The sequence below is a fragment of the Loxodonta africana genome, chromosome 7, assembly GCF_030014295.1.
Source record: "Loxodonta africana isolate mLoxAfr1 chromosome 7, mLoxAfr1.hap2, whole genome shotgun sequence".
Taxonomy (NCBI): Eukaryota; Metazoa; Chordata; class Mammalia; order Proboscidea; family Elephantidae; genus Loxodonta; species Loxodonta africana.
Genome location: NC_087348.1, coordinates 24,993,191 through 25,137,369, shown reverse-complemented (window position 1 = coordinate 25,137,369; position 144,179 = coordinate 24,993,191). Strand labels below are relative to the sequence as shown.

Here is a 144,179-nt window from a genome sequence, read left to right as displayed (position 1 = left end):
ACCAAGGTGCATCAAATGTAAATTTGTTCTAGGGGCCTATAGAGGGCTAAATCTCTTTGTCAACGTATGCATGCAAAGGTAGAGATAAGCAGTATATTTGAGATGAACGTTTTTGTTGGGTGCCATCGATTTGATTCTGACTCATAGCAACTTTATGTGACAGAGTAGAACTGCCCCATAGGGTTTTCCTGGGTGTAATCTTTCAGGGGGCAGATTTACAGGTCTTTACCCTACAGAATCACTGAGTGTGTTGGAATCACCAACCTTTGTGTTAGCAGCTGTGCACTTAACTGTTGTGCCACCAGGGCGCCTTTTGAAATGAATACTGTTGTTTCGTGCTTTCAAGTGTATTCTGAATCATAGGGACCCAGTAGGATGGAGTTGAACTGCCCCATAAGGAATACCAGTCTGTAATTTTTACAGGAGCAGATAGCCTTGTCTTTTCTCCTGCAGAGCCACTGGCGTGTTTGAACCATCGACCTTTCAGTTAGCAGCTGAACAATGTAACCACTGCGCCACCACATAATAGTAGACTTAAGTAACCCTTGAGTAGACTTAAACATCTTGTAAATATAACTGGTTCATTTACTGTAAATGTGGGAGGAGAGTGCAGTGAAAAATAAATTGAATTAGATTTCCGTTTTGACCTCAGAAGCACATAAAGGTCTATGCTGTTGGAAACCACAGATAAAACTGACTCCTCTTCTAATCCGTTTTCAAAGTTATTTCCTTTTGAGAGGAAGTAGAACAGATGGGGCTACCTCCATGCCCTTCCCCTTGCCCCCTTTTCCTTCTGCCAGCAATGGTAATTTGGAAATGTTCTAACAGATGCTGAAGGAGAAGAAATGACTGAAATGCAAGTTATAAGGTGTTTTCAGGCAAATCAGTAAGGAAACACCATCAATTCCCTAAGGCATCTGGAGGGAAAGGAAGCACAAATGGTGTTCAGGCGGAAGGTGAAGCCAGCAGAAACTCTTGGTGAACCTTGACCCATGCAACCCTCAGATGGGTAAGCTCTCATGACAGTTGTATACTCACACCCTGCTTGTCCTTGGGACAGTCTTTATGATCAAATCCACATCCCTAGTGGGGCACTAAAACTCCAGCTGGCTGAACTATCTGTCTGCGGTCAGAGGAGAATTCTTTCAAACTAACCAAAGTTCTGGATGGATCTAGAGCCTATACCCAGCTCTATCAACAGCTTACTCTCTGGGTGAACTTGGGTAGCATTTAGCTCAGTTACAATCTTTGCCAAATAAATGAATTGAATTAGATTATACCAGGCTACTCCTGCTCTAACATCTGGAAAGTCAAAGGAATGAATATTTTAGTATTCGGAAGGTTGGACTTTCAAAAATACACTTCCAATCCATAATTCTATTTCTGGCTCCACCAGTTATGAACAGTGTGATATTGGTGAGCTTTCAGCCTGCCTGGCCTCTGTTTCCTCAGCTGTAAAAGGGGAAATGGGATTGAAATGGGGAATAAAATAGCACTCTTAACTAAAGCTTTGCATAGAGTAAGCATATAATGACAGTGGTTAGACATAGAGTTACTTTTCATAGATGGCTCTCTCTACTTCCTCTACAGCCACTGAGGGAAAAGCAGGTCTTCTTGTAGAAACAAAACTCAAGGTTCATGTGCCCTACTGACTTCCAAAGTCAAAGAAAACCTGATTTTTAAGGAGGGGGGAAAATGCATATGATCTGTGGGCCTCAGGTAAGACTTTAATACAATTTCCTCTTCCCAAAAAATAAAAATGGCAAAGACACCAAGACTTACTTCTAATTCTGATGGACACTGATTTTCTCAACCTCTCATTAAGGAATTTTCCTGATGTCTTTCTACACTACAAAATGAAGTCGTATTTATAGCAGAATGAAGGAGGTGGGGACCTGCTCACAAAAGCAACTCTCAGAAGAACTGGGGAGTAGGAGCGATGAGTATTACATCCTGAATTGCCCCTCTTGGGTTTAATTGGAACTCTCTGGAATCAGGAAGATAATCATATACCTTAGCCACATTTCTTCTATTTTCAAGTTCACCAGTGTTTATCCTAAGAGCTCTGTGGCAGGCGCACAAAGAAGTTTCAGCTTCTAGTTTTGGCAATAGTATGAATTTTATGTTTTCTTTTATAATACAAAGAACCCCATCCTAAAATCCAAGCTCTTAGAGGTGGTCTCTCTGTAAGCACAAACATTTTGAGCATGGTCAGCCATAAGCAGGATTATTAAACAAAAGGTGTCCTTCAGCAAACTTCTTGCTGAGCAGTTCCTGTGTCAAACACTTTCACATACACAGTTTTACTGATTCCTCAAAGTAAGCCTATGAGACAGGTATGTTATTTTTCAGCTTTCAGCTAAAGAAAAAGGGTCGCACAAAAGGAATAGTGGCAGAATATCTCACAGTGGTTCTATGGGGTGAAGCAAATAATTAATGTGCTCAGGTACTAACCAAAAGGTTAGTGATTCGAGTCCACCCAGAGATGACTGGGAAGAAGAGTCTTTCTTCCAAAACACCAGCTATTGAAAACTCTATGTCAGACAGTTCTACTCTGACACCCATGGGGTCTGCATAAGTCAGAATGGACTCGAGGAGAACTGGTAGCTCACCCAGTGCCATGTAGCTATTTCGTGGCAGGATAGGATTTGAATCCCTGTCTTCATATGCTGAGCTACTACTTTCTCAATTCCAGGTTCCTATCATTCCTCAGTGTATAATTATTCTTCTTCCTTCCTTTCCACACCACTCTTTCAATCTTTTCTCCAGTCAGTTATTGTTTTTTTTCTCATCAAAATCAAGCTGCTTTTGATACTAAGAAAGACTCAGTTTTAAGAAGGCTCAAAAGAAGCAGTCTCTGCCTCCAGGGAACTGGGTGTGAGCTCCCTCCTCCATGCTGACCTAGCCCTCTGCCCTCATCTGTATCAGAGTTGGAAGCACGTACTGTTATAATCACGTGTGAATAATTAATTATAATTCCACCATTAGACTCTAAACTCTTTATAGGCAAGAACTCTGGTCTTCGCAGTGAATACAGCCCTTGTAGGTAATGGCTGATCAATAAATATTTGCTGAGTGTATAAATAAGTGTGTAATCTGCATTTAATTCAGTAAATATGTAATAAATCTTGCTTATTTATTGAACACACTCTATTGTCCCCTAAAAAATGAAATTCTATAGGAAGATATGAGTAACTAATGTGTATAAGAAACCACATGAAAGAAAAAAAGAACATTAGTAATTAGTTATAGGTAATCAGCATTGAATACTTAGCACGTGCCAGACATTGGGCTTAGTACTTTGTAGCATTGGCCCACTTAATCCTCACACAGTTTGATGAGGTGGTTAGTACTATTTTCTCCATTTTATAGATGGAAGACTGTGGCAAAGACTGGCTAAGTAACTTTCCCTGGTGTATACAACTAATAAGTTGTGATACTGGAGTTCAAACAAGCCAATCAATAGTCCTTAGTATAGAGTTGTTGTCAATAGTTTAGCTAAGAAATGTGACAAGTTCACACAATAGTGAACATAGTGACTATAGTGACATTCATTCATTCATCCATGTATTTAACAAATATTCAGGGATTGTCTTCTAACTGCTACTGTTTTGTCAATATAGACAGTATAAGGGAAATCCAAAAGATGATTTGTGTCCCTAAAGAGTTTCTGTCTCACCAGAGAAAGAATGAGGCGTGAGGAACCCTCTGACACACCTGGGTACTTACTAGATACTAGACACTGGTGTGCTAAGAAATCCATATTCATTGTCAAGGAATAACAAAGTTTATTTAATGCTTAAAGTGCCCTGTGATACAGATATTATTATTTATATATTACAGATGAAAAGCCTGAGGCTCAGATGGTTTTTTTTTTTTTTTTTTTTTTTCAGTGACTCTTCAAGAGTTAGGTTTTAAATCAAAATGTTATTTTCCTAGGTATTCCTATGCTGGCTTTAAAAACACTCCAAATTATATGGATTGATAAAAATGCTTAATGGGTACTCATATTTCTGTCCATTTTGGAAATTTATGAATATAAACAAGTATATTGGAAAAAGAAAGATTTCTTATGGAAAAGACTCAGGGAGGGCACTAAAATGATCATAGTTTTTAGACAAACATGGTGGTGTCAGGTACTAGGTTAACAGTGGTTGATGAGATAAAAGGTGGCCAGAGACATGACTAGCTTTCTTTGTGTCATGAATTTTCCATTCCCAGAAATTCACCAAAGCGGTAATTTTTATTAAAGAATAAATTAATAAAAATCTATTCATTTTGAGAAAAAAAAAGGCATTATTTCAAGCTTCTTTGAAGTTTCTTGAAAATGTAGCAGTTCCTTTTTCTATTCTTTTCTTTTGCTTTTAACTTAGGAAAGTTTGCTTCTTGAAATATTTAGAAAGCCACAGAGATTGTTTGACTATGGGAAGGGTTGGAAGGAGGGGAGGAAATCTAGGATGATTCAGAAATTTCTGGAATGCAGTAATAAATGAAAGGAGTGCCACCACAATAAAAAGGATTGAGGCAAAAGTTTTGATAACCTTGGAGGGAAAGGTTTGGGGCTTTTGGATGCTTCTTCCTAAATCCCTCATGTTGTTCCCTCAGCAGGGTGTACAGAGATTGATGAAATCATAAAAACGATCATTCCAGCCTCCTGACTGTGAGCTCAAAGTGTCTTCTTTTCCTGTATTGATTGATAGTTACCCTGATGGCCACGCCCTTTGAAAGGGAAGGATAGAGCAAGAGTTATCCTGCTGCTCTGCTGTGTCTGAGTGACCTTGATTCAGATGAAATGATCAGCAAAATAAGTGCATTCCTAAGCTACATTCTCAAATCCACCTTTACTCAAAGCTGCTAGTAATTTTAATATTTGACTCCTACATATACTCCTCAATTGATTCAAGATCCGAAGGAGGGTGATTCAGTGTTCCCTTTAAACTCCAATAACAGTGAATCCAGAAATATCCCAAGCCTTTAAAAAAAAGAACAATTATTGTTACAATAAGTTTATTACTGCTATAACTACCATAGCCACATTTATTGAATAACTACCGTATGCCACTCTGGCCTGAGTCAAGGACATGGCATGAAAAAAAATACCAGTCAGATGGTTTCTTGTTGTTAAGTGCCATTGAGCTGCCTCCCACTCATAGCTACCACTTATACAACAGAAGGAAACCCTGCTTGGTCCTTCACCATCCTCACAACTTTTGTTATGCTTGAGCCCATTATTGTAGCTGCTATGTCAATCCATCTCCTTGAGGGTCTTCCTCTTTTTTTCTGACCCTCTACCTTACCAAGCCTGACGTCCTACTCCAGGGACTGATTCCTCCTAATAATATGCCCAAAATACTTGAGATGAAAACTCCCCCTCGTTGCTTCTAAGGAGAACTCTGGATGTACTTCTTCCAAGACAGAGTTGTTTGTTCTTCTGGCAATCCATGGTATATTCATTATTCTTTGCCAATGCCATAACTCGAAGGTATCTTCTTCAGTCTTCCTTATTCATTGACTAACTTTCACATGGATATGAAACAATTGAAAATATCATGACTTGGGTCAGGTGCGCCTTGGTCTTCAAGGTGACATCTTTGCTTTTTAACACTTTAGAGAGGTATTTTGCAGCAGATTTGAGCCATGCAATGTGTCTTTTGATTTCTTGACGGCTGCTTCCGTGATTGTTGATTGTGCATCCATGTAAAACAAAATCCTTGACAACTTCAATCTTTTCTCAGTTTGTCATGATGTTGCTTATTGGCCTAGTTGTGAGGATTTTTGTTTTCTTTATGTTGAGATGTAATCCATATTGAATGCTGTATTCTTTGATCATCATCATTAAGTGCTTCAATTCCTCTTCACTTTCAGCAAGTAAGGTTGTGTCATCTGCATATGGCAGGTTGTTAATGAGTCTTCCTCCAATCCTGATGCCAAGTCCTTCTTCACATAGCTAAATATAATTTAATGCAAAGACAGAGAAAAACAGTAGTATCAGGAAATCAACCAAGGACGTTGAAGCACCTGGAGGCTAAATTGCAGAAATAATTCTCACACCTAAGCAAGGGCAGTTGATACTGTCACCAGAATCCAATGCAGGAAGGAGGGTTCTCCCTATCTATTTCACCACATACAACCCAGTGAGAGTTTCCTTGTATGGATGCAGTCCTTCTAGAAAACATTCATATTGAAGCAATAAGGGAATGAGAAAGAAATTCAATTATTTCTCTCTCTCCTTTCTAGCTCTGACATCCTAATGGTGCCTTCCATTGGCCAAAGTCAGATGGAAACTAGACAGCAAAGAAGCCCTATTGATTCAATCCAGAGGGGTTAAACTCCAGTTGCAAAAAGCAATGCAGAGGATCTGAGCTTGGGGTAGGGGTGGCAAAGGAAGAATCATCAGCATTCCTTTACTATCTATAAATCCACACATTCCCGTATCTTTGTATTATTAGTTCCATTAAAAGGATAAGGTACAAGGCTCAGAATGAGTAAATAGTCCAAGTTCACCAAAAATTTATTGATCTTCCAAATCCCAAATTTTTCTTTTTTATACCTTATGCCATTATTTCTTACATGTTATAAACAAAACAACTTATTATTTCTCCAACTTAAAAAATATTAAGACATTCAAGTGTACATTAAAATAATGAATCATATTGCTTCCTCATTCTTAGGAGACTTGATTCCCTAATGATTTTGGGGAGTGGGCAAAAATCATATCCCCAATGAGTTTAGGATTATCAAAAAAATAAAAGATAATAGTTGTTTTTAATGAGAATGACTTTCTGCTAGAAATAATTGAACCTTAGAGATTTGGTCCCCATGTAGCAATTCCATTATAAACTCTTCTTCAGGTTCTTCTTATCCATCCTGTGTTTGAGAAATCACTCTCCTTTCTCAGGTATGATTAAACATTTTTTTTTAGATTTTGGAACCCAGAAATAAATCTTTTAATCAATAAAAATAAAACAATAGGATAAAACCCATATTCTGACATATTAGCTAATGCCTCTACTAAAATATGCTAACTTTTCTCATGGTACAAATATTTACAAATGTACAAGGGAGTGACATTTACATAATGGAAAGGGAATTATACCAAAGGGAACCTCCATTCTATTGGTAGTTATTGAACATTTACAGTTGAGAAAACACTGTTCTAGGTTCTATTAAGGCTACAGCTACAGATTAGGTAAAATCCTCATCCCAACAACAAAGATTACACTTTGATGTTAGGCCTTCTTCTAGCATAGACGTGGTCTTTTTCTCATCAAGTAATCATGGTAGCTACAAATTAGTAAGTGCGTGTTTTAAAAGAGTTATGGTACTTTTCTTAATTATGTAACCAGGTAGAGTGAGGTAGAAGTATAACAAGATCCTTACGATCAGTGCAATGTTTCTCAAAATTTTTTTCATTATTACCCCCCAAGGAAACATTTTCATCCATTTTTTTTCCTAACTGCCCCTCCCCATAGATATCTAATCTGTGATATATATACATATATACACATAGACATATATTTTAATGCTTTGTGTGTATATCTGTGCTTTATACATAAAACAGTAAGATTTACTTTTGTTCCCCTCTTAGGAAACAAATGCAGAAAATATAAGAGATCCAAAATGTAAAACAGAAGGAAGATTTAGTGACACGAGAGCTAGCCAAGGTAGATCAGAGTGGAGAGAAAGGAAGTACATGGCAAGGCAAAAGAACAACTTGAAAACGATCTTTGGTTTAGAGGAGCAATAAAGGAGGTCCTAGATCAATAAGGCTATGCACCACGCATAAATCCCACTGTCCCTGAGGTAATCAATCAATGCCTGAGGCAGATAACTTTCCACGACTCATATTTTAGATATCTCATCAAAAAGTGTAGCATAAAACAAAATATTACAACTTTGAAGAAAAACAATGCTTACACTCATATGTCCAAGAAAATTGTAAGTAGAAATGCACTAAAGAATTACAAAAAGGTACCATGTAAAATACGAATATACCTATATATATGGAACATTAAATGTTTAAAATATCAGTCACATGCTCACTAGGTTATTTCTTTATGCCACATACTTTTACAAGTTTGAGAGAAAAAACTATCAGAACACATGATGGGGTAACGGATAAATGACAAAGAAAGTATTTTTATTTCATTTTCTTTAGACTTTATTGGAAGCCAAGGAAACACGATGCTGAAGAAAAACCACTCCGACGTGACTGAATTTATTCTCCTGGGCCTGACTGACCGAGCTGAGCTGCAGCCTATACTTTTTGTGGTATTCCTAGTGATCTACCTTATCACAGTAACAGGCAATGTGAGCATGATTTTTTTAATTAGAAGTGACTCAAAACTGCACACGCCAATGTACTTTTTCCTCAGTCACCTCTCCTTTGTAGATCTCTGTTATGCCACCAATGTCACTCCGCAGATGCTGGTTAATTTCTTATCTGAGAGAAAAACTATTTCTTTCATTGGTTGCGTCATACAATTCCATTTTTTCATTGCCCTGGTCATCACAGATTATTATATGCTTACAGTGATGGCTTATGACCGCTACATGGCCATCTGCAAACCCTTGTTATATGGTAGCAAAATGTCCAAATGTGCCTGCAACTCTCTGGTCGCTGCTCCTTACATTTATGGCTTTGCAAATGGACTGGTACAGACTGTACTAATGCTACATCTGTCCTTCTGTGGACCCAATGAGATCAACCACTTTTACTGTGCAGACCCACCTCTCATGGTCCTCGCCTGCTCAGACACCTATGTCAAAGAAACTGCCATGTTTGTGGTGGCTGGATCCAACCTCACCTGTTCTCTCACCATCATCCTCATCTCCTATATTTTCATCTTCACTGCCATCCTGCGCATCCGCTCTGCTGAGGGGAGACATAAAGCCTTCTCCACCTGTGGGTCCCATCTCACGGCTGTCACCATCTTTTATGGGACTCTGTTCTGCATGCACCTGAGACCCCCTTCTGAGGCATCTGTAGAACAGGGGAAAATTGTAGCTGTGTTTTATATCTTTGTGAGTCCTATGCTAAACCCTTTGATCTATAGCCTGAGGAATAAAGATGTTAAAAGAGCAGTAAGGAAAGTTATCCAAAAGAAATTGTTTGTTAAATAAGTAGATATTTTGGACACAGGTACCTAATGTATCTTTATCATCTGGGCAATTAATGAGCATTTTTAATTAGCAAATCCTTTCCTGTCATCGAGAATTTTTTTGTCTTTCTTACATCATATATGGACTTTGGAGAGTGTGTCAAATTATTCGCTAGAGTTTACAGAGCCATCACAATAAATACACACACACAACAACAACAACAAATACTGCTTAGAAATTCAAATAGAAGACCAGAAGCTATTGTTACTGCTCTGTAAAATCAATACAGATGACTGCATCCATAGTGCTATTACCCATGCAGAATTGAAAGAGAGAATTACCACATGCCGTGGCAATGACATGAAGTCCCTGGGTGGTACCAACAGCTTAGTGCTGGGCTACTAAACAAAGGTCACAGGTTCAAGCCCACACAGAACCTCTTTGAAAGAAAGGCTTGGCAGTCTACTTTTGAAAAATCAGCATTGAAAACCCAATGGAGCACAGTTCTACTCTGACACACATATAGTCACCAGGAGTCTGAAAACACTTGACAGCAACTGTTGTTGTTAGCTACATGGCAATGGCAATTCGTTACATTTTTACAGTGCTGAATAATGTCCAAACTATTTTGTAAGAACTTTTTCTCCCTACAAGTTACACAGCTATGATCTTTTGGTTTTATTGAAGTATATTACTCAAAGAACCATCTTTGGAATGATATCACTGATCCAGTGCAATTTTTATTCGTAAAGATTTTCATAGAAATGACAAATTTCCTCAAGAAGCTTTTTTCTTTTCTTTTAAAATGAATATGCAGCTGCGCACAGTTTGTGAACTCTTCTTCTCTGCCCTTTTGTTATTATCACCTTTTCCCTTTAAAAACTACATCTCATTTGTGCGTGCGTATGTATTTGATAACAAGATGACATTTCATATGGTCTTGTTTATCTGAGTTTTTTTGTGAAATTCTTTATGAATTTCCCTTTTAGGTCCTTTTCCTTGTATATTTTTAAATTTTTGTGTTTGTCTTTTTTTTTTTTCCATATTCGTTTTAGGACTTCTTTCTTCAAGATACAAATGAATTCCCTGCTATATATTCATAGTAATAAAAAATACACGCTTATTAAATTTCACTTCTTTTGTTATGTTTTTTAAATGCAAAAGTTTTATTATTGTTAAATTTTGCCAAACAATTTATATTTCACTTTATTACTTCTTTCTTTGCTCTTAGGAAATTAAATTCTTTTGTACCTACGATCAAGCTGTTATTTCCTATATTAGTAAATTGTTTTTGTGGTTTCATGGTCATTTTTTTGTTATTTTTTTTCCTGAACTATTTCCAACATATTGCCAAAAATCAAAAATAATATAAAGACCACCTATGTAACCACGGAAACCCTGGTGGTGTAGTAATTAAGAGCTACAGCTGCTAACCCAAAGGACAGCAGTTCGAATCCCCCAGGCACTCCTTGGAAACTTTATGGGGCAGTTCTACTCAGTTCCATAGGGTAGCTATGAGTCGGAATCGACTTGACAGCAATGAGTTTGGTTTGAGTATAACCACAACTAATCATTATTAAGCCTTCACACAATGTTAACATTTTTTCATATATTTTTTGGAAATTAACGATATTATAGGAATAGTTGAGTCATCCTTGCCTAATATTGTTTCTCTCTCCATGTGTTGAAGTAGACTGTATTATGAATTTGCTTCTTATCCCCACGTAGATTTACATCTGCTTAATATTTATGTTTCCATATAATTATACAGTATTTTTTGCATGATTCAAAACTTGATGTAAGTGAAATCACTCTATGTATCTTTCTGAAACATCTTTTATTTTATACTAAACACCGTTATATTATTTATCCATGCTGATTCATATAGTAGGATTTTTCACTGCTAGTTCCAATGTAAATATATAAATATGACACAATATATTTATCCATTCTACTCTTTACGGATGTTATTGATAGAGTTGTTTCACCCAATATAGGTGTTGTGAATACTAATCTCTATGCCTGTGATTATAGGATATTTTTATGAAAATAGCATATGCTTTGTACATTTGTTTGCCAGCCAAGTCTTTCCTCCAGGTGGTACTTTCAGAAGTGTCACTTTGCCATTTTTTTTTTACATGTTACTGTAAAAATTTAGCCTAGTGCACTTAAGAAAACACTTCACAGGGAGAGGGAGTGGTTGGCAAACAAAGGTAGACTGCACACTTTATTTGCATAAAAATAAATTAATCCCATTTGGGAATGGGTTGTCTTTGTCATGTTAATGAGCCAGAATTAGTGTTGGGTGTATTTTAAGTCAATCTCTGTTGAGATATAAAAGAGATTAAACAAGTGAGCAGAATGGAGAGGGGGAAAGAGATATGCCAAGCCACATGAAGATTACCAAGGAGCAGAAGTCAGAAGAGACTAGGGCTTTCTTACAGAGATTAGGGCTTTCTTACAGAGATGTCAGAGAGAGAGACTTCCCCTCCAGCCAGCACCCTGAATTCTGTAAGAAAATAAATTACTGTTTGTTAAAGTCACCCACTTGTGGTGCTTCTGTTTCATCAACATTAGACAACTAAGATAATGGCTAATTGCATTTTTCCAGTTCCTTATTAACCCAAAAACCCAACAATAAATATTCTCATGTAATTCTGCTTGTGTACTGGTGCAATAATTCCTCTCACGTACATACCTAAGACCATAAATTCTGGGTCATAAGATATGACCAACCAAACCAAACTCACTGACATCAAGTCGATTCTGACTCATAGTTCTCTCTACTAATTTACACTCTTATCAACAATGCGTGAGTTCACTTTACTCCACAATCTTTGTAACACAGCGTATTGCCAGACTTTTTAAAATGTCTGCCAATCTAATGGGTGCAAAATGGGTTCTTATTTTTATATTGTAAGTTTTTGGATCCCTCATTACAAGCGAAGTTAAGTATTTTTTAAATGTGTTTATGGTAATTAAAGGTTTCCCTTCTTTCTGTTGTATTCCTATATTCTTTGTCCACTTTTCAGCTAGGGTATTTTGTTATTTATTTTATCCACTTGTAATTGCTCCTTCTATAAAAAAAAATTGTCTGTTCTAAGTATTAATTTTTTCATGTTATATGCAGTACAAATGCATTCAACCTATTTCTAGCTTGTATTTAGATTTGTGTATGATGTATTTGGTGGTACACAAGTTCATTTTAACATAGTTCACATTTATTAATGTCTGTGCTTTGTATATCTTGTCTAAAAACATCATTTCTCTTATATACATATGAGTATCATTTCTATTATATAGATATAAGTTTTGCTTTTTCATAGTTAGGACTTTATTCTCCCTGAAACTTTAAATTGTGCAAAATAGAAGCTAATTATATTTTCTTAATGAAAATAACCAATTTTCCAATTGTTGAATAATCCCTATTTTTTTCCTCATTAAGTTTGTAATGCAAACTCTGTTATGTGTTAAACTTCCACTCCTGTATCAGTCTCTTTGGGTTCTTAATTGTGCGGCCAACTTGTCAATCCTTGCATCAATATAAACTCTTAGTTACAATTGTTTTATAATGCGTCTGCCACCTTTTCTCTGGAAGCTTGAATTTAACATGTTTTCATAAAAGATCTCTGAGTGAAGCCTACTTTAAACTGAACAGAAATATATGGGTTTTTTTTTCTTTTTGCTTTTGTTTTCTTTTTCCCAGAGGCTGTGTATTTCATTTCCTCAGAATGACAAAGACCAACTGCATTGGTTCAGTAATGGTGTCTAAGAGAATGAGAAAGAAAAAGAAAAAGTTAAATGCTATATTTTGTCCTGTATCAACCCACTTATATTGGTAGACACCATTGTAAATATTCTCTACCTGTGGCTGCACATGCTTTTCAAGTTAAGATTTGTTCTGCCTTCACTAGCCATATTGTCCTCTAGACTGTCAGCTCCATGAGGACAAGGTCCATTGGTTACCATTTTTAAAGTCAGTATTTATCACAAAACCTAGGATATAGGTGGTTCTCAAAAAATACTTGTTGAGTTAATGAACCAAAACCAAACCCATTCCCACCAAGTTGATTCTGAATCATAGCACTCCCATGTGTATAGAGTAGAATTACTCCATAGATTTTCCTGGCTGTAATCTTAAGGGAAGCAGATTGCCAGGCCGTTCTTCTGTGGTGTTAGTTTGGTAGTCAAGCTCAAACCATTTAACTGTCATTATGAACTTTACATTATGGTTGTGTGAAAGCTCTATCTACTCTCTATCACCTTGCAATGTGATTTTCATGAATTGCTCACGATCTAAAACTTGATTGTGAAACTTAAAATATGCATGCCTCATCCTTCCCACAATGAGGCAGAAACGCTTTAAGGACACAAACCATCTTTTGACTTTCTTTTATGCTTCTTATACTGACAGCACAGTGACATATAGAGAGATGTTCCCTGAACATTTGTTTAATACACCAATGCCTGAATAAATGAGTACCACAATACTCAGAGAATGTTTGGTATTTTGTCAGCAAGTCACATTCCTTTGCTAAACTCTCAACAACAGCTTGATATCAAGGACTACTGTTCAACCTGTTTGAACTCCAGTCTCACAACTTACTGGTTATATTTAGCATGTGATTGGAGGGAAGCTGAGGGAATATTTTAAAAAGAAGCGAAAGAAAGAAGGAAGAACTATGATTATAGGTTGAGGGATGACAGCCACCTACAACCCAGAAAATAGTTGACTTAGTATACAAAGACAGGGTTTCAAATTCTACCCTACCACATAATACTTTAGTGGTGCTGGATGAACAAACCACTTGCCCTTGAGTAGATTCCAACATGGCAACCCATGTGTGTCTTAGAAATGTACTAATAGGGTTTTCAGTGGCTCATTTTTCAGAAGTAGGTCAGTAGGCCTTTCTGGCAAGGTGCCTCATGGTGGACATGAATCTGAAACCTTTTTAGAGACCATCTCAAGAACAGATTTGATGGTTGAACACCAATGACCAAAGACCAGACGAGTTGTGGAATAATATCAAGGACATCAATATGAAGAAAGCAAAAGGTCATTAAAAAGACAGGAAAGAAAGAAAAGGCCCAAATGGATGCCAGAAGAGACTCTGAAACTTGTTCTTGAATGTGGAGTAGCTAAAGCAAAAGGAAGAAATGATGAAGTAAAATGGATGAATAGAAGATTTCAAAGGGTGGCTTGAGAAGACAAAGTAAAGTACTATCATGACATGTGAAAAGACTTGGAGGTAGAAAACCAAATGGGAAGAACATACTTGGCGTTTCTCAAGCTGAAAAATCTGAAGAAAAAATTTAAGTTTTGAGTTGCAACATTGAAGTTTTCTAGAGGAAAAATATTAAATGAAGCAGGAAACATTAAAAACGATGGAAGGAATATACAGTCACTACAACAAAAATAATTGGCCAACCTTATACCATTTCGTGAGGTAGCATATTATCAGGAACTGATGGTAAGGAAGGAAGAAGTTCAAGCTGCATGGAAGGCATTGGCAAAAAACAAGGCTCCAGGAATTGACAGAATACCAATTGAGATGTTCCAACAAACAGATGCAGTGCTGGAAGTGCTCATTTGTCAAGACCAAGAAATTTGAAAGAGAGCTACCTGGCCAACCGACTGAAAGAGATCCATATTTATGCCTATTCCCAAGAAAGGTGATGCAATCAAATATGGAAATTTTCAAACAATATCATTAATATCACACACAAGTAAAATTTTGCTGAAGATCATGCAACAGTGGCTGGAGCAGTATATAGGCAGGGAACTGTCAGAAATTCAAGCTGGATTCAGAAGAGGACATGGAATGAGGGATATATTGCTGATGTAAGATGGAGCCTATTGAAAGAAGAAAATACCAGAAAGATGTTTACTTGTGTTTTCTTCACCATGCAAAAGCATTCAACTGTGTGAATCATTACAAATTATGGATAACATTGCAAAGATTGGGTACTGCAGAACACTTAATTGTGCTCACGAGGAAGCTGTACATTCGCCAAGAGGCAGTCATTCGAACAGAACAAAGAGATACTGAGTGGTTTAAAGTCAGGAAAAGTGTGTATCAGAGTTGTATCCTTTCACCATATTTATTCAATCTGTATTCTGAACAAATAATCCAAGAAACTGAACTATATGTAGAAGAACGGGGCATCAGGATTGGAGGAAGACTCATTAACGACCTGCATTACGCAGACACAACCTTACTTGCTGAAAGTGAAGCACTTACTGATGAAGATCAAAGACCACAGACTTCAGTATGGATTACACCTCAACATAAAAAAAGAAAACAAAAATCCTCACAACTGGACCAATAAGCAACATCATGATGACTTGACAAAAGATAGAAGTTGTCAAGGATTTCCTTTTATTGGATTCACCATCAACACTCATAGAAGCAGTGGTCAAGAAATCAAAAAACTAATTACATTGGGCAAATCTGCAGCAAAAAAAAAAGCAGCAAAAGACCTCTTTAAAGTTTTGAAAAGCAAAGGTGTCACCTTGAAGATGAAGGTGCTCCTGACCCAAGCCATGGTGTTTTTAATCACCTCATATGGATCCAAAAGCTTGAGGATGAATAAGGACGATCGAAGAATTGCCCTATTTGAATTGTGGTGTTGGCAAAGAATATTGAATATAGCATGCACTGCAAAAAGAATGATCAAGTTTGTCTTGGAAGAAGTAAAACCAGAATACTTCTTAGAAGCAAAGATGGTGAGGCTGTCTCACATACTTTGGACATGTTATCAGGAGGGATCAGTCCCTGGTGAAGGACATCATGCATCAAACCATATTTGCACCTCAGAGCTACTGTTTCCAAATCTGCATTTTATCCAAATCCCAAGGTAATTTGTAAGCATATTAAAGTTTGAGAAGCACTGCTCTTGGTAACATTGTCAACTGCTGTGCCCTGGCACACTGGCATGCTCTGAGTGTTTACAAATGTAAATGGGATAAACATGCCCTCAGTTCAGTTACTTGAATTGAATCTATTTTCAGTCCCATATGTCTGTCTTTGAGAGGTCTTAAAAGCACATACTCCTGAGATCCTCCCCTTACTTACTCTGAAAATAGAAATTAAGGACCAGTTTATTAAATGTCTTCTATGCCACCAGGGTTTCCAAATATCTTCTTACTAACCCCAAATGTAGGCGGTTTTGTGTTTCTTATCAATTTCCTTACGTGGCAGGTGGGGGGTGGTAAGGGGAGACAATGGGGGAAAGAATGGTCAGGTGCCTTTCCTAGAGTTTGTACATCCAGACCTCTGAGCTATACGAACCAACTTCAGCCCTCTGGCACTCCAGCCTAGAGAGGAAGCTTTCTGTATCACCTGCACTTGAAAATTTTAGACCAAGATGTGAGAGGAGGGACTAAAATTAAAGGGGTGGGGAAATAGAGGGCCTGAGGAAGCAATGGGTCATACCAATTGATTTCAATATACCTTTTATTCTTAATTATGCTTAATTAAGTTATATTAATTCTTTCTTTCCTGAGCGTAGTTCTAGGGAGATATGACCTGTTTTTATGTATCATAGACATGAGGTTATGGTCTAGGGGAGGAAATGAACTTGCTCTTGCCACTTCTAAAACCCCAACAAGGCAAAATAAGTTCGTCCTCAAGGTTAGTGTGCAAAATGATGATTTAAAGGTTAAATACAAGATTCTTCTTCTCTGAAAACACCTAATATCTTCTTATCTGTTGCCAGTGAGTCAGTTCTGACTCATAGCAATCTCATTGTATTGAGTAGAACTCTCCCATAGGGATTCCAAGGCTGTAATCTTTACAGAAGCAGAGCACCACATCTTTCTCCCCTGGAGTGGCTGGTATGTTTGAACCAACGAACTTTCAGTTAGCAGCGGAGCAGTTCAATCCCAGCACTACCAGGGCTCCTAATGTCTTCTTGCTACCCAAATGCTATTTTTTTTCCTTTATTGGAAGACAATATCTATCACTCCATCAGTAGAGAGTTAAAAAAAAAAAAAAAAACTCTCTTGCCTTCATGTCATTCCTGATTCATAAGGTATAAAATATTGTTGTTAGGTGCCATCCAGTCAGTTCATTCTCATAAAAAACAAAAACAAAAACAAAAACAAAACAAAACAAAAAAACTGCCGTCGAGTTGTCATAGAGACCCTTTTTAGGAAAGAACAAAACACTGCCCAGTCCTGCACCGTCCTCACAATCATTGCTGTGTTGAGCCCATTGTTGCAGCCTATATGTCAAACCTTCCTCTTTTTCAATGACCCTCTACTTTACTAAGCATGATGCCCTTTTTCAGGGACTGGTACCTCCTCTTAACATGTCCAAAGTAACTGAGACAAAGTTCCACCCTTCTTGCTTCTAGGGAGCTTTCTAGCTGCACTTCTTCCAAGACAGATTTGTTCTTTCTTTTGGCAGCCTATGGTATATCCAATATTCTTTGCCAACACCATAATTCAAAGGAATTAATTCTGCTTCGGTCTTTCTTATTCATTGTTCAGCTTTCATATGCATATCAGGAGATTGACAATACCATGACTTGGGTCAGAAGCACATTAGTCTTCAAAATGATACCTTTGCTTTTTAACACTTTAAAGGGGTCTTTTGCAGCAGATTTCCCCAATGAAATGTGTCTTGATTTCTTGACTGCTGCTTCCGTGGGCCTTGATTATGAGTCCAAGTAAAATTAAATCATTGATAATTTCAATATTTTCTCCATTTATCATGATGTTGCTTATTGGCCCAGGCTGAGGATTTTTGTTTTCTTTACGTTGAGGTGTAATCCATACTGAAAACTGTAGTCTTTGATCTTTGTTAGCAAATGCTTTAAGTCCCCTTTACTTTCAGCAAGTAAGGCTGTGTAATCTACATATTGCAGGCTATTAGTCTTCCTCCAATCATGATGCCAAGTTCTAATTCATATAGTTGAAGATAATGTAATGCAAAGACAGCGAATGCCCATAAGTATTAGGGAATCAACCAAGGAAGCTGAAGTACCTGCAGGCTAATTGCCGAAACAACTCTCACCCCTAGGCAAGGGCAGTTGATACTGTCACCAGAACCCAGTGCAGGAAGAAGGTCTTTCCCCATCTTCTTCATCATTTACAACCCAGTAGGAGTTTCCTTGTATGGATGCAGTCACTCTAGCATATTCATATTGAAGCAGTAAGGGAATGAGAAAGAAATCTAGTTACTTCTCTCTCCTTCCTAGCTCTGACATCCTAAAGGTACCTCCCATTGGCCAAAGTCAGATGGAAACTAGACAGCAAAGAAGCCCTACTGATTTAGTCCAGAAGGGTTAAACTCCAACTGCAAAAAGCAATGCAGAGGATCTGAGCTTGGGTAGGGGTGGCAAAGGGAGAATCATTCACACAGGTTTATTGTCTATAAATCCACACATTCCCATATCTTTGTATTATTATTCCCCTTAAAAAGATAAGGTACAAGACTCAGAATCACTGAAAAACTAGTCCTAGTTCACCAAAAATTTATTGATCTTCCAATGGTGTTCCACAATCCAAAATGTTCTTCTTATGCAACATGCCATTCTTTCTTACGTGTTATAAACAAGACAACTTATTATTTCTCCAGGTCAGAAAACATGAAGACTCCCAAGTGTAAATTAAGATAAATAATGAATCATATTGCTTCCTCATTCTTAGGAGATTTGATTCCCTACTGATTTTGGGGAGTGGGTAAAAATCATGTCCTCAAAGAGTTTAGGATTATAGGAAAAAGAAAATAGTTGTCTGTAATGTGAATAACTTTCTGCTAGAAGTAATTGAACCTTAGGGATTTGGTCCCTATGTGACAATTCCATTATAAACTCTTCAGGTTCTTCATATCCATTCTGTGTCTGGGATATCACTCTCCTTTCTCAGGTATGATTAGACATTTTTTTTTTTTTTTAGATTTTGGAATTTAGAAATAAATCTTTTAATCAATAAAAATAAAATGGCAGGATGAAATTCATATTCTGAAAAATTAGCAAATGCCTCTACAAAAATCTGTAGTTAATTTTGCCACTATTCTTCTCGTAGTATGATTATTTATAAGTGTACAGTGGAGTGATATCTACGTAATGGAAAGGGAACTAGACCAAAGGAAACATCCCTTCCATCAATAGTTATTGAACATCTATAGTTGGGGAAGCACTGTTCTAGGTTCTGTTAAGGCTACAGCTATATAGATTAGATGAAATCCTTGTCCCAACAACAACAACAAAGGAGATCACACTTAGATGTTGGGTCTTGTTCTAGACTAGACCTGGTTCTTCTTTCATCAAGTAATCATAGTACTTACTTTTGAAAGTTATACCTAAATTAACACATTCTCATGAAGGGAATTGCCATTAATAGCCAAGTTGAGGAACAGAGAGATTAATAACCTGCCCAATACCATGCAGCTGGCAACTAGAAGAGCTGGGATTTCTACCCCTGATGTCAGGCTCTCAAGTACAAAGTACCTTCCAAAGTTAACTCTTTCCATTCTTGGTGTTGTAGCTACTAAAAAAAAAAAAAAAAAAAACAACTAATATAACATTGTCACATCTGGTTGTTACCATTGAAGGAGGCTGGAGATTTTTCATGATGGTCTCCATAGTCACTTTTGCCCTCCCCAGCTGTTCGGAGATGCACTTTGTGATATCTTAAGGACAGTCTCAGTTGTATGGGTAGTATGATCATCATCTGGTTATGAACTCTGGGCATGTTTTAAGTAACTTAAGTTGCATTTATGTTTTAGTAGTTTTCTTAATTATGCAACCAGGTAGAGTAAGGTAGAGTTATAACAAGATTATTATGATGGGAACAATGTTTCTCAATATTTTTTTCATTATCCCCATCCCAAGGGAAAGTTTTTATGCATTATTTTTTTCCTAATTGCCCCTCCTCATAAATATCTAATCTGTGATATATATACACATATATATGAACATATATTTTAACCAATATTCATACGCTTGAGAAACAAATATCTAAATATAAGAAATCCAAAACATAAAACTTAAGCAAGATTTAGTGATACGAGAGCCAACTAAGGTAGATCAGAGAGGAGAAAATGCACGTACATGGCAGGGTGAGAGAGCAGTTTGAAAACGATCTTGGGTTTAGAGGAGCAGTAAGGAGGACCTAGATCAATAAGTCTATGCACCATGCGTAAATCCCACTTATACTGGAGTTCATTAACCTATACATGAAGCAGATGATTTTCAAAGACTCACATTGTAGATTCCTCATCAAAAGGTCTAGTATAAAACAAAATATTACAATTTCAAAGAAAGACAACGTTTACACTCATATGTCCAAGAAAATTGTAAGTGGAAATGTAATGAAGAATTACAAAAAGATACCATGTAAAATGTGTATATATATATATATAGAATATTATATTAATGTAATTGTCTAAAATATCAGTCACATGCTCACTAGGTTATTTCCTTATGCTGCATACATTTACAAGTTGAGAGAAAAGACTATCAGACGGCATGACAGGGATAATGGATAAATGACCAAAAAAAAAAAGTATTTTTATTTCATTTTCTTTAGATTTTATTAGAAGCCAAGGAACACGATGTTAAAGAAAAACCACTGCGAGGTGGCTGAATTTATTCTCCTGGGCCTGACTGACCGAGCTGAGCTGCAGCCTATACTTTTTGTGGTATTCCTAGTGATCTATCTTATCACAGTAACAGGCAATGTGAGCATGATTTTTTTAATTAGAAGTGACTCAAAACTGCACACGCCAATGTACTTTTTCCTCAGTCACCTCTCCTTTGTAGATCTCTGTTATGCCACCAATGTCACTCCGCAGATGCTGGTTAATTTCTTATCTGAGAGAAAAACTATTTCTTTCATTGGTTGCATCATACAATTCCACTTTTTCATTGCCCTGGTCATCACAGATTATTATATGCTTACAGTGATGGCTTATGACTGCTACATGGCCATCTGCAAACCCTTGTTATATGGTAGCAAAATGTCCAAATGTATCTGCATCTCTCTGGTCGCTGCTCCTTACATTTACGGCTTTGCAAATGGACTGGTACAGACTGTACTGATGCTACGTCTGTCCTTCTGTGGACCCAATGAGATCAACCACTTTTACTGTGCAGACCCACCTCTCATGGTCCTCGCCTGCTCAGATACCTACGTCAAAGAAACTGCCATGTTTGTGGTGGCTGGATCCAACCTCACCTGTTCTCTCACCATCATCCTCATCTCCTATATTTTCATCTTCACTGCCATCCTGTGCATCCGCTCTGCTGAGGGGAGACGTAAAGCCTTCTCCACCTGTGGGTCCCATCTCACTGCGGTTACCGTCTTTTATGGGACTCTGTTCTGTATGTATCTGAGACCCCCTTCTGAGGCATCTGTAGAACAGGGGAAAATTGTAGCTGTTTTTTATATCTTTGTGAGTCCTATGTTAAACCCTTTGATCTATAGCCTGAGAAACAAAGATGTTAAAAGAGCAATAAGGAAAGTTATCCAAAAGAAATTGTTTGTTAAATAAGTAGATATTTTGGACACAGGTACCTAATATATCTTTATCAACTGGGCAATTAATGAGCGTTTTTAATTAGCAAGTCCCGTCCTGTCATCGAGAATTTTTTGCTTTCTTATGTCATATACGACTTTGGGGAGCGTGTCAAATTATTTGGTAGAGTTTACAGAGCCATCTCAGTGAATAAAGACACATACACACATACAGAAACAGCAACAAATACTGCTTAGGAATTCAAATAGAAGACTGCAAGTTATTGTTATTGCTCCATAGAATCAATAAACAGATGACTGCATCCATAGTACTAAAACCTCTGCGAAATTTCCGCATGCTGTGGCACTGATGGAAACCCTGGTGGCATAGTGGTTAAGTGCTACAGCCACTAACCAAGAGGTCGGCAGTTCAAATCTGCCAGGCGCTCCTTGGAAACTCTATGGGGCAGTTCTATTCTGTCCTATAGGGTCGCTATGAGTCGTAATGAACTGGACAGCAGTGGGTTTCTGTTTTTTTTTTTTTTTTTGGTGTCATTGATATGGAGTAGCTCCACGGAGCCAACAGCTTAGTGCTGGGCTACTAACCAAAGGTTAGAGGTTCGAATCCACCCAGAGGCTTTTCCAAAGAAAAGCTTGTTGATCTACTTCTGAAAAACCACCCACTGAAAACACTTGACAGCAACTGTTGTTGGTAGTTGTAAGGCAATGACAATTCATTACATTTTTATAAGGCTTAGTAATGTCCAAACTATTAAGAAATTTTCTCCCTTTTTTATACAAGTTACATGCTAAAGATCTTTTGCTTATATCTAAGAATATTACTCTCAGAAGCATCTTTGGAATGATATCACTAATCCAATGGAATTCTCATTGTATAAGGATTTTGATGAAAATGCGAAAAACTTTTCAGAAGGATTTTCTTTTCTTTTAAAACCAATAGGTAGCTGCATGGCATGTGACCTCCTCTCCTTTACTCTTCCATTATCATTGTCTTTTCCCTTTAAAAAGTAGACCCCATTTGTGTGTCCTTACATACTTGATAAGATGACATTTCATCTGGTCATTGCTTATTTGTATTTTTTTGTGTGAAATTCTTTGTGAATATCCTTTTCATGTCATTTTCTTTGTGCATTTGTAAATTTTTGTGTTTCTCTTTTCTTTTTCTTATTCATCTTAACACTTCTTTTTTAAAGATACAAATTAATTTTCTGCTATATATTCATAATAATAAATATATGCTTATTAAATTTTGCTTCTTTATCTTCTATTTTTCAAGTGCAAAAATTTTGTTATTTTTAAATATGCCAAACAATTTATTGTTTCTTTCTTTGCTCTTAGGACAGTAAGTTCTTTTCCACCTATGATCAAGCTGTTATTTCCTATGTTATTAAATTTATTTTTGTGGTTTCACTGGTCAATTTTTTGTTATTTTATTTCTGAACTATTTCTAACGTATCACCAAAAATCAAAAATAATGTAAAGACCACCTGTATAACCATGACTAATCATTATTAAATCTTCGCACAATGTTAGCATTTTTTCATATTTTTTTGGAAATTAATGATATTATAGGAAAAGTTGAATCATCCTTGCCTAATTTTGTTTCTCTCTCCATTTCTTGAAGTAGACTCTATTATGGGTTTGTTTCTTATCCCTATATAGATTTACATTATATGCTTGATATTTATGTTTCCATATGATTATAGAGTATTTTTTGCATGACTTTAAACTTGATAAGTGAAATCACTCTTTGTATTCTTCTGAAACTTAATATAATTTAATATGAAATGCTATTGTATTTATGCTGTATGCATGTATGCTGATTCATGTTGCCCTGGTGCTTAAAAGCTATGGTTGCTAACAAAAGGTTAGCAGTTTGAAATCACCAGCCACTCCTTGGAATCCCTATTGATTGTTTCTACTCTGTCCTATTGAGTCTCTGTGAGTCAGAATCCACCCCACAGCAACAAGTCATTTTTTTGTTTGTTTTTTTGATTCATGTAACAGCGATTTTCACTGCTAGTTCCAATGTCAGTACATAAATATGTCACAATATATTTATCCATTCTACTCTTTATGGATTGAATCATTTCCCCCAAAATGTGTATTGTAAATACCTGCAGTTATAACGTGTTTTTACACAAATAACCTATGCCTTCTATTTTTGCTTGCCAACTATGCCCTCCCTCCAAAATTTATTTTCAGAAGTGCCACTATGCCAATTGTTTTACATGTAGCTGTAAACCAAGGTAGAATGCACAGGTTATTGGGGAATGAGTTGTCTTTAAGTCAATGAGGCAGGATTAGTGTAGGGTGTATTTTGAGTCAACCTCTTTTGAAATATAAAAGAGATGGAAGAAGTGAGCAGAACAGAGATGGGGGAAGAGATATGCTAAGGTACATGAAGATTACAAGGAAGCAGAAGTTCAGAAGAGACAAGGTCTTTCCTCCAGAGCCAACAGAAAGAGAAAAACTTCCCCTAGAGCCAGCATCCTAAATTCTGTGAGAAAATAAATTTCTGGTATTTCTCTTATAACAGCACTAAATAACTAAGAGAATGGATAATTGCATTTTTCCAGTTCCTTACTAACACAAAAATTCAGCAATAAACATTCTTGTGTAATTCTGCTGCTGTACCAGTGCAATAATTCCTGTCATGTATGTACCCAGGACTGTAAATTCTGGGTCATAAAATATGGGCAACTTTGAATTTACTGTATTTATTGACAAATTTCTCTACCAATTTACACTCTCATCAATAGTGGGTGAGTTCATTTTACTCCACATACTTTCCAAAGCAATGTATTGTCAGACTTTTAAAATGTTTGCCAATCTAATGGGTGCAAAATGGATTCTTATTTTTTTCTTGTAAGTTTTTGGATCCCTTATTACAAGTGAAGTTAAGTATTTTTTAAGTGTATTTATGATAATTCAAGATTTCTCTTCTTTCAGTTGTATTCCTATATTCTTTGCCCACTTTTCAGTTGGGTTATTTTATGCTTTATTTTATCCATTTGTAATTGCTCCTTATATATTCTAAGTATCAATTTTTTTAATGTTATATACTGTGTGAATATATTCAGCCTATTTCTAACTTGTATTTAGTTTTTGTGTATGATGCATTTTGTGGTGCACAAGTTCATTTTAATATAGGTCACATCTATTCATGTCTGGGCTTTGTATATCTTGTCTAAAAACATCATTTGTATTATATATAGAGATATAAGTTTTGCTTTTAGGTCTTTATTCTTTCTGGAAGTACAAATTGTGCAAAAGAGCAAATAATTATATTTTCTTAATGAACATAGCCAGTTTTCCATTTATTGAATAACCTTTTTTTTTCTCCTTAAATTTGTAATGCAAACTCTGTTATGCGTTGAATTTTCATACATGCATCGGTCTCTTTCTGGGCTCTTAATTGTAGATCCAGCTTGTCAGTTGTCAGTTATCAGTTAAAAACTCTCTTATAATAGCTTAATAATACACCAGCCACATCTCCACTGGAAGCATGAATGTTAAAGCGTTTTCTTAAAGGGTCTCTGAGCAAAGTCTCCTTTAAAGTGAACAGAAATATCTATTTTTTTCTTCCAGAGGCTATGTTCATCATTTCCTCAGAAGGAAAAAGACCAACTGCATTGTTTCAGTAGTGGTGGCTAAGAGAATGAGAAAGGAAAAAAAAAAAAGTATATATATATATTTGAATGCTATATTTTGTCTTGTATCAACCCACTTATTTTGGTAAACACCACTACAAATATTCTCTACCTGTGGTTTTACTTGCTTTTCAAGTTACCATCTGTTCTGCATTCATTGACCATATTTTCCTCCAGGTGGTCAACTCCACCAAGACAAGGTCCATTACTCACCATTTTTAAAGTCAGTATTTATCATGAAACCTAGGATATATGTGATTCTCAAAAAATATTTGTTGAGTTAATAAACCACAACCAAACCAGTTCCCATGAAGCTGATTCTGAATCATACCACCCCCGTGTGTATAGAGTAGAATTCTTCCATACAGTTTTCCTGGCCATAATCTTAATGGAAGCTGATTTCCAGGCCACTCTTCTGTGGTGTTAATTTAGTAGTCCAGGGCAAACCATTTCACCATTATTATAAATGTTACATTATGGTTGTGTGAAAGCTCTAACTAGTCTCTATCACCTTGCAATGTGATTTTCATGAATTCCTCACAATCTAAAACTTGATTGTGAAACTTAAAATATGGATGCCTCATCCTTCCCACAATGAGGCAGAAACGCTTTAAGGACACAAACCATCTTTTGACTTTCTTTTATGCTTCTTACATTGACAACACAGTGGCATATAGAAGATGTTTCCTGAACATTTGTTTGACACACCAATGACTGAATAAATGAGTACCACGATACTCGGAGAATGTTTAGTATTGTGTCAACAAGTCACATTTCTTTGCTAAACTCTCAACAACAACTTGATATAAAGGACTATTGTTCAGCCTGCTTGAATTCCAGTCTCACAACTTATTGGTTATATATAGCATGTGATTGGAGGGAAGCTGAGGAAATATTTAAAAATGGTGAGAGAAAGAAGGAAGAACTATGATTATAGGTTAAGGAATGATAAAAAAAAAAAAAAAAAAACTACAATTCAGAAAATAGCCATGCCACATAACAGCTAAATGGCACTCGGTGGACTACCAATTGCCCTTGAGTAGATTCCAACATGGCAACCCATGCGTGTCTTAACAGCAGTGTGCTAATAGGATTTTCAATGACTGGTTTTTCAGAAGTAGGTTTCTAGGTCTTTTTTCCAAGTTGTCTTATAGTAGTGTTGAATCTACAACTTTTGGTTAGCAGCCAAGCATGTTAACTATATGCACTACCCAGAGCCCTGGGTTAGCTAGTTGGCCACCATTCCTTCCGTAGAGCCTGTCTAGTGAAGTTGAAGGCTGTACCTATCACAAAGGGATACTATAAGGAATCAATTAAACTATGTCTGTGAAATCCCTTGACACATAGGAAGTGCTCAGCAAGATGTGTGCTGAATGACATCGTCTGTTTAACAATCTTCCTTACAGCTGACAACACTCAAAAAGCCTGTGCTCACAGAAAGGATACCACTAAGAGCTTGGATTTTAGAAAAATAGATCATTTTGCTCTAATATAAAAGGAAAACATAAAAATCAGATCATTGTCAAAATTTCAAGATGAAACCTCTTTGTGTGCCTGTCACAGAGCTCTTGAGATAAACACTGGGAAATTTGAAATGATAGGAAATGTGACTAAAGTACGTGATTATCTTCCTGATCCCAGAGAGTTCCAATTAAACCCAAGGGAGGCAATTCAGGATGTAATACTCATCACTGCTACTCCTCAGTTCTTCCAAGAATTGCTTTAGTGGGCAGGTCCCCACCTCCCTCATCCTGCTATCAATACAACTTCATTTAGCAGCTTAGAGAAACATCAGGAAACTTCCTTCATGACATGGTGAGAAATCAGTGCTGATCAGAATCAGAAATAAGTCTTTGTGTTTTACTATTTTTATACTTAACCAAGAAGAAATTGTACTAAGTTCTTACCCTAAGGCTCACAAATTATACACATTTTCCCACCTTAAAAATCAGGTTGTTTTTTTTTTTTTTTGACCTTGCAAGTCAGTGGGGCACACGAATAGAGTTTTGTTTCTACAAGTGATCGTGCTTTTCCCTCAGTGGCTGAGGGCAAAGAAGTAGAGGAAGTAGAGAGAGCCATCTATGAAAAAAGTTAACTTTATTTGTAACCACATTTATTACATGCTTACTCTATGCAAAGCTTTAGTTAAGAGTGCTATTTTACTTCTCATTTCAATCCAATTTCCCATTTTACAGCTCAGGAAACAGAGGCCAGGCAGGCTGAATACCTCGCCAGTATCACACGGTTCATAACTGGTGGAGCCAGAATTAGAATCATGGATTAAAATTAGATTCACAAAGTCTGACTTTCTAAATACTAAAGTTTTGACTCCTTCAGCTTCCTGGGTGTTAGAGCAAGAGCAGCTTGTCATAATCTAATTTGATTTATTTATTTGGCAAAGGCTGTTACTGAACTAAATGTTACACAAGTTCACCCAGAGAGTTAGCTGTTGACAGAGGTGGGCATACACTCCAGGCCCATCTAGAAATTTTGTTTGCTTGAAGGAATTCTTCTCTGAACATAGAAGTCTGCATGCTGCATGCACACACACACACATGCACACACACATGCACACACACATGCTCACACATCACTAGCAGTTGTCAACAAATGAGTGCACATGGTATTTTTGCACCTTCTCTTTATTCTCCCAGAATACCCTTCCCAAGATATGCTTATTGGTTGTTTTCTTCCTCCTTTGATTTGTTGCTAAAAAAAGAAGTCATCATTTTGGTGAGGTCTTTTCTGATGTTCCTATTTAAAATTTCAACACCCTTTCCAGTAGTCCAGAGCCCTGGTGATGCAGATCTTAAAGCATTCGGCTGCTAACTGAAAGGTCGGTGGTTGGAACCCACCAGCTACTCCCCTGGAGAAAGATGTGGCAGCCTGCTTCCATAAAGATTTTGGCCTTGCAAGGTCATGGAAGCTCCATAGACACACACAAACTTCCTAAGGGACCAAACTGCTGGGCTGAGAGCTGTGGGGACCATGATCTCAGGGAACAGCTAGCTCAACTGGCATAACATAGTTTATAAAGGAAATGTTCTACATTCTACTTTGGTGAGTAGCATCTGGGGCCTTAAAAGCCTGTGAGTGACCGTCTATGATACTCCAATGGTCTCACCTCTTCAGGAGCAATGAAGAATGAAGAAAACTAAAGATACAAGGGAAAGACTATTCCAAAGGACTAATGGACCTCATCTACCAAGGCCTCCACCAGACTGAGTCCAGGACAACTAGACAGTACCTGGCTACCACCACTGACTGCTCTGACAGGGATCACAATAGAGGGTTCCAGACAGAGCTGGAGAAAAATGTGGAACAAAATTCTAACTCAAAAAGAAAGACCAGACTTGTGGGCCAGACAGAGGCTAAAGAAACCCCAAGAGTATGGGCCCCAAACACTCTTTCAACTCAGTAATGGAGTCACTCCTGAGGTTCACCCTTCAACCAAAGATTGGACAGGCCCATAAAGCAAAACAAAATTAAAGAGGCACACCACCCCAGGAGCAAGGAATAGAAGGCAGGAGGGAACAGGAAAACTGGTAATAGGGAACCCATGTTTGGGAAGGGAGTGTGTTGACATGTTGTGGTGCTGTTAACCAATGTCATAAAACAATACGTGTTCTAACTGTTTAATGAGACTATTCCATAAAACGTCATCTAAAGCACAATTAAAAAAAAAAAAAAAAAAAGATTGCAGCCTTGGAAATCCAATAGGGCAGTTCTACTGTGTCCTGTAGGGCCACAATGAGTTGGAATCAAATCAGTGGCAGTGGGTTTAGTTTTTTGGTTGGTTCCCCAAAACTTCAGTTCCTTATTTTTCCTCCAACCACATACTGTTATTTGAAGCACCATTTTGCTTGCTTGCTTACTTTCTTGCTTGCTTACTTGCTTTACTTACTTACTTACTTACTTCTTATTGAATATAAGATAGAGAAGGGCAGGAAGATTTTAAGGTTTTGTTCACTTCTGTATCTGCAATTTCTAAATACACAGCACAGTGAGTATCAGTAAGTGCTTGTTTTAAGAATATCAGTTTGATACCCACAACGACTTGCCTCTCCTCTTTGTGCTGTACCTGGTTGTTTATCATAGGCAACCTGGGCATGATAGTGTTAATCAGACTGGACTCTCACCTTCACACCCCTACATACTTCTTCCTCACTAACTTAGCCTTTGTGGACTTGTGCTACACCTCAAATGCAACCCCACAGATGTTGACTAATTTCTTGTCAGAGAAGACCATTTCCTTTGCTGGGTGCTTTACCCAGTGTTACCTTTTCATCGCACTTCTTCTCACTGAGTTTTATATGCTGTCAGCAATGGCCTATGACCGCTATGCGGCCATCTGCAACCCTCTGCGCTATAGTGTGAGTATGTCCAGGAAAGCCTGCATCTGTTTGGCCATATTTCCTTATGTCTATGCCTTCTTAGATAGTCAGTTCCAGGCCATCCTGACCTTCCCTTGACCTTCTGTAAATCCAATGTCATTAATCACTTCTACTGGGCCGATCCATCTCTCATTAAACTGTCTTGCTCTGATACTTATGTCAAGAAACACACCATGCTTATCTCAGCTGGCTTCAACCTCTCCAACTCCCTCACCATCATCCTGGTGTCCTATGCCTTCATTATTGCTGCCATCCTCCACATCAAATCAGCAGAGGGAAGGCATGAGGCATTCTCCACCTGTGGTTCCTATATGATGGCTGTCACCCTATTTTATGGGACACTCTTCTGCATGTATGTAAGACCACCAACAGATAAGACTCTCTTGAGGAATCCAAAATAAAAGCTGTCTTTTACACCCTTGTAAGTACAGTGCTTAACCCATTGACCTATAGTCTTCAGAACGAAGATGTAAAGCAAGCCTCAGAGAATGTACTTAGGTGAAATATGGTCACTAAGATGGCAATGCCTCCACTATCCAATAAACCATAACTTGAAAAGATTAGCTCAAATGTCTCTACAACTTAAGAATGAGTTTTGGTATTTTCCATGTATATGTCTCAGCTATCTCAGGTGAAAGACTCAGGTCTGGGGAAAAAATGAAATACTCTCATAACACTAGGCCCTTGCTCCTCAATGTATGGTCCATGAACCGGGAGCATCACCATTACCTTCGAACTTGTTAGGATGACAAAACCATGGTGATTTAAAAGGCAAATACAGGGTTTTCTGCTCTGCAAAACACCTAATGTCTTCTTATCCATTGCCAGTGAGTCAATTCTGATTCATGGTGACCCCATAGGAGAGAATAGAGATGCCCTATAGGGTTTCCAAGGCTGTAATTTTTACAGAAGCAGAATGCAATATCTTTCTACCCCAGAGTGGTTGGTAGGTTCGACCCAACAAACTTTCAGTTAACAGTGGAGCACTTTAACCACTGCACCACCAGAGCTCATAAATGTCTTCTTCTTACCCAAATGCTATTTTCTTCCTTTATTGGAGGACAAAGTCTGTCATTCCATCAGTAGAGAATTAAAAACAAAAACAAAAAACAAAAAACTTTTTGCCTTGGAATCATTCCTGACTCATAAGGTATAAAATACTGTTGTCATTGTTAGGTGCTATCAAGTCAGTTAATACTCATAGTCACCCTTCGTACAATAGAATGAAACACAGTCTGGTCCTGCAGCATCCTCACAATTATTGCTATACTTGAGGCCATTGTTACAGCCACTGTGTCAATCCATCTCATTGAGAATCTTCCTCTTTTTCTCTGACCTTCTACTTTACCAAGCATGATGTCCTTCTCCAGGGACTGGTCCCCCTGATAACATGTACAAAGTATGTGAGAGGTCATCTCACCGTCCATGCTTCTAAGGAGCATTCTGGTTGTACTTCTTCCGAGACAGATTTGTTCTCTTTTGGAAGTCCATGGTATATATTCAATATTCTTTGCCAACATCACAATTCAAAGGCATCAATTCTGCTTTGGTCTTCCTTATTCATAGTCCAGCTTTCACATGCATATCAGGAGATTGAAAATACCACGGCTTGGGTTAGGAGTGTTTTAGTCCTCAGAGTGACATCTTTGCTTTTTAGCACTTTAAAGAGGTCTTTTGCAGCAGATTGGCCAAATGCAAACAGCCTTGATCTCTTGTCTGCTGCGTCCATGGGCATTGACGGTAGATCCAAGGAAAATGAAATCCTTAACAACTTCAATATTTTCTCCATTTATCATGATGTTGCTTATTGGTCCAGTTGTGAGGATTTTTATTTCCTTTTCGATGAGGTGTAATCCATACTGAAGGCTGTGGTCTTTGATCTTTTTTTTTTTTTTATTAACTTTTATTAAGCTTCAAGTGAACGTTTACAAATCCAGTCTGTCACATATAAGTTTACATACATCTTACTCCGTACTCCCACTTGCTCTCCCCCTCTTGAGTCAGCCCTTTCAGTCTCTCCCTTTTGTGACAATTTTGCCAGCTTCCCTCTCTCTCTACCCTCCCATCCCCTCTCCAGACAAGAGTTGCCAACACAATCTCAAGTGTCCACCTCATATAATTAGCTCACTCTTCATCAGCATCTCTCTCCCACCCACTGTCCAGTCCCTTTCATGTCTGATTAGTTGTCTTCGGGGATGGTTCCTGTCCTGTGCCAACAGAAGGTCTGGGGGCCATGGCCGCCGGGATTCCTCCAGTCTCAGTCAGACCATTAAGTATGGTTTTTGTATGAGAATTTGGGGTCTGCATCCCACTGATCTCCTGCTCCCTCAGGGGTCCTCTGCTGTGCTCCCTGTCAGGGCAGTCATCTATTGTGGCCGGGCACCAACTAGTTCTTCTGGTCTCAGGATGATGTAGGTCTCTGGTTCATGTGGCCCTTTCTGTCTCTTGGGCTCTTAGTTGTCGTGTGGCCTTGGTGTTCTTCATTTTCCTTTCCTCCAGGTGGGTTGAGACCAATTGATGCAACTTAGATGGCCGCTTGTTAGCATTTAAGACCCCAGACACCACATTTCAAAGTGGGATGCAGAATGTTTTCATAATAGAATTATTTTGCCAATTGACTTAGAAGTCCCCGCAAACCATGGTCCCCAGACCCCCGCCCTTGCTCCGCTGACCTTTGAAGCATTCATTTTATCCCGGAAACTTCTTTGCTTTTGGTCCAGTCCAACTGAGCTGACCTTCCATGTATTGAGTGTTGTCTTTCCCTTCACCTAAAGCAGTTCTTATCTACTGATTAATCAATAAACAACCCTCTCCCACCCTCCCTCCCTCCCCCCCTCGTAACCACAAAAGTATGTGTTCTTCTCAGTTTTTACTATTTCTCAAGATCTTATAATAGTGGTCTTATACAATATTTGTCCTTTTGCCTCTGACTCATTTCGCTCAGCATAATGCCTTCCAGGTTCCTCCATGTTATGAAATGTTTCAGAGATTCGTCACTGTTCTTTATCGATGCGTAGTATTCCATTGTGTGAATATACCACAATTTATTTACCCATTCATCCGTTGATGGACACCTTGGTTGCTTCCAGCTTTTTGCTATTGTAAACAGAGCTGCAATAAACATGGGTGTGCATATATCTGTTTGTCTGAAGGCTCTTGTATCTCTAGGGTATATTCCGATGAGTGGGACTTCTGGGTTGTATGGTAGTTCTACTTCTAACTGTTTAAGATAACGCCAGATAGATTTCCAAAGTGGTTGTACCATTTTACATTCCCACCAGCAGTGTATAGGAGTTCCAATCTCTCCGCAGCCTCTCCAACATTTATTATTTTGTGTTTTTGGATTAATGCCAGCCTTGCTGGTGTGAGATGGAATCTCATCGTAGTTTTAATTTGCATTTCTCTAATGGCTAATGATCGAGAGCATTTTCTCATGTATCTGTTGGCTGCCTGAATATCTTCTTTAGTGAAATGTGTGTTCATATCCTTTGCCCACTTCTTGATTGGGTTGTTTGTCTTTTTGTGGTTGAATTTTGACAGAATCATGTAGATTTTAGACATCAGGCGCTGGTCTGAGATGTCATAGCTGAAAATTCTTTCCCAGTCTGTAGGTGGTCTTTTTACTCTTTTGGTGAAGTCTTGAGATGAACATAGGTGTTTGATTTGTAGGAGCTCCCAGTTATCGGGTTTCTCTTCATCATTTTTGGTAATGTTTTGTATTCTGTTTATGCCCTGTATTAGGGCTCCTAGGGTTGTCCCTATTTTTTCTTCCATGATCTTTATAGTTTTAGTCTTTATGTTTAGGTCTTTGATCCACTTGGAGTTAGTTTTTGTGCATGGTGTGAGGTATGGGGACTGTTTCATTCTTTTGCAAATGGATATCCAGTTATGCCAGCACCATTTGTTAAAAAGACTATCTTTTCCCCAGTTAACTGACACTGGGCCTTTGTCAAATATCAGCTGCTCATACGTGGATGGATTTATATCTGGGTTCTCAATTCTGTTCCATTGGTCTATGTGCCTGTTGTTGTACCAGTACCAGGCTGTTTTGGCTACTGTGGCTGTATAATAGCTTCTGAAATCAGATACAGTGAGGCCTCCCACTTTCTTCCTCTTTTTCCGTAATGTGTTGCTTATCCGGGGCTTCTTTCCCTTCCATATGAAATTGGTGATTTGTTTCTCTATCCCCTTAAAATGTGACATTGGAATTTGGATCGGAAGTGCGTTAAATGTATAGATGGCTTTTGGTAGAATAGACATTTTTACTATGTTAAGTCTTCCTATCCATGAGCAAGGTATGTTTTTCCACTTAAGTGTGTCCTTTTGAATTTCTTGTAGTAGAGCTTTGTAGTTTTCTTTGTATAGGTCTTTTACATCCTTGGTAAGATTTATTCCTAAGTATTTCATCTTCTTGGGGGCTACTGTGAATGGTATTGATTTGGTTATTTCCTCTTCGGTGTTCTTTTTGTTGATGTAGAGGAATCCAAGTGATTTTTGTATGTTTATTTTATAACCTGAGACTCTGCCAAACTCTTCTATTAGTTTCAGTAGTTTTCTGGAGGATTCCTTAGGGTTTTCTGTGTATATAATCATGTCATCTGCAAATAGTGATAACTTGACTTCCTCCTTGCCAATCCGGAGACCCTTTATTTCTTTGTCTAGCCTAATTGCCCTGGCTAGGACTTCAAGCACGATGTTGAACAAGAGCAGTGATAAAGGGCATCCTTGTCTGGTTCCCGTTCTCAAGGGAAATGCTTTCAGGTTCTCTCCATTTAGAGTGATATTGGCTGTCGGCTTTGCATAGATGCCCTTTATTATGTTGAGGAATTTTCCTTCAATTCCTATTTTGGTGAGAGTTTTTATCATAAATGGGTGTTGGACTTTGTCAAATGCCTTTTCTGCATCTATTGATAAGATCATGTGGTTTTTGTCTTTTGTTTTATTTATGTGATGGATTACATTAATGGTTTTTCTGATATTAAACCAGCCTTGCATACCTGGTATAAATCCCACTTGATCGTGGTGAATTATTTTTTTGATGTGTTGTTGGATTCTATTGGCTAGAATTTTGTTGAGGATTTTTGCATCTATGTTCATGAGGGATATAGGTCTATAATTTTCTTTTTTTGTAATGTCTTTACCTGGTTTTGGTATCAGGGAGATGGTGGCTTCATAGAATGAGTTGGGTAGTATTCCGTCATTTTCTAGTCTTTGAAATACCTTCAGTAGTAGTGGTGTTAACTCTTCTCTGAAAGTTTGGTAGAACTCTGCAGTGAAGCCGTCCGGGCCAGGGCTTTTTTTTGCTGGAAGTTTTTTTGATTACCGTTTCAATCTCTTTTTTCGTTATGGGTCTATTTAGTTGTTCTACTTCTGAATGAGTTAGTTTAGGTAGGTGGTGTTTTTCCAGGAATTCATCCATTTCTTCTAGGTTTTCAAATTTGTTAGAGTACAATTTTTCGTAGTAATCTGAAATGATTCTTTTAATTTCAGTTGGGTCTGTTGTGATGTGGTCCTTCTCGTTTCTTATTCGGGTTATTTGTTTCCTTTCCTGTATTTCTTTAGTCAGTCTAGCCAATGGTTTATCAGTTTTGTTAATTTTTTCAAAGAACCAGCTTTTGGCTTTGTTAATTCTTTCAATTGTTTTTCTGTTCTCTAATTCATTTAGTTCAGCTCTAATTTTTATTATTTGTTTTCTTCTGGTGCCTGATGGATTCTTTTGTTGCTCAGTTTCTATTTGTTCAAGTTGTAGGGACAGTTCTCTGATTTTGGCTCTTTCTTCTTTTTGCATGTGTGCATTTATCGATATAAATTGGCCTCTGAGCACTGCTTTTGCTGTGTCCCAGAGGTTTTGATAGGAAGTATTTTCATTCTCGTTGCATTCTATGGATTTCCTTGTTCCCTCCTTGATGTCTTCTATAACCCAGTCTTTTTTCAGGAGGGTATTGTTCAGTTTCCAAGTATTTGATTTCTTTTCCCTAGTTTTTCTGTTATTGATTTCTGGTTTTATTGCCTTGTGGTCTGAGAAGATGCTTTGTAATATTTCGATGTTTTGGACTCTGCAAAGGTTTGTTTTATGACCTAATATGTGGTCTATTCTAGAGAATGTTCCATGTGCACTAGAAAAAAAAGTATACTTTGCAGCAGTTGCGTGGAGAGTTCTGTATAAGTCAATGAGGTCAAGTTGGTTGATTGTTGTAAGTAGGTCTTCCGTGTCTCTATTGAGCTTCTTACTGGATGTCCTGTCCTTCTCCGAAAGTGGTGTGTTGAAGTCTCCTACTGTAATTGTGGAGGTGTCTATCTCACTTTTCAGTTCTGTTAAAATTTGATTTATGTATCTTGCAGCCCTGTCACTGGGTGCATAAACATTTAGTATGGTTATGTCTTCCTGATCAATTGTCCCTTTTATCATTATATAGTGTCCTTCTTTATCCTTTGTGGTGGATTTAAGTCTAAAGTCTATTTTGTCAGAAATTAATATTGCTACTCCTCTTCTTTTTTGCTCATTGTTTGCTTGATATATTTTTTTCCATCCTTTGAGTTTTAGTTTGTTTGTGTCTCTAAGTCTAAGGTGTGTCTCTTGTAGGCAGCATATTGATGGATCGTGTTTCTTTATCCAGTCCGTGACTCTCTGTCTCTTTATTGGTGCATTTAGTCCTTTTACATTCAGTGTAATTATAGATAAATAAGTTTTTAGTGCTGTCATTTTGATGCCTTTTCATGTGTGTTGTTGGCAATTTCATTTTTCCACATACTTTTTTGTGCTGAGGCGTTTTTCTTAGTAAATTGTGAGATCCTCATTTTCGTAGTGTTTGACTTTATGTTAGTTGAGTCGTTACGTTTTTCTTGGCTTTTATCTTGAGTTATGGAGTTGTTATACCTCTTTGTGGTTACCTTATTATTTACCCCTATTTTTCTAAGTAAAAACCTAACTTGTATCGTTCTATATTGCCTTGTATCACTCTCCATATGGCAGTTTAATGCCTCCTGTATTTAGTCCCTCTTTTTGATTATTGTGATCTTTTACCTATTGACTTCCATGATTCCCTGTTATGTGTATTCTTTTTTTTTTAATTAATCTTAATTTGTTTGTTTTTGTGATTTCCCTATTTGAGTTGATATCAGGACGTTCTGTTTTGTGACCTTGTGTTGTGCTGTATCTGATATTATTGGTTTTCTGACCAAACAATTTCCTTTAGTATTTCTTGTAGCTTTGGTTTGGTTTTTGCAAATTCTCTAAACTTGTGTTTATCTGTAAATATCTTAATTTCTCCTTCATATTTCAGAGAGAGTTTTGCTGGATATATGATCCTTGACTGGCAGTTTTTCTCCTTCAGTGCTCTGTATATGTCGTCCCATTCCCTTCTTGCCTGCATGGTTTCTGCTGAGTAGTCTGAACTTATTCTTATTGATTCTCCCTTGAAGGAAACCTTTCTTTTCTCCCTGGCTGCTTTTAAAATTTTCTCTTTATCTTTGGTTTTGGTGAGTTTGATGGTAATATGTCTTGGTGTTTTTCTTTTTGGATCAATCTTAAATGGGGTTCGATGAGCATCTTGGATAGATATCCTTTCGTCTTTCATGATGTCAGGGAAGTTTTGTGTGAGGAGTTCTTCAACTATTTTCTCTGTGTTTTCTGTCCCCCCTCCCTGTTCTGGGACTCCAACCTCGCAAGTTATCCTTCTTGATAGAGTCCCACATGATTCTTAGGGTTTCTTCATTTTTTTAAATTCTTTTATCTGATTTTTTTTCAGCTATGTTGGTGTTGATTCCCTGGTCCTCCAGATGTCCCAGTCTGCATTCTAATTGCTCGAGTCTGCTCTTCTGACTTCCTATTGCGTTGTCTAATTCTGTAATTTTGTTGTTAATCTTTTGGATTTCTGCATGCTGTCTCTCTATGGATTCTTGCAACTTTTCCACTATGTTCTTGAATAATCTTTTTGAGTTCTTCAACAATTTTATCAGTGTGCTCCTTGGCTTTTTCTGCAGTTTGCCTTATTTCATTTGTGATGTCTTGAAGCATTCTGTAAATTAGTTTTTTATATTCTGTATCTTATAATTCCAGGATTGTATCTTCATTTGGGAAAGATTTTGATTCTTTTGTTTTGGGGGTTGGAGAAGCTGTCATGGTCTGCTTCTTTATGTGGTTTGATATGGACTGCTGTCTCCGAGCCATCACTAGGAAACTAGTTTTTCCAGAAAGTCCGCTAAAAAAAAAATGCAGTCAGATCCCTATCAGAGTTCTCCCTCTGGCTCAGGCTATTCAGATGTTAATGAAGCCGCCTGGGGAGGGTGGGGGAAGGATCAGAGAGTAGCACCTCAGAATATAGCCAGAGTTGCTTGTCTTGCTTGGAATGACTATTATATCTGAGATTCCCACAGGGCGCGTCGCCTATGTGTGCTGGCTGTGTGGAGATTGCCCCCGGGGGGTCTGGCCCACTGGAGTCACGGTCAGATCCTCCGCTGCCAGCCCCACAACCAACGTTAAGGTTCCCCTGCTGGGACGGTGCACTCTCGACTCCAAAATCAGTCGCTGCCTCCCGGGAACTTCTCGTCCCACCAGCCGCGTCTCCGTGCCGCCCCCGTGAACCGGCTGGGCCCCCACCCGGGGTTAGTTCAGGGGGGGTGGAGCAGCTCTCTGTGCTTATGCCGTGCCTGTGCCCAGTCAAAATCCCGGCGGGATGGTTCCCCGGCTGGGACGCTGCTCTCCCTGCTCCAAGTCCAGTCACTGCCTCCCGGGGACTTCTCCCACCGGCTGCGTCGCCACGCCGCCCACGCGAACCGGCTGGGCCCCCTCCCAGAGTGAGCTCAGGGGCTAGGGCTGGGCCCCTTGTTTGTGCCCTCTGCTCCCCTGGGCTGTGCCCCAAATTGGGTGCTGAAGGTTACCTGACTGGTACGCTGGCTCCAGGCTCTGAAAACAATTGCTGTTTCCCCGTATTTGTTCGTTCTCCATCTCTAAATCTGTGTTTGTTGTTCAGGGTTCGTAGATTGTTATGTATGTGATCGATTCACTTGTTTTTCCGAGTCTTTGTTGCAAGAGGGATCCGAGGTAGTGTCTACTTAGTCCGCCATCTTGGCCCCGCCCCCTGTGGTCTTTGATCTTCATCAGTAAGTGCTTCACTTTCAGCAAGCAAATTTGTGTCTTCTGTATATCACATACTGTTAATGAACCTTTCTCCATTCTTGAAGCCCCACTCTTCTTCATATAGTCCAGTTTCTTGGATTATTTGCTCAGCATACAGATTGAATAATTATCATGAAAGGACACAGTCCTGACTCACACCCTTTCTGATTTTAAATGACACAGTATTCCATTGGTCTGTCTGAAATAAAATATTATATGAATATAAGTATGGAAACCCTGGTGGTGCAGTGGTTAAGTGCTAAGGCTGCTAACCAAAAGGTCAGCAGTTCGAATCCACTAGCTGCAACTTGGAAACTCTATGGGGAAGTTCTACTCTGTCCTATAGGGTCACTAGGAGTTGGAATTTACTACAAAGCAATGAGTTTGTTTTATGGGTATATAAATATACACTAAGCTGAATATAAAATAACTATATTAAAAAGGGAAACTCTGGTGGCATAGTGGTCAAATGCTACAGCTGCTAAGCAAAAGATCAGCAGTTTGAATCCTCTAGGCACTCCTTAGAAGCTGTGAGGCAGTTCTACTCTGTCTTACAGGATTGCTGAGTCCTAATGGATTTGATGGCAAAGGGTTTTCTGGGTTATATTAGTAAGGTCTCTGTCTCTCTTTCCCTCAGTTTCCCTCTTTCTTACATGTAACAAAAGTCCCTTTAACTAGCTAAGAAACAAGGGAATTTATTAGCTCCCAAGTAAAGAGTGCACTGGGTCTTGGGAATGAATCAAAATAGGTGATTCTAAGGTCATGAGAACCCTTATATTTCATTATTTATCCAATATCTATTTGTTGCTAGGATATTGTCATGGATTGAATTGTGTTCCTCAAAAATATGCTATCAATTTGCCTAGGCCATGATTCCCAGTATTATGTGATTGTCCACCATTTTTTCATCTGACATGATTTTCCTATGTATTGTAAACCTTATCTCTATGATTCTAATGAGATGGGATTAATGGCAGCTAGTTAATGAGACAGGACTCAATCTACAAGGGATAAGCCAATCTCTTTCGAGATATGAAAGGGAGAAGTGAGCAGACAGACATAGGGACCTCATACCACCAAGAAAGCAGAAGCCAATCTCTTTTTAGATATAAAAGACAGAAATGAGCAGAGAGACATGGGGACCTCATACAACCAAGAAACCAGAACCAGGAGGATAGCACATCCCTTGGACCGTGGGTTCCTGCACTGAGAAGCTCCTAGACCAAGGGAAGATTGATGACAAGGACTTTCCCCCAGAGCAAATAGAGAGAGAGAGCATTCCTCTGGATCCGGCACCCTGAATTTGGACTTGTAGCCTATTAGACTGAGAGAATAAATTTCTCTTTTTTAAAGCCATTCACTTGTGATGTTTCTGTTATAGCAGCAGTAGATGACTAAGACAGATATATCATTGAGTTTTGAATATGGGCCTTGTATCCTGAAACCTTGCTCATTTCTAGTATTTTTTTAATAGATTCCCTAATTATTACTTACTGTTTGGGTTCTCTGAAAAATTAAGACAGTGTCTACTTTTTTCCACTATTTATGAGTTTTATTTTTTTCTTTCCTAATTGCCCTGGCTTAGCCTGATAGTAAACTATGTCTTGTTCCTCATTTTACAAGGAACATATTTAATACATCATCAGGTAGTATCAAGTTAGTGTTATGGATTTAATTGTGTCCCCCCAAAATATGTGTCAACTTGGTTAGGCCTTGATTTCCAGTATCGTGTGGTTGTCTTCCATTTTGTGATTTTCCTGTGTGTTATAAATCGAAATCTCTGCCTATGATTAAAGAAGGTTAGGGTGGGATATAACACCCTTGCTCAGGTCACATCCGTGATCCAATGTAAAGGGAGTTTCCCTGGGGTGTGGCCTGTACTAGGTTTTACCTCACAAGAGATAAAAGAAAAGGGAAGCAAGCAGAGAGTGGGGACCTCATATCACCAAGAAAGCAGTTCCAGGAGCAGAGTGCATTCTTTGGATCTGAGGTGCTGAGATGCTCCCAGACCAAGGAAAGACTGATGTATCACAAGGACCTTCCTCCAGAGCCCAAGGAGAGAGAAAGCCTTCCCCTGGAGCCAGTGCCCTGAATTCTGACTTCTAGTGTGCTAGACTGTGAGAGAATAAACTTCTCTTTTTTAAAACCATCCACTTGTGATATTTCTTTATAGCAGCACTGGATGATTAAGACAGTTAGCTGTACATACTTAGCTATGATTATAAAAGATATTCACAGTTATCCTTTTTCCATTTGAGCAAGTTCTCTTATTTTCTTTCTTCTCTGATAATGTTCATCATGAATGGATGTTGAAATTTGTCAAATGTTTCCTGAATCTATTACAACAATCTTATGGTTATTCTCCACATTCTGTCAATGTGATAAAATATATCACACTTATCTTGCATTCCTGATATTGAATCAAATTGGTAATATTAAATCATCTTTTTTTATCCCTTGATGGATTAGATTTGTTAAAATATTATTGATTTTTTTCTTTTAGGAGGGATAATTTCTCTGTAATTTGCTTTTCTTGTAATGCCTTTGACAGGTTTTAATTTTAAAATTATGCTGCTTTCATAAAATGAGTTGGGAAGTTTTCTATCTTCATTTTCTGAAAGAGTTTGAGTAACATTAGTGCTGGTTCTTCCTTAAATAGGAAATTGTTAGAATTCACAAGTGAAATTATCGTGGCCTAGAGTTTTCTTTGCGGAAAGTTTTAGATTGTGAATTCAATTTCTTAAGTAGATATGGGGCTATTGAGATGCTCTACATTTTCTTATGCCTGCTTTAGTAATTTGTGTCTTTAAGGAATTTGTCCATTTCATTCATGTTAATTAATTTGTCGGTATGAAATTGTTTAAAATTTTTCTTTTTGTCTTTTTAATGTTCTACGTTTTTAAATAGCTGCTGTAACATTACCGAGATGAACAATTTCTTTTCTATCTCTTTCTTTCTGTCTGTCTCTTTTTTCTTTTCTTGATCAGTCTGATGGGTGTTTATCAATCTAAAATTCTCATAAAATAATTTTTTTCTTAATTTTTTGGTACTGCTTATATGTTTTCTATTTTTTTGATTTCTGCTCTTAATTTCTTCAACTAACTTTGGGTTTATTTTTATCTTCTTTTCTAGATTTTTAAAATGAAAGTCTATATTTTTGACTTGGGATTTACTTCTTTTCTCCTCTAAATATTAAATGATATACCTTTCCATATAAACACTGTTTTTGCTACAAGTCACTAATTTTCATACTTTTTTGTCGTTATCATTCACTTAGTAATATTTTCTTCTTTAGCCTAATGACTTAACCTATGAGTTATTTATTAAAATGTATTTAATTACTAACATATTTGGGACTTTTCAGATATTTTATTGTTGATATCTAATTTAATTCCATGGCTGTTAAAAAAATATTCCTTATGATTCTAATCTTTATCATTTACTTAGTTTTCTGGTTTTCTGGCTCAGCCTGTGATCTTTAGTGGTGAATGTTCCATGCATAATTGAAGAGAGTGTGAGTTCTGCAGTTACTGGGTATCATTTTCCATAAATATCAATTAAGTAAAGTTCATTAGTAATGTTGTACAGATACTCCATATCTTTACTGATTTTTGGTCTACTTGTTCTGACAGTTACAGTTGTTGTTGATGTTGCATGCCATTCAGTCTATTCCAACTTATACCAACCCTATATGACAGAGTAGAACTGCCCCACAGGGTTTCTTAGAATGTAATCTCTACAGGAGCAGGTTGCTGGGTCTTTTCTCCCATGGAGATGCTTGTGGGTTCAAGCCCACAAGTTATTTGCTTATTAGTCAAGTGCTTAACCATTGTCACCAGGGCTCCTTAACTGTTGCATTGAATGCTAATGGCCAAAGAACAGAAAAGTTAACATCCAGGACATCATACATGAAAAAAGCAAAAGGTAATTAAAAAGATAGGAAAGAAAGAAAAGGCCAAAATGGAGGTCAGAAGGTACTCTGAAAGTTGCTCTTGAACATAGAGCAGCTGAAGCGAGTGAAAGAAATGAAGACTGAAGAGAAGATTTCAAAGGGCAACTCAAGAAGATGAAGAAAAGTATTATAATGAAATGTGCAAAGACATGGAGTTAGAAAACAACCACAGTAGGTGTTACTCAAGGTGAAAGAACTGAAGGAAAAATTCAAGCCTCGAGTTGCAATATTAAAGGATTTTATGGGCAAAATATTGAACGACATAGAAAGCATCAAAAGAAGATAGAAGAAATACACAGATTACCAAAAAGAATACATTGATATTCAACCATTTCAGGAGGTAGCATATGAGCAAGAACCAATGGAATCAAAGGAAGAAGTCCAAGCTGCACTGAAGGCATTGCTGAAAAACAAGACTCCAGGAATTGATTGAATATCAATTGAGATGTTTCAAGAAGCAGATACAGCACTGGAGGTGCTCACTTGTCTATAAGGAGAAATTTGGAGAACAGCTACCTGAACAACAGACTGGAAGAGATCCATATTTGTGCCAATTCCAAAGAAAAGTGATCCAAAAGAATGACAAAATTATTGAACAATATCATTAATATCACTTTCAAGTAAAATTTTGCTGAAGATCATTCAAAAGTGATTGAAGGAGGACATGCACAGAAAACTGCTAGAAATTCAAGCAAGATTCAGAAGAGGACAAGGAACTAAGGATATCATTACTGATGTCAGATGGATATTGGCTGAAAGCTGACAAAACCAGAAATATGACTACCTGTGTTTTATTGACAATGCAAAGGCATTGGACTGTATGGTTCATAACAAATTATGGATAAGTTTGCCAAGAATCGGAATTACAGAACACTTAATTATGGCTCATGAGGAACCAGTACATAGATCAAGAGGCATTCAAACAGAACAGGGGGATATTGTGTGGTTTAAAATCAGGAAAGGTGTGTGTCAAGGTTGTGTCTTTACATCATACTTATTCAATCTGTATGCTGAGCAAATAATCTGAGAATCTGTACTATATGAAAAAGAACAGGATATCAGAATTGGAGAAAGATGCATTAGCAACATGTGATATGCAGATGACACAACCATACTTACTTAAATGTGAAGAGGACTTGAAGCATTTACTGATAAAGATCAAAGACCACAGCTTTCACTATGGATTATACTTCACATAAAGAAAACAAAAATCCTCACAACTGGACCAATAAGCAACATCATGTTGAAAGGAGAAAATATTGAAGTTGTCGAGGATTTCATTTTACTTGGATCTACAATCAATGCCCACAGACACAGCACTTAGAAATCAAATAACTTAATGCATTGGGCAAATCTTCTACAAAAGACCTCTTTAAAGTGTTAAAAAGCAAAGATGTCACTTTGAGGACTAAGGTGTGTCTGACCCAAACCATGATGTTTTCAATCACCTCATATGCATGTGAAAGCTACACAATGAATAAGGAAGACCAAAGAAGAATTGATGCCTTTGAATTATGGTGTTGGCGAAGAATATTGAATATACCACGGACTGCCAGAAGAATGAACATATCTGTCTTGGAAGAAGTACAGCCAGAATGTTCCTTAGAAACAAAGAGGAAGAGTCTTCATCTCAAGTACTTTGAGCATGTTAACAGGAGGTACCAATTCCTGGAGAACGACATCATGTTTGGTAAATTTGATGGGCAGTGAAAGAGAAGAAGACTTTCAGCAAGATAGATTGATACAATGGCTTCAAAAATGAGCTCAAACATAGCGATGATTTTTAGCGTGGCTCAGGGCTGAGCAGTGTTTTTTTTTTTTTTTTTTTCCCTGTTGCACATGAGCCGAAACTGACTGAACAGCACCTAACAACAGAAACAACACAAAGGTGTGAAAATCTCTAATGGCTATTGTGGCTATTTTTCTCTACATTGCTATCTGTTTTTGCTTTATAAAATATGAAAGTCTGTCATTAAGTGCAGACATATTTAGGTTTTTTATGTCTTCTTGTTAAGCAGAATCATTTTTCACTATGAAACATACCTCTAATATCTGGTAACACTTCTCACCATAAAGTTTATTTTGTTTGATATTAATATAACTATTCCTGCTTTTTTTATGTCCATCTATTTCATGTTATATAATTTTACATGATTTTACCATTCAACCTGGTCTAATAGAAATTTCATTGTTGTTTCTTTTTTTTCACAATCTAGAAATCTCTGCATTTTAATTGATGGATTTAGTCAATTTACATTTAATGTAAAAATTGATATATTTACTGTATAATATATTAGCCTCCCAATATTACACTGTGTGGGCTTTTATGTTAATGTGATGCTGGAAGCTATGCCACCAGTATCCAAGTACCAGCAGGGTCACCCATGGGGGACAAGTTTCAATGGAGCTTCCAGGCTGAAACAGGTTAGGAAGAGGGATCTGGGGGTGTACTTTTGAATAAAATTAGCCAGTGAAGACTTTATGGATAGCAGCTGAACATTGATATAGTGCCAGAAGACGAGCCCCTCAAGTTGAAAGTCACTCAAAAGATGACTGAGGAAGAGCTGCCTCCTTAGAGTCACCTTAATGATGTAGATGGAGTCAAGCTTTCAGGACCTTCATTTGCTGATGCGGCACAACACAGAGTGAGAAGAAACAGCTGCAAACATCCATTAAGAATAGGAATATGAAATGTACAAAGTATGAATTTAGGAAAACTGGCAATTGTTAAAAGTGAAATGGAACTCATAAACATTGATATCCTAGGCATTAGTGAGCTGAAGTGGACTGTAATTGGCCATTCTGAATCAGACAATCATATGTTCTACTATGCTGGAAAGGAAAAATTGAAGAAGAATTGTGTTGTATTCATCATCAAAGAGAACATTTCAAGGTCTATTCTGAAGTACAATGTTGTTAGTGATAGAATAATATCCACACACCTACACGTAAGACCAGCTAATTTACACACTAATCACTAAGGCCTAAGATAAAGAAATCAAAGATTTTTACTGCTTCTGCAGTCTGAAATCGGTAAAACATGCAGTCAAGATGCATTGATAATTACTGACAATTGGAATGCGAAAGTTAGAAACAAAGAAGGATTGGTAGTTGGAAAATACGACCTTGATGATAGAAATGACACTGGAGACCATCGCATCATAGAATTTTGCAAAACCAATGACTTCTTCATTGCAAATACCTTTTTAACAACATAAAAGGCAATTATACACATGGACCTCTCTAGATGAAATACGTAGAAATTAAATCAAATACAGTTGTTGGAAAAGAAATGGACTAGCTCAATATCAGTCAGAACAAGACTAGGGTCCAACTGTGGAACAGACCATCAATTTCTCATATTCAAGTTCAAGTTGAAGTTGAAAAAAATTTGAACAAGTTCACAAGAGCCTAATTATCACCTTGAGTGTATCCCACTTGAATTTAGAAACCATCTCAAGAATAGATTCAACCCATTGAACACTAATGACCAAAGACCAGACTAGTTGTGGAATGACATAAAGGACATCACACATGAAGAAAGAAAGAAGTCATTAAAGAGACAGGAAAGAAAGAAAAGACAAAAATGGATGTCAGAAGAGATTCCAAAAGTTGCTTTTGAATATAAAGTGGCTAAAGCAAAAGGAAGAAATGATAAAGTAAAAGAGATGAACAGATTTCGAAGGGCTCCTAGGGAAGATGAAGTATTATAATGAAATGTGCAAAAACCTGGAGTTAGAAAACCAAAAGTGAAGAACACACTCAGCATTTCTCAATCTGAAAGAACTGAAGAAAACATTCAAGCATCCGGTTGCAATATTGAAGGATTCTGTGGGGAAAATGCTAAAGAATGCAGGAAGTACCAAAAGAAGATGGCAGAAACAGAGAGTCACTGTACAAAAAAGAATTGACTGACATTCAACCATTTCAGGAGGCAGCATGAGATCAAGAACCCATGGTACTGAAGGAAGAGGTCCAAAGTGCACTGAAAGCACTGGTGAAAAACAAGGCTACGGCAATTGAAGGAATGCCAATTAAGATGTTTCGACAAATGTAGCACTAGAAGTGCTCGCTTGTCTATGCCAAGAAATTTGGAAGACAGCTGGCTACCTAACCAGCTGAGTGAAAGAGACCCATATTTGTACCCACTCCAAAGAAAGGTGATCCAAGAGAATGATGTGGAAATTATCTAACAGTAACATTGATATCACATGCTATGGATTTGTCATCAGGAGGGACCAATGCCTGGAGAAGGACATCATGCTTGGTGGACTAGACAATAGGCAAAAAGGAGAAAGACCTTCAACAACATGGACTCAATGGTTGTGTCAACAATGGGCTCAAGCATAACAATGATTGTAAGGCTAGTACTGGACTGGGCAGCGATTAGTTCTGTTGTATATAGAGTTGCTATGAGTCCGAACCAACAACAACAATAACAACCTAACTATAGCAATAACAATAAATTGGCAATAATCCTTCAATTTTCTATTTATTATCTATCTTTCTGAACTCTTTTTTTGTTCTTCTGTTCCTCTTTTCCACTATTACACTTCTGCTGACATTTTGGGGCTAATTGTTAATTTTCCATTTCGATTTCTTCTGTTTTCTTTTTTTTGCTCCAAACATTAAAATATACATCTGTAGTGACTGATTCCTACCTCATCTGTTTGCTAACAATTATCCTTATATCTTATATTTTCATCTTCACAGCCACCGTGAGCATCCACTTTGCTGAGGGGATGCTCAAAGCATTCTTCATCTACATTTCTCATCTCATGGCTGCCACTGTCTTTTATGGGACTCTGTTCTGCATGTATCTGTGTCCCCCTTCTGAGGCATTTGTAGAAGAGGGGGAAAGTGTAGCTGTTTTTTTTTTTTTTTTTATCTTTGTGAGTCCTATGTTAAACCCTTTGATCTATAGCCTGAGAAACAAAGATGTTCAAAGAGCAATAAAGAAAAGTTACCCAAAAGAAATTGTTTGTTAAATAAGACAGACATTTTGGACAGAGTTATATAATGTATCTTTATTACCTGGGCAATTAAGGAGTATTTTTAATTAGGAAATCACTTTCTGTCACTGAGTTTTTTTTTTTCTTTCTTTCTTACATCACATATAGAACTTGGAAGAATGTGTCAAATTATTTTGTAGAGTTTACTGAGCTTTCTCAGTGAATTTAAAAATTAAAAAAAAAACAAAACACGGCTTAGAAATTCAGAAAAGTTCAGAAGGTATTGTTTTTGCTCTACAAAATCAGTAAACAACAGATTATTCCATCCATAGTACTCATACCCATGCAAAGTTTGAAAGAGGGAACTATGAGTTGGAATCAACTTGATAGCACTGGGTTGGGTAATGGTAAGCCCTAATTGTTTCCACTACTAGGGCTTTTTATCTCAGTCAAATGGAAGATTTATTACTATTATATTATTTTATTGTTATGCAAAATTATGTCAATATAAACCTGACCCAAGGGTAGTAGTACTACACTCTGCATCCAAATGGATAATGTCAATAGGACCAAAAGAAGGAAAATTTTATGAATTAATATAGCTCAAGAATCATACACTAAATAAGTCTTTGTAGAAGGTGCTATGGTGATAAGTCTGCTTGCATTAATTTTATGTAAACTAATCTTGAAAATAGATACCAGAGTCTAAACACTGATTTCCTGCATTCACATTTTTACTCATGAGAAGAAATGATGTCAGGTCACCAGTGAAAATGAGATAAATTACTGTTAACATGAGAGGCCACTGGGTTCACAATAGTCTACCTAGAATCCCTGTTTAATTATTCATTCAATAGCTCTTCACTAAACATTGACTGAGCACCTAAATTTTGTTCTGATCTCTACAGGGGCTATCAAGATGAAACTGACAGTAATTCTGTCCTCAGAGCATTTACAGTCCAGTAGAACAGATAGAGAAGGAGGCAAATGCCTCAAGAGAGGCAGAAAAAACTGTGACTGGCATTCAGAGAAAGGAAAGACAATTCCAGATGTGGCTGTGAAGAGTAGCATCATGGAAAAGTCTTTGTGATTATGAAGAATGAAATATCTTAACTGCTCCATAATAAATCTGAATATCAAAATTGTACCATGCGTTTCTGCATTTACCAAAAGACACTAAAGAAAGAGCAAACCCATTGCCATCCGGTTGATTCCAACTCATAGCAACCCTATAGAACAGAGTAGAACTGCCTCCCTTAGGGTTTCCAAGGAGTGGCTGGTGGGTTTAAACTGCTGACCTTTTGGTTAGCAGCTAAGTTCTTAAGCCATTGCGCCACCTAGTGCTCCATCAAAAGACACTACGTGCATCTAATTATTACTTATAAATTAGGATTCTACCATAAGAGATGTGGCTTTTGTAAATAACTCCAGAAGGAGCCCTAATGATCTCTCATGGGTTATTTCTTGATAAATCCTTCAGGGATGAGTCTCCCAACACTAGCCATTCAGGTATAAATACTCTCACTTGGGGGATCTTTGAGCGGGCTAAGAAATATCCCTCCATAGGTAAGTCTGAGAGTTTTGAAAATACAAAACTCAGAAGAAGTATCTTTTAACCTATTATAATTTCCTCTTTTGGAACATAGAGTGGAATTAGTAGTGACTATACAACTTGCCATTCTAAGGCAAAACCATAGGCAGGAAGGCCCAGTACAGTCTCTGCCAAAAGAAAGCAGGTGACTTTTGATGTCAGTATTGGAATATCAGGCAGACATTGCAACCATTCCTGACCTCAGCTACAAAACGGTCATCCACAATACAGCTCAGGTTTAAAGTAGGCTTACAGATTGAGCTTTAGTGAAACCAGAATTCAAAACGTCTGTGTATGATACTTTGCTTTCAACTTAAATTGGTTTTCTCCAACACTAGCACCTTAGGCTTTGGTTCAAGAAAACATGTTTCCACACCATTATACATTTAATGATTTCATACACTTATTAAGAGAAGAGTTTAAAGGGTTTTGAGTAAGTTAACGTAAGATTAACAACGAAAAGGAAAAAATGAAATATCAACATCTTTCCTTTCTCACTTGAGAGGTTTTCTCTTGCAGTCTCCAATTCATGTTCGCACTGAAATACGATGGCATTGCTGCACTCAGGGCTTTCAGAACATACTCACGCTGGCTTTGTTGAAGGGAATTGCATTTTTCTTTACTGTGTTTGTTCCCCTTCCCAACATTGCTCGGTAGTATTATCAATCTTGGGCTGAAGTACCCCACTTGGCCAGAGAGTGACAAAAAACCCTCTGTGGATTAAGTTGGTTTGTTTTGTTTCTTCGCCTACATTGTACATAGAGCTTTAATCTTTCCTTACCCTTAGTACACCAGGGTTCTTTTCAATAATTGTATTACTTAAACTGGAGTGATTTTATACATTTAATTACTCAAATTTTTGAATGTCCTGATTCCTCCAATTTTTTCATTTTCTTGGAAGGAGAGAACAGCACTGAATGAAGAGAAATGTCTCTTAACAATTTGGGGTGTGTCCATCATTATGGGTTCCATCAGATGGAGGTCCTTGCCATTTTGGGATAGTTATGTGATGTGCAACTAAAAGATTCTTAGATTCCATTCAATACAATCACTCTGTACTTGCATTTTTTAAAAATCTGAAAATTTAACAGGCAGGCATGAGAACGCATAAACCCCACTGCCCTACCCTCAACCCCAGCTTACCATTTGAAATATAACTGTATCTTAAGTTCTACTTTCACAATTTGTGTTTCTTCATGGCTTCCCAGAAGTGAGCTCCTGGGGCTGTGTTACCCTTCATAAGAAAGTTCTCTTTCCGTTTCCTGCATGAAAGAGGACTTGAGATGAGATCATACAGTCTGTCATGGATTGAATTTTGTCCCCCCAAAATATGTGTATCAATTTGGCTAGGCCATGATTCCTAGTATTTTCTGATTGTCTGCCATTTTGTCACCTGAGGTGATATTCCTTTGTGTTGTAAAGCCTATCTCTATGATGTTAATGAGATGGGATTAGCGGTGGTTATGTTGATAAGGCAGAACACAAGATTAGATTGTGTCTTAAACCAATCTCTTTTGAGATATGAAAGACAGAAGGTAGCAGAGAGACACAGGGACCTCATACCGCCAAGAAAGGAGAACCAGGAGCAAAGTGCATCCCTTGGGCCCAGGGTCCCTGAGCTGAGAAGATCCTAGACCAGGATAAGATTGATGACAAGGACCTTTCCTCAGAGCCAACAAAGAAAGCCTTCCTCTGGAGCTGGCACCCCAAATTCAGACTTTCAGCCTCCTAGACTATGAGAGAATAAATTTCTCTTTGTTAAAGCCATCCACTTGTGGTATTTCTGTTATAGCAGCCCTAGATAACTAAGACAGAGGCTCTCGGGATAATTCCCTCTTTTCTTTCTGAAACCAACAGAAAAGCATAAAATCTAAAGTCAGAGCCTAGATGTGTTCTCCCTGTGGGCTAGGCTGGGATCCAGTCATCAGGGTTATCAAAGGCTCCATACATGATTCCAAGGTGAAGCTAATGTTGCTAATAACCAATGACATAAGTGTTAGCTTTTTGGGCATGTGACTCTGACAAAACAATATAGTCATTATTTACAGGGTAGGAATCTTCTATGCCCTCCTGCCTTTATGGAGGATTAATGGTAGTCTGTTATTTTATTAACTTCCACCTAATTTCCAACAGTCTAGCCAGCAAGTTCTAACCATAGATTATGAGGTTTCAAGTCAGGCACAGTTATCACTGTGTGTTCCCTCCTGTACATTCTCCTCAGGAAAGCTGGAGTTTTTACTCAGTATCCATGGATCCACAGGTAACATTACAGAGCTAAGAAATCTACAAACCATGACAATTTAGGTGTTGTGAGATGGCAAAGTTACCACATTGACTCATCTATTCATTCAACAAACGTTTAGTGAATATTTACTCTGCTGCAAGCAGTCAGCAAAATCCTGGGCACAAATATAGTTGCACAAAGTTCTGGGGACAAATATCTGTGGCACATATACAGTTCCTTCTCTCATGAAGATAACATTCTAATAAAGGGTACACACAAAATAAATAAATAAATAAAAATTTCAGGAAGTGAAATGAGGAAAAATAAAGCAAGGTTCATGATTAAAGAGTAATTTGAAAAGGAGATAACTTAGACAAGAGGTTAGGTAACACCTTTCAGAGGAGATATTAGTAGAAGAGATATCTAAATGAAGTGGTAAATTGAGTCATTTAAAAATTTGAAGGGAGAGCATTCTAGGCAAAGGGAACAGCAAGTGCAAAGGCCCTGGCATGGTAATGGGCCCAGCATGTGCAAGGAAGAGCTAGCAGGTCAATGTGGCAGGAGCAGAGAGACGGAAGGAGGAAGCAGCAGAAGATGAGTTTGGAAGGGTAGATGGGAAGACATCACATAGGTCCTTGTGAAACGCAGTAAAAAGGTTAGATTTTAGCCCAAGTGTGATGGAAATACTTGAACCATTTTAACACGTCAGTAATATGTTGTGATTTATGTTTATAAATGATCACTGGCAGGTGTTTGCAGAATTGAGAATTGCAAGTGTGGAACAAGTGAGACCGTTGAAGTAGCTTGGGCAAGAGATGATTTTGTCTTAGACCTGGGTGGTGGCAGGGGAAGTCCTGACAAGTGGTTTTCAGATTGAGTATGCAATATTTTGAAGGTAGATCTGACAAGACTTCCTTCTATCCTGAAACCTTACTCATTTCTAGTATTTTTTTAAATAGATTCCCTAGTTATTACTTACTGTTCTCTGAAAAATTAAGACAGTGTCTACTTTTTTCCACTATTTATGAGTTTTATTTTGTTCTTTCCTAATCGCCCTGGCTTAGCCTGATAGTAAACTATGTCTTGTTCCTTGTTTTACAAGGAACATATTTAATACATCATCAGGTAGTATAAAGTTAGTGTTATGGATTTAGTTGTGTAAATATAAATTATGTAGGAAAGAAAATGAGATAGATGGAAATATTTTGACATAAAAAGAGATTTGTAAGATAAAAGGGAATAATGGGTGCAGAAATAGCCCAGACTTTCCATTGCGAATCTGGTACAAAGGCGTTGGGATGAACAAAACACCAAGGGACTGGGAGAGGTTCGTTGCTGTTGGAGAGGAAGTGAGGAATGAGGAAGAAATTGAACCTGAGTTATATGCAACAGAAAACTTAAGATTTATGGCTCTCAAGACACATGTGCTCTTCCAAATTACAGGAGCTTGTCTTTCCTGGCAATGATGGGCCGAGTCCACTGACAGTCATGCATTTGCCCCATTCTCTCAAACATTTTTGTCATGATCGGGCTCTCATAGGGATCAAGCTAGAGGATAATGGACTCAGATTCTATAGCCTATTTAAGGAAACCAGTGGGCTAAGAAAAATTCCATTTGTATTAACAGAATTAAGGTGGGAGTTACAAAACGGCTAGTACAGTATGGTGCATATACTTCATAACCACATGATGGCAGCTACTGAAACCCTTCGATCTCTGAGGGAAATTGCAGAAAAATTTTTTAGCATATTTTTATTGTGATAAAATATATATAACATAAAATTTGCCTTTATAACCATTATTAGATGTACAGTTCAATAGCATTAATTACATTCACAATGTTGTGCAACCATCAGCACTATTTATTTCCAAAACATTTCATTACCCCAAACAGAAACTCTGTACCCAATTAAGTAATAACTCCCCATCCCCTCCCTCCTTCATCCGTTAACCACTAATCTAATTCCTTTCTCTGTATTTGTTTATTCTAGAGATTTCATGTAAGTGGGATCATACAATATTTGTCCTTTGTGCCTGGCTTGTTTCACTTAGCATAACGTTTTTAAGGTTCAAGTATGTCGTAGCATATATTAGAATTTCACTTTTTGTGTGTGTCTGAATAATATTCCATTGTATGTATATCCCAATCCCAATGCCATCGAGTCAATTCCAACTCATAGCGACCCTATAGGCCAGAGTAGAACTGCCCCATAGAGTTTCCAAGGAGCACCTGGCGGATTTGAACTGCCAACGCTTTGGTTAGCAGCTGTAGCACTTAACCACTATGCCACCAGGGTTTCCTGTATGTATATATCTCATTTTATTCATCTATCCATCTATTGGTGAACATTTAGATTGTTTCTACCTTTTGACTGTCATGAATAGCACTGCAGTGAACATTGGTGTACAAGTAAATAGCAACTTTCTTTAATCTTTCAAAGCCAATTTGTTTACTCATAAGTTTTGCATATTTTGGAGTTGCATGTAATTTATTTCTCCTCTTACTTAAAGCAAATTATTCTTCTCCTATGAGAAAACATGACGATGAAGATAGTTCCCAAACACAATGACACTGAAACCACTGAGTTTGTCCCGCTGGGACTGACCAGTCGGCCAGAGCTGCAGCCCATACTTTTTGTGGTGTTTCTCCTGATTTACCTCATCACCCTGACAGGAAACATTGCCATGATTTTACTAATACGCTTCAGTCCTCAACTGCAACCCCCCATGTACTTTTTCCTCACCCATTTAGCCTGTGTGGGTATTTTTTACTCCACTAATGTCTCTCTCCAGATGCTTGTTAATTTCTTATCTTTAAAGAAAACCATTTCCTACACTGGGTGTCTTGCCCAGTGTTTTGTGTTTGTGACTCTGCTCCTTACTGAGTACTACATGCTCGATGCCATGGCCTATGACGGGTACATGGCAATCTGTAATCCCCTGCATTACACCAGCAGCATGTCCAGACCTGTTTGCACCTGCCTGGTCACCTTCCCCTACCTGTGGGGCTCTATGGTAGGCACAATGCAGGTAACATTGACTTCTCGCCTGTCCTTTTGTGGATCCAACACTGTCAACCATTTCTACTGTGCTGACCCACCCCTCCTAATGTTGACATGTTCTGATACTTACATCAAGCAAACTGCCTTGTTTGTGTCTGCAGGGATTAACCTCACAGGTTCTTTGCTCATCAACCTCATTTCTTACATTTTCATTTTCATCACCATTATGAGGATGCACTCCAGTGAGGGGCAGAGCAAAGCCTTCTCCACCTGTGGCTCCCACTTGACAGCTGTCACGATGTTCTACGGGTCCCTCTTCTGCATGTATCTGAGGCCGGCAAACAAGCAGTCTGTTGAGCAAGGGAAAATTGTGGCAGTATTTTGTATATTTGTGAGTCCCATGCTCAACCCTTTCATCTACAGCCTGAGGAACAAGGATGTGAAACAAGCTTTGAGAAGAGCATTTAGGAAAAACCTTGGTAAAAGGGAGAAAAGTTCCATTTCTACTGTCTCCCAATAAACAATGAGTCTCAAAAACAACCAAAACTATCCCTTCCCTTGGTTCAGCCTGAATCCAGTTGTCTGGACTATCAATATTTTTCATGTATAAATAGTTCAGGATCAATTGAAAATCTAATGGAAATTATGAATTGATGATTGATGAAAACACAAGAACAGAAAGTAGCGTCCTATTTTTAGTCTAACTTAGGAACTCATTTCTACCTGATTAATTAGCAAGTAAGTTTTTAGTTTCACTCTCTGTTGTTGTTATTAGGTGCTGTTGAGTCATTTCCAACTCACAGCAACCCTTATATACAAAGGAGTGAAACACTTCCCCGTCCTGCACCATCCTCACAATTCCTCCCATGTTTGAGCCCATTGTTGCAGCCACTGAGTCAATCCATCTATCCTAGGGTCTTCTTTTTTGCTGACCCTCTACTTTACCAAGCATGATGTCCTTCTCCCATGACTGGTCCTTCCTGTTAACATGTCCAAAGTAAATGAGATGAAGTCTCACCCCCCTTGCTTCTAAGGTGCGTTCTGGCTGTACTTTTTCCAAAATAAATTTGTTCATTCTTTTGGTAGTCCATGGTATACTCAATACTCTTCATCAACATCACAATTCAAAGGCATCAATTCTTCTTCAATTTTCCTTGTTCATCTTCCAGCTTTCGTATGTATATGAGGAGATTGAAAATACCATGGCTTTTATCAGGCGTACCAATGTCACTTTGAGGACTAAGTTGTGCCTGATCCAAGTCATGATATATTCACTCCTTCCTGACACAGTTAAGCGCTCAGCTGCTAACCGAAATGTCGGTGGTTCGAACCCAGCAGCGGTTCTTTGGAAAAAATATGTGGCAGTCTTCTTCCGTGAAGATTACAGCCCAATTCTACTCTGTCCTATAGGATTGTTGTGAGTTGGAAAAAACTGAACAGGTTCAGGCCATCAATATTAAGTATCTCTGAGCAACTCTTATCAGCAAAGTGAAGTGATTAACAATATTTTTCCTGAATAAAAAAGCTATTTACATTCATATAATGCATTATATAGCTCCCCTTTCTGAAGGCTAATTATCTTCTGTGAAGAAGCTTGTATTTCTAATTTCAAATGTTTTTTTCACTACACCTTTGGAGAATTTTTGCATCAAGTTATCTTGAATTTAAAATCATATGTGTTCTATTATTTCAACAAAGGTTTTAATATTTTATATTTTTTTGAGCAGTGATTTTTTTTTTAATTAATCAAAACAGATTCCTTTCTTAAAAGGAAACACCCATTCTGATTTAGAATTTTCCTTTCTTACAAAGATTTATGTGATTTTCTCTCCACAATATTATTAACAACTGTCATACTATTTTATATATTACCTTCCACTTCTTGTCTACGTACTTATTATTTTAACATAAATGCTACTCTAATATGCATAAAAATTTGGTTTTTGTGTTTTACAATCAAATTTTTGCATAAGCATATTCCAGATTGCTTGGCATTCCTTGAAATAACCTTTTATTTAACTGTATAGCTTAATGTTAATACAAGATATTTTAGTACATCACCTCCTTTTAATATTCAGGCAATTTTTGTTTTCCCCCCTACAGGTAAATCTTCATTAGTATAAACTAATTTTTTTAATGCTTCTGTTCAATATTGCATTAAGCTGTATCTCCACAGTTTTCCTGTTACATTTTTTTATATGGCTTTCTTCTTGAATGTTTTGATGTATAAAACCACCACCATTTTTCTTGAGAAGTGTATTTCTGAATAAAAACGAGATTTGTCTTCCAGATTAAGATACTGTAGCTAGAGGTGTTGATATTGACTAACCTGTCCTCCGACACACACTCTTAACAAGCAAATAAGCATAGATTTCTTTATCACTAAAAAATTTCAAACTGTTCAGGAACATGGTATCTTTAGGAAAAGATAATAGGAGCTTGAATTAGAAGGAATTTGGATGACCATTCAGTTCAATACAGGTTTTTAACTCCCTCTTTTTTTCTGCTTTCACATTAAGGTGCCAATAACCATAAATATTTTATTATAATTCTGTAATACAGACTATCTGGTGCTTTGCAGTTTTTTGTTTGCTTTCTTGCATATAAAAGCAAAAATTGTTTATTATGGGAAATGCATATAGAGATATAAAGAACAAGTTTTACTTTTCCTTAATGCTATTATTTTATAAAGTTGAGCATAATATATATAACTTTGTACCCTGTTCTTTTCATAAATTACTATGTAAAATATCTTGTGATCGCTTTAACTGAAAACTTCATAGACATCACTTTAATGGCTGTATAACATTCTAATAAAAAATGTCAGCTGGTATCTGCATACTTCTTTATGATCACAACCATCACACTCCTTTGTGATCATAGCCATCACATACTTACAGGGCTCTTAGGCATTTATAGCCAGCTTCAATTTTGTCTGGTAGATACCTGTGCCTCCTGGGTTATTAAATACAGGCTGTCCTCACTTTGCACAGTTGTGTGATAACTGAGAACCACGCAATGCCAGGATATATTCACAGTATGCACAGCTTTCTGTTAACACAGTAACATGCAAAGTGAGGACTGATTGCATTTTTATGTATCACTTGTTACCTTTTTCTCAGTTATAAAAATAACACTACAATGAATATCTTCACCTCAGTTTCTGACTCTGTCTTCAGCCTTTCCTCAATCTGTAATAGTTGAAGAACACCCTACAAACATTTTTAAGTTTTCTTAAAACATGTTAACTTGATATCCAAAAAACTATGCTAATGTTTTCCTTGTTACCATCAATTTACGAAAATGCCAGTCTTTTTGAACGCTCTTAAATGTCGTTACATACGAAACAGTAACCGAGTTCATGTTTTCAATCACTAATAAATATTTTGGCTTATGAATTTTAGCATTTTTGTATTTTTATTAATTTTCTATTTATAACCTTTGATATTTATATTGGTTTTGGGAGTTACAAATGATTTCTATGAACTTTTCCTATCTTAATAATTTTATCACTTTATCTTATTTGTGATAAATACCATGCCAAATTGTTGGGGCTTCTTAGTTTTAAATACTTTTATGATCAAATTTTAATGGCTTTTCCATTGTGATTTCTCCCACTGCTACTAACCTCAAGGAGATTTTCTACAGATTATTTAATGAATATATCTATTTTAATTTTCATCCAACACAGATTTTTTTCAGCTTTTGAAATGACTATCACAGTTGAGGGATATGAGTGGGAATGTCATTTATTTGGGGGGAAATTTGCTGGCAAAAGGGAATTCTAGTTAGGGATAAGATTCTATATTTAGAGATTTTGGGTGAAAAAATGTTGCAATGTGTACACTGGTATGATGCAAAAATAAACGCTTGTGTAAAAACAGATAAGTCTCCAGCATTAACATGCCAAGGTCGCTTGCCTTTCTTTCACTTATAGGCAAACAGCACCTTTCTGCCTTTCTGGAGAGCAAACTTAACCCAGCTCTAACCTTTCATTCCTAAACAATCTTCGCTATGGCCTCCATTCTATATATCTCCCCATCAGATCCCTGGAGACACTGCTATAATAATAATATTCACTTTAAAAAATATATATATATATATTCTTATACTTTTCAAATAATTCACAATGCGTATGCATTCCACGTATAACTATACTTGATTTATATATACATGTACATATAATTTCTAGATTAAAACATCATATTCATAATTCCTGGGTTAAAAATATTGAATAGCTAGAAGCCTCTGATTTACATTCCACTAAAATAAGTATGACCAGAATTCTCCTTAGAAGCAAGGATAATGAGATTACATCTCACATACTTTGGACATGTTATCAGGAAGGAACAGGCCCTGGAGAAGGATGTCACGCTTGGTAAAGTAGAGAGTCAGCAAAAAAGAGGAAGACCCTCAAAGAGATAGATTGATGCAGTGGCTACAACAGTGGGCTTAAGTATAACAACGATTGTGAGGATGGTGCAGGACCAGACAATGTTTCACTCTGTTGTACGTAGGGGCACTATGAGTTGGAACCAAGTGGATGTCACCTAACAACAACAACAAGATAAATTCGAGGAAAAAAAAGAAAAATGAATATGAAATCTCTCTTTTATCCACTGCCATGAAGTCGATTCCGACTCATAGGGACCCTATAGAAATTTCTTTAACAGACTTTAAAGCATATTTAAATCCACATAAATTATAAGAATTGGGTTTAATAAGTACAGAAACAAAAGAGATAGGCCCCAAATGCACTCACTTGGTGTATAATAAAGGTGACATTACAAAAGATTGCTTAATAGTGAGAAGAAATTACTGTAAAATATAAGACAGTTATATACAACATCAAAACATACCATAAAACTATATCCAAAATAATTCAAGGTGTGCCTATAGAATACGGTCACAAAAAAATTAATAACACAATATAGGCAGGGATGGGAGAAATACAAAACAAAACCAAAAATCAATATAATTTTTCCAAATAAGAATACAAATATTGGTCATATCAAGAATCACCAGAAATAGCTTGAAAGGTAATAATCAAATTGATGTGTACCTTTTATTTGTTAAATATATATTTAAACTCTTCAATTATGTTCAGATGAAAAGAAAATCCTTCCCTAATGATTTCCAGTTAAGACAGCAAAGTAGCAAATAATTTTAAATTGTATTTTTGAGCATTGACAAAAGTGCATTGAAATGATTACTCCCAAACATTACTAGTCAGATGCATGGTCTGTTAGAAGATTTCTGTAGAAAATTTTATTCACAGAAATATTTATCAAGAGCTTTAAGATGATCAAAGCATTTAATTAGCAGTTCCACTTCTATCAATGTATCCTAAAGGAAGAACAAAAGATATGTACAATGGGACATGAGCCAATCATAAAAATAATAGGGTACATTGATAAGATGGAATAATGGTTTTCAAGGTAAAGCAACTGGCATAAAATGCACCCCAATGCTAAGAGAAGCTCACTACTGGTAACCCCACCCCAAGTGCTGTCGAGTCGATTCTCTATTGGTGGGAAATTAAAAGTAAATATTGCTTTTATTGTTTATATCCTTCTGTATTTTTCTTATTTTTTCTACATTTGGTGTGTGTTAATCTTATTATTGAAATGAAAAACAGTTTAGTTGTGAAATAATATGCCACAATGAAAATGATATTCACCAAAAATTTGTAATCTGCATAAATATACAAGCATTATGATATCAAGAGAAAATCAGTGTTCAAACGTGCATAAGGTATATGCTTTCAATTTTATTTTATAAATTACGATAACATACGTATACATAGAAATTTATTTAGAAGAAATATAACAAAACAAAATTCAAATAGGAATTAGTCTTTGATTTAGGACATATTACTGAATAAATTTTACTTCTTCATATCTGTCTGTATCCTCTAGTTATTTGTATTGAACATGTATGCTTTTCTAATTTGGAAAATATGTTCAGAAAATGCAGTCTGAATAAAAAAAATAAATTCAACATATTTCAAAATTGCTTATTTTTGCATTGAACAGTGTCTTAGTCATCTAGTGCTGCTATAACAGGAATATCACAAGTGGATGGCTTTAACAAAGAGAAATTTATTTTCTCACAGTCTAGTACGTTACAAGTCCAAATTCAGGATGTCGGCTCCAGGGGAAGGCTTTCTCTCTGTTGGCTCTGGAGGAAGGCAGTTGTACTTAATCTTACCATGGTTGAGGAGCTTCTCAGACACAGGGACCCTGGGTCCAAAGGATGCGCTATGCTCCTGATGCTGCTTTCTTGGTGGTATGAGGTCCCCAACTCTCTTCTTGCTTCCTTTTCCTTTTATCTCTTGAGAGATGAAAGGTAGTGCAGGCCACACCCCAGGGAAACTCACTTTACCTTGGATCAGGGACTTGACCTGAGTAAGGGTGGTGTTACAATCCCACCCTAATCCTCTCACCATAAAATTACAATCACAAAATGGAGGACAAGCACACAATACTGGCCTAACCAAGTTGACATATATTTTGGGGTGGACACAATACAATCCATGACAAATGGTAAGGCAGCTCTACTTACTATGCACACAAATTATCCTGTCAACTTGAAATGTGAGAGAAAATACACATCAGTTATTGCTAGGAGAAATATCACTTGCATCATAGTCACCAGGATTTCATCTATAGCAGTAACCTCATTGGTTCATAATCTCCAATATGCCAACCAGCATTTACAGTGTGTTGATGAGTTTGATAACCACAGCAGTGCGTATTAGGAAGAGAAGAGAATTTTGAATTAAGGGACTTTTTTGTGTGTGTGTGCTACTTTGTGACTGAGTGACTTTGGGCAAGTCATTTAATCTTTCTGTGCCTAAGGCTCCAAACATAGTGAATGAAAATAATAAATCATTCATTCATTTCTGAGGATCAAAATAAGTAGCAATATAAAAATGAGCACTTAACTATAATTGTCACCTATAACTATTTTTGGAAACCCTGGTGGCATAGTGGTTAAGTGCTAAGGTTGCTAACCAAAGGGTCAGCAGTTCGAATCTGCCAGGTGCTCCTTGGAATCTCTATGGGGCAGTTCTACTCTATCCTATAGGTTTGCAATAAGTCAGAATCAACTTGACAGCACTGGGTTTGGTTTGGTTTTTATAACTATTTTTATTAATCTTAGTTTATATTCTACCCTATCTCTAAAAAGTTTCTAAGGTGGTTTTATTCAAAGACTTTTACACAAAGAAAAAAATTAAATCATAATAGAAGTAAATAAATAGAATAAAATGAGCAAAAGAGAGAGAGACTAAAAACAGATCAACTATTTGGGTTAAGAGAGTTGCCAGGACTGGATGTACACTTTGCTCCTAAAACCCATGGTAGTTCTCAAGAATAAAAAACAAAAGGAAGCCTACAGTTATTTAGGCAAAAGATAGAATATTTTACACACTGAATCTAAATATATATTTAAAGGGCTTATACATTTGAATGTCAGATCATTCTGGTTGTTAGAAATGAAAACACACCTCTTAGCTTAACAAAAAAGGGAGCATGTTAAATGAGAAGTGATGCCACACAGACTAAATGATGCTGATCTTCAAAGAGCAATTGCACCACACCAGGGGCTCAAACACCTTCAGGACCTTCTGTCACTCATTCCTAGGCTCTCTGCCTTATTGTTCTCTGCAAGTCAGCTTCTGCTTCCCCACTACCATAGCCAAAAACCAAACAAATATACAAACAAACAAATGGCTCTGAAATTAAACACTATGTTCTAGCCCCCCAGAAATTGCCCTTTCTATTTTTCAGTTACTGTTTCTGAAAAAGAATTTTGATAGGCATAGTTCGTTCAATCAACTCAGACTAAAAAAAAAAAAAGAAGGGGCCAAATGTTAAAAAACTACAAGTCATCTGGGAGACTTCCTCAAAAATAATTTGAACACTTTACAGTAAATAAGTAGCCGATTTTTCATGAATATTTCTTATAATGCTGTTAGCTAAAATTATAGAACACAATATTACAATATAAAACATTTTGGACAATTTAATAAGAATTAAATATATAGGATTCAATACACAGCCATGGTGGACTAATAATGGATGGATGCATTAATATGAATAAATTGATTCTCTTCTTCTATAGCTTACCATACTATTGTTTTCCTCAACAAAAGTTTTGAGGACTACTGGACCAGCCTAGAAAATCACGAGTCAAAGACCACTTTGTGAATGTAAGTAAACATTAGTTCTTTGCCTTTGCACAGCAAATCATTTTTATACTGTTTCATTCTTGGGTCTGCAAAAGACAAATGATAGACCTTATTAACTCTTAGTAAATCAGCCCTAAGTTATTACTACCACTCTGGCAAATTACCTGGAATGACATTGTACTACATTGATGACTGAATTGGATGCATGCTTTTGGAAACTTATAAGAGGCTGTTGACAGTCCATTTCAAAATTGGTAAGTATAACCAGTATTATAGTTTTTCAAGTTTCTTCATGATATTTTTTCTCAAGATGCCCATGACCTGGGTTTGGGAAAAACCTCCATAAATTTTAAACATATACCTGATGCATACATTTAAAATTCTCCAAGTAAATCCAATGATTAGTCAGCTTTAGAGCCAATGTTCTCTAGCACACATTGTAGTAGACATTATTTCATCTTTTTTTTTTTTCTTTAAGAGTAAAACTAGTCATCCTGTCTCAAACTTCACTATGGGGCAATGGATCATACAGTTCAGAGATGGTAGATTTCCAGTAATTCCATAAGAGTAAGTTAGTTGCAAAAGGTACCCCCAAGAAAGAAAAGGCATTATCACATAGAATTACTGAATACAAACCAATTCATTTTCAGAGAATCTCTGCCATAGAAAACATTTTTAGTTTAAATACTAAAGATTTTAGGAAGCAAATCTGTCTTAAAGGTGTTGATTTTGAAGAGAAATTAGCCAAAGTGATCACTGAGAGTTCATGATGATAAACAATTAATGACCATACAGTAGTAGATATATCATTTGATGGGATTTATTATGTTATCACAAGTACTTAGTGATTAGAAAAGAACAGACTCCTAAGCTGCAATTTTTTGGAAGATACTTCCCTGATCACTTGCTGCATGGCGTGAATCACATCCTTGTTCCTTAGGCTATAGATCAATGGGTTCAGCATTGGGCTCAAAAAAGCATAAAAGACTGCAATTATTTTGGACTCTTCTACAGACTTCTCAGATGGAGGCCTTAAGTACATGCAGAAGAGGGTTCCATAAAATATGGAGACTGTTGCCAGGTGGGAACCACAAGTAGAGAAGGCTTTGTGCCTGCCTTCAGCAGAATGCATTATCAAGATGGCCACAAAAATGAAAAGGTAGGACAAAAGAATGATGAAGAGAGAGCTGGAGAGAGTAAACCCAGCAACAATAAACATTGCCATCTTTTTGACATAGGTGTCAGAGCAAGCCAGCAGTATAAGAGGAGGATCCGCACAATAAAAATGGTTGATTTCAAGGGAGCCACAGAAAGATAAGTGAAAAGTCAAAACTGCCTGAGAGAGTCCATTAAGGAAGCCATAAGTATAAGGGACTGTGACTAGACAGATACAAACGTTCTTGGACATCCTGGTAGTGTAATGGAGAGGACTACAAATGGCAACATAGCGATCCAGTGCCATTGAAGCAAGGATGTAAAACTCAATGATCACCAGGGTAATGAAGAGAAGACACTGTGTGAAGCATCCAGCATAGGAGATGGTCTTTTGGTCTGAGAGGAAGTTGTATAGCATATTGGGAGTAATACTGGAAGAATAGCAAATGTCTACAAAAGAGAGGTGGCCAAGGAAGAAATACATGGGAGTTTGGAGATGCGAATTGGTCCTAGTCAGAAAAATCATGCACAGATTTCCCACGAGTGTGACTAGGTAGATCACCAGAAATACCCCAAACAGGATCTTCTCCAACAGTGGGCTGTCTGTGAGTCCCAACAGAATGAATGTGGTCACTGCAGTGCAGTTTGGGGAGGACATTTTCTCATGTTTACAACATAGAAGCATCCTAGAATATAAAGGTTTCCATCTGGTTCTGATTCTGCACTTATTCCATTTATTTTATCATTCACTTATTTATTCTTTCATCCATGGGGCAATCATACTTATATTATGCTTATCATTTTCAACAAATACATAAGAATGTCTACATAAACAACTTGCAGAAACTATTTGACACCAACTAACGACAAATAATCTGTGTTATCTGTTCTTTGCCTCTCTTTCTCCCTCTACCTCAAATTCTCTTTCTCTGCCTCTCTGTCTCTCTCTGTCTCTGTCTCTCTCTCACACACACACAACCAATTGCAAGTGTATTTATACTCACACATTTATATCTGTGTTCTAGGGAAGACTCTGTATTTGGCACTTTTTCCAACTTCATTAGTTAAAAAAAAAATGCTGAAGGGAATGAAAGTCCAATATGAAGCAGCAGATCACATCAATCATCCAATGAAATGTATCAACAAAGGAAGGAAGCTGAGTCTCTCTGGTCCCCCCAGTTCTGACGCACTACTGTTTCAGATACAAGATAGAAGATTAATGTTCATTGCAACATTATCCCTTAAAATCCATGGTCATCTGGTAAATTTCTTTTATAAATCATTGAATTGGTTAAATTTATCTCTCTACATATACCTAAGAAGGCATAGGCTTAAGAATTCTCTTCTCTGTTTTATAAATTAAGCCACCCATTTATCTTTTACACTGCAAAGCTTGATTTCTTATCTTCTGGAATTTTAGTGAACAAATATTCAACCCTTGTAAACCACTTATTGTGGTAGAAGAAACAGATATTGAACAAATAGATAATAACTTATAATGTACGTCATGTAGAAGTAAGAACAGTGATGCAGAAATGAACGTTGGAAAAAATATAATAAGGCATGCTTTCATAGAGCCATTCTGAGAAGAACTTCTAAGAAGATGGAATATTAACAGTAAATAAACCATGTAAGAATCTGGAGAAAAGTGTGGATTTTTTTTTGGTTCTTATTTATTGTGCCACTAACACATTCTTGAAAATGTTTGTTTAGGGAAGCACAAGCCAAAACCAAACCAAACCTTTTACCGTCCAGTCGATTCCGACTTATAGCGACCCTATAGGAAGGGCAGCACAAGTAATGTTTAAATGTGGTCTTGGTTTTCCAGATCTGGCCAACTTCTTTTCATTCTTTGTGAAAATAAGGTATGTCTGTAATAACTACTCTTAAAGAATTGCACCCAAGGCCTTGTTTGTTTGGTTCTCACATATACATCAGAACAGTTTGAATATAATAATTGATTTTAATATGAAATAAAATATTACTAATAATTGAACAGAAAAGTCAAGTGAAATGAAGAAAATAATACTTTTCCAAGTGGATGGAATACTAATCGTCATGCAAAAGAACAAGATGCTTTTTTTTAGTGTAAAAATGTAGAAATGACCTACCTGTAAAGGCAATTGATCATATTCTGTCAGAACAGGTTGGGAAGATTTATACAGCATTTCTAAGGAATATTCCCTAAGGCATTTTAAACATATTTCTAAACAAGCAATTAAAATACTCTTTGTTCCTCAAGGGCATAACCTTCATTTGATGATTTCTGGGATTAGATACTCATTGGAGGCCAAAATCCCTATCTAAACATGTGTGTACCATGCTTGGTAAATGAGTGAGTGAGACCTTGAGCACAGAGAGTATAATTAACCACCACTTTAAATGAGATGGAGCTTGGTTGCTAACCAAAATGTGGACAGTTCTAATCCAGCACCCACTCCTCGGAAACCCTATGAGACAGTTCTACTCTGTCCTATATGGTCACTATGAGCCAGAATCCACTCCAGGACAATGGATTTGTTTGTTGTTTGTTTGTTGTGGTTTTGATTTCAATAAGATATAAGAAGGAAACTACAAGTAGATAAGTTTTGTATTTTTAGGATAGTAAAAATGAAAGAATTCCCATCTCAAATATTCAATTTTCTCTGGAAACCCTGACATGAAGTCATCTAAAGAGAGTGAGGGGTAGGGCTGTGAAGTCAGTGAGAGATTTGAGGTGAAGACAAGTTTGAAATGGTCAGTGTGGAGAGCAGGAGAGTGGCACATCTGTCAGAAGGAAGTAGAGGTAGTGGTCAGTGCTGAGGGTAATTCTCAGAATGGGCATTATGGATTTATCCTGGAAACAATAGTTAATTTCATCAACATGCTAAGAATCAAAGCCAAGATTGATAACTAGCATCATTCATTAAATGTATGATTTCCAAAATTGAGAATTTTGAAGGAGGGTTGAAAGGAAAGAATATTTGAATATTGTTTGGCCCTCTATTTGTTGGAGAATAAAGAAAGCTAGATATGCTTTCGCTGGTCTGTATATTCCAGTATATAGATAGTTCCTGATTAACACAAATAAGAGAATCAAAATGTAGTCTGAGTAAGACAGCAGAAAACACAAAACCCACTGCTCTCGAGTCAATTTCAACTCCTAGTGACCCTATAGGACAGGGTAGAACTGCCTCATAGTGTTTCCAAGGCTATAAATCTTTAGGGAAGCAGACTGCCACGTCTTTCTCCCCCAGAGCAGCTGATGAGTTCCGAGAGTGTAGCCTTTTGGTTAGCGGCCTAGTGCTTTAACCACTGCGCCACCAGGGCTCCTTTGAGACAGAAAAGGTGTCCTTAATTTTGAAAGACCTCCAAATGATGGGATACACTGAGTAATCAGTCAAAGGAATAAAGCTGTATATCAGTATCAAAATGTAGATTGTCACCAAGTCATGACATTTAAGCATTAGCATATCATTTTTCTCAAATTGAGATGGAAAGATCTTTCTTAATTTCAGTCTTTCTATTTTATTCTGATTTCTTGCACAAATAAAAACAATAAAAAGTTAAAATATCAAATATCACTGCTTAAGTGATTCTAAGGAATGAAAGTTCCTTGTAGGATTATAGAGTTGGTATCCTTCATTGTCTGACTCCTTAATGCGGAAAACCCTAGTTTTGTGTAAAAATAAATACTTAAAGATTTGACTGTAAGCAGGATGGTTACCCTCAGTTTGAAGACGCTTTGTCCTGAAACATTTATTTATTAATGTATTTCTTGATATACATTCATATACAACAGTCCTAAAAAATCATCAGACTTACAAACTGACTTTTCCAAAAGAACAAGGACTGGCTCAGTAGTACTTGAATGGAAGGCAAAAAAAATAATTCCTTAGCTCTTTCAGATCTGGAGTGACAGGGTGTCCATACTTTTCAGTACGAGATCACATTATCAGACATCTACATGGAAGAAGGCGATCTTCATTTATGTTGCCATGTATAAGGTTAGAGGGCACAGGCTTCACCTGGCATATAATACTAACTCAAAGAGGAGTTTTATGCATTCTGTATTATTTTGGATTGATGCAGTGGCTACATAACAGCTGTTGTAAGAATGGTGCAGAACTGAGCAGTGTTTCATTCTGTTGTACGTAGGGCTTCTATGAATCGGAACCGACTCAATGACACCTAACAATAGAACCATCTTATCTCTGGTAATTAGTTGTCAGAAATTTATGGTAAAATTGTATTTGAAGATGTTGAATTCCTTCAACAATGTCAATTTGCTTTGCTGTCATAATCAGTTGATGTATACCAGCTAGAAGGGTATCTGATGACTTGAGCTATACTAGGGTCACAATGGTCAGAGTACTGGTTATATCCTTACTGGCCCTATAGATTTTTTACTTGTGTTTTATGATTATTCAATTGCTCTTTTCTTTTTTAATTTAAAGTTGTAACAATTCCAACATTGTACTAGAAGTTCTATCCTGTATAGTAAAGTTATACCAATTATTAAGGAAAAAAATAAAAGTGTTATTCACAGATGACATGATAGTTTACACAGTATATCATTTGAAAATATATACAAAAAAAGAAATTAAGATTATATTTGGGAAGGTCACACAATTACAAGTTCAACACACAAAAATTATTTATATAACTACATAAAAGCAATATCATAAGATTGGAAAATAAATTTAAAAGTATAATTTACAATAACATCAAAAACATAATCTACTTACAAATCAATATGGTATAAAAATGTGCAAAAGCTAGATACTGAAGTCACGAAACCCAGTAGAGACATATTAAAGAACATGTAAATAATAGAGACACATGCCAGCTCATAGTGACCCTATAAGACAGAGTAGAACTGCCCTACAGGCTTTTCAAGGAGGAGTTGGTGGATCCAAACTGCGGACATTTGGGTTAGCAGCCGAATGCTTAACCACTGAGCAACCAGGGTTCTGTCAAGATGTCAATTCTTCCTAAATTGGTTTATAGTTTCAATGCCATTGCATAAAAATTTTCAGTAGTATTTTTTCATTGTTTTACAAATTGTCGCTCTTGCTCTAAGATATATATACAGACAGACAGACAAAAACCAGGACTTCCTTCTGAGTCACCTCTGGGAAATTAAGGTGGTATTAATATAACATAAATTAATGAAAGAGAACATGCTCTATCTTATCTCTAAAGAGTTTCTGAGGCAGATTTCATCCAAAGACTTGCACGATGAAAAGTTAAATAATACATGGAAGCAAACAAACAGAATTTTTAAAAAGAGAGAGACTGCAAATCGGTCAACTATTTGGGTTCAAGAGTTTCCAAAACCGGATGTAAATGTGGCTCCTAAAAGCCATGGTGGTTCTCAGGAGCAGAAAAGAAAAGGAAGCATTCAGTTATTTAGGTAATACGTTTAGGTAAAAAACAGAGTGTTTTTTTTAACAGATTCTAAACACTTTTTTCAAATGGGATTTAAATTTGATGGCAAAACAATCTGGTTGGTAGAAATGGAAACACAACTCTTTGGCTAAGAAAAAGGGAAACTCAATGTACGATAAGGGAACTCCCACAGACTGACTGATGCTGGTCCTCAAAAAGGAAGTGCCACCAGGAGCTCTATGAGCATCAGGACCCTCTGCCAGGCATTTCTAGCCTTCTGTGTTTCATTGTTGTCTCTCTGCAGAGCAGCTTCTTTTGCTGTGTTACAACCATGGCCAAAACACAAATATGCAAATCTTCAAATGGCTCTGAAATTTAAATATTATATTCTATTAACCCAGAAATTACTCTATTTTTCAATTGCTATTTCTGAAAGAGGATTTTCATAGGCACAGCCTTGGTCAATCAACTGAGATTAAAAATGGAGCCTAATTTTTTTTACAAAAACTGTGGGTCACCTGAGAGACTTTTCTGATAAACAATTTAAACATGTGACAGTAAAAATACAGTAGTTTGGTACTATGAACATTTTTTTATAGTTGTGACAGTTAAAATCAGACTAAAAAATAGTAAAATAGAATATATTTAAGATAATAAGGGTTACATAAGTAAACGGTTCATGATGCACTTATTTAGTTGACTAATAATGTATGGAATAATACGGATGTATTACATATTTCTTTATATAAACTTTCTTATTACCACTTTTCTCAATAGAAGTTTTGAGAATTACGGGACCTGCCTTATCTAGAAAACTATGCTTTATGAACCAAATAAACATTGAATCTTCACATCCAGAGAGATACATACACACCTATTAGATTTTATAACTTCTTCAAGCATTCTTGGTTCTGTAGAAGCCATTTGGTAGACCCTATCGACTCTTTGTAAGTTAGCCCGAAGTCAGACCTACTACACTAAAAAAAAAATACCACGAATGCCATTATACTACATTGATGATTGAATTGTACCTATACTCTTGGAAACTTACAAGAAGTTGAAGTTGAGGATAATAATCAGTATTATGGTGTTTCTCAAGTTTTTCTATAAGGTGGTTTCTCAAGACATCTATGACATGGGTTTGGGGAAAACCCACAGAAAGTTTAAACCTCTGAATGACACATGTATTTAAAAATTTCAAAAGTGATCACAGTGATTAGTTAGGATCCAGAGTCAAGATTCTATACTACACATTGTAATAGAAATTATTTCATAATCTTTTATTAAAGAAGTACAAAACTAGCCACCCTATTCTGAACCTCTCTATGGCTCTGTGAACTGTATTATTCAGAGGAGATAAATTTCTAGTGTTCTCATCAAGGTCAGTTAGTAATGAAATTTGTCCCCAGGTAAGTAACCAAGTCGATTATTATGCTGAATTTTTGGATCCCAACCAACTTGATTCCAGAAGATATCTGCCAAAGAAAATATCCTTAGTCTAAATATTAAAATTTCTATAAAGACACTCTGTCCTGAAGGTGTTAATTTTGAGAAGAAACTAGCTAAAGTGATCACTGACAGTTCATGATGATAAATTATGATCACTGAATAGTAGGTATATCTTTTGATAGGAGTCATTGTGTTATCCAAGGAATTTAATGACTGTAAATGAACAGACTCTTAAACTGCAATTTTATGAAAGAGATTTCCCCTGATCACTTGCTGCATGGCATGAATCACATCCTTGTTCCTTAGGCTATAGATCAATGGGTTCAGCATTGGGCTCAAAAAAGTATAAAAGACTGCAATTATTTTGGACTCCTCTATGGACTTCTCAGACGGGGGCCTTAAGTACATGCAGAAGAGGGTTCCATAAAATATTGTGACCGTTGCCAGGTGGGAAGCACAAGTAGAGAAGGCTTTGTGCCTGCCTTCAGCAGAATGCATCCTCAAGATGGCCACAAAAATGAAAAGGTAGGACAGAAGAATGACGAAGAGAGAGCTGAAGAGAGTAAAGCCAGCAATTATAAACATTGCCATCTTTTTGGCATAGATGTCAAAGCAAGCCAGCATTATGAGAGGAGGATCTGCACAATAAAAATGATTGATTTCAAGGGAGCCACAGAAAGATAAGTGAAAAGTCAAAACTGCCTGAGAGAGTCCATTTAGGAAGCCATAAACATAAGGGACTGTGACTAGAGATATACAAACGTTCTTGGACATTCTGGTAGTGTAATGGAGAGGACTACAAATGGCAACATAGCGATCCAATGCCATTGAAGCAAGGATGTAAAGCTCAGTGATCACCAGGGTAATGAAGAGAAGACACTGTGTGAAGCATCCAGCATAGGAGATGGTCTTTCGGTCTGAGAGGAAGTTGTACAGCATATTGGGGGTAATATTAGAGGAGTAGCAAATGTCTACAAAAGAGAGGTGGCCAAGGAAGAAATACATGGGAGTCTGGAGACAGGAATTGGTCCTGATCAGCAAGATCATGCACAGGTTCACCATGAGTGTGACTAGGTAGATCACCAGAAACACCCCAAACAGGATCTTCTGCAATATGGGGTTGTCTGTGAGTCCTACAAGAATGAATTCGGTCACTGTAGTACAGTTTGGGGAGAACATTTTCTCATCTTTTGCAACCTGAAAGTGTAAGGAATGAGAGGGTTTCCATCTGATCCTAATTCTGCACTTATTACAACCACATTATCATTCACTCATTGATCCATTCTTTCATGGTCAACTTCTCTTCATTTTTCAACAATCATAACAGAATATCTACATGAACTATTTTCACCCTGTATCCCTGTGTTATCTATCTCACTGCCTCTTTCGACATGTACCTCAAGTATTCTCTCTCTCTCATATACACACCAAATATTTGTGTGCATACACATATATACCTGTCTTTATGAGGAACTCTGCATTTGGTATTTCCTTTCAAACATCATGAGGAAAAGAAAATTGCCAAAGAGGGATAAAAATCAGATATGAAAAGCAGTTGATCATTTGCATCATTGAAATGAACAAATGAAGGAAGTTGTATCTCTCTTGAATTCCTCCGGGTCTGATATCCTAGTATTTTCTGTACAAAATAGAAGGTAAATATTCAGTACAGCATTTTCACTTGAAACCCATATATCTCCAGCCTCATTTCATTTAAGGATGTTGTATTGGTGATATTTATCTCTTGATACAGGATTAAGAAAGTACAAAATCAAGAATTGTCCTCTCTTCATTGTAAATTCAGCCCTTCACACTGCAAAGCTTGATTTTTTTTTTTTTCTTTTTGTTTTAGGTTCTGGAGTAACAGCAGTACACAAATTAACAAATCCCCCACCTTAGTGCAGCATACAGTACAGTAGAGGAGGCAGATATTAAACAAATAAACAAATGTATGTATAACCTAATAGCAGGTAGAAGCAAGCAGTGTGAAGAAAAATGAAGGTGGGTAAAAGCGCAATGAGGAATGACATAAGGTAGCTATTCAGAAAATGTGAAATTTGAACAATAAGCTGTTCAAGAATCTGAGAAGATTATTCATTATTTTGGTTCCCATCTTTTTTGTGCACTAACTTGCTCATGGAAATGTTCAAGGAAGCACAGATAATGTTCAAATGTGTTCCTAGCATCCATATCTATCCATTCTCACTCTTTCTATGTTCTTCATAAAAAATAAGATGTGGCTGTAATAATTACTCTTCAAGAATTGCGCTTTCAGGTCATTGTTTATTTACATACATCAGAACAACTCTGCATAAAATAACTAAAAGTAACTTTTATTAATACATGAATAGAAAATAAATAATTATTTATAATAATAATGAAAATAATATTTCTCTTCCCCATTGGTGGAACACTGATCACCATGCATAAGAAGAACATATATTTTTAGTGGATGAATGTAGAAAATAACCTACCTGCAAAGGTGACTTACCACATTTTGTCAGAAAAAAAGGGAAGATTTATAATACATCTCTTCAGTGTTGTCCCTAAAGCATTTATTTTTTAATAATTCAAAATAACCAATTAAAATACCCTCTGTTCCTCAAGGGCATGACCATAATTTGATATTTTGAAGAGCTAGATTCTCCTTAGAGGCCAAAATCTCTACCTAACATATGTGTACCTTGCTTGGTACCAGAATATGTGAGATTCTTCTTTTTTTTTTTTTTTTTTAATTGTGCTTTAAGTGAAAGTTTACAAATCAAGGCAGTCTCTCAAAGAAAAACTTATACACACCTTGTTATGTTCTCCTAGCTGCTGTACCCCTAACGAGACAACACACTCGTCCTCTTCACCCTGTATTCCCTGTGTCTATTCACCCAGCTCCTGTCCCCCTCTACCTTCTCATCTTCCCTCCAGACAAGAGCTGCCAACATAGCCTCATGAATCTACTTGTGCCAAGAAGCTCAATCTAATACATGAGATTCTTAATGCAGATAAATTAGCCACCACTTTCAATAAGACAGAAGAAGGAAAATATGGGTAGAGAAGTTTTATGTTTTTAGTATAGAAGAGTTGAGGGAATTCCCATCAGAAGACTTCAGTTTTCTGTTTTATTTCCTATAAACACCAAGGTGAGCTCATCTAATGAGACTGAGCAGTAGAAAATTAGGGCTGGCGAGAGATTCGAGGAGATAAGAGACTGAAAATAGTGTAGGGAACAGAAGGACTTTTTTTGAGGATGAACATTATAAATTTAGGAGCCCTGGTGGCACAGTGATTAAGCTTTTGGCTGCTAACCAAAAGGTAAGCAGTTTGAATTCACCAGTCGCTCCTTGGAAACCCTATGGGGCAGTTCTGCTTTGTCATACAGAGTTGGCTATGTGTCAATATCCACTCTACGGCAATGGGTTTATTATAGATATATACTAGAACCAATTTGCCCTACTGAGTTACCATCATCAACATGCCAGGGTAAAGCCAGATCTGAGAACCAAGATTATTCATGAAATTGATGATTTAGGAGGAAGACTGAAAGTAGAATTAAAAAAAAAAAAAAAAAACTTCTGAATATTGTTGGAGTTACATGTATTACAGAATTAAAAAACTAGAGATGCTTTCCACTGGTCTGTCTCTTCCATTACACTGATCTTTCAGGTCAATAAAATTAAATGAAATAAAGTGTAGCCTAACCAAACACTCATATGTAACTACCACATACATTCTAACTGGCTTCTGCCTTCTAGTTTATTAAAAGATATTAGAATAAATGGGTAGTCTGAACCTTAGTCAGGTAAAAAGTAGAGAATTGAACAATGCTAACAGTTGGACTCATGACCATTTCATTGTGTGGAAGGTAATCTAATACTATTTGTTTCAATAGAATATTGACTAGCATTGCAATCAAGTGTGCTGATAATACTGGACATATTTATATTTTTCTATCAGCTGAATTCTATACACATAATTGGCAGTGCTGCAAATAAGTTTGAAAAGGGGAACTCATAAATTATATCATATGTGATAGCGTCTAATCTATCATCTAACCTACGTATTAATAAAGTTAATACTAGTGATGACATTTTTATTAAGGTCACAACAGTGTAAAGATTTGCAGTCTATCTATGAGTTTGTAAATGGGAAGAGAAGTGGGCAGACAAGGAACTGAATTTTCCTATGTAAATGTACAATGAACTGAAGTAGCTATTGGAGAGTAAGATCTCTTCTTGTAATGTCTGACCACATCGTCAACACACAACATATACACATGCGTACATGCAGATGCACATATACACATACACACACACACAATGGACGTTCGAGCCATGTCAGGCAATAACAGTCTTTCCTAAAAAAAAGAAGCAGCTTTTTCCTACAATGCAATCATTCTGGAGAGAGAGAGAGAGACCTGGTGGCATCAAGTCCTAATCTCAGACCTAAATTGGTTTGAATTCAATTTTGTCCTTCTGATGAAAAATCCTTGAATATGTTGAAATCACATTTATTTTGTTTATAATGAAAGATATTAGATAATAAAATATCATGTTTGTTAATCTGTTTAGTTTCCAAAAAAGAGAACAGTTGCTTTAAAAATAAAACATTATCTGACAGATCACACAATCATCTGAGAACTTTTTTCCATTTCTAAGATTAACTTTTTGAAATTGTCCTTGTTGAACACTTTCAGCTCCAGCTACTGCAGCAGCAATTTCTCTTTCATCACACTTTGTCTTTGGTTGGTATTATTCTTTCTTGATTTTAGAACATGTATTGATCAACTACTGTAAAGTCATATGAATATAAAGTTCTTTCCAAGGAACTCTCATTCTATGTGGGGAAACCTTACACTGTATTGTGGTAATTTGTTTCTGTGACTAAGAGCTTGTTTGGGGTTGTAATATCTACAGAGTCACAGTAGTGGGAGTGTGTAACTGCCTGTTTTAGGAAGAGTGAGAGAAGGTCTGGGGAATCTTAGAGGAGATAGCACGTGTATTGTGTTTTGAAGGATGAGGGCTTCGCAAGAAAAAGAATGATGAGATGGACCAAAATCACTGGATAAGCAATAAAGGAGGGTGAGAAAATTATGTTTTTAATATGCAATGTCTGAAAAATAGAATGAAGGAAGACAGTATTACAAAATTTAGGTTCATCCAAAACCATAGGCTGTAACTGAAAGCAAAATTATTCCTTAAAGCATTAAAGTGGCTATTTTTCTATTTGGACTACAATCAGTTTTCATTTACAAGGATACATACAAGAATCACAATTAGTTTATTTTATCCAATACCAATCAGGTCAAAACAGTATAGGTTCACATGTCAGTGGTCACCATCTGTAAATAAAATCAAGTCCTTTGGGGGAGATAGCTCTGCCATGAAAACACCAGTCCTATCAACTCAAGGCCCAATCAAATTGCAGATAGTAAAATACATACACATGTTTATGAAGACATTTGGGAAATGATATTCATCTTCTCTAGTGCTTCAAGCTTACACAGGTTAACATGCAAATGCCAGACAACGTGAAACTTTATCTCCAGAAATCATGAAAAATACTTTTTCTAAACCCCAGAACACTCCATTCTATATGCCTTTGATTTTCTTTCTCTATTTCCCTCTTAGATTTAGGCAATAGTTTGTTCACATTATTCCCTAAGCAGTCTAGATTACTTTCCCAGGTTAGAAGCACTTAACTTCAGCACCCCATCAAGATTTAGTTTTGAAATTTGTCTCTGGTTCACTAGGGACAAAAGGCAGCCTTGCAACCGAGTCGCAGTACTCTTGTTACATTCTGACTCAGCTTGCTCCTTATCACCTCCCCTCTAACAGGTCTACCACCATCCAGTCAAGATGCCATGCTATCAGACAGGGAAGAAGATTGAAATCAGTCCTTTGTTCACTCAGTCTCTCTCGCTCTCTCTCCCATCTATTTCTATACTGGGATTTATAACTATGAACAGGGAAATGATATATGATATTTGGTTATTTTCTGAAGTTTAGGTACTCTGGAATGAGTGAAATTTGTAAGAGTGACCATATTCCCCAGCATATCTGGGACATTTGGTCCAGCTCCATTACCAGAATAAAGCTTCATGACAGAATAAAGGTTTGAGCCAGGGTCGATGGAGGTGGGTTTGATTATCTCTAAGTTCCATTTTTAAATCTAGAATCCCAGTTTTATGATTCTAAAAACACATGTAAAAAGAGTTTGTTTTAAACACTTTACCGAAGGAAGATTTGACCTCTTTGTTTCTCAGACTATAGATGAGAGGATTTAACATGGGGATGATCACTGTATAAAACACAGACACCACTTTGTCTTGGTCCATTGAGTAGCTGGAGCTGGGGTGCAGATACATGAAGAGGATTGTCCCAAAGAAGATGGTGACTGCTATCAAATGGGAAGCACAGGTGGAGAAGGCTTTGCACCTTCCCTCAGCAGACTGGATCCTCAAGATGGCCACCAGGATGTAGAGATAAGAAATGAGGATAGTCAGGAGGCAACTCAGTTCATTAAAACTGGCAAAAGCAAAAATGACAACCTCGTTGATGTGTGTGTCAGAACAAGAGAGTTGAAGGAGTGGCAGAATGTCACAGAAAAAGTGGTTGATGGCATTTGAGCCACAGAAAGACAGCTGGAAGGTGAAGCCAGTATGAATGGAAGCATTTATAAAGCCTGCAAGATACGTAAATAACACCAATAGGATGTTGAGATGCGGGGACATGGTGACTGTGTAAAGTAGAGGCTCGCAAATGGCCACATAACGGTCATAGGCCATCACAGCCAACAGGAAGCCCTCAATGCCAGCAAAGGAACCAAAAAAGAAGAATTGAGTGGCACATCCATTAAATGAAATGACTGGGTTCTCCACCCAGACGTTCACCAGCATATTAGGGGCAATGACAGAAGAGTAGCAGAAATCAACAAGGGACAAGTTACTGAGGAAGAAATACATTGGAGTGTGGAAACGAGAGTCAGTTTTGATTAACAGGATCATGCCGAGATTTCCAAGAACAGTGGTCACATAGATAAGTAGGAACACCACAAAAAGAAGACATTGTAGCTCTGGATGATCCCTGAATCCCAGGAGAACAAATTCAGTCACGGTTGTATGGTTGGTCATACTTTTTTCTCAGATTGGAGGGTTCTTTTGCTGGGATAAGAAAGAAATCAAGAAAACAAATAGTGCAAAAATACCAGGAAAATCAAGTAGTTCATTTCCTGCCTTAAACAAGGATACTTTTAAGATCACATCTATGATGTTCTGAGGACATGAGTATTAAACATATTTGTTTTCTTATTGAAGAGGAAAAGAGTCCCTAAGTACACTCCATAGTCGTAGTTTACTGTGTTTAAATAGGATTATATGCATACATACCTGTGTGGGGGTGGGGGTTCTAACACCTGTGTTCCTGCTGCCTTTCTCTCCTCATCTTAGCCTGAATGATATAATTTGATTTCAAAAATAACTCTTCCACTTTATTGTTTAAAATTCCTCATTGTCAACTTTTTTTAAGTCACCCCCTTTAAAAAGAACTTTGATAATCTGACCTTTATTTGTTCATATTCCACCCTACCTCCCAACTTTCCTCTCTTCTTCTCCCCTCCCCTACTCTACCTTCACCTCCACACTCCTCATCTTATCCTCTTTTCTTCACTCTTTTTCTCTTCCTTCCTTCCCTTTTTTCCCTTTCCTTCTGTTTCCCTGTCTCTCCATTCTTCTCACTTTCCCCTCCCTTCCCTTCTTTACTCTCTCTTCTCTCCTCCCATCCCCACTTCTTTCTCTCCCTTCTCCTTCTTTCCTTCTTCCTCCTCTTTCTTTTTCTTTTTCTCCTTCTTCTTCTCTCTGTCTCCATGCTCCAGCAATCCAAATATTCTGAATCATTTTATAATTGTGTGACTAGATCATTTCCATTGACATAACAGCATGCTGTTATTTTTTCCAGTTTACATGTATATATATATCCATTGCCACTGAGTCATGACCCTATAGGACAGAATAGAACTGCCTCATAGAGTTTCCAAGGAGCAGCTGGTGGATTTGAACTGCCAATATTTTTGGTCAGCAGCCATAGTTCATTGTAGCTCTTAACTACTGCACCATTGGGGCTTCATATATATATAGATATAGAAATAGAAATAGAGATACTCTTGATTATACTGTCTTTAATACCTATTATACTATCCTATTATACCATTCCTTCACACTTCCCTTGGCAATAAAATGTATCAAAACAGTGGAATATACTTGGTGTATCCAAGTCTGTTTTTCCTGTTTTCTTTTAAGCCCACTTCAACCACGCTACCACTACTATCACTCCAGGGGGAAATTGCTTGTTATGGATTGAACTGTGTCCCTAAAAAATGTGTGTCAACTTGGATAGGCCATGATTGCCACTATTGTGTGATTGTCCACCACCTTGTCATCTGATGTGATTTTCCTGTGTTGTAAATCCTACCTCTGTGATGTGAAGGAGGCAAGGTTAGAGGCAGTTACGTTAGTGAGACAGCACTCGGTCTACAAGGTTACATTGTACTTACGTCAACCTCTTTTGAAATACAAAGGAGAGAAACAAGCAGAGAGACAGGGGGGTCTGATGCTACCAAGAATGAAGAACCAGGAAGGAAGCATGTCCTTTGGATTTGGGGTCCCCATCCTAAGAAGCTCCTAGACCAGAGGAAGATTGATGACAAAGACCTTCCCCCCAGAGGAGAGAGAAAAAGTCTTCCTTGGAGCTGGCACCCTGAATTCAGACTTCTAGCTCCCTAGACTGTGAGAGAGTAAATTTCTCTTTGTTAAAGTCATCTGCCTGTGGTATTTCTGTTATAGCAGCACTGGATAACCAAGACACTTGTGGTATTTCTGTAATAGCATCACAAGATAATCAAGACACTGCCCTCGTCAAAGTATCACTGATTTTTATGTTGCTAAATTCAGTGGTCAATTCTCAGTCTTCATCTTTCTTGACCTACGAATAGCATTTGGCAGAGTGGATTGCTTACTCCTCACTGAAAAGCTTTCATCTTTTAGTTTTCAGGACACTGGACTCTGAGTTTTCCTCCTACCACATGGGTTGGACCTTCTCAGCCTTCTTTGCCAGTTGTTCCTTTTCTCCTTGATTCTTAATGTTGGAGTATCTCAGAGCGCAGTCCTTGACCTCCTTGTCTTTTCTATTCACATATTTTACCTGAGTGCTCTTACTCAGTCTCACGGTTTTAAACACCACCTCTATACTTATAACTCCTGAATTTGTATCTCCAGTCCTAACCTTTTTCCCAAACATTATATCTATAGTTCAACTGCCTACTCACGTATCCGTGTGAATATTAAGTAGCAACTCAACATGACCAAAACTGAACTCCTCATGCATCCCCCAAATTTACTACACCCACAGCATCCTCCAGCTCAAGTCGATAACTCTCTACTTTCATTTGCTCAGATGAAATTAATTAAACAAATAAATATTAAACTGTTCTTTTTCACTTTTTCATACACACCATACCCAGTACATCAGAAAGTTCCATTTGACCTACCTTCAAAACATCGCTATCCATAAGCCAACTACCTTATCCACTCATAAAACTGAGACTCAAGCCAACATCATCTTTCACCTAGATTATTATTGTAATAGTCTTTTAATAGATCTTTCTGTTTCTAAAATGTCATCCTGTAAAATAATCTTTTTAAAAAAAATCTGTAAAAGCATAAAATTTTTTTGAAAAAATATTATATATGATTATATATGGATGTGTGTATGCATGCACGTGTGTGTGTGTGTATGTTTAACAGGGAGGCAGTTTGTTTTGCTTTTCTAACTCTGCTTTCCACCATATGTACAAAATTTAAACTCAAATTCAGAGAAATATATACGGAGTAATACACAACATTTAAGGCATTGCCGAAAAGCACTGTATACATTACCCCTCATGGACAACTCACAACAAAACTGAATGGAGATGGAATTCTCCTTGTTGTAGAAATGAAAAATTGACCTCAGATATTAAACAACTTGTCTAATGTCACAGAGCTAGCACAACTAAACTACAAGATGAAGGCTAAAAATGGTCATTTTATTAATTTATGCATGTAATAATATATAATTAGTTTAATGCCCTTCAATGGGCCTTAAATTTGCCAGGTATTTTGGGACACTGTCTATACCAAATTAAATTTTCCTGTTTACACACACACACACACACATATAAATACATAAATATATTCATGTATGTATGTGTATACATGTGTTCACTATTCTGTTCTTCAACTGTTTCTAGTGCTTCTACGTCTCTCTCCTCTAAAAAAAAAATGTGTGCTCATGTTTTAATTGATATCTTAGTTACTTAGTGCTGCCATAACTTTATATACTACAAGTGGGTGGCTTTGAAAAAGGGAATTTATTTTCTCACAGTGCAAGGGACAGGAAGGCCAAATTCAGAATGTGGCTGTAGGGGGGAGGTGCCTCTTATTCTATTTCAGCTTCTAGTAGCTGCCAGAAATCTTTAGCATTCCTTGACTTGTAAGTGCATCTGTCTCTATTGTCTGTCTTCCTCTGCCCCATAGAGGAAGACAGACAATATTTTTCTCTTTTTATAACCCAGAAGTGATTAGGTTTAGAACCCACCCTACTCTGGCATGACACACTAGCACAGCAAAATGAAACCTTCATTTCCAAACAGGTTCACATTTACAGGTACAGGTGTTGGGGTTTCAACACATATTTTGAGGAGACACAATTGAATCCATATTAGTTGGTAACATTAATGTCAGTATTATAGACAAATTCAACTTGAAATGTTTAGTCTCATTATTGAACGTTTTTTGAGTCCTCTTGAAAATTTTACACATCTAACACTTTAAGATAAATAAATTATCTTACCTTTTGTCATTAGATACTCATTAGAGGTAATGGTGTTTGTTAGTTTAGTTTTATTTTATTTACTGGTTTCTGGACAAGCATCAGTTTTCTGCTTTCATCAGTGGAATTTACAGCTTTGATGATCATGGAAGTGGCTTATAGGAATCATCTATTGTATGATAAATACACAGCCAATTAATTCAGCAAAGGGCAGAGTGTGCTGCTTCTGAATCCAAGACATAGAATCAGCCTTGTTAAGGTTTTGCTCCTTCTCTTGAGATTTAGTCTCTGCAAAACACTAAAATGTCTAATGACTGAAATATGCTGAGAATCCACAATTAGAGCTTGTCTTTATTTTCTGCTAAGATAATTGAACTGCATTCTCCCCAGTGAGCCACACATACCCTGGAGAGTAATATAGACATTTGGTAAAGTATAGCAAATATGTTAGGGTCCTGAGACTCTATTGATCATGGCATGAAATTAAATGCTACAGGATTGTCCAGCTCCCACCTCCAAACTTCAGAATTCCACCTAAAATAGGATCCCTACTTATTTCTACAGGAAGATAGCTCTCCATTCTTTCATTTGTTTATTCACGCATTCAACAAATATTTAGTGAATTTGTTTTACGAGGCAAACGTGGTCCTAAATGGTGGATAGAGTAGCCAATAAAAATTGATCTTGCCTATTCCTTCGTGATGCTTGCAGTCTGAAATCGGGGAAAAGCAGCCGTTACAGAGTGACACGAAGAAGTAAAACTGAGAACCTTAGTATGAGCTACAAAGTCTTATGTGATCTGTCACTCCTTTCCAAACACCTTGCTAATTGTGGCTCTTTCTCTTCTCTCACTTGCTTCCTTTGTTTCACATATATTTTTTTCTTGGGTGTTCCTCTAACGAACCAAGAAGAATCTGTTTCACAGCTTTTTTATTCACAGTGACTATGTCTGAAATACACCACTTGTCTGTCAGTTTGTACTACTGTGGTGAATTCATGTTGCTGTGATGCTGGAAGCGATGTCACAGGAATCAATTTGACTACATCTGTGTTAAGAGTCAATGGAAATGCTCAATATCATCGGTCAGAACAAGGCCAGAGGCCCATTACAGAACAGACCATGAATTAAATGTAAGCAAGTTGAAGCTGAAGCTGAAGAAAATAAAAACAAGTCCATGAGAGGCAAAGTACAACCTTGAGTATATCCCACATGAATTTAGAGATCACCTCAAGAGTAGATTTGACTCACTGAACACTAATGACCGAAAACCAGAGCAGTTGTGGGATAACATCAAGGACATCATAAATGAATGAAACTTTTTTTTTTTTTATTAAAAAGACAGTAAAGAAAGAAAAGCTCACAATGGCTGTCAGAAGAGGCTCTAAAACTTGCTCTTGAACATAGAGTAGTGAAAGCAAATGGAAGAAATGATGAAGTAAAACAGTTGAACAGAAGATTTCAAATGGCACCTTGAAAAGACAGCATAAAGTATTGTAATGGAATGTGCAAAGACTTGGAGTTGGAATGCCAAAAGGAAAGAACACGCTCAGCATTTCTCAAGCTGAAAGAACTGAAAAAACAATCCAAGCCTCAAGTTGCAATATTGAAGGATTCTACAGAAAAACTATTGAGCCATGTGGAAGCATCAAAAGATGGAATACATAGAGTCATGGTATGAAAAAGAATTGATCAATGTTCAATGATTTCAGAAGGTAGTATATGACCAAGAACTGATGGTGTTGAAGGAAGAAGTCAAAGCTGCACTGAAGGCATTGGGGAAAAGCAAGGCTCCAGGAATTGACAGAATATCAATTGAGATGTTTCAACAAATGGATGCAGCACTGGAAGGGCTCACTTGTTTTTGCCAAGAAATTTGGAAGACAGCTACCTGGCCAACTGACTGGAAGAGATCCATATTTATGCCTATTCCCAAGAAAAGTGATCCAAACAAACGTGGGAATTATTGAACAATATCATTAATATCACACACAGGTAAAATCTTACTGAAGATAATTCAAAAGTGGTTGCACCAGTACATTGATAGGAAACTGCCAGACACATCCAAGCTGAATTCAGAAGAAGGAAGGGTATCACTGCTGATGACTGGTGGATCTTGCTTGAAAGCAGAGAGTACCAGAAAGATGTTTCTTTTTGTTAGGTGCACTCAAGTTGGCTTCAACTCACAGTAACACTATGTACAATAGACCAAAACTTTCCCCACTCCTGCACCATTTTCACAATCATTCTTATGTTTGAGTTTTTGTTGCAGCCAGTGTATCAGCCCATCTCTTCCAGGGTCTTCTTCTTTTCTGAGAACTCTCTACCTTACCAAGCATGATATCCTTCTCCAGGGACAGGCCGCTCCTGATAACAAGTGCAAATTATTTTGAGATGCAGTCTCAAAATCCATGCTTCTAAGGAGAATTCTTGCTGTGCTTCTTCCAAGACAGACTTGTTCATTCTTCTGGTAGTCCATGGTATATTCAATATTCTTTGCAAACACCGTAATACAAAGACATCAACTCTACTTTGGTCTTCCTTATTCATTGACCAGCTTTCGCGTGCATATGAGGTGGTCGAAAACACCATAGCTTCAATCAAGCACACCTTAGTCTTCAAAGTGATATCCTTGCTTTCTAACACTTAAAAGAGGTCTTTAGTAGCAGATTTGCCTAATCCAGTAAGTCATTTTATTTCTTAACTGCTGCTTCTATGAGCATTGATTGCGGATCCAAGTAAAAGGAAGTCCTTGACAGCTTCGTTTTTTTCTCCATTTATTATGATGTTGCTTATCGGTCCAGTTGGGAGGATTTTTGTTTTCTTTATGTTGAGGTGTAATCCATACTGAAGGCTGTAGTCTTTGATCTTCATTAGTAAGTGCTTTAATTTCTCTTCACTTTCAGCAAGCAAGGTTCTGTTATCTGCATATTGCAGGTTGTTAATGAGTTCCTCCAACCCTGATGACTCATTCTTCTTTATATATCCCAGGTTCTCAGATTATTTGCTCAACATACATATTGAATAAGTATGGTGAAAGAACACAACCCTGACACACACCTTTCCTGATTTTAAACCACGAAGTATCTCCTTGTTTTGTTCAAACCCTGCGTCTTGGTCTACGTACAGGTACCTCATGTGCGCAATTAAGTGTTCTGGAATTCCCATTCCTCACAATGTTACCCATAATTTGTTGTGATCCACACAGGCAAATACCTCTGAATAGTCAGTAAACACAGGTAAACATCTTTCTGGTATTCTCTGATTTGGGCCAAGGTCCATCTGACTTCAGCTATGATATCCCTTTTTCTACATCTTCTTCTGAATCTGGCTTGAATTTCTACCATTCTGTGTCAATGTACTGCTGCAACTGTTTTTGAATTATCTTCAGCAAAATTTACTGGCATGTAATATTAATGATATTTTTTATAATTTCCTCATTCCGTTCGATCACCTTTATTTGGAATGGGCACAAATATGGATCGCTTCCAGTTTGCTGACCAGGTAGCTGTCTTCAAAATTTCTTGGTATAAATAGTTGAGCATCTCCAGGCATGTATTTGTTTATTGAAACATCTCAATTGGTATACCCTCAATTCCTGCAGTCTTCTCCCCCCCCCCACAACACCTTAAGTGCCGCTTGGGCTTCTTTCTTTGATACCATTGGTTCTTGATCATATGCTATCTCTCAAAATGGTTGAACATCAGCCAATTCTTTTTGATACAGTGACTCTGTGTATCCCTTTCATCTTTTTTTGATGCTTCTCTGTGGTTCAAAATTTTCCTCCATAGAATCCTTCAATATTGCAACTAGAGGCTTCAATTTTTTCTTCAGTTCTTTTAGCTCAAGAAATGTCAAGCATTTTCTTCACATTTGGTTTTCTGACGCCAAATCTTTGCACGTTTCATTACAATACTCTACCTTGTCTTCTCAAGCCACCCTTTGAAATCTTCTTTTCAGCTGTTTTACTTCATCATTTCTTTGGTTTGCTTTAGCTACTCTACACTCATTAGCAAGTTTCAGAGTCTCTTCTGACATTCATTTTGGTCTTTTCTTTCTTTCCTTTCTTTTTAATGACCTTTTACTTTCCTTATGTATGATGTCCTTGATGTCACCCCATGAGTCTTCAGGTCTTCAATCTTTAGCGTCCAATGTGTCAAACATATTCTTGAGATCATCTCCAAATTCAGGTGGAATGTACTCAAGGTGGTATTTTCCAACTATCGATCCATCTTTTTTTATTTCCAACTTTTCATTCCAATCACCAATTATCAATGCATATTGACTGCATGTTCAGTCAATTCCAGACTGCAAAGGCTGGTAAAAATCTTCAATTTCCTCATTTTTGACATTAGCAATCAGTGCTTAAATTCGAGTAATAGTCATATTAACTGGTTTTCCTGCTAGGCGAATGGATGTTATCCTATCACTGACAACATCGTACTTCAGGACAAATCTTGAAACGTTCTTTTTGTTGATGAATGTGACGCCATTCTTCTTCAATTCGTTTTTCGCAGCATAGTAGACCATGAGACTGTCTGAATCACAATGACAAATACCAGTTCATGTCAGCTCACTATATAGCCTTCGATATAAATTACACCCCAATACAAAGAAAACCAAAATCCTCACAACTGGACCAATAAACAACATCATGATAAGGAAAATATTGAAGTTGTCAAGGATTTCATTTTACTTAGATTCACAAGTAATGTCCATGGAAGCAGTAATCAAGAAATCAAAGAATGTATTCTTGCATAGGTCAAGCCTGCTGCAAACAACCACTTTAATGCATTAAAAACAAAGATGTCACTTTGAGGACTAAGGTGTGCCTGACCAAAGCTATGGCATTTTCAATCACCTCATATGCATGTGAAAGCTAGAGATGAATAAAGAAGACTCAAGAAGAATTGATGCTTTGGATTACAGTGTTGGCAAAGAATACTGAATATACCATGGACTGCCAGAAGAATGAACAAATCTGTCTTGGAAGACATACAGCCAGAATGCTCCTAGAAATGCAGATGGGGAGAATTTACCTCATGTACTTTAGACATGTTATCAGGAGGGACCAGAACCTGGAGAAGGACATCAGGCTTGGTAAAGTAGAAGGTCAGTGAAAAAGAGGAAGATCCTCAACACGATGGATTGACGCAGTAGCTGTAACAATGGATTCAAACACAGCAATGATTGTGAGGATAATGCAGGATCAGTCAATTTTTTCTGTTGCGCTTGGGGTCGCTATGAGTCAAAACTGACTCAGTGGCATCTAACAACAATAATATGCCTGAACAGTTCTTACATATAAGTAAATATCATATTATTCCATTTCTCTGTCCAGGTCTTGCTCTAATATTATTTTCACAGAGAGTTCTCTAATACCACTTCAATAGCGAAACAACACTCTACCACTCCCTTGCCTACTTTATTTTTCTTTCAAACATCACACATATCCATATCAAACACACACACAAGCATATGTATTTACATGTGACAAATCTGAGAATAACACACTTTTACACACACGTTTGATATAGATAATAGTCTTCCCCACCTGAACATAAGTTTCATGAGATCAATAATTTTTTTTATTCCCTGCAATATCTCCAGCTCATGTTTCCTGCTAGTTATTCAATGAATAGCTCTGAATGAATTATGAATAAATAAAAATATAAAGGGTGCCCATTTTTCTCCAAGCATAATCTAAAGAAGTATGACAATAAAGACCATTTGTAACAATACAGAAAATGATACTTTAAGCCCAATGAGATGTATATTTGATGCTAAGGTGCCTAATTGTACAAAATAAATGTCTGATTATTTTATAGGTGTCTGAGCATGATAACTAAGTGAGGAATGCTGATTACTTAATTCTTTCATGAGTCTAAAATCCCTAGAAGCCAGATTTTCACTTCAATATATAAATCTGGAACTCAGATGGGAAGTCAAGGTTGAGGACATAATTTTGGAAATCATTGCGGACTTCTTGTATCACCAGAGACATAGATGCAGATAGAGGATCAAATGTTAAGGGTTAAGCCTTTGGTTCCAAGATTTAGAGGTCAGAATTAGGAGAAGGAAGAGCCAGAAAAGCTGACTGGGAAAAAGTGACTGTTGAGGGAGAAAGAAAACCAGAAGAGTGTAGTGGTAGAGAAACCTAGAGAAGGATGTTTTAAAGTAGATGGAAACATCAATTGTGGCAAATTCTTCTGATATATCAAGTGAAAATGGGGAAGAAAGTAATTTTGAATGTGGTGATGTGGAAGTCTCCTGTGTCCTTGACAAGATTAGTGTCAATGAGGTGTTGGTACATTAACACAATTGGAGTGTGTTGAGGAGTAATGAGACATGAGGAAGTAGGGACAATTCTTTTAAGGGTATTAATTGTAAAGGGGAGCATAGAAATAGGTTTGCATCTAGGTGGGGTTTTCAGTCAAGAACATTTTTAAGAAGGATGATATTATACCGTAACTGGAAACATATGAGGATATTCCAATTGAGTATGAGAAATTGATGCTTGGAGAGAACAGATATATAATTTGAGATGTAAAGTATTTGGACAGCTTCAAACATGTGAAAGAGCTGGTCCTACACATTATCCATTATGAAAGGATATATGTATAAAGATTTAAACGTGGTAATATGTGGTAACTTTATCTGATTGTTTATACATAGTAGGATAAAATATGAGGCAAGGTCAGGAACAGAGAATGGAGTGCTGAGGGCTTTCCTCTAATTGCACTAAGCAGCTTAAGTGGAGGACCAAAGTGAAGAGATAATTAAGTTTACCTAAGTTGGAATGCAATTGACCCAAGTCATGGTGTTTTCAATTGCATCATATGTATGGGAAAGTTGGACAGTGAATAAGGAAGACCGAAGAAGAATTGGCGCCTTTGAATCGTGGTGTTGGTGAAGAACACTGAATATACCTTGGACTGCCAAAAGAATGAACAAATCTGTCTTGGAAGAAGTACAACCAGAATACTCCTTAGAAGCAAAGATGGCGAGACTGCTTCTTACATACTTTGGACTGTTGTCAGGAGGGATCAGCCCCTGGAGAAGGACATCATACCTGGTAAAGTACAGGGTCAGCAGAAAAGAAGAAGACCCTCAATGAGATGGGTTGATGCAGTGGCTGCAACAATGGGCTCAAGCATAACAAAGATTCTAAGGCTGGTATGGGACCAGGTGGTTTTTGGTTCTGGGGTACGTAGGGTCGCTATGAGTCAGAACAGATTCAACAGCACCTAACAACAACAAGTTGGAATGTAGTCAGGTGAGTAGAAAGGAGTGAAATTGGAACCATGGGACTGAGTGCGATTGTGAGTGAATGATTATATAAGGACATTGAAATCTCAGCTGGGACATGAGCGAAATGTCCACATGAACGTGTTGTGAATAATGATAAAGTTTCCTAGATTGGTGAGTAAGAAGCAGCTAAAGAGTGGATATTACAGTAGGTGAGCTAGGATAAAAGGGACACAGAAGATGGATGTCAGGCATGATACAGTTCTGGGTATATTTGAGTGAAGGTGAAAGTTATGAGGAGATGGGAGGACTGCTCCTGAGCTTACAGGAGATGGGGTGGATGAGAAGAGTTAAATTCTCCTTTGTGAACTCTAAAGAATTATTCAAGAAGAGGTGGCTGAGAGATGGTCTCACTTGAAACATGCAGAATATTATTGTTCTCTCTCATAGTAAGAAATGGATAGTGGAAATGGAAAAAATAGCACATACACATTTACTTGATGTCCAAATAATTACTTAGACCTCTTTTGCCATATATCTCATCAAAGAAAGCTGTTGTTCCTTTGCTCCAATATTGATGACATTCCATCCCACTACAAAGAGCAATAGATAGATAATTTACAAACGTTTATTGAAAATTATGTGAAACTTTGAAAGCATGAAAAGATAAAAAGTTAAAGCACAGGGATTACTACCTTTAAAATATTCCAATTAACTCACAAAGCTTGTAAGATATGCCTAGAACATTGCTCTGGTTCCCATATTTTTTATATCTGAAAAAATTCTTTCATGCATTTTATTTGATGGCCTTGGCATCCATGTAAGTCAAATAACTGTTATTATTTATAGTGATGCTGTAGTAAATCACCCAGATATGCCTTTCAGGGTAGAAATTTCCTCATCTGCCAGATATATCAGCAGCTAAATATTCATAGCTGAGTTACTTTCTGGGACTTTCCCTGTGCTTTAAGGGGTTGTCTTTCCAAATATTATGCCCCCTCCCAGTAGGTAGCCCACATTCAGAACCAATCATTGTGGATGGAAATGTATGACTCTTTTATCACAATCTTGGTCATCACTGAAAGGCCATCCTAGCTTCAGAGCCCAGGATGCTTGGGGAGAGTAGACATATAATTGGCTTAGTCTTTGTTTGAAATTCATCACTATTCAGCTCCTTCCCAATCCTTCTTTCCTTTCTCCCTTGAAGGTATTGCTTCGGGAAACGTTCTGTAGTAACTCTTCCTGCACTCAAACCTTTTTTTTTTTTCCATCCTGTTTTCCTGGAATCCAGCTGGAGACATCAATGTAGATACAATAAAACTGGGGTTGACAAGAATTGAATATTGAAATTGGAACATAAACACAGGCTAGTGGATTCCAAAAGTTTAAACATTCTACCAGACACTGCCTTCACCTACTGTGCTGAAGCATCAGATGGGCCCATGTATATATGTTTCAGATATGAAGAGAACAAGCAGGACATCTCATTTTAAATCATCTATCTTAATGCAAGTAACAGGAAGATGTTTAACATGCCTTCACAGCATGGTTTTCTGTAAGACCTTCTTTAGGGCCTCTTTCACATCCTTATTTTTCAAACTGTAGATGAGGGGATTCAGCATAGGGATCACCACGGTGTAAAAGACAGAGACAACCTTGTCCTGCTGCATTGAGTAGCTAGATGTTGGGCGCAAGTACATGAAAAGAATCGTGCCAAAGAATATGGTGACAGCAGTGAGGTGGGAGGCACAGGTGGAGAAGGCTTTGTACCTGCCTTCTGCTGAGGGCATTCTCAAGATGGTGATGAAGATGCACAGGTAGGAAATAAGGACAATAACAACACAGGTGATGACATTAAAACTGGAGGAAGCCATGGTGACAATGCCATTGATGTAGGTGTCAGAGCAAGAGATTTTAAGCAAGGGTGGAGTATCACAGTAGAAATGGTTGATTTGATTAGATCCACAAAAGGACAATCTAAAAGTCATCCCTGTATGGATGGCTCCATTCCCAAAGCCTGCAAGGAATGAGGTAGCCACTAGTATGAAGCAAATTCTCCCAGACATGAGAATGGGGTACCGCAGGGGGTTCCAAATGGCTGCGTAGCGGTCATATGCCATCATAGCCAACAGGAAGCACTCAGTCCCTAGGAAGGAGCCAAAGAAGTAGAACTGGGCAGCACATCCATTGAAAGTAATGGCCTTATCCTCAGTCACAAGATTCATCAGCATCTTGGGAGTCACAGAAGAGGAGTAGGAAGCATCAACAAAGGAGAGGCTGCTGAGGAAGAAGTACATGGGAGTGTGGAGACAGGAATCAATCGTAATCAGCATGATCATCCCCAAATTGCCTACCATAGTAGCCATATAGATTAATAGAAACAATATAAAAAGGATAATTTGTAGATCTGAGTTGTCCGAGAGTCCTAAGAGAATAAAATCTGTGACTTCTGTTTGGTTCCCACCTTGAGTCTCTGTCAGATATCTTATCATTTGAGCTGTGGTAAGAGAGAAGACAGAACATTGCATTTTGTTGGATGAACACATAACAAGCTATAACATCTTTTCACTGGCATGTATACATGTGTACCTTATCAGAAGAGTGAAAAATCAAAAGCATATTAAAAACTGTGCTAAACTTGACATTAATTCCAAAGAACTGCATCTGACTACAATGTATGCTGCCTACTAACTAATGTTTTCAAGCAAGTAACTTAGTAAACATTAACCAAAAACTAAAGTCCCTTCTGGCCTTAACCATTTGTTGAATAATAACAGGGAAATATCCTTAAGACGTAACTCTATTATTTGTGAAAAATTAATTAATATGTAAATATATGTTATAGACAAAACTTCTGAAGAAATATGATAGAATTAATTCAGGCTACTGAATAGTCCTCCTGGTACTGATGAAATGAATACAAAATATTAAAAGTCAGTTAAAGAAATTAACAATGTTAAGGAAAAAACTTGAATCTCTCGGAACAGTGGGTAGTAAAAACTGATAAAATTGATGACAGCGAAAAACACAGAGGAGAGTCCCATGCATGATTCCAATCCTAGCCTAACTTCTCAGAGTCATTATCTAGAAAAAAAAAGTGTCAGTATACCCTGAGAATTTTCAATAATTCCCTCTAATATTAAGAGAATTAGACTGTGAGAAAGAAGACATATATCAGATGAAAGTAATACAACTAGTCAAGGCAGTGTAAACTCCCATCCAACATCCATGTTGACTGGATCACAACAGAACCAGGAAACACCATCGACAGGGCTTGACATTTGCCACCCAACATAATGAATTGGAGGTAGTTTAAATGGACATAAATTCACTTCTGGAAAGGTGTAATAAATGTTAAAACAAGGCATAAAAAAAAAATCTCATATACGTGCAAAGCCTGTATTTTCAAAAGGTTAGTCCCCAAATATTATAATAATTAATACAGAACAATTTACATCACATTATATAGTCGGAACCAACTCGATGACAGCGGGTTTGGTTTTTTTGTTTCATATCTATACTAGGTTTTTGAACTTCAATGAATAAAAAAAGAATTATTCACTTATCTCAGGAAAAAAAAAAAGCAAGTCATCCATATGGGGGAAAAAAATCAGACTAGCCTCTGACTCCTCCAGAATTTATTCCACACCAAAAGAAAAGGGTGGAATGTCAGCAAAGGTCTGGATTAGACAGGAGGACCCAAGAATGTTATGTCCCAACAAGTTGTCATTTCAACACAGAACAATAAACAGACAAAAAAGATGATGTAGGAAGTCAGAAAATATTGAGCTCTTCCTAAAATAACTGATGATAAAATTTAGCAAACCAAGAACTAAATAGAAAAATACTGCTTAATAAACTAAACATTGAATCCACATAAATCTGTGAAAAGCGTGGCTGCAGAAGAGAATGTTGCTGTTATAAAGCTGAACACATCAAAAATAATGATATTAAAAAAAATTTTTTTTTATACCTAACACAAAAAAGGCAGCTGACAAATGCCACAGGGAATACCCAAAAACCAAACGCGAGTGCAGTGGAGTTAATTGTGACTCACAGCAACTCTGCAGGACAGCATAGAACTGCCCCACAGGGTTTCCAAGGAGTGGCTGGTGGATTTGAAATGCTGATCTTTTGGCTAGCGGCTGAGCTCTTCACCTTGCACCAAGGGAAGTACAGAAGTGCTAAATCATTTATGACTCACAGCAGGGAAATATTTGATATTGTCTAAAACTGAAATTTGGGACAAAGTAACAAAATACTTTTGCTAATATTGGGAATAAAGGATCTACTGAGCAAGGCTGGGGAGAAGGGTGGGCAAGAATTGGTTGTGTTTTCACAAACACTGCCATATACAGAAGCATCTATATGGCCTCCAACAAGTTTCCATTAGGATATAGGAGCATGATAGGCTGTCTTAGTTATCTAGTGCTGCTGTGAGAGAAATACCACAAATTAATGACTCTAAAGAACAGAAATGTATTCTCTTACAGTTCCTCACCTTTTGTAACTGCTTGAGTTCTATTTGCTTCTTTTGCTTGTTCCAGTTTAAGTATAAATTCACCGTAAAATACAAAGCAAAAAAATAAATAAATACAAAATTCCTTATCTTAGATGAGTCACTCACTCTAACTCCCCCAGGTTAAACAGGAGGCATAGATGGAATGGACTTTAAAGGTTATCTATTTTTTTTTTTTTTTTATCGTATGAGGCAGGAAAAAAGAGAACCTTTACACTTTCCCCATCATAATAGACTTACTCTACATTCAGTAAAATTCCCTTCTTTCCTGATTTTACTTTTCCTTAAAGAAAAGTATGAGAATTTTTATAACAATGCGAAACACATTTCAAAATATAGAGTACAGTAAATCCCCAAACAGTAAGTTCCAATTAATGTACAACTCCTAACCAAAACCAAAACTTATTGCCATCAAGTAGATTTCAACTCATAGCAACTTATAGGGCAGAGTAGAACTGCTCCATAGGGTTCCTAAGGAGCAGCTGGTGGATTCCAACAGCTGACCCTTTTTTTTTTTTTTTTTTTTTTACTAGGAACAAAATTCTTCATCACAATCCCCTTCACTTACTGCACATGCAGCTTTTAAACCATCTACAAGGCTTTGAGACTTTTCTTGCACTAAAGTAAGGCTACATAAGAACCCAATGTACCTGTTCTGACTTACCTACAAATACAGCTTAAAGACACACTTAGGAACGCATTGGATCTCGTTCTTAACCCACGGACTCCCTGTATATCACTGAAGTTCAGCTGTAATATTGTTGGCAATTATTTCCAACTGCAGAGGCTTCAGAGCAGACTCTGGAGTGAACACTCTAACTTACTTTAATTAGGATATGCTTCTTGCTCTTTGGTCTCTGGGGACAGCATATCTGATGTAACCTCATTGTAATCTATTCATTTCTCCCCTCTGAAACTAAGGAAACCACGTTTCTCTTTCTTAGTTCTCTCCTTCACCCTTGGGACACCCAGGCACAGTGGAGAATGAATTTTCACTTCAACATTTCCAGTCAAATTTAAATATTTTTCTCTTATAACCCCTGGTGGCTGGTGGTCTGATTCTCTTAAAAAAAAAAAAAAAAACTAAATCTACAAAGTACAAGGTTAGCTCTATTTCTATAAGGACTCCATGTACATATAAGAGATTGTGCTATCTGGAGCATAACAAAGTGTCTCAGTGGAGGAGACATGTGGCAGTAGAGAGAACAAGGACAGTCTTAGCTTGGAATCCTGGCCCTCTGGCTCACTGATTGTGTGACTTGGGTGTTTCTCTAAATCTCACTATGTCTCAGCTTTTGTCGTTTCCACATAGGAATATTAATGTCTATTTTATAAGGAAATAAAGTGAAATAATGAGTGCAAATTTTAGCTTAACCCCTAGGACACGTAGAATATAAATAGAGTTTCTTCCATCTCCACATTCTTGCCCACATGCTATTGTTGTTAGGTGCCATCGAGTCCATTTCAACTCATAGCAACCCTATGTACAACAGAACAAAAAGCTGTCCAGAGCTCCACCATCCCTGCAATCATTGTTATACTTGAGTCCATTGTTGTAGCCACTTTGTCAATCCATCTTGTTGAGGTTCTTCATCTTCCTTTTTTCAGTGACCCTTTATTAGCCCACATAGAGTAGATTGAGACTTATCAAGTACTCCATTGCCCAAATGAATCTCCCATCTAAAGATTCAGAGAGTGAAACTAAAATAGGTTTTAATATCTAATGATCATTAAAATTATTCGTGCTGCTTTGAGAAGGCATTCCCTTTAATTAATTTCTCTCTCAGTACCATTTAATCAATGCAATTTAATCTAGATTCTGTGGAAAAAAATTAAGAGATGTCTTGCTTCATCTCCAGAAATTCAGAAAATCCTGTATTATTTTGGTTAAGCTTAGCCCTCTTTTTTTTTTGGTAGTGGTGGTGGAGGACAGGAAAGAAAGATAGCCTGCAGGGAAAATACTATAAGTTCCTATCAACATAGAGTCCTTACATCCTGTGTTTCTTACCATGACCTAGCAGTACCACATGAAGAAACTCACTCCAGTCTCTGGAGCTTCAGGATAAGTTTCAAAATAAACAAAGAACCAATGTATGATTATAGCTTTAGTGTCATTCGAAGAGGCAACAGACAATGCTATATGTCTCTGGCACTCAGCTGGAGACCATCTCAACTTAGATTGCAATGTGATTTCAAGGAACCATTCTGAGAATTCACACTGGACACAGGGGTGTAAGCTGGGTGGCCTAAGGATGAAACATTGAAAATTAGGTAAAAATGAGACCCTTTATGGAGAACTTTGCCGTCTAAAATCCAATAAACAAGCAACAAATATTTATTAAGCAACTAATAGAGAGAATTCTGGCTAAAAAAGATGTTACCTCTACCCTCAAGGAGCTTACATGCATCAGAGGATGAGGCAGTGTCTTAGGCTGAGTTCTCTAGACAAGGAAAAGCAGTGAACCACATATATAGAGAGGGAAAGAGAGATTTATATCAGGGAAATGACTCACGGGGCTGTAGGGCTGGAAAGTCCCATGTCCTTGGGTCAAGTAAGACGATTCTCTTGACTCACATAGCTCTAGGGCTGTCAAACCCAAGATCAGCAAATAAGCTGTTAAATCAAGTCTCAAGAACAGGCGACAATATCCAGTATCCAGAGTAAACAAAAGGCAACGAAGTTTGCCAAAAAGTCCATATGTATTGGATGCAGGCCACACCCCCAAGGAAACTGGCTTTCAACTGATTGCTGCTCATAGCAGATCTCATCATGGAGGTAACTACATTATTACATAGCTAGCAAACAACATCATAACTGCCAAACCACTGAGAATCATGGCCCAGCCAGGTTAAGACACAACCTTAACCATCACAGGCAATGTTATGAATAATGGAGAATCTGATGAGCCTGTCCTCCCCTGGTCATAAGGAGAGGAGACCAGGGGTAAGTAAAAATAGCAACTACTATTTATTGTTATTATTACTTGTCTCTAGTCTCCTCTAGTTATGACCTGGGGGAGGAGAGGTCATTGTGAACCAGGCAATCATATGGTCTACTATCTCAGGAATGACAACTTGAAGAGTAATGATGTTGTATTCATTCTCAAAGAGAACATTTCAATATCTATGCTGAACTACAATGCTGTCAGTGATAGGATAATATCCACATACCTAGAAGAAAGACCAGTTAATACAATTCTTATTCAAATTTACCCACCAACTTTTAAGGCTAAATATGAAGAAACTGAAGATTTAACCAACTTTTGCAGCCTGAAATGAGCAAACATGCAATCAGCATGCATTGATAATTACTACTGATTGGAATGAGAAATTTGGAAACAAAGAAGAAGGATTGGTAGTTGGACTATAAGGCCTTAATAATAGAAACAATGGCAGAGATCACATGATTGAATTTTGCACAAACAACGAGTTCTTCATTGTAAATATCTTTTTTAAACATCATAAATGGCAACTATACTCATGCACCTAGAAAAATGGAATATATAGGAATCAAATCAACTGCATCTATAGAAAGAAACAATGGGAAAGTTAAATATCATCCCTGAAAAAAAGACCAGGGCCTGACTGTGGAACACACCAACAGTTGCTCAAAGCAAGTTCAAGTTGAAACTGAAGAAAATTAGAACAAGTCCACCAAAGCCAAAATATAACCTTGAGTATATCCCACCTGTATTTAGAGTTCATACAAAAATAGATTTGATGTGGAACACTAACAACCCAAGACCAGGTAAGCTGTGGAAAAACATCAAAGACATCATATATTAAGAAAGCAAGAGGTCATTAAAAAGACAGCAAAGAAAGAAAAGACCAAAATGGGTAACAGAAGCGACACTGAAACTTGCTCTTGAATTTCAAGTAGCTAAAGCAAAACGAAGAAATGATGAAGTAAAAGAGCTGAACAGAGAATTTCAAGGGTGGCTCGAGAAGACAAAGTAAGGTACAAGAATGATGAATACAAAGACCTGAAGTTAGAAAACCAAAAGGGAAGAATCAGTGTAGTCATTTCTCAATCTCAAAGAACAGAAGAAAAACTTCAAGCCTCAAGTTACAATCTTGAAGGGTTCTAAGGAGAAAATATTAAACAACAGAGGAAGCAACAAAAGAAAATGGAAGGAAAACACAGAGTCACCATACCAAGAAAAAACTGGTTGACATTCACCCATTTCAAGAGGTAGCACATGATCAGGAATTGAAGGTACCGAAAGAAGATGTCCAAGCTGCATTAAAGGCATTGGGAAAACAAGTCTCCAGAAATTGACAGAATACCAATGGAGATATTTCATCAAGTGGCTGCAGCGCTGGAAGTGGTCACTCATTTAGACCAAGAAATTTGGAAGAGAGCTACCTGGCCAACAGACTGGAAGAGATCCATATTTATGCCTATTCCAAAGAAAGGTGATCTAAAAAATTGGTTGACATTCAACCATTTCAAGAGGTAGCATATAATCAGGAACTGATTTCATTTTACTTGGAACCGCAATCAACAACAATGAAAGCAGTACTCAAGAAATCAAAAGAAGCCTTGCATTGGGGAAATCAGCTGCAAAAACTCTTTAAAGATGTCACCACGAGGACTAAGGTGCGCCTGACCCAAGCCAAGGTGTTTTCAATCACCTCATATGTATGTGAATGTTAAACAATGACTAAGGAAATCAGAAGAAGAATTGATACCTTTGAATTGTGGTGTTGCCAAGGAATACTGAATGTACCATAGACTGACAAAATAAAGAACAAATCTGCCTTGGAAGAAGTACAACCAGAATGCTCCTTAGAAGCCGGGATGCTGAGACTACGTGTTACATACTTTGGACATGTTATCAGGAGGAATCAGTCTCTGGAGAAGGACATCGTGCTTGGCAAAGCAGAGGGTCATTAAAAAAGAGGAGGACCCTCAGGCAGATTAAATGACACAGTGGCTGCAACAATGGGCTCAAGCATAGCAACAATTGTGAGGATGGCACAGGACCAGGCAATGTTCGTTCTGTTGTACATAGGGTCGCTATGAGTCTGAACCAACTCTATGACACCTAACAACAAAGAGGCCTTTGGCAGCAGATTTGCCCAATGCAATGTGTCTTTTGATTTCTTGACTGCTGTTTCCATTGTTGTTGATTTTGGAATCAAGTTAAGTGAAATCTTTGACAACTTCAAACTTTTTTCTGTTTATCATGATGTTGCTTATTGGTCCAGTTTTGAGGATTTTGGTTTTCTTTATGTTGAGGTGTAATCCATACTGTGGTCTTTGGTCTTCATCACTAAGTGCTTCAAGTCCTCTTCACTTTTAGCAAACAAGGTTGTGTCATCTGCATAAAGCAGGTTGTTAATGAGTCTTCCTCCAACCCTGATGCCACATTCTTCTTCATATAGTCCAGTTTCTCAGATTATTTGCTCAGCATACAGATTGAATAGGTATGGTGAAAGGATACAACAATGACCCACACCTTTCCTGACTTTAAACCATCCAGTGTTCTCTTGTTCTGTTCAGAAGACTGCCACTTGATCTATGTAAAATTTCCTCACGGGCACAATTAAATTTTCTGGTTTGCCCATTCTTGGCAATGATATTCATAATTTTTTACGATCCACATAGTCAAATGCCTTTGCATAGTCAATAAAATAGGTAATCTTCTTTCTGGTATTCTCTGCTTTCAGTCAAGATCCATTTGTCAACAGCAATGGCATTCCTGGTTCTGTGCCCTCTTCTGAATCTGGCTTGAATTTCTGGCAATTCTCTGTTGAGGTATTGCTATAGCCACTTTTGAATGATCTTCAGCAAAATTTTACCTGTGTGTGATATTTATGATATTGTTTCATACTTTCCACATTTTGTTGGATCACCTTTCTTTGGGATGGATACAAATATGGATTCCTTCCAGTCAATTGACCAGATAGCTATCTTCCAAATTTCTTGGAAAATGTCAGCAAGCATCTCCAGGCCGGCATTAGTTTTTCAAAACATCTAATTAGTATTCCCTCAGTTCCTGGAACCTTGTTTTTCCCCAATGCCTTAAGTGCAGCTTGGGCTTCTTCTTTTAACACCATAGGTTCTTGATCATATGCTGCCTCCCGAAATGGTTGAACATCGACCAATTCTTTTTGATACAGTGACTTTGTGTATCCCTTCCGCCTTCTTTTGATGCTCCCTGTGTGGTTCAACATTTTCTCCCACAGAATGCTTCAATATTGCAACTTGAGGCTTGAATTTTTTCTTCAGTGTGTTCAGCTTGATAAACATTGAGCAATTTCTTCCCATTTTGTTTTCTAACTCCTGGTCTTGGCACATTTCATTGTCTTCTCCAGCAACCCTTTGAAATCTTCTGTTCAGCTCTTTTACTTCATCATTTCAGCAGTTCACTTTAGCGTCTCTACACTCAAGATCAAGTTTCAAAGTCTCTTCTGACTTCCATTCTGATCTTTTCTTTCTTTCCTTTCTTTTTAATGGTCTTTTAATTTCTTTATGTGTGATGTCCTTGATGTCATCTCACAACTCATCTGGTCTTCAATCATTACTGTTCAATGTGCCAAATATATACTTGGGATTCTCTCCAAATTCAGGTGAGATATACTCAAGGTTGTGTTTTCCAACTATCGATACTTCTTTTGGGTTTCCAACTTTTTCATTCCAATCACCAGTAATTATCAATTCTTCTTGACTTCATGTTCAATCAAATCCATACTGCAAAAACTGGTGAAAATCTCAGTTTTCTTAACTTTGGCATTAGTAGTTGGTGTGTAAATTTGTATACTGGTCATATTAAATGGTATTCCTAGTACCAAAACCAAGCCAAACCCAGTGCCATCGAGTTGATTCCGACTCATAGCGACCCTATAGGACAGAGTAGAACTGCCCCATAGAGTTTCCAAGAAGCGCCTGGCAGATTCAAACTGCCGATCATTTGGTTAGCAGCTGTAGCACTTAACCACTGTGCCACCAGGGTTTCCTTGGTATTCTTGGTAGATATATGTATTTTACCTATCACTGACAGCAATATATTTCAGGACAGATCTTGAAATATTCTTTTTGATGATGAATATGACTCCATTTCTCTTCAATTTGTCATTCACAGCATAGTAGGCCATAAGATTGTCTGAATCAAAATGGCCAATAGAAGTCCATTTCAGCTCACTACAGCCTTCAATATGAATTACACCTCAATATAAAGAAAACTAAAATCCTCACAACTGGACCAATAAGCAACGTCATAATAAACAGAGAAAATATTAAAGTTGTCAAGGATTTCATTTTACTTAGATTCACAATGAATGCCCATGGAAGCAGCAGTCAAGAAATGAAAGATGTACTTCATAGAGAAAACTGTTGTAAACAACCTCTTTCATGTGTTAAAAGCAAAGATGTCACTTTGAGGACTAAGGTGTGGCTGACCAAAGCCATGGTGTTTTCAGTCACCTCATATGTGTGTGAAAGCTGGACAATGAATAAGGAAGAGCCAAGAAGAATTGACGCATTTGATCTATGGTATTGGTGAAGAATATTGAATATACCATGGGCTGCCAGAAGGATGAACAAATCTATCTTGGAAGACGTACAGCCAGAATGTTTCTTAGAAATGCAAATGGAGAGACATCATCTCACGTTCTTTGGACATGTTATCAGGAGGGACCTGTCCTTAGAGAAAGACATCATGCTTGGTAAAGTAGAAAGTCAGTGAATAAAAGAGTGACCCTCAGCACGATGGATTGACAGTAACTGTAACAATGGACTCAAGCATAGCAATGACTGTGAGGACAGTGCAGGATCAGTCAGTTTTGATCAGTTGTTCAAAGAGTTGTTATGAGTCTTAATTGGCTTAATGGCATCTAATAACAACAACAAAAAGTCTGAAATGTTCTTCCATATACATAAATATCACATTATTCCAATTCTCCATTCAGGTCTTGCTCCAATGTTATTTGCATGGAGAGTTCTCTGACAGCACTGCAATAGCAAAACAACACTCCACCATTCCCTATTCCATTGTCTGCTTTACTTTTTTTGTCAAACACCACACATCTCCATATCAAAGACATACACAGGCATATATATTTACATGTGACAAATCTCAGAGTGACACACTCAAATATACATACACGCACACACATTTGATATAGACAGTACAGTCTTCTCTACTTGAACATGAGATCAAGAACTTTGTTTTCTTTCCTGCTATATCTCCAGCTCATGTTTCATCCTAATCTTTCAATGAATAGTTTTGGAAATGAATTCTGAATAAATACAAATATAAAGAGTTCGCATTTTTGCTCCAAACATAAACTAAGGAAGTATGACAATAAAGACAATTTGCAACAATACAGAAAAGGATACTTTAAGCCCAATAAAATATAAATTTGAAGCTAACGTGCCAAATTGCACAAAATATCTGATTATTTTATAGGTGGCTGAGCATGATAACTAAGTGAGGAAAGCTAAATTCTGAATCCATTCATGAGTCCAAAATCCCTAGGTGTCAGGTTTTCAATTCAATATACAAATCTGGAACTCAGGTGGGAGGTCAAGGCTGAAAATATGAATTTGCAAATCATTGTAGACTTCTTAAATCACCAGAGACATAGGTAGAGCTAGAGAATCAAATGCCTTTGGTTAATCCTTTGGTTCCAAGATTTAGAGGTCAGAATTAGGAGGAGGAAGAGCCAGAAAAGCTGACTGGGAAGAAGTGACTGTTGAGGGAGGAAGAAAATCAGAAGAGTGAGGTGATAGAGAAACCTAGAGAGGGATGTTTCAAGGTAGATGGAAACATCAATTGTGGCAAATTCTCCTGACAAATCAAGTGAAAATAGGGAAGAAAGTAACTTTGAATGTGGTTGTGTGGAAGTCTTCTGTGTCCTTGACAAGAATAGTGTCAATAAAGTGCTGGTACAGTATCACAAATGGAGTGCGTTGAGGTGTAAATGAGACATGAGGGAGCAGGGACAGTGACTAGAATAGTTGTTTTAAGGATATTAATTGTAAAGGGGAGCATAGAAATAGGTTTGTGGCTGGATGGGGTTTTCAATCAAGAACACTGTTAAGAGGGATAATACTAGACCATATCTAGAAACAAATGAGGATATTCCAGTTGAGTATGAGAAACTAATGCTTGGGGAGAATAGATATATAATTAGAGAGAAGCAAAGTGTTTGGAAAGCTTCAAATGTGAAAAAGCTGATCTTACACATTATCCATTAAGGAAGGGCATATGCATAAAGATTTAACACGGTAATATGGGGGCAATCTTATCTGATTGTTTATACATGGTAAGATAAAATATGAGGCAAGATCAGGAACAGAGAATGAAATGCTGAGGGCTTTCCTCTAATTGCACTAAGCACCTTAAGTGGAGGACCAAAGTGAATAGATGATTAAGTTTACCTAAGTTGGAATGTAGTCAGATGAGTAGACCCAAAACCCAGTGCCGTTGAGTCAATTCTGACTCATAGAGACTGTATAGGATAGAGTAGAACTGCCCCATAGAGTTTCCAAGGAGCACCTGGCAGATTTGAACTGCCAATCTTTTGGTTAGCAGCCGTAACCACTATGCCACCAGGGTTTCCCAGATGAGTAGAGTGAAATTGGAACCATGAGACTGACTGTGATTGTGAGTGAATGATTATATGAGGACATTGAAATCTCAGCTAGGCCATGAGTCATAAGTGAAATGTGCACATGAGAGCAATAATGGATAATGATAAGGTTGCACTTTTGTTAGATGAGTAAGGAGCAGTTAAAGGATGGGTATTAGAGTAGATGAGCTAGAATAAAAGGAGGAGCGAAGATGGATGTCAGGCATGATACAGTTCTGGATATCTTTGAGAGAAGGTGGAAGTTATGGGGAGATGGGAGAACTGCTCCTGTGCTTACAGAAGATGGGGTGGATGAGAAGAGTTAACTTTTCCTTTGCGAACTCTAACAAATTTTTCAGGGATGAGGTGGCTGAGAGTCGGTCTCACTTGAAACATCCAGAACACTGTTGTTCTCTGTCATGGTATGAAGTGAATGGTGGAAATGGAAAAAAAAAAATAGCACATACACATTTACTTGATGTCCAGATAATTACTTAGACCTCTTTTGCCATACTATCTCATCACAGAAAGCTGTTGTCCCATTGCTCAAATAGTGACAGCACTCCATTCCACTACAAAAAGCAATAGATAGATAATTTACAAATGTTTATTGAAAATTATGTGAAACTTTGAGAGCAGAAAAGATAAAAAATTAAGGCACAGTGATTACTACCTTTAAAATACTCCAATTAACCCACAAAACTTATAAGATATGCGTGCAGCATTGCTGTGGTTCTCATATTTTTTATTTCTGATAAAATTCTTTCATGGATTTTATTTGGTGCTCTTGGCATCCTTGTGAGTGGAATTACTGTTATTATTTATAGCAAAGCAGTCATACACAACCTGGATGTGCCTTTCAAGGTAAAGATTTCCTCATCTGCCAGATACATCAGCAAATAGATGTTCATAGCTGAGTTCCTCTCAGGAAATTTCCTTATGGTTTAAGGATTTGCCTTGCCCAAGATTATGACCCCTCCCAGTTGGTAGCCCACGACCAGAACTGGTCATTGTGGATGAAAATATGTGCCTCTTTTATCAGAAGTTTGGTCATCACTGAAAGGCCATACTAGTTCCAGAGCTCCAGGGAGCTTGGGGACAGTAGATGTAAAATTGGCTTCATGCTTATTGTAAATTCATCACTATTCAACTTCTTCCCAATCTGGCTTCCCTTTCTCCCTTACAGGTATTGTTTCTGGGAACATTCTGCAATAACTCTTCCTGCACACTAATCCATTTTGTCATTCTGTTTTCCTGGAATCCAACTGGAGACTTCAATGTAGATATAGTAAAACAGGTTGACCAGAACGAATACTGAAATTGGAACCTAAACCCAGGGCAGTCAATTCCAAAAGTTTAAATATTCTACCAGACACTGCCTCACCTACTGTGCTGAAGCATCAGATAGGCCCATGTAAATATGTTTAAGATATGAAGAGAAAACAAACAGGACATTTCATTTTAAATCATCTCTCTTAATACAAGTAAAGATCATAAGTAATCAGAAATAAAATTAATAAGAAAATACATGTTCTTCCACAAAACAGGAAGATGTTTACCATGGCTTCACAGTATGGTTTTCTGTAAGACCTTCTTTAGGGCCTCTTTCACATCCTTATTTTTCAAACTGTAGATGAGGGGATTCAGCATAGGTATCACCACAGTATAAAAGACAGAGACAACCTTGCTCTGCTCCATTGAGTAGCTAGATGTTGGGCGCAAGTAAGTGAAAAGAATCGTCCCAAAGAATATGGTGACAGCAGTGAGATGGGAGGCACAGGTGGAGAAGGCTTTGTACCTGCCTTCTACTGAGGGCATTCTCAAGATGGCGATGAGGATACACAGGTAGGAAAAAAGGACAGTAACAACAGAGCTGATGACATTAAAAGTGGAGAAAGCCATGGTAACAATGCCATTGATGTAGATGTCAGAGCAAGAGATTTCAAGCAGAGGTGGAATATCACAGTAGAAATGGTTGATTCGATTAGATCTACAAAAGGACAATCTAAAAGTCATCCCTGTGTGAAGGGCTCCATTCCCAAAGCCTGCAAGGAATGAGGTAGCCACTAGTATGAAGCAAATTCTCCCAGACATGAGAACTGGGTATAGCAGGGGGTTCCAAATGGCTGAGTAGCGGTCATATGCCATCATAGCCAACAGGAAGCACTCAGTCCCAAGGAAGGAGCCATAGAAGTAGAATTGGGCAGCACATTCATTGAAAGTAACGGTCTTATCCTCAGTCACAAGATTCATCAGCATCTTGGGAGTCACAGAAGAAGAGTGGGCAGCATCAACAAAGGAGAGGCTGCTGAGGAAGAAGTACATGGGAGTGTGGAGACAGGAATCAACCTTAATCAGCAAGATCATCCCCAAATTGCCTACTATAGTAGCCATATAGATTAATAGAAACAATACAAAAAGGATAACTTGTAGATCTGGATTGTCTGAGAGTCCTAAGAGAATAAACTCTGTCACTTCTGTTTGGTTCCCACCTTGGGTCTCTTTCATGTACCTTATCATTTGAGCTGTAAGACAGAACATCGCATTTTGTTGGATGAACACATAACAAGCTATAAACATCTTTTCACTGACGTATATACATGTGTACCCTATCAGAAGAGTGAAAAATGAAAAGCATAGTAAAAACTGTGCTGAACTTGACATTAAGCCCAAAGAGCTGCATCTGATTACTATGTATGCTGCCTACTAACTAATGTTTTTGAGCAAGTAACTTAGTAAACATTAACCACAAACTAAAGTTTCTTCTGGTATTAATCATTTATTGAATAATAACAGGGAAAAATCCTTAAGATGTAACGCTCTTTATTATTTGTAAAAGATTAATTAATACATAAATATACTCTACAGGCAGAACTTCTGAAGAAATATGATCAAATTAATTCAGGCCACTCAATAGCCCTCCCAGTACTAATAAAATGAATACAAAATATTAAAAGTCAGAAACAGTAATTAGCAATGTCAAGGAAATGACTTAAATCTCTGAGAAAGGTGAGTGTTAAAAATTGATAAAGTTGATGACCAAGGAAAAACACAGAGGAGAGTCCCATGCATGATTCCAATCCTAGCCTAACTTCCCAGAGTCATTATCTACAGAAAAAAAAAAAAACTGTCAGCAAACCCTGAGAATATTCAATAATTCCCTCTAATATTTAGAGAATTAAACTGTAAGGAAGAAAATATATCTCGGATGAAAGTGATACAACTAGCCAAGGCAGTGTAAACTCCCACCTAACACCCAGGTTCACTGGATTACAACAGATCAGAAAACATCACCAAGAGCGCTTGACATTTGCCACACAACATACTGAATTGGAGGTAGTTTAAAAGGAAATAAATTCACTTCTGGAAAGGTGTAATAAATTCCAAAACAAGATTAAAAAAATAATATCAATTATATGCAAAACCTGTGTTTTCAAAAAATTCCCTAAGTTTTAGTAATAATTAATAAGAACAATTTAAATCAAGTTATATCTACACTAGGTTTTTGAACTCAATTATTAAGAAAGAATTATTCGCTCATCTAAGGAATAAAAAGCAAGGCATCCATATGGAGAAAAAAAAAAATCAGACTAGACTCTGAGTTCTCCAGAATTTATTCCATATCAAAGACAAGGGTGCAATGTCTGCAAAGGTCTGGGTTAAGACAGGGATACCCAGAATATTATGTCCCAACAAGCTTGTCATTGCGGCACAAAATGATAAATAGAACAAAATGACGATGTAAGAAGTCAGAAAACATTAGGCCCAGGAGCCATTCTTAAAAATAATTCATGATCAAATCTAGCCAGCCAAGAAGTAAAGAGGAAAAAAAATGCTCGATGAACTGAATATTGAATCCACATTAAGACTGTGAAAAGCATAGTTGCAGAAGAGAATGTTGCTATTATAAAGCTGAACACATTAAAAATAATGATACACCTAACAAAATAAAGGAGGCTGATGAATGTGAGAGGAAATACCCCAATGCCCTCAAGTCAATTCTGACTCATAGCAACCCTATAGGACAACATAGCACTGCGCCATAGGGTTTCCAAGGAGTAGCTGGTGGATTCAAACTGCAGACCTTTTGACTAGCAGCCGAGTTCTTCACCTTGCTCCAGGGGAAGTACAGAATACTAAATTCTTTATGACTCCCAGCAGGGAATTATTTGATATTGTCTAATATTGAAATTTGGGACAAAATAACAAAATACCTTTGCTAATATTGGGGATAAAGGATCTAATGAACAAGACTGGGGAGAAGGATGGGCAAGAATTTGTTGTATTTTCACAAACACTGCCTACACAGAAAGACCTACATGGGCTCCGCCTAGTTTCCATTACGATATAGGAGCTTGATAGCCTGTCCTAGTTAGCTAGTGCTGCTATAACAGAAATCCCTCAAGTGAATGACTTTAAAGAACAGAAAAGTATTTTCTCATAGTTCCTCACCTTTTATAACTTCTTGAGTTCTCTTTGCTTCTTTTGCTTGTTCCTGTTTAAGTATAAATTCACCTTAAAATAAAAAGCGAAAGTAAATAAATAAATTTCTTTCTTTAGATAAGACACTCACTCTAACTTGCCCAGGGTAAACAGCAGGCATAGCTGGAATGGACTTTAAAGGTTATTTATAATATACGTAGGAAAACTGAAACCATTTACACTTTCTCCATGATAATAGAGTTACTCTATATTCAGCAAAATCCCCTCCTTTCTTGATTTTACTTTTCCTTAAAGAAAACTCTGAGAATTTTTATAACATTGCTAAACATATTTCAAAATATAGAATACAACAAATCCCCAGGTTAGGAACTTCCAATTTTTATAAAACTCCTAACCGAAACCAAAACCTATTGCCATCGAGTTGATTTCAATTCATAGCAACCTATAGGACAGAGAAGGACTGCTTTTTAGGGTTTCCAAGAGGCTGCTGGTGGATTCAAACTGCTGACCTTTTGGTTAGAAGCAGATCTCTTAAATACTACACTACGCACTACCAGGACAACTCATACTTGCCCTTAAATGTTATGTAAATTTGCCCTCACTTTCAAAAAATTGAACCAACCCCTACTAGGAACAAATCCCTCATCACAATCACCTTCACTTACTTACTGCACATGCAGCTTTTAAACCGTCTACAAGGCTTTGAGAATTTTCTTTCACTAAAGTAGGCTACATAAGAACCTGATGCACCTGTTCAGACTTAAGTACAGGTTCAACTTAAAGACACGTAGGAATGCGCTGGACCTCGTTTTTAACCCGGGGACTGCCTGTACATCACTGAAGTTCAGCTGTAATATTGTTGGCAATTATTTTCAATTGCAGAGGCTTCAGAGCAGACTCTGGAGTGAACATTCTGACTTACTTTAATTAGGATATGTTTCTTGTTCTTTGGTCTCCGGGGACAGCAAATCTGATGTAACTTCATTGTAGTCTACTCATTTTGCCCCTCTGAAACTAAGGAAACCACGTTTCTCTTTCTTAGTTCTCTCCTTCACCCTTGGGACACCCAGGCTCAGTGGAGATTGAATTTTCAGTTCAACATTCCCAAATTTAAATATTTTTCTTTTATTTCCCTGGTGGCTGGTGGTCTGATCCTCCTAAAAAAAATTGAATCTACAAAATAGAAGGTTAGGTCTATTTCACAACTTCTATAACTACTCCATTTACATATAAGAAATTATGCTACCTGGATCATACCGAAGTGTCTCAGTGGAGGAGACATGGGGCAGTAGAGAGGACAAGGACAGTCTTAGCTTGGAATCCTGGCTCTCTGGCTCACTGATTGTGTGACTCAGGGTATCTCTCTAGATATCGCTGTTTCAGCTTTTGTCATTTCCAAATGGGAATACTATTATCCCCTAGAAGATATAGAAAATGAATAAAAAAGAATTTCTCCAGTCTCCACATTGTTGCCCACATGCTCCTTTTATAAGGTGCCATCAAGTCAGTTTCAACTCATAGCAAACCTATGTACAGCAGAACCAAACTCTGTCCAGAACTTCACCATCATTACAATCATTGTTGCACTTGAGCCCACTGTTGCAGCCACTTTGTCAATCCATCTCATTGAGAGTCTTCATCTCCCTCTTTTTTGCTAACCCTGAATTAGCCTACGTAGAGTAGATTGAGATTTATCAAGTATTCCATTGCCCAAATGAATCTCCCATCTAAAGATTTCAGAGAGTGAAAATAAAATAGGTTGTTATATCTAATGGTCATTAATATTATTCATGTTGCTTTGAGAAGACATTCCCTTTAATTAATTTCTCAGTACCATTTAATCAATGCAATTTAATCTAGAGTCTGCAGAACAGAAAGACATAAGAGATGTCTTGCTTCATCTCCAGAAATTCAGAAAATTCTGTATTGTTTTTCTTAAGCTTAGCTCTTTTTTTTTTTTTTTTTTGGGTGGTGGTGGTAGAGGAAAGGAAAGAAAGATAGCCTGCAGGGAAAATACTATAAGTTCCTATCAACAAAGAGTCTTTACATCCTGTATTTCTTACCATGACCTATCAGTACCACATGAAAAAACTCACTCTAGGCTATGGAACATCAGAATAAGTTTCAAAATAGGCAGAGAACCAATGTATGATCATAGCTTTAGTGTCATTTAAAGAGGCAGCAGACAATGCTATGTTTCTCTGCCATTCGGCTAGAGACTATCTCAAGTTAGAATGCAATGTGATTTCAAAGAAGCATTCTGAGAACTCACACTGGACACAGGGTTGTAAGCTTGATGTCCTAAGGATGAAACATTGAAAATTAGGTTAAAATGAGACTCTTTATGGAGAACTTTGCCATCTACAATCCAATAAACTAGCAACAAATATTTATTAAGCAACTAATAGAGAGAATCCTGGCTAAAAAAGATGTTACCTCTACCCTCAAGGAGCTTACATGCATCAGAGGATGAGGCAGTGTCTTATGCTGAGTTCTCTAGACAAGGAAAAGCAGTGAAGTACATATATATACAGGGAGAGAAAGATTTACAACAGGGAAATGGCTCGTGGGGTTTCAGAGGCTGGAAAGTCCCATGTCCTTGGGTCAAGTAAAAGGATTCTCTTGACTCACATAGCTGTAGAGCTGACAAACCCAAGATCAGCAAACAAGCTGTTAAATCAAGTCTCAAGAACAGGCGGCAATATCCAATATCCAGAGTAAGCAAAAGGCAGCGAGGTTTGCCAAAAAGTCCATATGTATTAGATGCAAGCCACACCCCCAAGGAAACTGGCTTTCAACTGATTGCTGCTCATAGCAGATCTCATCATGGAGATACTTACATTATTACATAGCTAGCAAACAACATCATAACTGCCAAACCACTGAGAATCACGGCCCAGTCAGGTTAAGACACAATGTTCACCATCACAGGTAACGTTACGAATAATAGAGAATCTGGTGAGCCTATCCCCCCCGGTCATAAGGAGAGGAGACTAGGGACAAGTGAAAATAGCAACTACTATTTATTACTATTATTCCTTCTTTCTAGTCTCCTCTACTTATGACCAGGGGGAGGAGAGGTCATTTTGAATCTGGCAAACATATGGTCTACTATCTTGGGAATGACAACTTGAAGAGGAATGGCGTTGTATTCATCCTCAAAAAGAACATTTCAATATCTATGCTGAAGTACAATACTTTCAGTGATAGGATAATATCCATAAGCCTAGGAGAAAGACCAGTTAATAGGACATTAATCAAATTTTCCCAACAACCTCTAAGGCTAAATGTGAAGAAACCAAAGATTTAACCAACTTCTACAGTCTGAAATAGATCAACCATGCAATCAGCATGCATTGATAATTACTGCTGATTGGAATGAGAAATTTGGAAACAAAGAAGATGGATTTGTAGTTGGAATATATAGCCTTAATAATAGAAATAATGGTGGAGATCATATGATGGAATTTTGCAAGACCAATGAGTTCTTCATTGTAAGTGTTTTATTTGAAGATCATAAATGGCAACTATACTCATGGACCTGGACAGATGGAATATATAGAAATCAAATCGATTACATCTGTAGAAAGAGAAAACGGGAAAGTTCAGTATCATCAGTGAAAACAAGGTCAGGCCCTGTCTGCAGAACACACCTTCAGTTGCTCATATGCAAGTTCAAGTTGAAACTGAAGAAAATTAGCACAAGTCCACGAGAGCCAAAGTATGAAGTTGAGCATATCCCACCTGTATTTAGAGGTCATATCAAGAATAGATTTGATGAATTGAACATTAACGATCCAAGACCAGATAAGTTATGGAATGACATCAAATATGTCATATATGAAGAAAGCAAGAGGTCGTTAAAAAGATAGCAAGAAAAGAAAAGACCAAAATAGGTGACAGAAGAGACACTGGAAACACTGAAACTTGCTCTTGAATTTCAAGCAGCTAAAGCAAAAGGAAGAAATGATGAAGTAAAAGAGCTGAACAGAGAATTTCAAAGGTGGCTCGAGAAGACAAAGTAAGGTACAACAATGGTGAGTACAAAGACCTGAAGTTAGAAAACCAAAAGGGAAGAATCACTGTAGTCATTTCTCAAACTCAAAGAACAGAAGAAAAACTTCAAGACTCAAGTTACAATATAGAAGTTACAACAGAGGAAGCAACAAAAGAAGATGGAAGGAATACACAGAGCCACTATACCACAAAGAACTGGTTGACATTCACCCATTTCAAGAGGTAGCACATGATCAGGAATTGAAGGTGCTGAAGAAAGAGGTCCAAGCTGCACTAAAGACATTGGGGAAAACGAGGCTCCGGAAGCTGACAGAATACCAACGGAGATGTTTTGCCAAGTGGCTGCAGCACTGGAAGTGGTCACTCATTTAGGCCATGAAATTTGGAAGACAGCTACCTGGCCAAACGACTGAAAGAATTCCATATTTATGCCTATTCCAAAGAAAGATGATCCACGGAATTCGTTGACATTCAATTATTTCAAGAGGTAGCATATAATCAGGAACTGATTTCATTTTACTTGGAACCACAATTGACAACAATGAAAGCAATACTCAAGTAATCAAAAGAAGTCTTACATTGGGCAAATCAGCTGCAAAAATGTGTTAAAGTGTCCAAAAGCTAAGAAGTCACCATCAGGACTAAGGTAGGCCTGATCCAAGCCATGGGGTTTTCAACCGCCTCATATGCATGCAAAGGTAAACAATGACTAAGGAAGTCAGAAGAAGAATTGATACCTTTGAATTGTGGTGTTGCCAAGGAATATTGAATGCACCATGGACTGCCAAAATAATGACCAAATCTGTCTTGGAAGAAGTACTACCAGGATGCTCCTTAGAAGCAGGAATGCTGAAACTATGTGTCACATGCTTTGGACATGTTATCAGGGAGAATCAGTCCCTGGAGAAGGACATCATGCTTGGCAAAGTAGTGGGTCATAGAAAAAGAGGAAGACTCTCAACCAGATTGACTGACAAAGTGGCTACAACAATGGGCTCAAGCATAGCAACAATTGTGAGGATGGCGCAGGACCAGGCAATGTTCGTTCTGTTGCGTGTGGGGGGCTATGAGTCTGAACCAACTCTATGGCACCTAACAACAAAGAGGCCTTTGGCAGCAGATTTGCCCAATGCAATGTGTCTTTTGAATTCTTGACTGCTGCTTCCATCATTGTTGATTGTGGAACCAAGTTAAGTGAAATCTTTGACAACTTCAAACTTTTCTGTTTATCATGATGTTGCTTATTGGTCCAGTTTTGAGGATTTTGGCTTTCTTTAAGTTTAGGTGTAATCCATACTGAAAGCTGTGATCTTTGACCTTCATCATCAAGTGTTTCTAGCCCTCTTCACTTTCAGCAAGCAAGGTTGTGTCATCTGCATAAAGCAGGTTGTTAATGAGGCTTCCTCCAATCCTGACACCACATTCTTCTTCATATAGTCCAGTTTCTCAGATTATTTGCTCAGCATACAGATTGAATAGGTATGGTGAAAGGATACTACTATGACACTATGACGCACGCCTTTTCTGAATTTAAACCATTCAGTATCCCCTTGTTCTGTTTGAAAGACTGCCACTTGGTTTATGTACAGGTTTCTCATGGGCACAATTAAGTTTTCTGGTTTTCCCATTCTTGGCAATGTCATCCATAATTTGTTGTGATCCACACAGTCGAATGCCTTTGCATAGTCAATAAAGCAGGTAAACCTCTTTCTGGTATTCTCTGCTTTCAGTCAGGATCCATCTGTCAACAGCAATGACATTCCTGGTTCTGTGCCCTCTTCTAAATCTGCCTGGAATTTCTGGCAATTTCTTGTTGAGGTACTGCTACAGCCACTTTTGAATCATCTTCAGCAAAATTTTACCTGGGTGTGATATTTATGACATTGTTGCATAATTTCCACATTCTGTTAGATCACCTTTCTTTGGAATGGGCACATATTTGGATTCCTTCCAGTCAGTTGACCAGGTAGCTATATTCCAAATTTCCTGGTAAAGGTAAGTGAGATTCTCCAGGCCTGCACTGGTTTGTCAAAACAACTTAATTGGTATTCCCTCAATTCCTGGAGCCTTGTTTTTCCCCAATGCCTTAAGTGAAGCCTAGGCTTTTTCTTTTAATACCATAGGTTCTTGATCATATGCTCCCTCCTGAAATGGCTGAACATCAACCAACTCTTTTTGATACAGTGACTCTAGGTATCCCATCCATCTTCTTTTGTTGCTTCCGGTGTGGTTCAACATTTTCCCCATAAAATCCTTCAATATTGCATCTTGAGGCTTGGATTTTTGCTTCAGTTTGTTCAGCTTGAGAAATGTCAAGCAATTTCTTCCCATTTGGTTTTCTAACTCTTCGTCTTTGCACATTTCATTACAATACTCTACCTTGTCTTCTCGAGCAACCCTTTGAAATCTTCTGTTCAGCTCTTTTACTTCATCATTTCAGCAGTTCACTTTAGCTTCTCTACACTCAAGATCAAGTTTCAGAGTCTCTTCTGACATTCATTCTGATCTTTTCTTTCTTTTTAATGGCCTTTTAATTTCTTTATGAATGATTTCCTTTATGTCATCCCACAATTCATCTGGTCTTTGATCATTACTGTTCAATGTGTCAAATATATACTTAAGATTGTCTCCAAAGTCAGGTGAGATATACTCAAGGTTGTATTTTCCAACTATCGATACTTCTTTTGGGTTTCCAACTTTTTCGTTCCAATCACAAGTAATTATCAACGGTTCTTGATTTCATGTTCAATCAATTCCAGGCTGCAAAAACTGTTGAAAATCTCAATTTTCTAACTTCAGCATTAGTAGTTGGTGCATAAATTTGTATAACAGTCATATTAACTGGTCTTCCTGGTAGATGTATGGATATTACCTATCACTGACAGCAATATAATTCAGGACAGATCTCGAAATATTCTTTTTGATGATGAAAATGACATCATTCTTCTTTGATTTGTCATTCACAGCATCGTAGACCATAAGATTGTTTGAATCAAAATGGCCAATACCAGTCCTTTTCAGCTCACTACAGCCTTCAATATGAATTACACCTCAACATAAAGAAAACTAAAATTGTCACAACTGGACCAATAACCAACATCATGATAAACTGGGAAAAAATTGAAGTTGCCAAGGATTTCATTTTACTTAGATTCACAATTAATACCCATGGACACATCAGTCAAGAAATCAAAGGATGTACTGCATGGGGCAAACCGTTCCAAACAACCTTTTTCATGTGTTAAAAAACAAAGATGTCACTTGGAGGACTAAGGTGTGGCTGACCAAAACCATTGTTATTTTCAATCACCTCATTCGATTGTGAAAGCGGGAAAATGAATAAGGAAGACCCAAGAAGAATTCATGCTTTTGAATTATGGTACTGGTGAAGAATATTGAACATACCAAGGACTGTCAGAGGAATGAACAAATCTGTCTTGGAAGATGTACAGCCAGAATTCTTCTTAGAAATGCAGATGGGGAGACAGCATCTACGTACTATGGACATTTTATCAGGAGAGACCTGTCCTTAGAGAAAGTCATCAAGCTTGGTAAAATAGAAGGTCAGTGAAGGAAAGGGTGACCCTTAATGCAATGGATTGACACAGTAGCTGTAACAACAGACTCAAACATAGCAATGACTATGAGGATAGCACAGGATCAGTCAGTTTTGTTCTGTTGTTCATGGAGTTGCAATGAGTCAGAACTGGCTTAACGGCATCTAACAACAACAACAACATGCCTGGAAAGTTCTTCCATATATGTAAATATGGTATTATTCCAATTCTCCGTTCAGGTCTTGCTCCAATGTTATTTTCACAGAGAGTTTTTCTCTGACACAACTGGAATAGCAAAACAACACTCCACCACTCCTTATTTCATTCTCTTCTTTACTTTTTTCAAACACCACACATCTCCATATCAAACACATACACAAGCATATATATTTACATGTGACAAATCTGAGAGTGACACTCTCAAATACACACACACAAACATGCATTTGATATAGACAATACAGTCTTCTCCACTTTAACATGAGATCAAGAACTTTGTTTTCTTTCCTGCTATATTTCCAGCTCATGTTTCATCCTAATCATTCAATGAATACTTTTGGAATGAATTCTGAATAAATACAAATATAAAGAGTTTGTATTTTTGTTCCAAGCATAAACTAAGGAAGTATGGCAATAGAGACAATTTGCAACAATACAGAAAAGGAAACTTTAAGCCAATAAAATATAAATTTGATGCTAAGATGCCTAATTGTACAAAATAACTGATTATTTTTTAGGTGTCTGAGCATGATAACTAAGTGAAGAATGCTGATTTCTCAATCCTTTCATGATTCCAGAATCCCTAGATGTCAGGTTTTCAATTCGATATACAAACCTGGAACTCAGGTGGGAGATCGAGGCTGAAAATATGAATTTGGAAATCATTGCAGACTTCTTAAATCACCAGAGACATAAGTAGAACTAGAGAATCAAATGCCTTTGGTTAATCCTTTGGTTCCAAGATTTAGAGGTCAGAATTAGGAGAAGGAAGAGCCAGAAAAGCTGACTGGGAAGAAGTGATTAGTGAGGGAGGAAAAAAAAGGAGAAGAGTGCCATGATAGACAAACCTAGAGAAGGCTGTTTCAAGGTAGATGGAAACATCAATTGTGGCAAATTTTTCTGACATATCAAGTGAAAATAGGGAAGAAAGCAACTTTGAATGTGGTTGTGTGGAAGTCTTCTGTGTCCTCGACAAGATTAGTTTCAATGAAGTGCTGGTAAATTATCACTATTGGACTGTATTGAGGTGTAAATGAGACATGAGAGAGCAGGTACAATGACTAGAATAGTTGTTTTAAGGATATTAACTATAAAGGGGAGCATAGAAATCGCTTTGCAGCTGGATGGAGTTTTCAGTCAAGAACACTGTTAAGAAGGATGATACTAGACCATATCTGGAAACAAATGAGAATATCCCAGTTGAGTATGAGAAACTGATGCTTGGGGAGAACAGATATATAATTAGAGAGAAGCAAAATCTTTGAAAATCTTCAAACGTGAAAGAGCTGATCTTACACATTATTCATTATGGAAGGGTGAGTGTATAAAGCTTTAAAATGGTAACATGGAGGCAATTTTATCTGATTCTTTATACTTGGTAGGATAAAATATCGATGGCACTGGGTTTTAGGATAAAATATGAGGGAAGAACAGGAGCAGAGAGTTGAGTGTGGAGGGCTTTCTTCTAATTGCACTAAGCACCTTAAGTGGAGGACCAAAGTGAAGAGATAATTAAGTTTACCTAAGTTGGAAAGTAGTCAGATGAGCAGAGTGGAGTGAAATTGAACCATGGAATTGACTGACTGTGACTGAATGATTATATAAGGACATTGAAATCTCAGATGGGCCATGAGTGAAATGTGCATATGAGAGTATTAATGAATATTGATAAGCTTGCACTTTTCTTGGATTGGTGAGTAAGGAGCAGTTAAAGGATAGGTATTAGAGTAGATGAGCTAGAACAAAAGGGAGAGCCAAGATGGACGTCAGGCATGACACAGTTTTGGATATCTCTGAGCAAAAGTGGAAGTTATGGGGAGATGGGAAGACTGCTCCTGTGCTTACAGGAAATTGGGTGGGTGAGAAGAGTTAACTTCTCCTTTGTGAACTCTAACAAATTTTTCAGAGATGAGGTGGCTGAGAGTTGGTCTCACTTGAAATGTGCAGAACACTATTGTTCTCTCTCATGGTATGAAATGGATGGTGGAAATGGAAAAAATTGCACATACACATTTATTTGATGTCCATATAATTACTTAAACTTCTTTTACCATACTATCTCATCAAAAAAGCTGTTGACCCAGTGCTCCAATATTGAAAACATTCCATCCCACTACATAGAGCAATAGATAGGTAATTTACAAATGTTTATTGAAAATTATGTGAGACTTTGAGACCAGAAAAGATAAAAAGTTAAAGTTCAGTGGTTACTACCTTTAAAATATTCCAATTGACTCAGAAAATTTGTAAGATATGCCTGTAGCATTTATGCGGTTCCCGTATTTTTTATATCTGATAAAATTCTTTCATGAATTTTATTTGGTGCTCTTGGCATTCTTGTGAGTGGAATAACTGTTATTATTTATAGTAATGCTGTGGTACACAGCCCAGATGTCCCTTTTAGGGTAGAAATTTCCTCATCTGCCAGATACATCAGCAGCTAAATGTTCATAGTTGAGTTCCTATCTGGAAATTTCCTTATGGTTTAAGGAATTGCCTTGCTTAAGTTTGTGCCCCCTCCCAGAAGCTAACGTATATCCAGAACTGGTCATTGGGAATGAAAATGTATGACCCTTATCACAAGCCTGGTCATCACTGAAAGGCCATCCTAGCTCCAGAGCTCCAGGGTACTTAGGAAGAGTAGACATATAATTGGCTTAGTCCTTGTTGTAAATTCATCACGATTCAGCTTCTTCTCAATCCCACTTCCCTTTCTCCCTTACAGAAATTATTCCTGGAACACTCTGCAATAACTCTTCCTGCACACAAATCTTTTTTACTGAGTCTCTTTTCCTGGAATCCAACTGGAGACATCAAGGTAGATATAATAAAACTGAGGTTGACATGAATGAATATTGAAGTTGGAACATAAACCCAGGCTAGTGGATTCCAAAAGTTTAAACATTCTACCAGACACTGCCTTCACCTACTGTGCTGAATCATCAGATGGGCCCATGTATATATGTTTCAGATATGAAGAGAACAAGCAGGACATCTCATTTTAAATCATCTGTCTTAATGCAAGTACCAGGAAAATGTTTAACGTGTCTTCACAGTATGGTTTTCTGTAAGACCTTCTTTAGGGCCTCTTTCACATCCTTATTTTTTAAACTGTAGATGAGGGGATTCAGCATAGGGATCACTACAGTATAAAAGACAGAGACAACCTTGTCCTGCTCCATTGAGTAACTAGATGTTGGGCGCAAGTACATGAAAAGAATCGTCCCAAAGAATATGGTGACAGCAGTGAGGTGGGAGGCACAGGTAGAGAAGGCTTTGTGCCTGCCCTCTACTGAGGGCATTCTCAAGATGGCGATGAGGATGCATAGGTAGGAAATAAGGACAATAACAACACAGGTAATGACATTAAAACTGGAGGAAGTCATGATCACAATGCCATTGATATAGGTGTCAGAGCAAGAGATTTTAAGCAAGGGTGGAGTATCACAGTAGAAATGGTTGATCCTATTAGATCCACAAAAGGACAATCTAAAAGTCATCCCTGTGTGGATGGCTCCATTCCCAAAGCCTGCAAGGAATGAGGTAGCCACTAGTATGAAGCAAATTCTCCCGGACATGAGAACTGGATACAGCAGGGGGTTCCAAATGGCTGAGTAGCGGTCATATGCCATCATGGCCAACAGGAAGCACTCAGTGCCTAGGAAGGAGCCAAAGAAGTAGAACTGGGTGGCACATGCATTGAAAGAAATGGCTTTATTCTCAGCCACAAGGTTCATCAGCAACTTAGGAGTTACAGAAGAAGAGTAGGAGGCATCAACAAAGGAGAGGCTGCTGAGGAAGAAGTACATGGGAGTGTGGAGACAGGAATCAGTCTTAATCAGCAATATCATCCCCAAATTGCCTACCATAGTAGCCATATAGATTAATAGAAACACTACAAAAAGGATAACTTGTAGATCTGGGTCATCTGAGAGTCCTAAGAGAATAAATCCTGTCACTTCTGTTTGATTTCCACCTTGAGTCTCTTGCATATATCTTGTAATTTGAGCTGGGGTAAGAGAAAAGACAGAACATGGCATTTTGTGGGTTGATCACATAACAAGCTATAAATATGTTTTTAATAACATGTACACATGTGTACCCTATCGAAAGAGTGAAAAATGAAAAGCATAGTAAAAACTGTGCTGAATTTGACATTAAGTTCAAAGAACTGCATCTGACTACTACGTATGCTGCCTACTAACTAAGGTTTTTGAGCAAGTAACTTCAGAATCATTAGCCACAAACTAAAGTCCCTTCTGGCCTTAACCATTTATAGAATAATTATAGGGAAATATCCTCAAGATGTAACTCTCCTTATTATTTACAAAAAAATAATTAATATGTAAACATACTCCAGAGACACAGCTTCTGAAGAAATATGATCAAATTAATTCAGGACACTGAATAATCCTCTCAGGTACTAATGAATGCAAAATATTAAAAGTCAGTAAAAGAAATTAACGATGTCAAAGAAAAGGCTTGAATCTCCGGCAAAAGTTGGTGTTAAAAATTGATAAAATTGATGAACAAGGAAAAACACAGAGTGTCCCATGCATGACTCCAATCCTACCCTAACTTCCCAGAGTCATTACCTACCAAAAAAAAAAAAAGCGTCCGTAAACCCTGAGAATTTTCAATAATTCCCGCTAATATTTACAGAATTAAACTGTAGGAAAGAAGAGATATCTCAGAAGAAAGAGATATAACTAGCCAAGGCAGTGGAAACTCCCACCCAACACCCAGGTTCGCTGGATCACAACAGAACCAGGAAACACCACCAAGAGCACTTGACCTTTTCCACCCAACATACTGAATTGGAGGTAGCTTAAATGGAAATAAGTTCACTCCTGGAAAGGTGTAATAAATGTTAAAACAAGACGTAAAAAAAAAAAAAGTCAATATACATGCAAAACCGGTATTTTCAAAAGGCTAGTTGCCAAGCATTAGCAATAATTAATACAGAATAATTTACATCAAGTTATATCTATATTAGATTTTTGAACTTCAATGATTAAAAAAGAATTATTCACACATTTAAGCCAAAAAAAAAAAAAAAAGCAAGTCATCTGTATGGGGAAAAAAATTAGACTAGCCTCTGACTTCTCCAGAATTTATTCCACACCAAAAGAAAAGGATGGAAAGCCTTCAAAGGTCTAGATTAGGAAGTAGGGATCCAAGAATGTTACATTCCAATAAGTTGTCATTTCATCACAGAACAATAAACAGACAAAAATGATGATGTAGGAAGTCCGAAAACATTCAACTCAGGGGCCCTTCTAAAAATAACTCATGATCAAATCTAGCCAACCAAGAATTAAATAGAAAAATACAGCTTAAATAAACTGAACATTGAATCCACATAAGTCTGTGAAAAGCATGGTTACAGAAGAGAATGTTGCTATTATAAGCCTGAACTGATATACCTAACTCATATACCCAACACAATAAAGGAGGCTCAGAAATATGACAGGAAGTACCCAAAAACCAAACACCTGTGCTGTGGGGTTAATTCTGATTCATAGCAACTCTATAGGACAGCATAGAACTGCCCGTAGGGTTTTCAAGGAGTGGTTGGTGGATTTGATCTTCTGACCTTTTGGCTAGCAGCCAAGCTCTTCACCTTGCAACAGAGGAAATATAGAAGTGCTAAATCCTTTACAACTCACAGCAGGGAAATATTTGATATTGCTTAAAAGTAAAATTTGGGATAAAGTAATAAAATGTTTTTACTAATATTGGGGATAAAAGACCTACTGAACAAGGCTGGGGAGAAGGGTGGGCAAGAATTTTTTGTATTTTCACAAACACTGCCATACACAGAAACATCCGTATGGGCTCCACCCAGTTTGCATTAGGATATAGGAGCTTGATAGCCTGTCTTAGTTATCTAGTGCTGCCATAGCAGAAATTCCCCAAGTGAATGACTTTATAAACAGAAGTGTATTTTCTCATAGTTCCTTACCTTTTGTAACAGCTTGAGTTCTCTTTGCTTGTTTTGCTTGCTCCTGTTTAAGTCTAAATTCACCGTAAAATACAAAGCAAAAGCAAATAAATGAATAAATAAATTCCTTTGCTTAGATAAGACACTCATTCTAGCTTCTGCAGGTTAAACAGGAAGCACAGCTGAAAAGAACTTTAGAGGTCATCTATCAATAGGTAGGAAAACTGAATCCCTTTACACCTTCCTCATTATAATAGAGTTACCGTACATTCAGCAAAATTCCCTTCCTTCTTGATTTTACTTTTCCTTAAAGAAACGTATGAGAATTTTTATGACAATGCTAAACACATTTCAAAATACAGAGTACTGTAAATCCCCATACAATAAGTTCCACTTTATGTACAACTCCTAAACAAAACCAAAACCTATTGCCTTCAAGTCAATTACAACACATAACAACCTATAGGACAGAGTAGAACTGCTCCACAGGGTTTCCAAAGAGCAGCTGGTGGATTCCAGCTGCTGACCTTTTGGTTAGCAGTGGAACCCTTAACTACTACACTATCAGGACAAATCATAAAAAAAAAAATTCCCATACTTGCCCTTAAATGTTTTGTAAATTTGCCCTCACTTTCAAAGAATTGAGCCAACCCCTACTAGGAACAAATTCCTCATCACAATCCCCTTCACTTACTGCACATGCAGCTTTTAAACCATAGACAAGGCTTTGAATCTTTTCTTGCACTAAAGTAGGCTACATAAGAACCCGATGCACCTGTTCTGACTTACCTACAAATAAGACTTAAAGACACACTTAGGAATGCAATGGATCTCGTTCTTAAACCAGGGACTGACTGTACATCACTGCAGTGCAGCTGTAATATTGTTGGCAATTATTCCAACTGCAGAGGCTTCAGAGCAGACTCTGGAGTGAACATTCTGACTTACATTAATTAGGATATGTTTCTTGTTCTTTGGTCTCTAGGGACAGCAAATCTGATGTAACTTCATTGTAATCTACTCATTTCTCCCCTCTGAAACTAAGGAAACCACATTTGTCTTTCTTAGTTCTCTCCTTCACCCTTGGTACACCCAGACTCAGTGGAGAATGAATTTTCAGTTCAACATTCCCATTCAAATTTAAATATTTTCCTCTTATTTCCCCTGGTGACTGGTGGTCTGTCCTCTTAAAAAAAATTAAATCTACAAAGTAGAAGGTTAGGTCTATCTCTGGTCACAACTTCTCTAAGGACTCCATGTACATATAAGAAATTATGCTATAAAACAAAAGATAAGAATCACATGATTTTATCAATTGATGCAGAAAAGGCATTTGACAAAGTTCAACACCCATTCATAATAAAAACTCTCAGCAAAATAGGAATAGAAGGGAAATTCCTCAACAAAATAAAGGGCATTTATACAAAGCCAACAGCCAACATCACCCTAAATGGAGAGAGCCTGAAAGCATTCCCATTAAGATCGGGAACCAGACAAGAATGCCCTTTATCATCGCTCTTATTCAACACTGTGTTCGAAGTCCTACCCAGAGCAATTAGGCAAGATAAAGAAATAAAGGGCATCCAGATTGGCAAGGAAGAAGTAAAATTATCTCTATTTGCAGATGACATGATCTTATACACAGAAAACCCTAAGGAATCCTCAAGAAAACTACTGAAACTAATAGAAGAGTTCGGCAGGGTATCAGGATACAAGATAAACATACAAAAATCAGTTGGATTCCTCTACACCAACAAAAAGGACATTTGAGAGGAAATCACCAGATCAATGCCATTTACAGTAGCCCCCAAGAAGATAAAATACTTAGGAATAAATCTTACCAGAGATGTAAAACACTTATACAAAGAAAACTACAGTACACTTCTGCAAGAAACCAAAAGAGACTTACATAAGTGGAAAAACATACCTTGCTCATGGGTAGAAAGACTTAACATTAGAAAATTCTCTATCCTACCAAAAGCGATCTGTACATTTAATGCAATTCTTATCCAAATTCCAATAACAATATTTAATGAGATGGAGAAACAAATCATCAACTTCATACGAAAAAGAAGAACAAAGTGGGAGGCCTTACTCTGCCTAATTTTAGAACCTATTATACTGCCACAATAGTGAAAACAGCCTGGTACTGGTACAGCAACAGATACATGGACCAATGGAACAGAATTGAGAATCCAGTCATAAATCCATTCACATGTGAGCCCAGTTGATATTTGACAAAGGCCCCAAAACAGTCTTTTTAACAAATGGTGCTGGCATAACTGGATATCCACCTGCCACAAAATGAAACAAGACCCATACCTCACTCCATGCACAAAAACTAAATCAAAATGGATCAAACACCTAAATATAAAATCTTAAAACGATAAAGATCATGGAAGAAAAAATAGGGACGTTAGGAGCCCTAATATATGTCATAAACAGTATACAAAACATGATTAAGCATGTAGAAGAAAAACTAGGTAACTGGGAGCTCCTAAATATCAAACACCTATGCTCATCCAAAGACTTCACCAAAAGAGTAAAAAGACTACCTACAGACTGGGAAAATGTTTTTAGCTATGACGTTTCCGATCAGCACCTGATCTCTAAAATCTACATGATACTGCAAAAACTCAACTACAAAAAGACAAATACTCCAATTAAAAAATGGGCAAAAGATATGAATAGACACTTCACTAAAGAAGACATTCAAGCAGCTAACAGATACATGAGGAAATGTTCACGATCATTAGCCATTAGAGAAATGCAGATCAAAACTACAGTGAGATTTCATCTCATTCCAACAAGGCTGACATTAATCCAAAAAACACAAAATAATAAATGTTGGAGCAGCTGTGGAGAGATTGGAACACTTCTACCCTGATGGTGGGAATGTCAAATGGTACAACCACTTTGGAAATCGATTTGGCGCTTCCTTAAAAAGTTAGAAATAGAACTACCATACGATCCAGCAATCCCACCCCTTGGAATATATCCTAGAGAAATAATAGCCTTTACACAAACAGATAAATGCACGCCCATGTTTATTGCAGCACTGTTTACAATAGCAAAAAGATGGAAGCAACCAAGGTGCCCATCAACAGATGGATAACTAAATTATGGTATATTCACACAATGGACTACTATGCATCTATAAAGAACAGTGAGGAATCTGTGAAACCTGGAAGGTATTATGCTGAGTGAAATTAGTCACTTGCGAAAGGACAAATATTGTATAAGACCACTATTATAAGATCTTGAGAAAAAGTTTAAACTGAGAAGAAAACATTCTTTCATGGTTACAAGAAGAGGGAGGGAGGGAGGGTGGGAGAGGGGTATTCACTAAATAGTAGATAAGAACTACTTTTGGTGAAGGGAAAGACAACACACAATACAGGGGAGGTCAGCACAACTGGGCTAAACCAAAAGCAAAGAATTTTCCTGAATAAATTGAATGCTTCGAATGCCAGTTTAGCAGGGGCAGGGGTTTGGGGACCATGGTTTCAGGGGACATCTAAGTCAATTGGCATAATAAAATCTATTAAGAAAACATTATGCATCCCACTTTGAAGAGTGGCATCTGGGGTCTTAAACACCAGCAAGCAGCCATCTAAGATGCATCAATTGGTCTCAGCCCACCTGGATCAAAGGAGAATAAAGAACACCAAGGACACAAGGCGATTATGAGCCCAAGAGACAGAACAGGCCACATGAACCAGAGACTACATCATCCCAAGACCAGAAGAACTAGATGGTGCCTGGCTACAACCAATGACTGCCCTGACAGGGAACACAACAGAGAATTCCTGAGGGACCAGAAGAGCAGTGGGATGCAGACCCCGAATTCTCACAAGACCAGACTTAATGGTCGAAGTGAGACTGGAAGGACCCCAGTGGTCATGGCCCTCAGACCTTCTGTTGCCCCAGGACAGCAACCATTCCCGAAGCCAACTCTTCAGACATGGATTGGACTGGACAATGGGTTGGAGAGGGATGCTGGTGAGGAGTGAGCTTCTTGGATCAGGTGGACACTTGAAACTATGTTGGCATCTCCTGCCTGGAGAGGAGATGAGAGGGTAGAAGGGTTTAGAAGCTGGTGAAATGGACATGAAAAGAGAGAGTGGAGGGAGAGAGCATGCTGTTTCATTAGGGGGAGAGCGACTGGGAGTATGTAGCAAGGTGTATGTACATAAGTTTTTGTGTGAGAGACTGACTTGATTCGTGAACTTTCACTTAAAGCTGAATAAAAATTATAAAAATAAAAAATACATATATCATAAAAAAAAGAAATTCTGCTACCTGGATCACGGCAAAGTGTTTCATTGGAGGAGACAAGGGGCAGTGGAGAGAACAAGGACAGTCTTTAGCTTGGAATCCTAGCTCTCTGGCTGACTGATTATGTGACTCTGGGTATCTCTCTAGATCTCACTGTGTCTCAGCTCTTGTCATTTCCAAATGGGAATACTAATGTCTATTTTATAAGAAGATAAAATGAAATAATGACTGCAAATTTTTTAGCTTAATCCCCAGAACATAGAGAATGTAAATAAGTAAGAGTTTCTCCCATCTCCACATTCTTGCCTACATGCTGTTGTTGTTAGGTGCCATTGAGCTGGTTTCGACTCATAGGAACCGTTTGTACAATAGAACCAAATGCCGTCCGGAACTTCACCATCCTTAAGATCATTGTTACACTTCAGGCCATTGTTGCAGCCACTTCATCAATCCAACTCATTGAGGGTCTTCATCTTCCTCCTTTTTTGCCAACCCTGTATTAGCCTACGTAGAGTAGATTGAGATTTATCAAGTACTCTATTGCTCAAATGAATCTCCTACTTAAAGATTAAAAGAGTGAAACTGAAATAGGTTGTAATATCTAACGATCATTAAAATTATTCATGTTGCTTTGAGAAGACATTCCCTGTAATTAATTTTCCTCTCAGAACCATTTAATCAATGCAATTTAATCTAGTTTCTGCAGGACAGAAAGACTTAAGCGATGTCTTGCTTCATCCCCAGAAATTCAGGAAATTCTGTATTATTTTGGTTAAGCTTAGCTCATTTTTGTGTGTGTGTGTATGGTGGTAATGAAGGACAGGGAAGAAAGGTAACCTGCAGGGAAAGTATTATAAGTTCCTATCAACGAAGAGTCCTTACATCCTGTGTTTCTTACCATGACCTATCAGTATCACATGAAGAAACTCACCCTAGACTATGGAGCTTCAGAATAAGTTTCAAAATAAGCAGAGAAAAATGTATGATCATAGCTTTAGTGTCATACAAAGAGACAGCAGGCACTGCTATGTTTCTCTGCCACTCGGCTGGAGACCATCTCAAGTTAGAATGCAATGTGATTTCAAGAAACCATTCTGAGAATTCACACTGGACACAGGGTGGTAAGCTTGGTGCCCTAAGGATGAAACATTGAAAATTAGGTTAAAATGAGACTCTTTATGGAGAACTTTGCCATCTAAAATCCAATAAACAAGCAACAAGTATTTATTAAGCAACTAATAGAGAGGATTCTGGCTAAAAAAGATGTTACCTCTACCCTCAAGGAGCTTACATCCATCAGAGGATGAGGCAGTGTCTTAGGCTGAGTTCTCTAGACAAGGAAAACAAGTGAAGCACATATACATATATAGAGAGAGAGAGATTTATATCAGGGAAATGACTCATGGGGTTGTAGAGGCTAGAAAGTCCCATGTCCTTGGGCCAAGTAAGAGGATTGTCTTGACTCACGTTGCTGTAGGGCTAACAAGCCCAAGATCTGCAGGTAAGCTGCTAAATCAAGTCTCAAGAACAGGAGATCATACGCAGTGTCCAGAGTAAGCAAAAGGCAGTGAGCTTTGCCGAAAAGTCCACATGTATTGGATGCAGGCCACACCCCCAAGGAAACTGGCTTTCAACTGATTGCTGCTCATAGCAGATCTCATCACGGAGGTAATTACATTATTACATAGCTAGCAAACAACATCATAACTGCCAAACCACTGAGAATCATGGCCCAGCCAGGTTAAGACACAACCTTAACCATCACAGGCAACGTTGTAAATAATGGAGAATCTGGTAAGCCTGTCCTTCCCTGGTCATAAGTAAAGGAGACTAGGAAGAAGTTAAAATAACAACTACTATTTATTGTTATTATTACCTGTTTATTTATAGCAATGCTGTGGTACAGAACCCAGATGTGCCTTTCGAGGTAGACATTTCCTCATCTGCCATATATATGAGCAGCTAAAGGCTCATAGCAGAGTTCCTCTCTGAGAATTTCCTTGTGCTTTAAGGAACTGCCTTGCCCAAGATTATGCCCTCTCCCAGTGGGTAGCCCACAACCAGGACTGGTCATTGTGGATGAAAACACCTGACTCTTTTATCACAAGCTTGGTCATCACTGAAAGGCCATCCTGGCTCCAGAGCTCCAGGATGTTTGGGGAGAGTAGACATATAATTGGCTTAGTCCTTATTGTAAATTCCATACTATTAAACTTCTGCCCAAACCTAGGAACATTCTCCAATAACTCTTCCACCACACAAATCTATTTTTTCATTCCATTTTCCTGGAATCCAACTGGAGACATCAAAGTAGATACATTAAAACTAAGGTTCACAGGAACCAATATTGAAGTTGGAACATAAACCCAAGGCAGCCGATACCAAAATTTAAATATTCTACCAGACACTGCCTCACCTACTGTGCTGATGCATCAGATAGGCCCAAGTATATATGTTTAAGACATGAAGACAGAACAAGCACGACATCTCATTTTAAATCATCTATCTTAATACAAGTAAGGATCTTAAGTAATGAGAAAAAAAAATAAGAAAATACATGTTCTTCTACATAACAGGAAGATGTTTAACATGCCTTCATAGCATGGTTTTCTGTAAGACCTTCTTTAGGGCCTCTTTCACATCCTTATTTTTTAAACTGTAGATGAGGGGATTCAGCATAGGGATCACCACAGTATAAGAGACAGAGACAACCTTGTCCTGCTCCATTGAGTACCTAGATGTTGGGCGCAAGTACATGAAAAGAATCGTCCCAAAGAATATGGTGACAGCAGTGAGGTGGGAGGCACAGGTAGAGAAGGCTTTGTGCCTGCCCTCTTGTGAGGGCATTCTCAAGATGGCGATGAGGATGCACAGGTATGAAAAAAGGACAGTAACAACACAGCTGATGACATTAAAACTGGAGAAAGCCATGGTGACAATGCCATTGATGTAGATGTCAGAGCAAGAAATTTCAAGCAGAGGTGGAATATCACAGTAGAAATGGTTGATTCGATTAGAGCCACAAAAGGACAATCTAAAAGTCATCCCTGTATGGATGGCTCCATTCCCAAAGCCTGCGAGGAATAAGGTAGCCACTAGTATGAAGCAAATTCTCCCAGACATGAGAACTGGGTATAGCAGGGGGTTCCAAATGTCTGAGTAGCGGTCATATGCCATCATGGCCAACAGGAAGCACTCTGTCCCTACAAAAGAGCCAAAGAAGTAGAACTGGGCAGCACATTCATTGAAAGAAATGGCTTTATTCTCAGCCACAAGGTTCATCAGCATCTTGGGAGTTACAGAAGAAAAGTAGGAGGCATCAACAAAGGAGAGGCTGCTGAGGAAGAAGTACATGGGAGTGTGGAGACAGGAATCAGTCTTAATCAGCAAGATCATGCCCAAATTGCCTACCATAGTAGCCATATAGATTAATAGAAACACTACAAAAAGGATAACTTGTAGATCTGGGTTGTCCGAGAGTCCTAAGAGAATAAATTCTGTTGCTTCTGTTTGGTTCCCACCTTGGGTCTCTTTCATGTATCTTATCATTTGAGCTGTGGTAAGAGAGAAGATAGAACATCACATTTTGTTGGATGAACACATAACAAGGTATTAACATCTTTTTACTGACATATATACACGTGTACCCTATCAGAAGAGTGAAAAATGGAAAGCATAGTAAAAACTGTGCTGAACTTGACATTAAGCGCAAAGAACTGCATCTGACTACTGTGTATGCTGCCTACTAACTAAGGTTTTTGAGCAAGTAACTTAGTAATCATTAGCCAAAAGCTAAAGTCTCTTCTGGCATTAACCATTTATTGAATAGTAAAGAGAAAAACCCTTAAGGTGTAACTCTCTTTATTCTTTATAAAAATTAATTAATTAATATGTAAATATACTCTGTAGACACCACTTCTGAAGAAATAAGATCAAATTAATTTAAGCCACTGAATAGTCTCCCCTAAAACTAATAAAATGAATACAAAATACTTAATGTCAGTAAAGTAATTAACAATGTCAGGGAAAAGACTTGAATCCCTGGGAATGAGGAGTGTTAAAAATTGATAAAATTAATGACCAAGGAAAAAGAGAGGAGAGTCCCATGCAGGATTCCAGCCCTACCCTAATTTGCCAGAGTCATTACCTACCAAAAAAAAAGTGTCAGTAAACCTGAGAATTTTCAGTAATTCCCTCTAATATTTAGAGAACTAGTCTTTAAGAAAGAATAGATACCTTAGATGAAAGTGATACAACTAGCCTAGGCAGTGTAAACTCCCACCTAACACCCAGGTTCACTGGATCACAACAGAACGAGGAAATGACAACAGCACTTGACATTTTCCACCCAACATACTGAATGGGAATAAATTCACTCCTGGAAAAGTGTAATAAATGCTAAAACAAGACTTAAATATCTCAATATAGATGCAAACCCTATATTTTCAAAAGGCTAGTATCTAACATTTAGTAAAATTAATACAGAATAATTTACATCCAGTTATGTCTATATCAGGTTTTTGAACTTCAATGATTAAGAAAAAAGTATTCACTTGTTTGGTTAAAGAAAAAAAAAAGCAAGTCATCCATATGGGGAAAAAAAAATCACACTAGCCTCTGACTTCTCCAGAATTTATTCCACACCAAAAGAAAAGGGTGGAATGTCTGCAAAGGTCTGGATTAGAAAGGAGGAACCCAAGAATGTTAGTTCCAACAAGCTGTCATTTCAGTACAGAACAATAAACAGACAAAAATGATGATGTGGAAGTCAGAAAACATTCAACTCAGGAGCCCTTCTTAAAATAACTCATGATCAAATCTAGCCAACCAAGAATTAAATAGAAAAATACTGCTTAATAAACTGAATATCGAGTCCACATAAGTCTGTGGAAAGCCTGGTTGCATAAGAGAATGTTGCTATTATAAACCTGACCACATTAAAAATAATGATAAGCCTAACACAATAAAGGAGGTTGAGAAATGTGACAGGAAGCACCCAAAAATCAAACCCCAATGCTGTGGAGTTAATTCTGACCCATAGCAATCCTATAGGACAGCATAGAACCGCCCCATATGGTTTCCAAGGAGCGGTTGGTGGATTCGAATGGCTGACCTTTTGGCTAGCAGCCCAGCTCTGAACCTTGCAACAGATGAAATACCGAAGTGCTAAATCCTTTATGACTCACAGCAGGGAGTTATTTGATATTGTCTAAAATTGAAATATGGGACATAATAACACAATACCTTTTCTAATATTGGAGATAAAGGATCCACTGAACAAGCCTGGGGAGAAGAGTAGGCAAGAATTGGTTGTATTTTCACAAACATTGCCATACACAGAAGCATCTATATTGGCTCCATCCAATTTCCGTTAGGATATAGGAGCTTGATAGGCTGTCTTAGTTATCTAGTACTGCCATAAGGGAAAAACCACAAGTGACTGACTTTAAAGAACAGAAATGTATTCTCTCACAGTTCCTTACCTTTTGTAACTCCCTGAGTTCTCCTTGCTTCCTATGCTTGTTCCTGTTAAGTCTAAATTCACCCTGCTTGTTCCTGTTTAAGTCTAAATTCACCCTGAAATAAAAAGCAAAAATTAATTAATTAATTAATTAATTTTCTTAGAAAAGATACTCTAATCTCCCCCCCCCAGGTTACACAGGAGGCATAGCTGGAAGGGACTTTAGAGGTCACCTATCCTTTACACCTTCTCCATCATAATAGACTTACTCTACCTTCAGCAAAACTCCCTTCTTTCTTGATTTTACTTTTCCTTAAAGGCAAGTATGAGAAATTTTATAACAATGTTAAACACATTTCAAAATACATTTCAAAATACAGAGTACGGTAAATCTCTGGGTTAGGAACTTCTGACTTATGTACAACTTCTAACCAAAACCAAAACCTATTGCCATCAAGTCGATTTTGACTCAGCGACCGTATATGACAGAGTAGAACTGCCCCATAGGGTTTCTGAGGAGAGGTTGGTAGATTCCAGAGGATGACCTTGTGGTTAGCAGCAGAACGCTTAACCACTTCACTATCAGGACAACTCATACATGCCCTTAAATGTTATGGAAATTTGCCCTCACTTTCAAAGAATTGAACCAACCCTTCTACCAACAAATTCCTCAACACAATCCCCTTCACTTACTGCACATGCAGCTTTTAAACCATCGACAAGGCTTTGAGACTTCTTTTGCTCTAAAGTAAGGCTACATTAAGAACCCAATGTACCTGTTCTAACTTACCTACAAATTCGACTTAAAGGCACACTTAGGAAAGAATTGGACCTCGTTCTTAACCCGGGGACTGCCTGTACATCACTGCAGTTGAGCTGAAATATTGTAGGCAATTATTTCCAGTTGCAGAGGCTTCAGGCCAGACTCTGGAGTGAACATTTTGACTTACTTTAAATAGGATATGTTTCTTGTTCTTTGGTCTCTGGGGACAGCATATCTGATGTAACTTCATTTATAGTCTACTCATTTCTCCCCTGTGAAACTAAGGAAATCACATTTCCCTTTCATAGTTCTATCCTTCACCCTTGGGACACCCAGGCTCAGTGGAAAATGAATTTTCAGTGTAACATTCCCATACTTAAATATTTTTATTTTATTTCCCCTGGTGGCTGGTGGTTTGACCCTCTGTAAACAATTGAAAGAATCTACAAAATAGGTTAGCTCTACTTCTGGTCACAACTTCTATAAGGACTCCGTGTACATATAAGAAGTTATGCTACCTGGATCATACCAAAGTGTCTCAGTGGAGGGGATATGGGGTAATATAGAGAACAAGGGCAGTCTTAGCTTGGACTCCTGGTTCTCTGGCTCACTGATTGTGTGGCTCTGGGTATCTCTCTAGATCTGGCTGTGTCTCAGCTTTTGTCATTTCCAAATGGGAATACTGATGTCTATCTTATAAAGAGATAAAATAAAATAATAAATGCAATTTTTGAGCTTAATCCCTAGAGCATATAGATTATAAGTAAATGTTTACCCAATCTCCACATTCTTGCCCACATTTTGTTGTTAGATGCCATTGACTCGGTTTCAACTCATAGTGACCCTATGTACAACAGAACAAAATGCTACCCAGTCCTGTGCCATCCTCACAACTGTTGTTATGCTTGAGTCCATTGTTGCTGCCACTGCATCAATCCATCTTGTTGAGGGTCTTCCTCTTCCTCTTTTTCGCTGACCCTGTATTAACCTACCTAGGGTAGATTGAGACTTATCAAGTACTCCATTCCCCAAATGAATCTCCCAAGTAAAGACATAGGGAGAGAAACTGAAATGGGTTATAATATTTAATGATCATTAAAATTATTCATATTGCTTTGAGAAGGCATTCACTGTAATTAATTTCCCTATCAGTACCATTTAATCAATGAAATTTGCTCTAGATTCTGGGAGACAGAAAGACTTAAGAGATGTCTTGCTTCATCTCCAGAAATTCAGAAAAGAATGTTCTGTATTATTTTGTTTAAGCTTAGCTTTTTTTTTTTTTTTTTGGTGGTGGTGGAGGAGAGGGAAGAGAGTTAGCCCAGACAGAAAATACTATAAGTTCCTATCAACACAGAGTATTTATCCTGTGTTTCTTGCCACGACCTATGGGTATCGCTTGAAGAAATTCATCACAGGCAATGCAGCTTCAAAATAAGTTTCAAAATAAGCAGAGAACCAATGTATGATCATAGTTTTAGTGTCATTCAAAGAAGCAGCAGACAACGCTAAATTTCTCTGCCACTGGGCTGGAGACCATCTCAAGTTAGATTGCAGTGTGATTTCAAGGAACCATTCTGAGAATTCACACTGGATACAGGGTTGTAATCTTGGTGTCATAAGAGAAGAAACATGGAAAACTAGGTTACGATAAGACTCTTTATGAAGAACCTTGCCATCTAAAACCCAATAAACAAGTAACATGTATTTATTAAACAACTAATAAAGAGAATTCTGAATAACAAAGAGGTTATCTCTACCTTCAAGGAGTTTACAGTCTGTCAGAGGATGAGGCAGTGTCTTAGGGTGGGTTCTGTAGAGAAGCAAAACCAGTGAAGCATATATATGTATACATATTTATATTATATATAGAGAGAGAGAGAGATTTATAGCAGGGGAACAGTTCATGTAGTTGTAGAGGCTGGAAAGTCCCACGTCCCTGGGTCAAGTTGAAGATTTCTCCTGACTCACCTAGCTACAGGGCTGACAAACCCAAGATTAGCAGGTAAGTTGCTAGCTCAAATCCCAAGATCAGGAGGCCATATGCAGGATTCTGAACCAGTAAAAGGCAGTGAGATTTTGAAAAAAAATCCACATATACTGGATGCAGGCCACAGTCCCAAGGAAACTCCATTTCAACTGATTGGTTCTCATAGCAGATCTCATCATGGAAGTGTTTTCATTATTACATAGCTGGCAAACAACATCATAACTGCCAAACCACTGAGAATTATGACCCAGACAAGCTGACACACAACTTTAACCATTACAGGCAGCATTATGAATAATGGAGAATCTGGTGAGCCTGTCCTCCTCCTGGTCATAAGTAGAGGAGACTAGGGACAAGTAATAATAGCGACTACTACTTATTGTTATTATTTGGATGGGTAGTCACCTCTGTTTATGACCAGAGGGAAGACAGGTCATTTTGAATACCAGACAATCATATGGTCTATTATGCCGGCAATGACAACTTAAAGAGGAATGGTGCTACTTTGTCAAAAAGGACATTTCAAGATCTATGCTGAAGTACAATGCTGTCAGCGATACGATAATATCCATACGACTACAAAGAAGGTCAGTTAATAGGACTGTTATTCAAATTTATGCACCAACCACTGAGGCCAAAGATGAAGAAACTGAAGATTTTACCAACTTCTGCAGTCTGAAATTGATCAAACATGCAATCAGGATGCAACGATAATTACATGTGATTGGAAAATGAAATCTGGAAACAAAGAACAGGGATTAGTATTTGGAAAATGTGCACCTGGTAGTAGAAATGATGCTGGAGATGACATGATAGGATTTTGCAAGACCAATGGCTTCTTCATTGTAAATATCTTTTTTTTAAACAGCATAAATGGTGACTATACATGTGGACCTCACAAGATGGAATACATAATAATCAAATCGACTACGTCTGTGGAAACAGACAATGGAAAAGCTCAATATCATCAATCAAAACAAGGTTGGGGCTGACTGCAGGAACAGACCATCAATTGCTCATATGTCAGTTCAAGTTGAAACAGAAAAAAAATTAGAACAAGCCTGCAAAAGCCAAAGTATGACCTTGAGTATACCCCACCTGTGTTTAGAGACCATCTCAAGAACAGATTTGACATGTAGAACACTAATGACCCAAGACCAGACAAGTTGTGGAATGACATCAAGGACATCATGCATTAAGAAAGCCAAAGGTCATTAAAAGGACAGGAAAGAAAGCAATGACCAAATGGATATCAGAAGAGACTCTGAAACCTGCTTTTGAACTTCAAGTAGCTAAAGCAAAAGGAGTAAAAGAGCTGAACAGATTTGAAAGAGTGGCTTGAGAAAACAAAGTAAAGTATTATAATGACATGTGCAAAGACCTGGATTTAGAAAACCAAAAGGGAAGAATCATTCTCGGCATTACTCAAGCTGAAAGAACTGAAGACAAAAATCAATATTGAGGGATTCTACCGGGAAAGTATTAAATGACATGGAAAGCAACAAAAGAAGGTGGAAGGAATATAGGGTCACTATACCAAAAAGAATTGGTTGATGTTCAAACACTTTAAGAGGTAGCATATGATCAGAAACTGATGATACTGAAGGAAGAGTTCCAAACAGCGCAGACAGCAGTGGAGAAAAACAAGACTCCAGGAATTGACGGAATACCTATTGAGATGTTTCAATAAATAGCTGCAGCTGTGGGAAGTGCCCATTTGTCTATGCTAAGAAATTTAGAAGACAGCTCCCTGGCCAACCAACTGGAAGAGATCCATATTTATGCCTATTCCAAAGAAAGGTAATCTAAACAAATGCAGAAATTATCCAATAATATTATTAATATAACACCCAAGTAAAATTTTGCTGAAGATCATTCAAAAATGCCTGCAGCAGTACATTGATGGGGAACTGGCAGAAATTCAAGCCAGGTCCAGAAGAGGATTTGGGACCAGGGATATCACTGCTGATCTCATATGGATCCTGGCTGAAAGCAGAGAATACCAGAAAGATGTTTACTTGACTATCCAAAGGCATTCAACTGTGTGGTTCATAACAAATTATGTATAACATTGTGAAGAATGGGAATTCCAGAACACACTTGATCATGCTCATGAGGAACCTGTACACAGATCAAGAGGCAGTAGTTCAAACAGAGAAAGGGGATACTGAGTGGCTTAAAGTCAGGAAAGGTGTGTGCCACTGTTGTATTTTTTCACCATACTTATTCGATGTATATGCTCAGCAAATAATCCAAGAAGCTGGACTATATGAAGAAGAAAGGAGCATCATGATTGGAGGAAGACTCATTAACAGCCTGTATTATGTAGATGACACAACCTTGCTTGCTGAAAGTGAAGAGGACTTGAAGATCTTACTGAAGATCAAAAACCACAGCCTTCAGTATGGATTACACCTCAACATAAAGAAAACAAAGATCCTCAAAACTGGACCAAAAAGCAACACCATGATAAACAGAGAAAAGATTGAAATTGTCAAGGACAATCAACACCCATGGAAACAGCAGTCAAGAAGTCAAAAGAAGCATTTCATTGGGCAAATCTGCTGCCAAAGGCCTCTTTAAGGTGTTGAAAACCAAAGATGTCACCTGGAAGACTAAGCTGCGCTTGACCCAAGTCATGGTGTTTTAAATACCCTCATATGCATGCCAAGGCTGGACAATGAACAAGGAAGACTGAAGCAAAATTGACGTTTTTGAATTGTGGTGTTGGCAAAGAATATTGGTGTACGATGGACTGTCAAAAGTCAGACAAATCTGTCTTGGAAGAAGCACAACCAGAATGCTCTTTAGAAGCAAGAAAAGGGAGACTATGTCCCACTTACTCTGGACATGTTATCAGAAGGGATTGGTCCCTGGAGAAGGATATCATGATTGGTAGAGGTTCAGGGAAAAAGAGGAAGACCCTCAACGAGATGGATTGACACGGTGGGTGCAACAATGGGCTCAAGTGTAAGAATTGTGAGGATGACGTTAGAACAGGCAATGTTTCGTTTTCTCATACACAGGGTTGTCATGAGCCGGAACAGACTTGACGGCACCTAAGAACAAGTATTTATTGAGCAGGCACTACTTGCTAAGTTGTCCTATGCATTTTCTGATTTTTATGAATCATCTCCCATCACAGATCAGGAAACTGGGGTCTCAAGAAGTAAGCAATTGCCCAAAGACACTGGGACTCAAACACAGTTTTTCCTGACTATAGAATAAAAAAAAATGTATCGCTAAATACTTGCTTTACTGCAGTTCAAAGTAATAAAAAGCTTATGAAAAATTATCTTTTGTATTAAATATATATCTAAAACACATAAACTACAGTAATGCATACAGTTAAACTGCTCAGCTACTAACTGAAATGTTAGAGGTTCGAGTCCAACCAGAGACACCTCAGAAGAAAGGCCTGGTGATTTACTTCTAAAAAATCAGCCAATGAAAACCCTATGGAGCACAGTTCTACTCTGATACACATGAGGCCTCCATGAGTTAGAATTAACTCGTGTACACCTGGTTTACAGTAATGACTAACAGCTTGTTTAATCCCCTCAAAAAGCAGGACTGGCAAGACTGACTAATTGTGATATAGTGTGTGTGGTAGTGATGGTGATGCTGGTTGCTCGGGGAAGGATGGAATCATGGTGTTAGTAGTGGAAAGGCTCTACATTAGTGAACTATACCGCCCCTTAGTTGAGAGGTATTCTTTACTAAAAGATACCTAGAATTGAAAGAAAAAAAAAAAAAAAGCAAGTCTCAATAGAGGTAGTATTGTCCTCTGGGGGCATTATTGAAATCGGTGGTTGTCATAGTGATGAGGCAACACCACAAAATTTAGTGGGTGGGGGTCAAGGATGCTAAAAGCCCTAATAGTGCAGTACAATCCTTAGCAAAGAGTTGATCAGGACCCATGGAATTTACAAGCATCTTGCCAGTTATTTATATAGAAGATAGGATTACCTAAGCCTTGAATCTAACTGCATTTTACATGTAAACACATTTTACATATAAAGACAGCAGATTTTTTGCATGGGCTTTTAATACAACGAATTTGTCACAAATTAAATAACACATGCACGTACACACAGGCACACATTTCTTACCTCCATCTACATAGTTCTTACCTCTGTGTCCACTACACTTTATTTCTAATCTAAACTGCTATCTGGTTATAAGAATGAGGCTCTATAATAAAAATGTGCTTTTTTTAATGCCTACTAACGTACATTATGGTGCCCTGGTGGCGCGGTGGTTAAAGACTACGGCATGCTACACCTGCTGACCAAAACGTCAGCAGTTCAAATCTACCAGCTGCTCCTTGGAAACCCTGTGGAGCAGTTCTATTCTGTCCTTTGGGTCACTATGAGTCAGAATCTACTCAACAGCAACAGGTTTAATGTACATCGGATATTGAGAGAAAAAATAAATGAACCACCTCATTCTATTTTCTCTAGGAACGTAGTTGAGGATATCTTCCACTACATCATATAATGAGCTCTTAACTCTTTATGAAACCTCATGGAAGAAATCTCTCTTAGGTCAAATAACATCCAAATTAAGTGATTTTTTTTGGGGGGGTGGGTGGGCAATGAGAACATAACAACTGATGTCATTTTCATTTTTTCTTTATCCAAAAGGAAGTTGGAACAAATTTATATGTCATCTCTTGAAATTCTAAATAATTTTAGAACATGTAGTTTTTACTAGCTTAACCCTATTTTTAATATTTGAATTATGTCTTTCTTTCATCCAGTTTCCCTTACAAATATGTGTCATTGTATTAAAACAAGCCATCTTGGTAAACTCTTTTAGATTCTTTTCAAGGATAATGAGTTTTGCCCCTTCAGTGGCAGTTTTCCTATCCTTCTTATCAGAATAGGTAGCTTATTATAAGAGAAAAAGTAGGAGCTTTCTACTCAAATGAACACTTATATTCTGTCTCTAACACTGTGAGGTTATGTGGTCCTGGGAAAGTTAAATAAACAGTCACTCGGCTACTAGTTGTATCACTGAATTATCACTGTAAACCAAAGACTCACTCCTTTCATTTGAAAGCAGAGTCAATAATATTATTATCAGAAGATTTAAATCGGATCGCACATGTGGAGCTGTCTTTCCTCTGTCCACCATACTGTCTCAGACATGATCAAATCTCATTAATTTGTTGCAGAGTTTTAAATTTCTGACATGTTCCCTTATGCCAGATTAAGAGGCATTTTAAAATATGGTCCCTCTATGAGAAATGACAAATAATGTCCTCTATAAAAGGACTTTCAGGCATCAGCAAGAAGACCATTCTAGGTGATCCCAAAATCACACCTCTTAGGAAGCTTTGGGCAAACCAGTCAAGGCATCATTTATGACTGATTGAATCATTGCAAACAGGTATCTTCAAGCAATTCCCTTGTGTCTCTTCCTTTTATCATTAAGGCTGAAGGAAGAGAGAGTGCAATTCCTTAGGGGATGACAGTTCACAAATCTTTGAGTCTCCTGTGAGTGCAGAGAGTATTTCATCATATTTCTTCTGAGGGTTATTTGTGACTCTGAGATTTAAATACCCTACACACATAGGAACAAGCGTGGGGTGAGCAAGTAGCTCAGAAACAACTATCAGGGTGATTCGCTGTCTCTGGATCTTCTCAGAATATTTGTTCAGTATAATCCATCAGGAGAAGAAAAGACTTTCAACCTCTCTCAAACAGGTAAAAAACTGGTGAGGTCACGGGTCAGTATTAAAAAAAAAAAAAGGAAAAAAAGAGATTTGACCTTTTGGGAATGGAGCATTATACTGCTCATTGCTCCTTTGAGTTTTGGTTCTGCGTAGTCTCAGGTAGGTGCCACTTTATATTTTCAAAAGGAGACAAAGGCAGTACGTTGACTTTTAGGAATCTCATAATAGGTACAGATTCGGAGAATGCTAGAACTGAAAAGTTCTATGTTTTCCGCTGCATTCATTTCACAGGTAAGGAAGCTGCATCCAACGCATCACCAAGATCAAATAATAAATTACTGGCAGAAACAGGACTATATCCTAGATCCCCAAGCTCTTGCTTCAGCATTCTTTTCTTATCAACTTGTAAAAACAGGCGATACATAGAAATCTAAGATATATTCAGTCTGAATTTATTTCTATGAAATCATACTTTTGTTCATCTTTTGTTAAATATTTGAGTTTATTGTTAACTATGGAATTTGTTTATCTACTCTTAATTCTGCCGTTTCTTCAATAGTCAAATGGGCTGAATTTTAGCTACAGGAGACTAGACAGGAAACTGTGTCTGTTTTCTTCTGTCTTAGTCAAACATTGTTAACCCCATTTAATGCATGAGAAACTAAGGTCCCAAGAAAGTAAGTATTGTGCTATAAAACAATAGCTAATAAGTGGAAAAACCTGTATTTCTCCAGTATGACAAAGAACAGGTGGGAGGCTTTATTATTGGTGAAGTCTCTTCTCTCACGTTAGCATCTTGAATTAAAAAAAAAAAAAAATGATTTTTCTATAACCTTTTCCAATTGGGAAAACTAGAATCCAAAGTGAAATGAACTGGCTAGCACACAACGTTATGGATCTGATTCCTGATTCCTGGTGCTGTGTTCTTACTAGGCATCCAATACTCCTCTCACTATTGCGGTCTGGTGTCACCCTGCGTTTTCAACATTGGTGCCTAGCTGTTTGCTCACCTATAAAATTATGAGGTTGGACTGAGTCGTTCCAGTTTTAACAACAAGCTTATGTTCTCACCTACTAAAGTGCAAGAATAGGCTGACAAATTGAAGGACTATGGCAGGTGTTTTGTTTTGTTTTTTGTCCTAACGGACCATTTTCAAATTTCTACGTGAGATAGTAGGGGAAAAAGAAATCAAGCGAGCACCATAAGGGAAATTAGCAATCCCAGGTTCAATGGCTGATTCTGCAACTGATTCATTGAGTGTCTTGACAAGTCCCCTCAACCTGCTAAGTCTTTGTTTCTTCATTGACCTAACCTAGGAAATGACGTAGGCATCCACCTGTAGTGAAAATGAGCTGAACTGCAGTAGGGGCAAGTATTCTTGTTTTTTCTTTTTAACAGCTTTATTGAAGTATAGTGAGTGCACCGTAAGTTGTACATACTTAAAGTATATAATTTGATGAATTATTACCACAATTAAGAGAGTGACCATATCCATTGCCTCCAATGTTTTTTGTTCCCCTTTGTAAACTCTCCCTACTACTCCTCCCCACATCTACCATCTCCAGGCAACCACCAATCTGCTTCCTGTCACTATTCATGTGGCTGTATTTTCTAGAGTTTTATAGATGAATGATAAAATGATTTACAGATGGAATCCTAAGATGATTCCCTGGCTTTTTTCACTCAGTATGATTATTTTGAGGTTTGTCTATCATGTGGTGTGTATCAATAGTTCTTTCATTTTAATTCTGATTAGAATTCCATTGTATGAATACATCACAATTTATTCATCCAGTCACCTATGGGTAGACATTTTGGTTATTTGTAGATTTTCTGGCTATTATGAATAAAACTACTGTGAACATTTGTATGCAAGTCTTTGTGTGGATATATGCTTCTTGCGGGGTGGGGGGGGAACACTTAGGAGCAGAATGGCAGGATCCTAAGGTAGTTATGTGTGTTTACTTTTGTCAGAACCTGCCAAAGTGTTTTCCAAAATGGTTGTACTCTTTTACTTCCTCACTGACTGCAATTCAATTTCTAGTTCCTCCACTTCTTGTCAACACTTGGTATAGCCAGTCTTTTATTTTATCTTAGCCACTCTAATAGTTGTATATTCCACTGTGGTTTTAATTTACATTTTCCTAATAACTAATGGTGTTAAACATTTTTCATGTGCTTATTTTCCGTTCATATCTTCATTAGTTAAGTACCTCTTCAAATCTTTGGCCCGTTCTTAATGAGTTGAGTGTTTTCTTATTACTGAGTTTTGAGAGATATTTATATATTATGGGCACAAGTCTTTTATCAGAAATATGCTTTTCAAATAATTTCTCCCAGACTGTGGCCTGTCTTTTTGTTCTGTTTCCTAATTGACCTAATGTGTGAAATTATGCACACATTCACAATATGTTAAGAGTGAGTTCAAAAGCAGTAGATGCAAGTACTCTGTAAATGATAAGCTTGTGGGCCAGTATATGGCGTTCTTTATTATTAGAGCTCCTTCTTTGTTACCATTGATTATATTCTATGTGAAAATTAAAAGATGGGGCACTACTCCCATCCACCCAGAATTTAATATAAATTATGAATGTCCACACTTCCGTGAATGACATATTCCTCTACTTCTCCCCTTTCTCTTCTTTTCTAAGCAATAAATCAATTAAACCAGTTAGAGTCTGACTTCTCCTTTCAGGTGTAGATAGGGGATGCTTCTTAGTACTGAATCACTTTGCTTTTTGGCCCACTGCTGTGTCTTCCTCTTAATTATGCCCATGCCTGACCCCTGGGTGCTTTCAAAGATCAGGAAAACTCAAGGACTGGTTCTACGCCCATGCATGACATGCAGGACAATAAAGGAAAGGAAGGCACAAAAATAAAAGAGATTTAACCTCCATCAAGTCACATATACACAGAAGCCAGGAAAGTGGGATGGGCACTAGAGTCAGACGGATGCAGCTCAGCTACTTAACTGACTCTCAACTTTGGTGAAGTTACTTAATATCTAGTCTTGGTTTGTTGGTTGGTTGGTTGGTTTTTAGACCTAAGAAGAATAATGATACCTACTTCATAGAGTTGTTGTGATAATGAAATTGTGTAATACGTGTAAAATATTCAATGAGGAACTGGCACGTAATAAACACTCAGTAACTACAGACTTTTTAAAAATTATTATCTGCTTCCATTTCTTATATAGCTCCCCTCTACTCCAAGTATTTCACTTTCTTTGTATGTGTGTGTGATGTGTTATACTTTCACTTTGTGCTTTCTCTTTATGCCTACCTGAAATGAGAACTAACCTTTATTCATTATCCATATTTATGTTTGCTTTGCTTTAGAAAGAAGTAAGGAACACTCTAAACTACTCTTCTTTGCTAATTTATAATTACTTAGACTGGGTCAAGTATCTGATAAATAATTTCAGAACACCGGCATCATTGGAGAAACACCACTTGCCTTTCCCAAGAAGCAAACATCTTTTTGTGTGTGTGTGTATGTGTTTATGTGAAGGTTTACGGCTCAAATTAATTTCTCATTCAAAAGTTTATACACACATTGTTTTGGGACATTGGTTGTGATCTCCACAATGTGGCAGCATGCTCCCCTTTCTACCCTAGGTTACCTGTGTCTGTTAGCCCAGTTTCTGTCCCTTCCTGTCTTCTTATCCTGCCTTTGGACAAGAGATGCCCATTTGGTCTCATATACTTGATTGAACCAAGAAGCACATTCCTCACATGTATTAATTTTTTGTTTTATAGGCCTGTCTAATCTTTGTCTGAAAAGTGGGCTTCTAGAATGGGCAAACATCTTCTGTTTTGACAAGTGCTCCTGGGGAGGACACAATCATTGCCTTCACCGATGTCATTTCAGTCACCTTACTTCTCATAGAATCTTTTTACTTGGAGGAACCTTAAGGATCATCTCAAATAAAACCTTCATCTACTGTAGAAAATACATATTTTTATAATATGTCTTGCTTATGATTGCTTATCTTTAGTTTGAGTATTTCCAGTGACAGTGAATTTACTACAGTCACCAACTAATCACATCCAGGCACATGTAAAACAGAAGAGATGGATAAAGAGAACCACTCGGCAGTGACTGAGTTCATCTTTATGGGCATCACTCAGACCCTCAGCTGCAGATCATCTTCTTTGTGGTCTTCCTAGTAGTCTACACGGTCATTGTAGTGGGGAATGTTGGTATGATTATCCTTATCATAATAGAGGTGCAGCTTCACATACCCATGTATTTTTTCCTCTGCAATCTGTCCTTTGTTGATCTAGGCTACTCCTCAGCCATCGCCCCCAGGATGCTGGCTGACTTCCTAACTAAGTGCAAAGTTATCTCCTTCTCCAGCTGTGCCACCCAGTTTGCTTTCTTTGTAGGTTTTGTGGATGTTGAGTGCTATGTCCTGGCTGCCATGGCCTATGACCGTTTTGTGGCCATATGTCGACCCCTCCACTATAGTACACTCATGTCCAAGAAGGTCTGTTTAGCTCTCATGCTGGGCTCTTACCTAGCTGGTCTGGTGAGTTTGGTTGCCCACACTGCTCTCACCTTCAGCCTGAGTTACTGTGGTTCCAATATCATCAATCACTTCTTCTGTGAAATCTCACCGCTTCTGGCCCTCTCTTGCTCAGACACCTACATCAGTGAGATCTTGCTCTTTAGTCTGTGTGGCTTCATTGAATTCAGCACCATCCTCATCATCTTCTTCTCCTATGCTTTCATCTTCATAGCCATCATCAGAATGCGCTCAGCTGAAGGTCGCCTTAAGGCTTTCTCCACCTGTGGGTCACACCTCACGGGTGTCACACTGTTCTATGGCACAGTCATGTTTATGTACCTGAGACCAACATCCAGTTACTCCCTGGACCAGGACAAGTGGGCCTCTGTGTTCTACACAATTATCATCCCCATGTTGAATCCTTTCGTCTACAGTCTGAGAAACAAGGATGTGAAAGCTGCTTTCAAAAAACT

At 37.5% G+C, this 144,179-nt stretch overlaps 10 protein-coding genes and 2 pseudogenes across 10 annotated transcripts; 5 read left to right on the top strand and 7 right to left on the bottom strand.

Annotated features, from left to right (window-relative positions):
• The first annotated feature begins 7,240 nt into the window (after positions 1 to 7,240).
• LOC100668508 (olfactory receptor 5M5-like) lies at positions 7,241 to 9,378 on the top strand. The gene has a single exon (XM_023542246.2). It carries the CDS (start codon positions 8,185 to 8,187, stop codon positions 9,121 to 9,123), a length of 939 nt encoding a protein of 312 aa, XP_023398014.2. The 5' UTR covers positions 7,241 to 8,184; the 3' UTR covers positions 9,124 to 9,378.
• Positions 9,379 to 20,613: 11,235 nt separating this feature from the next.
• LOC135231654 (olfactory receptor 5M5-like) lies at positions 20,614 to 21,981 on the top strand. Its single transcript, XM_064288075.1, has one exon. It carries the CDS (start codon positions 20,667 to 20,669, stop codon positions 21,603 to 21,605), a length of 939 nt encoding a protein of 312 aa, XP_064144145.1. The 5' UTR covers positions 20,614 to 20,666; the 3' UTR covers positions 21,606 to 21,981.
• Positions 21,982 to 26,293: 4,312 nt separating this feature from the next.
• On the top strand, positions 26,294 to 30,458 carry LOC135232061 (olfactory receptor 5M11-like; annotated as a pseudogene).
• Positions 30,459 to 54,011: 23,553 nt separating this feature from the next.
• Positions 54,012 to 55,069, top strand: LOC135232060 (olfactory receptor 5M5-like). Its single transcript, XM_064289345.1, has one exon. It carries the CDS (start codon positions 54,012 to 54,014, stop codon positions 54,993 to 54,995), a length of 984 nt encoding a protein of 327 aa, XP_064145415.1. The 3' UTR covers positions 54,996 to 55,069.
• Positions 55,070 to 63,510: 8,441 nt separating this feature from the next.
• On the bottom strand, positions 63,511 to 64,766 carry LOC135232059 (olfactory receptor 5M10-like). The gene has a single exon (XM_064289344.1). It carries the CDS (start codon positions 64,507 to 64,509, stop codon positions 63,511 to 63,513), a length of 999 nt encoding a protein of 332 aa, XP_064145414.1. The 5' UTR covers positions 64,510 to 64,766.
• A 4,467-nt stretch (positions 64,767 to 69,233) lies between these two features.
• Positions 69,234 to 74,191, bottom strand: LOC111749054 (olfactory receptor 5M10). Its single transcript, XM_064288073.1, has one exon. It carries the CDS (start codon positions 71,820 to 71,822, stop codon positions 70,875 to 70,877), a length of 948 nt encoding a protein of 315 aa, XP_064144143.1. The 5' UTR covers positions 71,823 to 74,191; the 3' UTR covers positions 69,234 to 70,874.
• Positions 74,192 to 76,769: 2,578 nt separating this feature from the next.
• Positions 76,770 to 78,509, bottom strand: LOC100665570 (olfactory receptor 5AP2-like). The gene has a single exon (XM_010602307.3). The coding sequence runs from the start codon at positions 77,764 to 77,766 to the stop codon at positions 76,828 to 76,830; it is 939 nt and encodes a 312-aa protein (XP_010600609.3). The 5' UTR covers positions 77,767 to 78,509; the 3' UTR covers positions 76,770 to 76,827.
• Positions 78,510 to 90,259: 11,750 nt separating this feature from the next.
• Positions 90,260 to 92,485, bottom strand: LOC135231653 (olfactory receptor 5AP2-like). Its single transcript, XM_064288072.1, has one exon. The coding sequence runs from the start codon at positions 91,289 to 91,291 to the stop codon at positions 90,284 to 90,286; it is 1,008 nt and encodes a 335-aa protein (XP_064144142.1). The 5' UTR covers positions 91,292 to 92,485; the 3' UTR covers positions 90,260 to 90,283.
• Positions 92,486 to 104,409: 11,924 nt separating this feature from the next.
• Positions 104,410 to 105,506, bottom strand: LOC135231849 (olfactory receptor 5AP2-like). The gene has a single exon (XM_064289047.1). The coding sequence runs from the start codon at positions 105,421 to 105,423 to the stop codon at positions 104,410 to 104,412; it is 1,014 nt and encodes a 337-aa protein (XP_064145117.1). The 5' UTR covers positions 105,424 to 105,506.
• An 11,904-nt stretch (positions 105,507 to 117,410) lies between these two features.
• LOC100675634 (olfactory receptor 5AP2) lies at positions 117,411 to 119,141 on the bottom strand. Its single transcript, XM_003423368.4, has one exon. The coding sequence runs from the start codon at positions 119,117 to 119,119 to the stop codon at positions 118,130 to 118,132; it is 990 nt and encodes a 329-aa protein (XP_003423416.4). The 5' UTR covers positions 119,120 to 119,141; the 3' UTR covers positions 117,411 to 118,129.
• An 8,755-nt stretch (positions 119,142 to 127,896) lies between these two features.
• LOC135231848 (olfactory receptor 5AP2-like) lies at positions 127,897 to 128,850 on the bottom strand. Its single transcript, XM_064289046.1, has one exon. The coding sequence runs from the start codon at positions 128,848 to 128,850 to the stop codon at positions 127,897 to 127,899; it is 954 nt and encodes a 317-aa protein (XP_064145116.1).
• Positions 128,851 to 143,269: 14,419 nt separating this feature from the next.
• Positions 143,270 to 144,179, top strand: part of LOC135231847 (olfactory receptor 5AR1-like) — a 932-nt pseudogene continuing 22 nt past the window's right edge.

What these genes read in the sequence shown, in the direction of transcription:
- LOC100668508 (XM_023542246.2), top strand. Translation starts at nt 8,185, where the DNA reads ATGCTGAAGAAAAACCACTCCGACGTGACTGAATTTATTCTCCTGGGC.
- LOC135231654 (XM_064288075.1), top strand. Translation starts at nt 20,667, where the DNA reads ATGTTAAAGAAAAACCACTGCGAGGTGGCTGAATTTATTCTCCTGGGC.
- LOC135232060 (XM_064289345.1), top strand. Translation starts at nt 54,012, where the DNA reads ATGACGATGAAGATAGTTCCCAAACACAATGACACTGAAACCACTGAG.
- LOC135232059 (XM_064289344.1), bottom strand. Translation starts at nt 64,509, where the DNA reads ATGCTTCTATGTTGTAAACATGAGAAAATGTCCTCCCCAAACTGCACT.
- LOC111749054 (XM_064288073.1), bottom strand. Translation starts at nt 71,822, where the DNA reads ATGTTCTCCCCAAACTGTACTACAGTGACCGAATTCATTCTTGTAGGA.
- LOC100665570 (XM_010602307.3), bottom strand. Translation starts at nt 77,766, where the DNA reads ATGACCAACCATACAACCGTGACTGAATTTGTTCTCCTGGGATTCAGG.
- LOC135231653 (XM_064288072.1), bottom strand. Translation starts at nt 91,291, where the DNA reads ATGTGTTCATCCAACAAAATGCAATGTTCTGTCTTCTCTCTTACCACA.
- LOC135231849 (XM_064289047.1), bottom strand. Translation starts at nt 105,423, where the DNA reads ATGTTTATAGCTTGTTATGTGTTCATCCAACAAAATGCGATGTTCTGT.
- LOC100675634 (XM_003423368.4), bottom strand. Translation starts at nt 119,119, where the DNA reads ATGCCATGTTCTGTCTTTTCTCTTACCCCAGCTCAAATTACAAGATAT.
- LOC135231848 (XM_064289046.1), bottom strand. Translation starts at nt 128,850, where the DNA reads ATGATAAGATACATGAAAGAGACCCAAGGTGGGAACCAAACAGAAGCA.